Source organism: Leptidea sinapis, chromosome 4 (assembly GCF_905404315.1).
Source record: "Leptidea sinapis chromosome 4, ilLepSina1.1, whole genome shotgun sequence".
Lineage (NCBI taxonomy): Eukaryota > Metazoa > Arthropoda > Insecta > Lepidoptera > Pieridae > Leptidea > Leptidea sinapis.
Genome location: NC_066268.1, coordinates 8,255,668 through 8,399,846, shown reverse-complemented (window position 1 = coordinate 8,399,846; position 144,179 = coordinate 8,255,668). Strand labels below are relative to the sequence as shown.

The window sequence follows — 144,179 nt, the reverse complement described above, 5'->3', positions numbered from 1 at the left end:
GATTATATAAAATAAAGTTAATTAAATAGCCTTTATTATTTCTACTAACTTAACTTTTCTTATCAATAAAAGTTAAATTAAGTTAACTAGTAATTTGTCTCTTGTAACATACCACAGTATCTGAAGACGAATGTTTTTAACCAATGTGTGTTGCCAGTGATGACAAACGGAACACAGACGTCGCTAACTATGGGCCTTATGAGGAAGCTCACTGTTGCTCAGCGGGCAATGGAGAGGTTGGAGTTTTCCTGCGAGATCAAATCAGAAATGAGGAGATCCGTAGGAGAACCAAAGTCACCGACATAGCCCAAATGATTGCGAAACTGAAGTGGCAGTGGGCAGGGCACATAGCTCGGCGAACAGAGGGCCGTTGGGGCAGTAAGGTCCTCGAATGGCGACCACGTACCGGAAGGCGTAGTGTTGATAGGCCCCCCATAATATGGACCGACGATCTGGTCAAGATCGCCGGAGTAGGATGGATGAGGGCAGCGCAGGACAGATCGCCATGGCGATATTTGGGGGAGGCCTTTGTCCAGCAGTGGACGTCTTCCGACTGAAAAGATGAAAAGAATGATGATGATGGCAAAATCACTTTGACAGCCACCAGTCCTGTGGTAAATAGTACAGGTCAGTGCTTCGTCAGAGTTATCTTTCACGACGAATACAACCAGTGTAATGTGCTATAATGTTTTAATACGTTTTTCCTCCTTAACATAATGCAGTCAACACAGCCCAATAACGAAATTAAGGCAATAATATACATATTATATTGATTCTATTTGTTCGAACCCATCTCGTCCTATTCCATTCGCAATTATGCAACTTTGTAGGAATTCTTTTTACTAATATGCATGTACTATGTACCGATTACATCCGCGAATAAAGGAATCTTTAGCCGCGAATATAGGAATTGGGTCAAAAATTTTTATTCCGCGAATAGTGAAAACGCGAATGAAGGAAGCGCGAATCGAAACAAAATCGATTCACTTTAACATGTTTTTTATCAGTATTTGAATAGAAACAGAACTGAAGTATTAATTTTATGTAATTACAGGCATTGTCAATGTATGTCTTTTTTCAATCAACTTTATGAACCCGTTTATTTTACACAATTATATTAAATCCTCACGCACCACTACTAAGTCTGGCCATAAATACTGTTACAATTACAAATAAAACATTTGAATTTGGAATCAATCTTTTTTATATGATTGTTCATGGAGTTTTCTCATTTTGGCGCCAATACATTGTACAATATATTTCCATATTAAACTGTGATTGCATTACACAAAGTAGGTATGGAGCCAAATGCAATTTTAAAGGTGGACAAAGCAGTAAGGGAAAGAATTCGAAGAAATCCTGTCCGAAAGCAAAATATTTTATCTCTGGAGATGAAGATAGTACCTAGAACCATGTCACGTATTTTAAAAGATGACCTAGGACTTGCAGCCTATAGACGAACTGATCATTTCTTAACTGATAATTTATAAAAGAATAAGGTGCTAAAATGGAAACAACTACTGAAGCGGTACGTAAAAGAAGTTCACAGAAAAATTTTGCTTACGGATGAGATTTTTTTTACAACTGGGCAACATTTTAACAAACAAAATAACCCTATTTATGCTCAAAGCTCTAAGGAAGCTTCACAATTAGTCGACAGGGTGCAACGTGGGCACTATCTGACTTCAGGGATGTTTTGGTGTGGCATTAGCTATGAAGGAGTGACTGATTCATACTTTTGCGAAAAAGGCATCAAAACATCGGCATAAGACTTGCGTCGGCATTCTGACTCCTTCTCATGTGACTATTGACTTGAGACTATTGAGTTGAGTTGAGAGACTATCGAGTTGTTTTTCGAACCTCCTCATCGGCTGCTGAAGATAGCAAGCAAGAAAAATGTCGGTATCTGTGAGTGCCTTTGTGCCGCTTTGCGTCGAGACAGTTGGCCCGTGCAGCCCAGAGGCGCGGAGATAGTAATAGTACTATTAATTGACGTGTTTAATTCAATAAACCAATTCCGTATAGGTTGTGATAGTTTATACAATATGACATATTCGGCCCGGCCAAAAACAAAATTGGTATAAAGTTATAACTAAGCATAAACCAAGAATATGTAAAATGTTTACAAATAGACATTTTGCTTACGAATGGTTTGTTCGGACGTTTATTTGCAAGGAAGCTTAGGAAAACTTCAGAATTATCATTGTATTGACAGTGTTGTCAACGATAATGTAAACATTTTGCATTTTCTTTGTTTATCATCAGTTATAACTTTATACCAAGTTTATTTGTAAGGCCGATTAAATATTGTAATTGTTATAGTAATTAGAGTTAACAGTATGTTTCAAATATTATTTAAGGAGATATTGAAAGGAGAGTTTTAATGGTATTGATCGAAGCTAAAGTTTGAAAATTTTTTTATTTGTCACTTGTACAACATATCATTCAGAATCAGTTACAGGAACAATAGATTCACTTTCCTTTTCTCTCTTGCTGTGTATTTTTTTATCTTTTTTTATGACAATTAGAGACGAGACGAGCAAGATGTTCACCTGATTGTAATTGATACGCCCTGCCGTTAAAATGCAGTGCCCCTCAGCATTCTTGAAAAACCCAATAACTCTGAGCGGCACTACAATTGCACTCGTCACCTTGAGACATGCGATGTTAAGTCGCATTTGTCCAGTAATTTCACTATTTACGGCGCCCTTCAGACCGTAATACAATAATGTTTACACATGACTGCTTCACGGCAGAAATAGGCACCGTTTTGATACCCATAATCTAGCCGACATCCTTTGCAAAGGAGTCTCCGTTACAAATCTTTGTTTTATGGAATAGGAGGACAAACAAGCGTACGGTTCACCTGTTGTTAAGTGATCACCGCCGCCCAAAATCTCTTGCAACACCAGAGGAATCACAGGAGCGTTGCCGGCCTTTAAGGAAGGTGTACGCGCTTTTTTGAAGGTACCCATGTCGTATCGTCCCGGAAACACCGCACAAGGAAGCTCATTCCACAGCTTTGTAGGACGTGGACGAAAGCTCCTTGAAAACCGCACTGTGGAGAAACGCCACACATCCAGATGATGGGGATGATATCCTAACTTGTGGCGTGTTGTGCGAAGGTGGAAGGTGGAAAAATCTTATTGTCCTTTGTACGCTTAGTTCGTAATCGTTAGTATATTGTCAGTCTATGTCACCAACAATATACTAAGCCCTTTGCATGTCCTTCAGTTGAAAACATAAAAGAAAACCACCGAAACATTGACCTTATTATCTCGCCGGAACGTTTACGACTTCAAATCGAGCTCAACGCTAATACGCACTAAATCTCACATAAAATATAAACAATTATACAAGTGGATGCCGCTTTAGTAGTGAATTGATCCTAATTATGTCGAAATAGGCGTTAATAGGACACCTAATGGGCATTTTTATGACCCCCGACGTGCCGACAGAGAGCCTACCGTTGTTTTATATGACCCCTTTTTTGGTACTAAGTTTTTGAGTAAACAACTCGGATATTCGATTCGACAATTTGAGCGTTCGATATCTTTGTTTGTATTGAAATGCCACACACGTCAGTCAAATGTCAAATATACAATTTCACTTTTTTTTTAGTTCAACAGACAAAGGATATTCATTGGGAGCCCTATTTATTTATTTTAGATGTACTAACAATAAATCAACTTAACATTAACAATTGATTTGCACTTACATACTAATTCTAGGTTGGTTATTCTAATTAGGTACATTCAACATTTTAAATAAAAAAACATTAATTAACTTAATAACAAATCTTAATTCTAGAAACTATACAATGTAAATAATTATAATGTGATAAGTGTGAAATTAAAAAAAATAAAGTAAGAATTAATAAATGGTTAACAATCTTATACAAACTTTTATCTGCCGTGGTCGTTATTTTTTCTAAAACTTTATTTCTATATGACTTAAAAGTGTCGTGAAAAATGTCAGCGCATGACGCTGACATTTTTCACATCATTGAAATTTTAATAAAGGTGCCTTATTATTAAGATTTCTATTGTCATGATCGTTGATATCGGTGAATGTTGTAGATATTCTATTTAAGGACCGTATTGTTTCACATTCTTTCTAGAGTAATTAATTGAAAATATTTTATTAATCTATTTGGTACTAAGACTGCAAACTTATCAACTTTACCAGTGAGACGCTACTTTGCACCGGATGCCGGCTAGATTATGGGTACCACAACGGCGCCTTTTCTGTCGTGAAGCAGTAATGTGTAAACATTACTACGTTTCGGTCTGAAGGACGGCATAGATAGTGAAATTACTGGGAAAATGAGACTTAACTTAAGTCTCAAGGTGACGAGCGGAATCAGAATTTTTGGGTTTTTCAATAATCCTGAGCGACACTGTAATGGGCAGTATCGTGGGCGTATCAATTTCCATTAGCTGAACGTCCTGCTCGTCTCTTCCTTTATTTTCATAAAAAAAACTTATCAAGGACCGATAACAATATAATAATTTACACAGTCTGTTCCAATTTAATTAGCTTGGTATGTATGTCTGTTTGTATGTAACGGAATCTTTTAAACTGAATTAAACCATACAAAACCTCGAATTGGTGTCAATTTATATAAGCGATTTTTTAAGTACCGATACCTGGTAGTGTCTTTGTGCCAAAGACAATGGCGCGTGGTAATTTGTTAAATTTCGATTTCATCGTTGTAGGACGAAAAATAAATAATAGTTAGAACTTAGATTAGGGAATAGACTCTTCTGCGCTCCAGCTAGATATCGCAGGTGTAGTTGGAACGTGCGGCAACTAAACTACGCCCAAGTGGGCGGTCTCAAGCCAGTCTAGAACATCTTTTGTTTTACTTCCGTCCTGTCGTTCTAGGCACACTCGTTTTCATTTTTAATAATTTAATAATGAAATATATCGAGAAAGGGTTGGAGAATATAATGAAAAACAGTAAATGCATTAATAACTTAACTAACTGCTTCCGTTTTTTATTTTTATTTTCTATAAACTTACAGTGCAAGTTACAATTTTTCTAGAAAATTCAAGTGATCAGTCGCTCGTTACGTACCATTGTTGCGAACGAATCCCTGTTAATAATATTCAAATACAGCTCCAATTTTATTTAAAAGCGTAACGTCACAAACAGCAATGAAGTTGTAAATTAAAAACAAATTTAATTCCGAAAGTTCTACATCTGTTGTGTGATATTTAACACTTTAATATAATTGAAAAGATGTTTATGTAATTGGTGATTTATAAATGCAAGTGGTCGCTAAAACCATAATTCAATAAATTCGTGTCCAATGAATATCGAACATTGCATTTATATGATGAATATGGATGTTTGTTTGTGAGTCATGGATGTATTTATGTAAACTGTATATCGTATTAAATATATCGTTGTCTTGTACCCATAGTACAGGTTATGTCTAATTTGGAGCAAGATAATTTGTGTAAAAGTGTGTAATATTATTAGGTATTAGCTGTCCCAGCAAACGTTTTTTATCCATATAAATTATTTTTAGAGTTAAACCGTTTCTTGGACATTGCAACATTACTTTATTTTTCCAAAATAAAAGAGTTCTTGTAAAAGAAACGTAGCCTAAGTAAGATACTCCTTATAACATAAGCTACCTACCAATAAAAGTCCCGTCAAAATCGGTGCAGCCATTTCAGTGATTAGCCGGAACAAACAGACAGACAGACAGACAAAAATTGTAAAAATGTTATTTTGGTATATGTACCGTATATATATTCTTTTACATGTAGTAAATAACGGTTATTTCAATATTACAAACAGACACTCCAATTTTATTTATATGTATAGATGTATAGATTATAATTATTGCTGTGCTTTCATCAAAGAGTTTTTCACAGTTTAAAATTCTTCGGCACCATTCTATAGTCGTCGTTTATTTATTTATTTATTTATTATATACAGACACTATATCACATAATATTACATCATATTTGGTCCCTACACTAGGCGTAGCCTGTCCTGTAGGCAACCAATTTACATCATAAGGTTAACATTATGAACCGAAAGGTCAAAAAGTGCACTCTGTATATGTGTTGCTTGCTTGCGTTCTTCGATTTGCGATCTATATTGCTCGGTGACAATTCGGTTATATTATTATGCGGCGCAATAGACAAGTGTCATTATATTAACCTCTTGGATGACAATGCGTCTGTTGTCTATGGTATTTCCCTTTCTACAGGAAAACCGTCAGCGCTATAAATTTGCCATAAACAAAAAAAGGAAAGAAATAATTGCGGCGCATCCAGTACCTATGTAGTGTAATTTCATTGACTGAAATGTTTGTATTGCGAATATATTAGATATAAGTAATTTTCAAGTCTAAAAAATAGGTCCCGGATATGTAATTACCAACATATCATAATATAGTACTAAAACCAATGTAATGTATACAAATTGAATTTGTACTAAAATTTATGAACGATTCGGTACCCGAACCCGCGACTTCTCGAGTTCCGTCCGAGCACTCTTTCAACTGAGCTAACTCCAGAGGATGCTGGATATCAAATTATCTATCGTGGCCTGTGGAATCATGCTCCATGTCCAAAAAGGTGACGAAAAACCCTCCTTGTACGAATTTTGGGGAAATTTTTCAAATGCCATTCTTGCGTATAAATCCCAGGCGTGCTCAATCAGGATTGTGGAGGCCATTCTATAACTAAGATTTTTTTTATGAAAACAAGTGATGAGACGAGCAGGCTGTTCAGCTGATGGTAATTGATACGCCATGCCTGTTACAATGCAGTGCCGCTCAGAATTCTTGAAAAATCGAAAGATTCTGAGCGGCACTGCAAGATGTTTTGTCAGCGGAAACTTCTTCACCGAACCTGCAATGTGTGCTCGAGCAATGCTTAGGATGAAGGTAAAAATCCTCCGCCATTTGAATTTTGTGTAGATCAACCATAGGATACAGCAACGGTGTTTTTCGCCAGTCACGTTGCCCTATATCAGAACGAGGTCAGTTTTCCGCCATGATAGAGATGAACTTTCTCAGGAAAACACAGCCGTTCGTGACGTCCAGAAGCACGCCACACATACCTACACAAGAATAAGAAGAAGAGTAGGTACATACCTACTCTTCTTGTATCAGGGTGAAAATTAAACCTGGATTTATCCGGAAATAAGAAAGGAGTCCACCGATGTTCCAGCCATTGTAGTTGAATGCGTGCCCACAGTAACTGCCGAGCACGATTGCCACGCTGGAGAGCTATAGCCCTTAATGGCCTCACTTTTAGTAAAATACATTTACGTGTTGAAGACCTTGAATCGGCGCCCATGTATCGGGCTCGGATGTAACACCCTCGATTAAAAACCTTTCATAAGCCACTGGCTAATAATAATAGTAAGCTACTGAGCTTAGATAGCTTTTCGGCGAAAAGGGTGCGGCCAAAGCACCCAAAAAGACGGTTTATGGCCGCAGAGAGTCACCCGACGGGACTCAAATCACGGACCGGCTGTGTACTGGGCCCCACAGGCACTGACAGTCACCTGGTGTTGCTGTGGGTACTTTTTTGGCTCCCGTCTGGCAATAGTTATCCGATGCCCTGTGCCTGACCATAAATAGAAGAAGTAAGTCCCAGAACCAAACGGTGTCGTAAGAGGTGACTTAGAACATTTACCAGTGGGTGGCTTCTTTGCACAGGATGCCGGCCAGATTATGGGTACCACAGAGGCGCCGTTTTCTGCCGTGAAGCAGTAATGTGTAAGCAAAATTCAGTACAACATTACAACACTCGTTTGGATGATGTAATGGTTATTAGGTCATTGGGAGTTTTAATGTTGGCAATAAGGTAACTGTTTCAGAATCTTTATTAGAGGATTTAAAGCAAGGGTGTAGATAAAGAATTATACAAGAAAGTTTGTTACAGTTTCAGTACAGAAAGTGTTACCCCTCGTTTACACTAAGGTATTATACACGTATTTGACAAGTTTCATGCAAATTACAAATACAAGTTGTATGCAATGTTTTTAAAATAAAAAAAACATAAAACGTGTGGTAGACAATATTTGTATGAAACTTGTCTGATGAAATTGTTTGTCACCTATTAGTTGTCTACATGTATTCTCATGTTTTATACTTGTTGTAGACTTGTAGCTAAACTTGTTTAAGACATGTCAGTGCAGAAGTTAATGAATTTGACAACACAATTGATTACTGCTACAGACAATAGTGAAGGTACTGCGGAACTTTGCTTCATGAGTGCAGTATACTTGTACATCATACAGAATGAAAGAAATTCAAGAAAACCACGCAAGTACTGGTCGCGATCATTTTATGTATAGGCCTATCGTTCCTTATTGAATGATTTAAGAATAGAAGACAGAAGTGGATTCAGAAATTTTGTTAGAATGAGACCAGTAAATTTGGAGAATTTGCTTGAAAAAGTTGCACCATACTGTTCTTAGCAGAATCCACAGTATCGAGATGCCACCACTCCAGCAGAACAATTATTTTTTTATGGAAAAGGAGGACAAACGACACACGGGTCACCTGGTGATACGTGATCACCGCCGCACATATTCTCTTTCAATACCAGAGGAATCACAGGAGCGTTGCCGGCCTTGAAGGAAGGCGTACGCGCTTTTTTTTGTTTACTTGAGATTTCTAGCTAATGGTGACATATTATATTCTTCTTTTTATTTGCATCGGATATCATAGGTAAAATGTAGCTAATGCATTACTCATGCTTGCGAGACGATTATAAAAGTATCGAAAGAATTTCTTAATATAAGCTTGTCTTGGACCTCTCCATTTATCTTCTTCTTTTCCACTAAAAAAAAAAGCGGTCTGTCCGGTAAATGTTTAAAACTTTATCCACCAAGCATGGATAGAGTATAAAACTTGTTTATAATAAGTATTATACATAAACTTCAATAAAATGAACAATACTTGTTAAAACATGTATTTTTTATGTTGGTGTGAACGCTGTCCATGTATCAGACTGTATCAAACATGTCTCAGATGTATATGTGAACGCGAATGTGTTTTATACTTGTATTAAAACTTATTGACAACACAGTGTAAATGCAAGAATGTTTCAGACAATTGCAATACATGTTAAAAACAAATAGTTGTGCTTGACAAGTATTCTACAAATTTTGTATAAAATAAGTTTTTGACTTGTTTCTTGGTGTAAACAAGGGTTTAGACTTGATTGTTGTATATGACCATCCACTAAAGCGACCATTTTTTTTGCCAGATTGGGACATCTGCGAAATCAAATAATAAAAAAAAGATTTTAGTGTTTTACAATTTTTTTATTATTTAAGATAGAATAATGAAAATACTAAACACAAATTAGTTGAGTAGGCACGGCGCGGTAAGTCGTATTTTTGTATATGTCGGCTGAATAAATATGTTTCAAGATTTCGGGTTTTCTTCCCGTGCGACTCCGTCTTCCCGTGAATAGCGCCAGCGTCTGTTGTGTCGTTGTCTGTTTCCAAAAGCCTATGTCGGCCGCGCTGGGGACACCGGGACTGTCCCGCCGAAAGCGGGACGTATGGTCACGTTATCGGTATGTATGTAGTCCACTTATAATTAATAATAGATACAAAAAAACAATAATCCCCTTTTAGAATGCCTATGCCACATGAACCACTATTTTTCATTTTTACAACTCTTTTAAGTAGCCTAACATTAAGCATAATATGTATCTAGATAATATTTATATTCATTATTATTTTACACAAAGATTTATTAAAAAAAAATCATTAATGATCTAATAGACGGGAATGACCATATACTATCTACTGATCCCTACGCTCGTCCGTTGCAAATTGACATAAAAGATAATGTTCTTATATAACTTAAAATACGGTAGTAAACTATCTAAGATCAGCTTTCAAATGACTTCAACCGGCATTTACCTAAAATTTAAATCGACTCTTTCATACTTGTTCACAATATCCATTCTACATTGCTGTAATAGGTTTCGTTTACCTCGTGAGTGCGAGTGAGACACAGTGGGTGTGAGCGGGACGCGAGACCAGAAGCGCCGCTCACGTCAAAATACGTGCTTCATTCGTTTTATTGTCGACTAGTGACGGAACGAAAGTATCGATAAAGTGTTGAAGCATATTTAAAGAAGGCACTTTAAATTGCTTGCGTACTTTTTGAAATAAAAAGTTATTAAATTACTATATTTTTTTTAATATGTGGAGAAAACAGCTTTCAGGTTACAAGATGGTAGGTTATAAGCGTCAACCATTCTCTTTTGCAAAGCCAGAGAAATTATCAGAACCTTTTATATCCTTGACTAGGAAAATATTAGTAAATAATCTATTATAAACATTAAGGTTTATTTATGAAATCTATTATGATATATTATTGGTTTATGTTATATTATCATTAAGCATGAGAGATTGTGATATATTCTGAAAACATTATTAGGGAAACAGCTAACATATTTTTACAATATTACAAAATGACGTACATTTTTGTGTGCGTAAAAATATTTTAAAAACTATAAGCGGGTAAGTTGGGTGAGTATGGCGTTTAGGTGAAGAGTCTTGACTGCCTTTCTAGAACTAATAGGGAGGTGAAATTGAATTCTTTTTACACTTACGATGTTTGATTACATGTATAAAAAAACACAATATTTTTATTTAATTTTTGGAATTTAGTATTTTCTTAAAAATCATAAATATAATAACACATACATAGGAATTAAAGTATAATATATTATGAAACAACGTAGTTCAAGTATCTAGTGAAATAAAAAAATACCTGTCAAAAAACTAATCATGTTTTCAATATAGAATAATATGTTTAATATGTACCAAATAATTACTTTATGTATTAATAATATACGCTGTTTAAATCTATCAACCGAAGACGTTAAAGTGAAGATATAAAGTAAAACACATAATTTACTACATTCGGAGCAAGTTGTGATTAGTGAGTACATAATACATCTAGCATCAAATATATTACACATAATGAAGCCCTATAGATACTCAAAAGTTGCAGAAGAAGTATTTACTATGCATTTCATCGTCATATTTTATCGACTAGTTATCGTATCGTATCGATAGAACATTTCCCCACGCCCATCACTCACCGACGGCGCGGCACCATCAAAGGAGGCCACCTCTTTGATGTGGCCGCAGGCGCGCGACTCCAAACGCCATAAGCGACAAATCCATACGTCATCCTCCTGTCATTATAACGCCTCACAATCGGGCCGGGAATGTAGAATTACTTACGAGACAATATAAATTGACAAGGTGGGTTCATGGCGATTACTTGGTCAGGATTTGAGTGTTCTGACTTCTAACCGAGGCTTGGCACAAACCAGACATAATGTGAGGCCATTTTGTGAGATAATTACGTTATTATTAATGACATTCTCACGCGGTTATGATTTTATATATCATAGTTTTTAATTTTATATTTTATGAGACACTGAAAGACGCGCTCGAATTATTACTGGCGTGGAAGCGATTTATCCATAATGCAGTGGTATGATGTAAAATCCTCGTTTTTGGAATACAGACAAGTAACAGGTCATCTGATGGTAGGTTTTAAATCGTCACACATGATCTCATGCAGCACCAATGAAATCACATGAGCGTTGCATATAAAGAAGAAGTAGACGTTTTAATTTCATTCTCTAACAGAAGCTACCCTACCAGGCTCCTTTGCAGAGGAAGACGGCTAGATTATGGGTACCACAACGGCGCCTCTTTCTGCCGTGAAGCAGTAATGTGTAAACATTACTATGTTTGTCTGAAGGGCGCCGTAGCTAGTAAAATTATTGGGCAAATGAGACTAAACATATCTGTCTCAAGATGATGAGCGCAATTGTAGTGCCGCTCAGAATTTTTCAAGAATCCTGAGCGGCACTGTTTCTTAATGGGCAGGGCGTATCAATTACCATCAGCTGAACGTCCTGCTCGTCTCGTCACTTATTTTCATAAAAAAAAAATTTGAGCCCTTATTCATTTTAGCATAGCTTTTATTTTATCAGTCTAGCGTACTGGTTATTGTAAGTGATCATTAACGGCCGTTTTCAATAACCTATCTATCCTTAGTGTAACTTACTAGACGTAGACAAGTCTATCCTTTTACGCTTACTTACATTTCAATAACCTATTGACAGATAGCATTGGGCTGTAACTATATTGGACACAACTATGGATAGATAAGATCTTGTCATTAAACGGTGACAGCAATGTATCCGTAAGTTAAACTAAGGATAGATAGTTTATTTTAAACGGCCGTTAGCATAGTCTGTTGCAACACCATAGGTATTATAAGAGATTTGCCAGTCTTTAGGTGTGTACACGATTTTTTGTTTTTTTTTTTTTATGATTGCTTTATTTTAAAAGAATAATTTAATCTAATTTTAGAAGAATGTACTTTTTGCAGACAATAATTATCAGTATAATGTTATTATGTTTGCGTCTTGTGTTAAAGGTGTGAATGTCTCTGTAATGCGTCTGAGTAACTCCGTAATCCTGACGGTAATCCTAATCAAGTGTGTTGTCACTATTTTCATCACTATATATTATTATATAACAAAATCCTTCGACGCTGTCTGTTCGCAATAAATCGAAAAATGACCAATCACTCAATCTCACCAATGGATAGCGTAGTTCTCGAGGAAGGTTTTAGTATAAAATTTGTTATAGTTTTGTGTAAGATTAGTTTACATTAACGATTTTTGTGCGAGGTATTGGGTAAAAATAATCCGTCTGGGAGCTTTCAACGAAAACGCTATCCAAACCCTTTGAGATTATATAAAAAAATAATAGTTTAATAAAACTAAAAAACACGCTTTATATAACATTCAACTAAACAATAGAAAATAAATTTAAATTGAAAATAGTGTAAAAGAAAATATATTTCATTATAAAAAAGCGCGGGGTGTAGAAGAATTATTATTTTATTAATATCTTAAAAAGCACCCCACGCTTTTTTACAATAAAATATATATTTTTTAGACTATTTTCAATTAAAATTTATTAATTTTTAGTTGTATTTTATAGCAAGTGTGTTTTTTTTTACTATTATTTATTTTTCATTTTCTAGCGTAAGCGTATTACTAAAACTATTAAGTACTTGAACATCGATTCCTGCCTTATCGACTATAGATAAATATTATATAAATTGACAAAAATCTTAGTTTGCAAATTGTATAATGTAATAATCTTATCAAATTAGTGTATTGTCATCGGTCCTCGATAAATCTACAAAGTTGGAATGAAATGTGGCCGTTTAAAGTGGGTCAAAATCGCGTCTAAAGGAGTTAGATACAAACATACCAGTGAAGAATAAAATGATATATGGTGGAATTGTGTATCTTACATAGGTCTACAGAAAAGTCTGAGGTAGATATATGTCCCAAATGTCTACCTCTTAAGTATAACATACTATATCCATTTTACTACTTTAAAAAATTGACAGTTATACATCGGTAATGTAAAAGCTGTTTACACAAATACGATATTAATGCTCATAATTTTATTAGCACATATTATAAAATCATTCAGACATACAGTTTTTATTTATTTTTTACTCATTTACTTTGATTGCACATTCCCTATGGCTAAAGCCAACAACTTTAAACAACATTATTCTCGTATACTTTTATCATATTTTTTTTTCTATTGACAGAACAGCGTCTGTCGGGTCAGCTTGTAAAAAAAATATGATAGAGGTTTTCATTTGTGCGCGCATCATGGAAATACTATTGGAAAGGTTTCAATTAACACTTCTTAGTTTTATTCCTCAGACACTTGGCCCTTATCAAGAAAAAAAATGCGATTTCTTCATTTAATATAAGGTTAATAAAGTTTTAAGAAACATAGATTTTTTTATAAGTACTACGGTGCTAAGTCATGTGTGTAAGTAAGAGCAAGTCGCGGGAAACAGCTAGTACCTATATAAAAAAATGTATGACGTATTGAGAAGCCCACTTGAATACGAACTATTTTCAATTGTAACATAAATAAAATATCTGCATACTATATTTTCCTTATATTAAACAACCATCTATTAAACCCTAATGAGAATGTACCTTATTAAGCTACATAATATTTATATCTTTAGGCAGAACACGTCATCTACTCTTAATACTGATGACCTAATAATTTTGTGGCCCAGGGGCGTGCCAGGATTCAAATTGGACCACAGGTTTTTGTTCATTATAAAATTAATTATCAGCTGCGTGTCATTTACTTCAAAATACTGGAAACACTTGCCAGTAAGAATTGTAATACAGTCTTTAATAATAAAATTTTCTTTATTTGTGTATTAATCCTAGAAGTGAGGGTTATCACTTTAAAAATATAAATAATTGTTATAGTCTTTAAATCGTTGGTAATGAAGTATTACGCGGATCTTTTATGCTGTTGTGGTTTTTTCTGTTCCCAAAATGTAAGGCTGAGTTCTTTAGAGCGTACTTAGAGTTTGCTCAGACTTTACTTACGTAGAAACTTAGCTGAGTTCACTTTTACTTAAGTTTTGCATTTACTCAAGCTTGGTAGCAAATCAAAGATATATATGTTTGAACTTATTAAAACTTAGCTGAGTTCACTTTTATTTAACTTTTGCCTCAACTCAAGCTCAGTATAATAACAGGTGTCAAATGACTAAAAATAGGTGCCAAATCAAAGATTGTGAGTGTTTTGAAATTAATAATTATGAAGATCAAATCAAAACCAACGAAAAAAAAACGGGTAACACACCAATAAAGTCCAACACACAACTCACGAACTGACACATTTCTCCTTTTTTTGAAACATTTAAAAAAATTGAGGTAAAAAGTCTTCGAAACACAACAACAATATACGTTACATCTGAGCTACACAAAGCCTAACCTACGTAGAACTATCGTTTAGCGACAAGTCGAGCAGCTCTATAGGTACTAATATAGAGCTGCTCGAGTTGTCAGGTTGCCAAAGTTACCTACGTTAGCTTACCTTGCCCGGCTATCAATCATTCTAGCCACTAGATTATCATATAATTAAATAAATTTAACGGCTAACGTTACAAAGGCACTGCAACGTCGACCTTTATCAACTAGAAAAATCGGCTAATTCACACCTTTGAGAACTTTTGACGTACAAAGCGTTTGTTGCCGGTCGAATTAATCAAGCGATCCCTCGCGCCTAATTGTGGCGCGTTTTAAAATGTTTTCGGTGAACGACACAGTTTTGACACTGCTTTAAGATAAATGACTGCTAATTGCTCGGTCGGGCGAAGACGAGCATCTGTTCTGTGAACGTTCATAAATTCACCATAACTTTGTAATTATTACCGTGTCTAAATTAGTTAATATCCTTGCGTACTTATTTTAGGCACTATTTGTACTTAAATATAAAAATAATTGATTATTAGAAACATGCTAATGTTATAAACCCGAATGCAATTTATATTTTTCGAACTGATTTCTGATCTTAAGGTAACATACTTATAAACATTTTATATTAATAAAAATAACATTTAAATGAGAGATCTACTTACTATAATTATTTAACTCGAGAAAAATTTATACTTCAGACGTACTCATAAATTTTCTTTTGCCTGAGTTGGATTGCTTGACAACTCCGGTAAAAAAGTTCCGTCATACACTTTAACATTAGTCTAAGACCGAGATCTATAGATCGTACTAAGACTTTACTCAGACTTTGCTTACGTAAACTTTAGCTGAGTGTAAGGTTAGCATAATCATTTATTTTGTTTTTATACTCATTTGATAGCTGAAATTATGCTAAGCCAGGCGGGCTAAGACAGTTCAATGTAAAAGTAAAATTTGCGTTTTAACACACTCACCTAAATTTTACATAAGTAAATTCTGAGCAAAGTCTAAGTACGCTCTATAGATCTCAGCCTATGGGTTTTACATTTGTTTTACTTATGTTTAAAACAAGTAAACAATAAGGAGTAAAGATAATTTCTTAATTTAAGTTGCCAAATGTTCGCGTCCGATTAATTAAACATAAAAAGTTCCAGCTCCAAAACTAGATCAGTTCGATGACTATTTCATTTCAAAATTATTTCATTAATCGTCTCCAATTTAAAATTATCCCCACCGTCTGCACATATATGGCGTTCCTTCACAGTGAGGCTTTCAAGGAACTTTCTTCCACGTTCTACCAAGCTGTGGAATGAGCTTTCTTGTACGGTGTTTCCGGGACAAAACGACATGGTTACCTTCAAAAAATGCGCGTACACGTTTCTTAAAGGCTGGCAACGCTCCTGTGATCCCTCTGGTGTTGCAAGAGAATGTGGGCGGCGGTGATCACTTAACAGCATGTGACCCGTACGCTCGTTACTCCTCCATTTCCATAAAAAAAAGGTTCCTCGTGCGGTGTTACCAGGATGATTCGACATGGGTACTTACTGCAAAAATCGCGTACACCTTTCTATAAAGCCGCCAACGCTCCTGTAATTCCTCTGGTGTTGCAAAAACCTCTTCACACAAAGTGAGCCGTACGTTCCTTCTCCCCCTATTCCATAAGCTAAAAATAAAATAATAGTGTTCCTAAGAGTTCAAATTTCGTATGAATCCAGGTTTAGTTTTACCCTGATATCTTTGGTTAGGAGAGAAATAATTGAAAACATTATCCCCCTTATTCATAATAGTCTGCTAACTTAAAGCATTGCTAATTCTCACTCTGTCTTCTTCTATTGATCTAAGTCAGAATGAGAGGAAACACTCCTTAGCGGCTGTTTAAAGTTAGCGGGCCATTATGAATAAGGGCGTATAAGTTTGGCCAATTTTCACGACAAAGTTGAAAGCCAAAGCTTATTAGAGTGTAAATTAAAATGTGACTATATAGCCATAATAAAGTAACAAGATATAAAAAGTTGAACATTTTAATGAATTAGCTTCGTTCCTTTGTTTATTTAATATTAATATAATAAACTAGGTGTGGTGGACGATGTTTGGATGTTAGGAACGTCACGCCTTCCAAATGAACACTTAATTTAGTTATTGTATTCAGCAATTAATCATTTTACACTTTTAATTTCCATGCGAACAGAGTACTTAGCCGAAAGGAGCCGACAAATACATCAGGTTCAGAACATACCTTATAGTAAATACTATTTTCTTTGATTAACGCGAGTGTTAAACATTTAAATAAAACACTTTTTATAGGATTAAAATGCGCGTAATTGTGACTTTGTTTTTACCACCGTTTTACAGCCACCGCCTGCAACTTTATAAGGCGCAAATTCGGCCTCACATGGAATACTGTTCTCACCTCTGGGCGGGTGCTCCCCAGTACCAGCTTCTTCCATTTGACCGCATACAACGAAGAGCGGCTCGAATCATCGACGATCAAGTCATCTCCGATCGGCTTGATTCTCTAGCATTGCGTAGAGAAGTGGGGTCTCTCTGCATCTTCTACCGCATTTATCACGGGGAGTGCTCAGAGGAGCTGTTCGGGTTGATTCCAGCGGCCGAATTCCACCAACGGACATTACGTGCAAAGTACCATCCGCATCACGTAGACGTCTGGCATTCCACAACCGCGCGTTTTGTTCGAAATTTCTTGCCTCGCACAGCAACTTTGTGGAATCAACTACCGGCAGCGGTCTTCCCGACCAGATACGACTTAGGGACCTTCAAGAAAAAACCATACTCCCTTAAAGGCCGGCAACGCATTTCTTGACACACCTGTTGTTGCGGATGTCCACCTCTCCTCATCCCGTGAGCCTCTTGCCCGTTTGCCCTTGTCTCATATAAAAAAAAACATTATATTTTTGCGTAAAAGTTAGTTGAAAAATGAAAAGCCTTTTATTTAAGTTCTAATAGTAATACGTAGTTACGTTTCATGTTTTAGATTTTTTTTTCTATATTTCAAAAATTTTACGAGTTGTGGCGAACAAGATATGTATGTATGTATATCGGACAGCCTGGGACTAGATTGTGATTATTTTATAGCGATAGAAATGATTGTACATATTGTATATTTTTATTGAAAAGAGCGCAAAAAAAAGAATGCTGGGAGAGTTTCTTGCGCCGCTTCTTCTCACTCAGAGCGCCATTTGTTTCCGAAGCGGTAGTAGTATCTAGTAGTTATTAGAAATGACATCAAAAATAATTCTAAAGGAATAAATTTTGAGAAAATAAATGCCTTTTATGTAGTTTAAATTCCCTTTCAAAAATGAACTATTAAACTATTGAATAAAATCTTTTTAATGTGATCTTATGTGTTCTTGTTGGCATGTAATATGCAGGTTTATCGATATCTAGAGAGGTACCTATCGATCTATTTACATACGCTCGTCAATACCATCTCCGTTTTGTTAAGATCTCCGAAACATTATCAGACTTTTGGGTTAGAGATCGCTAAAAGCTAATACAAAAAAATCGTAACATTTTTATCAAATTCGCGATCGTGGGAAAGTCATTTGGAACGACCACTTTGTAATATCAAGACGTCTAATACGATGAGTCAGCATTCTTTCTATTAACTCAAGCCCAATGTTATAAGAACTTTCTCTCCTTTTATAATTCACATCGTTGGTAGGTCTTTGTGGGTTGGTCGAATTACACCTAATGAGTAGTTTTCTTGTCTGAGTGAACGTGTCATAGACAATTCGGTGTAATAGTACCGCCTCTTTAATTATTGAATTACGTTCACATTTCGTGCGACTTTTCTTAAAAATATGTTACTAGCTGACCCAGCAAACGTTGTATTGCCATATAAAGTAATTAAAAAAAATTTAGGGATGCAACCGATTCTAAGACCTACCAAATATATCGTACTATAATTAATGTATTTGATTGCCATCTTGCAACCCTATTGCGGATCTGTGGATGGAATAGAATATTATAAAAATCGCGATACAAAAATAGTTGTTGATCATAGAGGGTTGAAAATTTAAGGTAAAAAAATAAAATAAAAAAAAAGTCAAAAAAAAAATTAGAAATTTTTAGGAGGATGAAAAATAGATGTTGTCTATTTCTATTTCACCCTAGCCGATATGCACGTTAAGATTCACGAAAAATCGGTCGAGCCGTTTCGGAGGAGTTCATTTACGTACACCGTGACACGAGAATTTTATATAGATATAAGATTTTCTGACAATTGTTTACAATTAGAACTTCAAACGAATCGTAAATATCATCTTATAATGTAATTCATATTATATTTTATTAATTTTATATAAAAAATTAACTAAAGGGAAAATATTAAACACATAATAAATAAATTCACCAGTGGGAGGCTCCTTTGCACAGGATGCCGGCTATATTATGGGTAAAGTGGCACCTATTTCTGCCGTGAAACAGTAATGTGTAAATATTATTTATTGTGTTTCGGTGTGAAGGGCGCCGAAACTACATTAAAAAAAAAATATTGAGTAAAGTTGTAAGTATTGGGAACCCCCAAAATTTTTCTTTTCTATTTTTGTGAGAAAATCTTAAAATCGGTTCACAGAGCACATCTATTTACCAAGTTTCAACAGTATAGTTCTTATATTTTCAGAAAAAAGTGGCTGTGACATACGGACGGACAGACAGACATGACGAATCCATAAGGGTTCCGTTTTTTGCCATTTGGCTATGGAACCCTAAAAATGATCTTTTCTGGACGTCCGTGTGTATGTGTTTATGGGTAGGTGTATGTGGCAGGGAAATTGATCGAAAAAATGTTCGTATCGGAATATTTTTTTTATATCTAAACGCACTTTGGAATTTCTCAATTAATATGAGCGTTTAATTCATTGTCATTTAATTATTATTTATAAAATACTTGAATAGGACTGGACATCGATTACACTAATTAGTGAGGCATTAATTTTGGAATGGGTGGTAGTTTTTTGACTTTCAATAAGTGATTTCACATGCTATTTTGAATAAAAATATTTGAATTTGAATTTTTTTTTTAATAAAATATTGTTGACAAACTTCACAATAATACTGACACATATAATAATGATGGACTTTGCAATTTTAGATATGTTTTTGTTATGACACTGCACTTGTCACTTGGATCTCCTTAAGTCTTTTCAAATTTCAATTCAACATACCACCCACTTCGACGATAGCGACACCTTCTAAGGCCTTCAGGGAATACAAGATCTTTGGCATTATTATAATAACAGGTGTATCTACGTACATACTACTACGTACAAACATAAAAAAAAATACCGATGAATTAAGAACCTTCGCCTTTTTGGAAGTCGGTAAAAAAGGAGGAGGTTTGTTTTTTTTTGTTTGTACCTCAGAACTTTCGACTGGGTAAACCGATTATGATAATTCTTTTTTTATTTGAAAGCTGCTGTTTCCCGTGTGATCCTCATTGGAATTGGTTCAGATCTGACAATGGCATCCATGAGAAAACCATAAAAGTCTTAAATTTGCTATAAGTATGCGCGACAAATTTAAGAATAGCTCAATATCCCGCCAACCGATTTCGATGATTTGCTTTTTATTTGAAACTAGCTGACCCGGCAAACGTTGTTTTGCAATATAAAGTATAATTCACGCGATAGTTTTATGATGTACAGGCTATAATATTGCCTATATTATAGCCTGTACATCATTTTGTTCTATTGTCAATAGTTTTTGCAGCGCACGCAAAAATAGGTTTTCGATTTTACACCTTGTGTTACAAAATAGCAATTTTATTACGGATCCCTAATTTTGAAAAAAAAACATAGCCTATAGCCTTCCTCGATAAATGGACTACCCAACACTGAAAGAATCATTCAAATCGGACCAGTAGTACCAGAGATTAGCGCGTTCAAACAAACAAACAAGCAAACACTGCAGCTTTATAATATTAGTATAGATTAGTATAGATGATATACTTCAAAAGTAGTTTGGTGAGAGTTTGGTCAGGTTCTGATTTGGGATCCATGACAAAGTAACGGACTGAACTCTTGAATTCGTAGGAGCAGATTAACGATACTCGACCAAATCTTTCTTATGCTATCCGGATATTTGAGTCACCTACCGTAACGTCTTTATGGTCAAGTAATTGTCGTAGTCGAATATGATGATCAATGGAACTCCTTAACGACTTACAGTAAGGGTGCAATCTGTGGCAGAATTTCTAGCTGTCTGTAATCAAATTGCAATGCGCTTACGTCTACACATATTTAGACAAATTATTAGATAGTATACATCAAATTCACTTAAAATCAAAAAACTAAAATAAATTAACAAAACCACAACCGACTTCATAAACACTTTTCCAAAACAATAGATATAATATGCACAAAAAGTATAAAAAAATTGCTTGTTTTTATACAATCTCATTAATTAATTTAGTTACGATTATGGCCTTTTTTTGAGTCGGTGTCCTCTCGCCGCGGCTTCGCTCTTGAGCGGACCACACTCGGTTGGTAGGCTCAGTTGGAAGATCGCTCGCACGGAACGCGAGAAATCGCGGGTTCGAGTCCCGCATCGTTCATAAAATTTTGTTTTCACATTTTATTTGTGTAAATAATCCCAGAAGCGAGGGTTATCACTTTAATACATAACAAATTGTTTGAATATTAATTACAAATGAATCAATTAAGTAAAATAATGCAATCATTGTTTATTTTTTTTTTCATAATAAGTAACTCAATGGCGCACTTATCAGATAAATGGCAACTTAAGACATGATAACGTTAATTTTTAAATATTTTTAAATATAGCCGAAATAAGAACAATTCGCGACCTCTAGTAATATGTTATGGTCTATAATAGGCTTAGGCAGCTAACAATGCACAAAATATAAAAATCAAATTTGCGAATAAAAAATGAAATTGTAAAATATTATGAATAAATCAGTATTAATATGTGAAATAGTTCGAGGTATGTTTAAGTGGAGCTCGTCATCTGACGTGACGGTCTCTGATTTATAAACAATACGTCAATGACGTAAGCTTCTTTAGCGGCTCAGATTTATTGCTAGAGTTGCGCACACGCATGCTCACGTTGTGCCGATATCGATACTCTCATTTCAATTTAGTAGAAATTATAAATTTTTATTCTTAAATTAAACATGATTCAATTTTATACAATATTTTAAACTTTCATGTTTTGTAAGTACGAATAAATATATTTACTAATAGGATCTCATCCGTAATCTGAATCCATCACATATTATAATATATTATTTGCATATCTATATGGGTATACGCCTATCTTTCCCGAAATAATGGTAAAATGTGTAACTTCGACATTAATATGTCTATGTTTTCTGAAGTGATAACCCTCACTTTTGGGATTAATTACACAAAAAAAAAAATTGAAAATTTTCAAATGTTTTATTAGTTTATTAATTGGTTATTTAACCCATCTATTATGATGCACTCATGCAAAATGGCCTGCCCATTTCCACTCAAGTTTGAATGTATACACATGTTAAACATAAAATCACTGTCTTGCACAGGGTTAGTTAGGTTCTAGTTAATAGTTCTCAATGTTCCCCAGTGTAAGTCTTGCATCTTGTATGTAAAGATATGACTCTGTTATACGTTACACTCTTGCTTTGGCTATTTTAAATTATTTAATTATTAAATAAGGAACCAACGTTGCATACATACGACCTATTAAATACATTAATGAGAGAGTAAAGATAAAATAAAACTAGAATAAAAAAAAAACGAAATCATGCACTACAATATTGAAAAGCCAAAGAGGCGTTCGCTTAAAGATAATCGTTGAGAGATTTCCGTTTAAAAAATGAAAAGGATTGTTTGAAAATATCTTAGCCTGCTTTTTTAAATACGTTGTTGTATTGACTTTTCTTTTCACTGGGGCGGCCTTGCCAAGGTTACTCCTAGCCAATCGATGTATAAAAGTTTGCTTCTTTTTTATGTGACTTCTAGCATTATACCTAAATACTGCTAAACCTACTATATTCAACAAATCTGCTCTACCGATACCTCTATTTATAATTTTATGAAAAAAAATATCTATTAAATCTCTACGATTCGATAGTGAGAGAGATTTATATATTTATAGTTGATCGTAGTAGTTTTTTTCAGTCCATAATCTTTGTAGACCAATTTCCGCAAAAATTCTATTGCACTCTTTCTATGATGTCTTTATGAGATTGGTACTGAGGATTCCATGCAACAGAGGAATATTCAATTCTACTTCTACAACCTCTTTTCAGTAATGACATCGTAGAAATATTTACGCATAGATGCATGAGAATAAATAATTTTATTAAATACAATCTCATTAAAACTATCGATAAAGCAACGCACCACTAGCCGCCATTCTGAATCAACCCGTTCGACGTCTCACTACTCACTACGCGATTAACTCCATCTCCGTTGCACTCAGAGGTACAGTATCTCCGTCCTCTTCGCACATCAATAACATCTCCCTTTGCGGCGTGGCGCGGCGTTTTCTTTGATGTTGAGGCCCCGCCTACTTGAGCCAACGCCCCGTTCCTCTCTTTAATTCGTCACAAGTTAATGACAATGCTTTTAATTACAAAATGCAATTTTCTCTGTGACATAGTTTCAGCTTTCCAATTAGTATCTCGTTTATTACTCTGAGTTTGATTAATTTTGTCTGTGTATTTTAGCTTAATCTAAGTTATTTAATATAAATACTTACATATCTACTCAGATACTTACTATTATTATTATTATTAAGTACTATTTAATGTCTATCTACTACTACACATACCTACTTACCCAGGTGTCTTATTTGGAAAAAAATAAATCTTATGTACACCTAGGTATTACTTACTATTATTATGACGACCGATATAGCCTAGTGGTTAGTAACCCTGCCTACTGAGCTAGAGGTCCCGGGTTTGAATCCTGGTAGGTGCAATCATTTATATGATGAATATGAATGTTTGTTTCTGAGTCATGGATGTTTATATGTATTTATGTATGTTTAAGTAAGTATATTGTATAAAATATATCGTTGTCTTGTACCCATCTATACCTAGATTGGTGAAAGATAATTTGTGTAAGAGTGTGTCAATTTTATTATTATTTATAAGCCCGTTTGTCGGTCATAGGTAAATGGGTTATGGTTATGGTCTTTACCGCTGTACGAAAGAAACAAATTGATTCCGACAAAACAGCGCACCTACCATCCTTTACTAAAACGTCTTAAAATATATAAGAATTCTGTACGTTCCGAGTTTCGAATTTAGTTTGTGATTCTCTAATCGCTATCTCTCTCTCGTGAAAATTAAAATAAATCTCGATAAGCAGATTAAAATAAGTTAATATTTTAATAATAATTACAGCTAAATTATCACATTAGGTGAAAAGCAGCCTGAAAGTAACACTTATTTTATTTGTTATTGCAACTGTCGTTTCGAAGCCTTTGTAGGTTTCCCTTTTCAGTGGTAGGTACTGCGGTTAACAAGAGTCGAATACGTAAATTGTCAAAGTGTAGATATATATAACTTACTTTACTTACAAAGTATTCATTAAGGCTGTGTTGTACCAACTTATTTAAGCAATAAAAAACATGTTAAAGTACCGGCTAAGCAAAAAATTAGTTGCACCATTTGACAATTTTTAGATGACGTCATAACTTTAACTATTAACCATAACCGTCAAAATATCTTCCCCAGTTAAAGCTGTTGTTAATGTTAAATAGCGACCTGTCAAAAGTTTCAAATAAATATTCGATTGATATTTGAGTTATTAACTTTAACTATGCCAAAAAATACGATGGTGCAACACATTCCGCAGTCTACGTTACTGTTTACGTTAAATTTGACTTAAGCCTTAACTATAACAGTTAATATGATGCAACACAGCCTTAGCTTAACAACTATTTGCATGTCAGTTGGTGATTCCGTGTTTAAATACGAGTGTTCCGGAGAGCTACCAAAGTATTTCACCTGACTCCCCGCCATTATCTAAACGTGTAACATTCCTATAGGTAAGTACCTACAGGAATGTTACACGTTAAAATTCCTTTAAAATCTAAGAGTAAGTCTTAGATTTTAAAGAAATTTTCTGCCACGTACAACCAAAAATACTAACATGATTTAAAACAAATTGATGAGCTTACATTATGCATTGATGGTTCTGTTTTAAGATTTACATAATTAATTCGAAAATTACACAAATAAAACTGAATACAAAATTTTATGAACGATGCGGGACTCAAACCCGCGACCTCTAGCGTTACGTGCGAGCGCTCTTTACAACTGAGACAACCGTCCCTGTGACGTATCGTTTATAAATTCTTGTAGGCTTTGTTCAACTCTCAGATTGTGGGTTCATCTACAGGATCTACTTTACAGTTGATAACCTGCTCAACCCAAATATTCGCGTTTTAGGAAATTGACTTGAGACGTCGCTCTTGTAAATCTAAGCAATGTATTGTCTAATTAACCCCAGAAGTGAGGGCTATCACTCTAAAAACATAAGACATTGTTTTAATTCGGCTCTATTTAAAATATTATGCTTTGAATTCAACAACTTAGTTCCTATTTTAAGACATTTTCTCGCCCCAATCTATCGTAAATTAACTGACACTAAGGCTGAGATCATGTTTATTGTACAGCTGTCAAACGTGGACCTTTACAGAAAAAGTCAAGCAGATAATTGCAAGTAATCAAAGAGCAATGGAAAGAAGCTTATTATATTAAAATAAGGAAGATAGACAAAGTAGGAAGCGCCAGGATAAGACATAACCAAGATCACTCACACATGCACTGGCACTTAAATGGAAATAGGCTGGACATATTGCACGGTATACCGACAGGAGCTGGACTAGAGAAATTACACGTTGGAAGGGGCCAACATCAGGAAAACGAAATGTAGGAAGACCAATAAAACGGTGGGCTGATGATATAGCACAGTCAGCATGAAAATTGATGCAGAAAGCACTTGACAGAAAGTTGTGGATGAAGTTGGAGGAAACCTACCAATCTGGGATCCATATCTAAAAAAAGTAAATAACAAATGTACTAAAAACCTAGATTAAGCAAATAATAACAAAAAAACTAACAATATTTCAAATGGACCCTTTTTTAGAGATATGGAATTATTAAGGCTGAGATCTATAGAGCGTGCTTAAACTTTACTTACGAAAAACTTAGCTGAGTTATGAGTATAATAAAAAGTGAACTTGACTTCTGCATTGTACTGTCTTACCTTAAGCTCAGCTTAATTTCAACTGTCAATAACTATAAAAATTATTTATTTATCACACACATAGCAACTAGCAAACAACAAACAAATCAAACTAAAACTTATCATACAATCAAACATTACATTACAAATAATATATCACACCAGAAAATAGAAAAAACTTAAACATACTACTATTTACCATAACATACTACATATAATAATACCCTTGCGAGTTCACTCCACGTACACTCAAAAATGTCCCCTTTGTTGTGGAGTTCATTTATATGGCGAAGGGCTCTAGTTAAAGGCGACTTTGCCAACAAATTTATTCTCGCCATCGGAATTAGTAAAGTAGTGGCGGATTATGCTTATCTTATACTCAGCTAAGTTTTACATAAGTCTCAGCCTAAATGCATTTTCTATAGTTACACTTTAAGGATCCTGCAAAGCTAAAAAGCAATAAGGTATTTATGTTATGGGCCTTGTAGCCTGATTTAAATGGTGTATTATTATTTTTATAAAGCACCCGGATTCTCTCACTTAGCCAATTTAAATCAATCAAGACGAGAAATAATATGACCTAATTCCAATACAACCCGTGCGGTCCACGGAGACTATAAAACCTCTTTTGACATATCCATGGCAAAATCCTAACCGATACAGCCCTTTAAGTACGTTTAGGTGTTAAGAATAATATGAGTACACAATCTGAAATATACTTTATGGCTGAAAGTTAAAGTTTATTGTTGTTTGTGTGTGAAAGCTCGTTTATTAGAGTACAAAAGCGCCGCTCAACGGGTCGGCTCCTTTGAAGCGGTCGTCAGTAATTATGTAAGAACATTCGAGTCTGTATCGTATTCAAATGTTGAGGGGGAAGGATTTCTACTATTTAACATCAAAGTCAGGATTTAAAATTGCGTAACTGCTAATTTTCAGAACTAAAATTTACTTACGTTGCGTAGCCAAACGAATTTCGAAAAAAGAACTAATGTATTGTGTTGCATCAGCTGTCATAAATTGTTTCGAAGAGCTTTTTCAACATATTTCTGGTGAATCCCAGCAGAATCGCATCACACGTCACATCACTACTAATATTATAAAAGTACATTTTTGATTGTTTGTTACGTTTTCACACCCAAACCACTGAACCGATTTTCATGAAATTTAGTACAGATACACAAGAGCTTAGAAAATAATATTGGCTGCCTATTATCGCGTTTGGCTGGGTTGAAATAGGCGGTGGAACTTTGTATGTAAGTTCGTCATTATCGAAGATAACACCATGAAACTTTAAAATATGTTCTAGCGTTTTTAAAATTTAGACCTGTGTGGGGCGAATAAAGGGGATGAAAGTTCTATAGTTGGTAGCTTATAAAATGTATTAACCACAGCAGTTTGATGTGTATTAATTGCAAAATCAGTATATTAAAAAATAAAAAATTCTGTCCAAAGTAACTATTGGACGCGCACGAAGTCGCGGAAAAAAGCTAGTACTTAAATGAAATTGTCACTATATTGATATTTTTGAAGTTATGGGTACTTCTTTTGACGCGGAAAATTATTAGAGTGAATTTTTACGATGCGCGCACACCGACACACATTCGACAACAAAATTCGACACCCTGACGATAGTTGGTCAACTGGACTAATTGTATTAGACAAAATTATTTAAATTATGCGGTATAATTATATTTTCAGTTATTGCATTTAGTACCTTTTTCATTACAATATTGTTGAAGTTAGGCGCGTTATGAAAAAATGATAAGAGTGAAATTTTTTATTGCGCGCGCAACACGAAAGTAACAGGGTGAAGTTGGTTCCTAAAATTTTCTGACGCTTGCGTCACACGTAATTTTTTTTTGTTTCTTCGTCCGTTATTCTTTCTACAAACGTCAAATAGCACGAGGAATACGTACCCAAATTTTCAAAGGATTTTTGTCTTGTTACCGTTTTTGTTTTGGTGTACTAAAGAAGTACCTACCTACCTAGGTATAACTTCTGGCATGCGTACATATTAATACATATACACACTTTTTTTATGGAATAACATGGCAAAGAACATACATACGGATCGACTGTTGGTACGTACAAAAACGTAATAGTTTTAAGGCGACACTTAAGGCCGGTGACCTTGAGCGATATGAGTTCACGGCTCCTATGTAACAAAGCCAATATTTTCAAAATTCTTGCGTCGAAAATTTAACATTTTAACAGGCGCAAACAGTTTAATTGCTTACAATCCTCATTATTGATTACTAATCTTAATAAATGTACCAACACAAAAAAGTAAAAGCTATAAGAACTATTTTTATGAGGGCAGTATACTAAACAAATGCATGATGCTTGAAAAAACTTGTTTAACTGCAAACAAAACTGGTAATTCATAATAGCTCTGGAGTGTTAAGTTTAACTAACAGCAAGCATTAGCAACCTACAAGTAAGACTTAAGGGTATGTGTAACAGGATAAAGTAGTGTTTATAGCTCCAAATGCTATATTTTCACCACAGAACTTGTCTAAACACACCTTATTTGCGTGTTTTCTACTTACTCTTCGCCTAAGTGCTTATATCTGCACCCGTTACTTCGTCAGCATGGTCCTAAATCTATTTCTCGGCGTGTTAATAAAACATAAAACGTAACATGTCTTTTCTTGTCGGTTAATGTGACAATTTACACCATTGTTTTGTTTTTTGTTAATTGGCCTTGTTGTAGATTTGATTCCATAATGACCTGCGTGCGTGAGGCCGCAACTAGTGCCTCAATTAATGTCCAATGTGTTTCACTGTATATCGAAAATAGTTGTGAATTGCCAGGAATGTACGAATAGAGCTTAAAGTATGTCTACTAAAAATGAATTAGTTTTTTTACTTTAGTTGGTAGAACTTTAAAAGATATTTTTATGAATTCCGTAAGATGGACAATGTCTCAGGAGAGGACAAACAGACAAGAGGCTCACGTGATGGGGAGAGGTGAGGTAACCGCCCATGGACATCCGCAACAACAGGTGTCAAGAGATGCGTTGCCGACCTTGAAGATAGGAGTTTGTTCTAGTTTTGAAGGTCCCTATATCATATATTTACTATCTTTAGCAACACTATTTCAATAATTATTATTTTTAATAGAGCGCAAAAAGTGCTAAGATTTTTTTCGGTACGATAGATTCTGGTCATGAAAGAGAAGTAGGAATTTAAATGACACGAAAAACAATTACTTTAAAGAAATAAATTTTATTAATAAATTACTTTTTTAAACGAAGTGCAATGCAATTACATGCTCATCGTCTCAGAGCCTGTCCAGCAAAGAGAATTGTAAAGCTAATAAACGAGAATCCTATTATTAAAGGCTGTATTACACAGGGCGAGTTTGCAAGCCGCTAATTGGCGAATCCACTAGGTGCTAGTAGGCTCACCCTTGTAATGAACTAAATGTAGTTTTATTTTATTATATTATTACAGGGCCAATATTAGATAGGGTAATATTCATACGATTCCTCATCGTGATTCCCAGCGAATTATACAAAATACTTCAAAAACCCGGGAAAGTGTGAGTCGAAGCCGAAATGTCGTATCATCGTTCTTTATCTCATAGTCGCTAATAGCTGGCGTGAGATATTATTAGCTAGTGACTGACGTAAAATAAATGCATTCACAACATAATATTATGGTTTACTTCCAAGCTAGTTGGCAAGTGTAAAGTTTTGTGTCCCGGAGTCGCCCGTGTCAAAACTCGCAGCTTGTAAACTCGCTCCGTGTAATAGCGCCTTAACCACGGCTGCACACAACGTTTACCGGAAAGGAAAAACTAATAAAGCCGCCGGTATGCGGTGGTACGAATATACCTAAAGAAGAGCTCAAGTGGTTCTTCTGTTCTGAAAGTTAATATATCGTAGTTACAAAAAAACTAAAAACCAGCTTTTTATAGAAAACCGAACAAATAAATAGAAAAAAAAATTAAAATTAACATCAATTCCTGACAAACGATTTTGCAAATTGAAAAATGAAATAATTTTATCAAGGGTTATGTCATCGGTCCTCAATAAATCACGAAGTTTGAACGAAATCTGGCCGTTTAAAGTGATTGAGCCCAATTGAGTCGGTTACAAACAAACATACATACAGGTGAAGCTAACAAAAAGCGTGTAAAAATAGGTATAGACGGAGAGTCAGTGTTCATATTCTGTGTTGTCATTCCTATACATTATAACGCCGGCTCTCGGTCCAGTAAGCATGTGTGAAATGCGAATTTGCAAAATCGTTCGTGAGTGACTGACCTTAACTTCAACTGTCTCATAAACCGAAACAGTTACACGGCTGAAATGTTGACAGAGTGTGTATTAGTATTAGAATCTGGTAAAGTATTATGAGAACTTTTGTTTTTTTTTTTAATAAGTGACGAGACGAGCAAGACGGTCAGCTGATGGTAATTGATACGCCCTACCCATTACAATGCAGTGCCGCTTAGGATTCTTGAAGAACCCAAAAATTCTGAGCGGCACTACAACTGCGCTCGTCACCTTGTGACATAAGATGTTTAGTCTCATATGTAAGTTGTCCCAATAATTTCACTAGCTACGGCGCCCTTCAGACCGAAACACAGTAATGCTTTCACATTACTGCTTCATGGCAGAAATAGGCGCCGTTGTGGTACCCATAATCTAGCCGGCATCCTGTGCAAAGGAGCCTCCCACTGGTAAATTCCATTCCATTAGAGATTCCATTTAGAGAAAGTATTTTATTATTACATACAAAGTGTTCAAAGTTAAACGGTGGTACGGAGCAATTCGTGAGTAGGACTCACTCACAATTTGACCGGATTTTCAATTTATAAGTATTTTTTTTTTTATATTTTGCCGCTTGTTCACTTTGCCTATAAAAGGTATCATTTACGGTGTGAATGTTATTTTTAAAGCATACTACTTAATTGTATTTTTTGTTGGAGAAATGAGTTTGTTACATTTTCACGCCTCATCTTCTGACTGATATCATGAAATCATGTTCACACAAGGTCGATTGTCACTTGTGACTTGACAGGGGTTTTATATCTCGAAACTTGTAAGCGTTCCTAACGGAACCGGATAATGAAGGCACAGGCAAAATCACGGGCAGAATCTCGTAATAAATAAATATTAAACCTAGGTTTGTGTGTAGAAGTATCCAATCCAAGCCAATCATGTACAAGCGTAGAGAGATAATAGATCATTGTTTACGTTTTATTATGACTGGCCACCCAGTCTCTCATGCCGTCCTTGTCTCTCGCACGGTGGTCCTGCCCCCACGTAACGAGATGTGGCCCTTCACGATATTATTATACTTTTTACTCCGTTACTGATTACCACCGAGTTAATGTCGTCGATGTGACAGTATTAAAATTGCAATAATTCTTACCCATCGATAAATCGAGTGATCGATTCGATGATGTCGGCTAAACGTCGTGTTTTTTTAATTGGAAAGGCGTATAAAATTTTGTCAAGACATATTGTTACTGATTTTGTATTTTAAAATAAATCTTACATGGGTTTTTTTGGCATTACTGAGCACAATTATTTGTGCCTATACTTAAACATATATATTATTATCTTGTGGTTTGTTGAGATTTGAGACACATACCACATAGTGGAATGGACCAATAGGCAAAAGAGGAGTTGGATCAACCAAACGATTGACTGATGAGTGATGATATAATAGAGATTGCAGACTGGATGCATAAAAGCAAAAATATAACATTATGGAAGAAACCGGAGGAGGCCTTTACTCTCGAGATCTACAAACTCAAGAAAGTAGAAGCAATTCTCAATAAGACTAAACAATTATAATTGAGCCTAACTACAAATTTATTACATTAGTAATTATTAAATTCGAATTGTGTATGAAGGCTCTTGGAATAAATGACGCCTTATTATATTATTACTGGCTTTAACCCGCGACTTCGTTCCCGTGGAATAGTTACTTTGGGCAGCATTTTTTATTTTTTTAAATACTTACTTTTCGAATAACACACTGCTGCTTGTGGCCTTTCTCAAGTTGGTCAAAGGTACAAAAACAGACTACTGTTTTTGTACCAAATATAATCAAAATCGGATTCAAAGTTACGCGTGAAAGCGTGACCTTGCTTGGACTTCATATGAACTTTCTTCCCCCTTTTTCATCCCCACACAGGTCGAAATTTAAAAAACGCTGGAACAAATATTTATTTATTTCTCATCTAGTGCCTAAATAGGCACAGTTTAATGGTGCCATCTTTGATAATGACGAACTTCCATACAAACTTCCACACCCCATTTCAACCCCTCCAAACCTCTTATTAGCGGTAAAAGGTTTCTGTTCCGGTGTACTAAATTTCATCAAAATCGTTTCAGTGGTTTAGGCGTGAAAGCGTAACATTCACATTTATAATATTAAACGGATATGACACCTTCGTAATTATTTTATAAGGTCGGCTACACACATACGATTCTTTGACGACAAGCGAATTGTACAAAATAAATAAAAAAACCGAGCAAGTGTGAGTTCAACCCGAAAGGTATAGTCCGGTTAATTTAGACCAAAAAATGAGAGTGAAGTTACATAAAGTTAAAAGTTAAAATTAAAGTACCTCAGACAAAAATTGTAGATCATAAAATTATCTATAAAAAATGTATAAGTTATAAAAAACGCGCTAAGTACACTACCTCATAGGTGGCGTGGAAAAGTGTGCATATTATGACGATAACAACTTTTATAACTTTTTGAAACGTTATATCTCAGAAACGGTGGCCCGTAAGAAAAAAAGTATTGATACATTTTTTATAGATAATTTTATGATCTACAATTTTTGTCTGGGGTACTTTTATGATAAGACTTACCGTTTTGCTGAAAATCGCGAAAAACTCATTTTTTTGATCTTTGACCTTGAATAAAAAAAATCCATAAACGGGAATGATGGAGATCTTTTAAACATTGTTCTGAACAATTTCACTGATTTTCAGCTTGTAGGGACTTTATGTAACTTCGAATGTCTAAATTGACCGGACTAGTACCATTGTCCTCTTCTTATGAAGTGCATTTTCAGGTTATTTTTTCTTTAACTTAATGTTTTATATATTTTAAGCTTTAGGTGATTTTTAAAATAGGTAAGGTAGTTTATAAACATACCCTTAACATCTCTTTAATAAGGTGATAGTATGTAATATTAATATTGAATTTATATTCATATTCATATAAAATTAGAAGGCAGAATATTTATTTTAACACGCTTAAGTACCTACATAATATGTTTTTCCATTCAATTTTTGCAGGTAATGTTTGAGTATTTTTTTCTCGTAATATTTTATGTGATTCTTGGGCTATGTTAATAAATAGAAAAATTTATACTTAAGTACGTATAATATTATAATACCACGGACGAGTAAAAAAAGAAGGACTCCGTGTCACTTTACATAACAGTGAGGCACCAAAACAAGCCGCTAAACAAGCCGATTGGCCGCCATTATGAGAATTGCCATTGTCTGTGACAGATCAGTTTGCGTCGATAAAAAATATACCTACAGGGAGTTTTTTATACACCAAGAATTATCATTTTTTTAAGATAATTCTTTTATTTATTCTGTAACAGGGAACCTTGTTTTTCTTTGCAGCACTGCACACTAGTAAGTGCATTCAGCCATAAGAAATCTTAATAAATCTTTCATCATACATTGAACGCAACGATAGACAATTCAATTGACGTCGAACGTCATTACTTAAGCCATCTCCGTAATCGTGTGAACCGAGCTCACGCCGACATTAGACCAAATTATGATAAATATGACGAACAGTTCGAGATTCCGGGCTACGTCCATGCGAAATTGGCAAATGCTTGTGTGGTCTGACCTCTACAAATCGACTGTACAATAATGGTGGTAAAATTGTGTTCGCGCCTCGTTTGTCTGAATGATGATTGAATTCCTAGCTGCGACTTGAACTAGAACTTAGTTGAGCAATTGATACTAATTTTTTTAGAAGTATGAGGTGAATAAAATTGTAGGTTAGTAGCGCTTTGCTTTGTTTCCTTAATAAATAAATAAATAGTACAAGTACGGAAGTGTCACTCCATAAAATGAATTAAGGAAATAGGGACTCCTGTGGCCATAAAATAGGGTGTAATTCAAATCGCAAAGCGCTACTAACCTACAATTTTATTCACCTAGAAGCCTCTCTTTCTATCGCGTGACTCTTACCTCTTCTGCCGACATTAGGGTTGACTTCTTTAACTAAAACTGTACCTACCTAGTATCTAGGTCATATTACAAAAATAGCTCGGTATATTTTATAATATAAATAGGTATGTTATCGTAATATTAAATCAATATTCTTTAGTTGTCAAATCTACATTAGTCGTAGATAGTAATAGTAATAGTATATAGTATAGTATATGCGTTGGAACACCACAACATAGTAAAACTTACTTACTACTACTAGTTTATAGGAAATAAATAGGTAGCTACCATGAATGGTAATTTTATTATAATAATAATCACTTTAAAATAGATTGTTTCAGCGTCATAAGGACGCTTAAAAATTTTAAATTTGGATCGCAATGACGTTGAATATGCTTTGCTTTGTTCATGTTTCTCCATTTTTAAATATCGGTCAGATCGTTGAAGTAGGTGACAATAATGCTCGCGCGTGGGTCACTGCTCGCTCGTGAGTCCCTACTGGATAGCCTCTCTGTAGAGGCCGCCGCGCGTACTGACGATTTTGATACCTACACGGGGAGTGAGACATGCCTGGTAGGGGCGTTTATAGTCACTAAAGACACAATACAAGTAATAAAACACTAACGTAACCCAGCTGACTCCTTGAAATTTATACCTACGTCTGGACGGAGCGCTAGGGTTGGTACATACAAAAAGATTGACGACGTGGACGGCGCGTACGGCGTGCCACTCAATAGTTTTGTCTCCCCAAGATTGCGTAGCGGTCGTGTAAATCGTGTGTACGTGTGCGTGCGTCGATACGGGCGCTCTTGTTTGAAGTTGAAGTTCTGTTACTTTATTGTGCTAAAGATGTTCGTCAACATATTCGGCGCTGTCGTAAGTCCACTCAATGGAGGGATTCAGACAACCGGCACAAAATGAGATTTTTTGCTCCGTTTAATTTAGAATTTAAGCTTCCGTACCACCCTATTTTTTAATAAAAAATACCGGAAGAGTGGTTTAGAATTGCAAATATTAACAATAATATTAGTATTGCTGTCACCTCTGGTCTGGCGCACCCCAGTATCAGCTCGAACCATTTGAACACTTAATACGCAGAGCTCCTCGAATCGTCTAGGATCCAGACCTCTGTGAGTCTACCGCATCTATCACCGAGTATTCCGTTTAACTGTTTGACCTGAATTTGTGGCTTTCGTCCACGTACCAGCTGTGGAATGAGCTTACTTGTGCGGTGTTTCCGGGACGTTACGACAAGGGTACACCTTCCTTACAGGCCGGCAACGCTCCTGTGATTACTCTGGTGTTGCAAGAGAATGTGGGCGGCGGTGATTACTTAACATAAGATAACCCATACGCTCGATTGTCCTCTACTTTCATAATGAAAATGAGCAATTAAGATAAAAATAGAAACAATATTTTCCCAACTATAATACAATAGTTTAATAAATATAAAACTAGGCAGATAATATGTACCTATTTAATATTACTAAGGTATGCAATGAATCGTTACAAATACGCCGGCCCTTTCACGGGCGGGGCTTTTTACCGGAGATACCCACTATACGTAGACCTCCAACACTCTATGTGAGGTCTCGAACGTAATTTATTAAACAGGCCCCACACACTTTCGAAAACGTTTCACCACATGAATTATTACAGTTCTTAAATCCCTCTATAACGGTGCGAAATTCAACTAATTAAGACATTAAAATGTAGCGTACAACAGATATTAACAGTTTTAGAAGCCTTCCCTTATCGTAATAACATCTATTTGTACGTTTATTTAAGTTTTATTGCGTTTTCGTGATTTTGTATTTTTAGGCGATATTACGGTGGATGAATTGGTCATTATTTCAACACCAATGCTTCGGTGGGAACATTTAAATAGTAACACAAAACAAAATTGCTTTCGGGAATAATTAATTCTGACTTCATTACTTGGAAAATTTTCGTGTAGAATTCATTTGAAGCCGCCATTTTGTGTTACAACTAACAACGAATAAAGATACCACAGAATAAGAAAATATTAGATTTATAGACGTAGACTGCAAAATTTAAGTAAATATTATTAAATAAATAATGGTCATCCAATCACTGCAGCCCATATCTATGAAATGAATCAGATTTTAATGTGAAATATCACCTTAATACTTAGAATCTTAGAATTTCATTCGTTTTTAATGCATAGTAAGTTCGTAGATATGTGAAACCAAATTGCTTTGTTCTGATATATCTACAATCGAACGATATCTTTCGATGATTCTTAAACACGAAACATGTTTAAGAATAATTGTTAATTTAATTATATTTGAACTAGGGCAAAAACTATTCAGTTTTTGTAATTGAAAAATATTGTGAACAATCTGTACAGTAATAACATTTTAATTTGACATGAGTCGCTAATTGGTTTCAAAAGTTTAAAGAAAATTAGATTGGGATCCTAAGTTTGACAATACCGTCTCTTGTACGCGTTCCAAGAGTCGGTGGCAACGAATACAGACCAAAAATATTGATTCTTTTAAATGACATAATAGAAATGCAAATAACTGGTTGCAATGACAAAAGATATTTAAGAGGTTTGTGAGCTTTTAAGGCGGGAGGAAGTTTTTTTTTGAGACAGTTATTTAAATATCCTGTTGGAAACACAGCTGCAGAAATAAAAATTCATGTAGATAATAGATATTATATCGCAGATATATGAAGCCGTAGATAGGACTTCCTGATTGGTGATGATCCACTAATCGACAATTCATGCCAATAATGAGATATAGGTAAATAATTAGTAACAGGCAATACCTTCAAATAACACAAATCATTGATAACGTAGGTACATCCACGTACGAAATTATTAGACACTTTGTCTATAATTATCTTGTCTATGAAAATTGGCTGTATGGGCTTTTGACCCCTTTGCCTGTCCAGATGGACGAACAGAACCAAAAAAAAATGTCTATGAAAAAAACGTGGATAAAGGAATCATTAATTTAAGTTATAGAGCTATAATGTAGGTAGGTTTATCTACAGTTTTTTATAGAACATCTTAAACGTTTTCATTCTGCTTATGATTATATCTTCGTAATATTGTGTGGTTATAAAACATAGAGGTAAAATGCTATAAAAAGCTATATGGGTGTATACTAAAGTAGGTACCTACGATTTTCAGGCATGTTATACTTTGTGACAAAATTGGACTCAATATGAAAAGAAACGTACTTATCTGTGTGTATTCTATTCTATTCTCCCTACTGTGGCTTCTGTGGAAGACACGCCACAATTTAGCCAATGTCACGTTAAAGTAGACTACCAAGTTTTAGTATGTATATTTTCTAAATTTTAATAATGATCGGTGCTAAAATTAAGCAAAGTTTCATTTTCTTATAATACCTGAAACAAACATACATGCTAGGCCTATAACGGATTTTATTCTCAATCGGTCACTCTTGTCAGAGTGGTCGTGGCCGCTAAGATGGTGCAACATTAGTCGTCGTTGGTCTCCTTAGTTTTGGATCGCACTGCCTCCTGCACGATTCTCCTCACTTTTGGCGGTTTGCTAGCATTGTGGGAGCACTCGTCGTTGTCTGGGTCACTGGTTTGACCAGATCCGTCCATCGCGATAGCGTTTCTTTTATCTTCAGTTCTTTCAAAATGGAATTGTTGGTTCGGAAAGCCGTTCCAGGAATCTTCAGGAGTCGCCTCTAATACCGCGACCCAAAGACGTCAATTTTGCGGCGGACATGCAGTCTAGGACCACCAGGTTTCAGTCCCGTAGAGGAAGATTAGAAACTGAATTAAAAAATTAATGGTTTTGGTTGATCCTTCTGTCCTTTCGTCCATAAAGGAGATACACAGATTAAATAACTTAAATTATTAAATATAAGTACCTACTTAGAGATATTTACAACTTAATAATATTTGTTTTTATATAATTACACAAAATTATTTGTAACATATTTACACAAAAGAGTGAAAACTAGGTAGAGGAGACATTTAAAGGAAGTTGAAATTTGACCCTGTGTACCTGAGGTAATACAACTTGACTTACTCGTGATTCCTATCAAATTTAAAATTCATTTTCAAATTCATATATTAACATTAAAAATGGGATTTTGAATCAATTATTGAACGGCAAAATCTATAATTCAGACTCAGACTTGAGGCTTTTTTTATAAAAATACCTTACCTACAGTAAATTCAAATTCAAATATTTTTATTCAAAATAGGATGTGACACTAATTATTGAAAGTCAAAAAACTACCATTATATAATTCCAAAATGAATGCCTCAGACCTGAGAAGAATGAAACTCAGCGGGCCTTTTTTTTCATCGAATAAATATGTTTACAAAGTAATATTGTACAATTAAACTTATTATTTAATAGCCTGAGGGCGGTCACTCCATTCCCAATCTGTGGTATCATTAAGAAAGTCATTTATGTTATAGTAACCTTTACCAGACAAACGTTTTTTAACAATTCATTTGAATAACGTTATACTTTTGTTTTGAACATTTTCTGGGATCTTGTTGTAAAATCATATACATCGTCCCACAAAAGACTTACTAACTCGACTTAGCCGAGTAGTAGGCAACATAAGTTTATGTCTGTTCCTGGTGTTAACATTGTGGTAATCACAGTTTCTGGCAAATTCACTTATGTGCCTATGAACATGCATTACATTATCAAGAATATATTGAGAAGCAACAGTCAAGATGTTAATTTCTTTGAATTTTGCTCTCAATGATTCTTTAGGACCTAGGTAATAAATAGCGCGAATAGCCCTCTTCTGCAGCACAAATAGTAGCACAAACTTTACTTATTAAATAGCTTCAAGGCGTTCGCTATTTAACATTATCAGGAATATTATCATCATCATCAGCTGGAAGACGTCCAATGTTGGACAAAGGCCTCCCTCAAAGATTTCCACGGCGATCGGTTCTGGGCTGCCGAACAACAATAATCAGGAATATATTGAGAGATAAAACACATAATATGTTATTTTTTTAAATTTTCTCTAGAATACAGCACAAAGATGGTATATATATCGGCTGCATTGCCTATTATAATAAAATTAATGTCCACTTCTGGGATAAGTAACCTCGACAGATCATTCATCACCAATTGCGTTAAATTTTATAAAAAGCTTTCTGAAAACATAAAGATAATGTCCCTTAACAAATTGAGTCAATATCAAACGAAAACTTATAGAAAATACGTATTAAAAATAAATTTTGTCTATTACCTTTCCAATTTTTTAGTAAATAAAATAAATTTCGATACACTAATTCAAACAAATAACTTACCTTTAATTAGAAGTATAGGTACCTATTTAGTGAGTATTGCATAATATTATAATATTATATACGTTTCCTTCCCTAAAATCGGTCGAGGGTGGTGATGGTTAGTCATTGTCGTACACGGATGCTCTTAGTGGTGTCTAGATCATCTAGATCTATATATATATAAGAGATTTTTCACGTATATAGTCACTCATCACGATATCTCTGGAACCATAAGACGTAGAGATTTGAAATTTGGTAGAAATATTCCTTTCGCCGAGTAGAGATAAGCTAAGAACGGATTAAAGAAATTCCATTGGCACCAGTTTTTTTTATAACAGAACAACGTCTGTCGGGTCCGCTAGTCATTGATAACTGTTAGGGGACTCTTGCAACATCAGAGGAATCACAGGTGCGTTGCCGGCCTTTAAGGACGTTTACGCACCTTTTTTGAAGGTACCCATGTCGTATTGTCCCGGAAACACCAATAAAACGTTATTTAAAGTTATATAGGTATATTACCTAAATTTTTATAGTGTGTGGACAGATGCATCTACTGTAGTCAATAACTTTTGATTTTTGTTTGTTTTTAATAATTTACATTTTATTTTTAATTCATATAATTAAAAAAAATGTAAAATGATCAAGCTGTAGTAAGTGGTAAGGCGCCTATTTCTGCCGTGAAGCAGTAATGTGTAGGCATTACTGTGTTTCAGTCTGAAGGGCGCCGTAGAACTCTCGGGAAGCCCGAAGTTTCAAGCGAGATGCCTTAATGATACAAGATAGAAGGCCTTCGCACTAACTAAGCAAGGCATTATTTCGTTAGCTTTTAATTAGGCACCTACCCATACTTTTTCCTTGCAGATGTTATTTGATTAGTTCCATTTTACATTCAATTATCCAAATTTTGTAAACAATCTTAAAATTAACTCTTACTTCACTTGTTTGAAAACGATAACCCTCTCAAAGATAAAGAAGGGCCAGATTTTATTGAAAATTATTAAAAAAGGAGGGAAACTAATAAAGTGGGTAAATAAAAGACCAATTTTTTAAGAGCAAAGAGGTTATAGCAAAAGGAAGAGGGCTGTGAATAATTAAATTTTTTTTATGGAATAGGAGGACAAACGAGCCTACGGGTCACCTATTACTAAGTGATCAGTGCCGCCCACATTCTCTTGCAACACTAGAGGAATCACAGGACCGTTGCCAGCCTTTACACCTTGTACGCGCTTTTTTTGATGTTACCCAAGTCCTATCACCCCAGAAACACCGCACAAGGAAGCTCATTCCACAGCTTTGTAGTAAGGATACGTGGAAGAAAGTTCCTTAAAAACCGCACTATGGAGGACCGCCACTAAGGACACATCCAGATTGTGGGGATAATATCCTAATTTGTGGCGTGTCGTGTGAAGGTGGAATTCGGCAGCAGGAATCAGATGAAACAGCTCTTCGGAAGACTCCCCGTGATAAATGCGGTAGAAGACTCACAATGAAGCGACGTCTCTACGTAACACCAAGTGATCCAGCCATTCACAGAGCACTGGGTCCCCGACAATTCGCGGCGGCGGTCCTCCACAGTGCGGTTTTCAAGGAGCTTTCTTCCACGTGCTACAAAGCTGTGGAATGAGCTTCCTTGCGCGGTGTTTCCGGGACGATACGACATAGGTACCTTCAAAAAAAGCGCGTACACCTTCCTTAAAGGCCGGCAACGCTCTTGTGATTCTCTGGTGTTGCAAGCGAATGTGGGCGGCGGTGATCACTTAACACCAGGTGACCCGTACGCTCGTTTGTCCTCCTATTCCATAAAAAAGAAATGAACATTCAGAACCTTCCAAATAAAGTTATCAGAAATAAAACGTTAGCACTTGAGTCAACTCAGGGGTGCACGATCTGAGTAGTTGCAAAAAATGCCATCCTATCCACTCGACTTCAGTCCACTTAATGCCCAAAGAAAATAGACAATGACAGATTTAGAAATCTGGAGGCAATCAACAAAAGAGTGGAGGCCCCAAATTATTTTCTCAATAAAATGGACAATTTTTTTCTGTCGAGTTTTCCAGTCGCGTGATAGTTTATTTTAAACGTATAGTTTATTCTATCATACAACAAACAAATAGGAAACAATAATTATCTTAAATTAAATTTTATCGTTAATGAACGGAACCTTCTGGGCTTCTTTCGTCGAAACATCGTTGATGATTTCGCTGAAATCTCAAGTTGGACTAAACTGCACTCCATGAAGTAATCCCCATTTAAATCCGTTCATTAGTTTAGGAGTCCATCGCGGACAAACAATGTTGTTTGTGCAAAGTACTGTAGGCAAAGGCAAAACTCGAAATAAAAATATCAAAGGAAAAATTGTTAAGTAGTGTTTAGTTGTCTGAATTTTATTTTTTTCCAGTATCTATTGTGGCGGCCCCTCTCTTGTGGAGGCCCCGGGGCCGAAGCCCCGGTTGCAGGCCCCTAATCCGGCCCTGATAATAAAACACACTGAACATATTCAATGAAGTAGTATGATTAATACTACATCTCGAAAAGTACCTTTGCATTGATTTGACAGTTAGATGTTGCAGCATTTATTTCTCACAAGTAGGTACCTATGGTGAGAGAAGATATAGCTTTAAAATAAATTTCTTACGTGGTTGAGCGGGTAATAAAATTAATATACATTATGCATTTTTAAATGTAGGTACTTCGTTTGATTTTTTGACTATTAAAATATTCGGACGGAATATTACCATGACCAGCTACAATTCATAATATTTATACAAACTATGTTGAAGCGTTTGAAATATTGCTTCCAAAAACTCATTAAATAAGATAATTTTATGCCATATCGTACAGGAAATACAACTCAATGAAGTTAATTTTACAGTTTGATTGTACGTGGAAAAAGTTTTATATTATTTACCAAAGTTTTTACTTATCATAATTATTATGTTAGATAAAAAAAAAGAATTTAATAGGTACATTCCATACATTACTCCTTTACCTATTTGTTTAACCTTAAAATAAGGTCTTGACTGAAAAACTCACCCAGTCCAATCACTACAATGGCGATAAAATGTAATACAATTCAAATTCAATAAGTATAGGCAAACAGAAAAATGAAAATAAACTGAAAAAAAAAACTCATAAAAGCTTATAAGACTGAGTGCGCCATCTGTTACTATTCATACACACTATAAACAGAACCGTAAAGTATACTGACAACACAAAAATCTATGTATACTAGACTACTCAAATATTATAGGTCTATGCTCTACACGTGCTGTGCAGTTGTAAATTCTACATAGGTACCCCTAATCGTAGGTACAGACTATAGTCTTTTAAATATTATTATTCTTTGGTACAGGTTCTACCTGTACCGTAGTAGTTTTGTAATATATTGTGTACTGTGTAGTACCGACTACCGACTGGCGACTATATAGTATAGTTGTATTGTACTAGTACGCTGTACGTATGAACTAACTACTAAGAACTATGAGTACATCTGCGACTGTTTGACATTCGATGTCAGTTTATAACTTTAACCCTATAACAACAAAAAAATATAAAGTATAAACCCAAATAAAAATATTTTCATTTTGTGATGAGTGGATTGTGGATAAAATGTTGAACGTTATATTACCGGTTCTATATTTACTGAGGTAGAATGAACTCTCAACTAATAGAGAAGATAATTAAAACTTACAACGAAAAATGCCCTGAAATAGTCTTTACCAATCCACTGCTGGATTGTGAAGTTTCTAAAGCATTATCTAAAAGCTTCGTTAAAATAATAACCGCAAAACCTATCACAAATGTGAATAGTCATTTACGATTATCAGTTCTAGAAAATATTCGTAGAATATGTAAACTGGAACCGGAGGGCCACCTGAAAGTTGAAGAAAATGTAACTGAATTATTAATAGACTTCTATAACAAACAAATAGCAGATTCGCTGAAAGTTCCAGGAAAAGACAATGACAAACTACTTGATGCATTTTTGATAAGACATGTTGATTCTGATATTAAATCACATTTTCAACTTAATTTAGACCCAGAAGTTATTCAAGCTCTGAATAATTTAAATCAAAATGTGATAAATCTTTCTGAAAACTTAATTCACTTGAATGCTTTAGGTAGAAGAGGAATTAAAACTGTTACCAATATCAGATCTGGATCTAAAAATGAAAAAAATGATACAGCTATCAAGATTAAATGTGACATTGAACATATCTTGTTCAATGCTGCCGTAAAAGTGCTTGAAAATAAGGATATCAAAGTTTCAAATTTGTTAAATGAAAATATTATCTCTTTATTCAAACATTCGGCAGAGTCTTCAACTTGCTTCCAGATATGTTCAAATATTTTAAACATGATATTAATATCATCCAATTTTAATGGACAAATTCAAGATTTGATAACCGAGTTTGTTAGATATGTAAAGTTATATTGCAAAGAGTTTTCCTTATCTGCTTTATATAGAATAAACTTGCAACACATAGTTATTTTATTAGATGTTAATCTCCAAAATGTGCCTGAGAGTATTGGTCAAACCTTTCATAAGTCAGTAAGGTTATATTTAAATAAGCTTCAAATTGAATCTGAAATAGATTTAATTTTGTTACTTTCTCACTTTCCTCAATGGTTTGACATTTATTTCAGCTTAAGATGACACTGATAATATAGATTGTTTACATAAAATGTTTTTTTTTTTTAATTATTATTATAAACATAGAATACTTAGTGTAATAATTTCCTTCACATCAGTCTTTTAATTAGATGCATATGCATTTTAATGATACCCATATTGTATTGTTTTGGAATTACAGTGAAAGAAAATCTGCATGAAGAAATTTTCTTGAAAACTGCTAACACTACACATTCTGCTGAGAATGCCATTTGATTATGTGAAGTGTAATGCTATTGGTGGTAGGGATCAGATCAACAGCTCTTTCTAACACTCCCTATGATGAGTGCAGTAGAAGACAAGTACTCCTTTATCCACAACCAAGCCATGCAAAATACACTGCATCTCAGGCAATTTGACTTCAAAAATTACAATAATCATAACAAGAATTAGATTGTATAAAAATACGCAATTATTTTTATACTTTTTAGTGCATATTATATCTATTGTTTTGAAATAGTGTTTTTGAAGTCGGTTGTTTTTTTGTTATTTTTTTTTTATTTGTTGAATTTCACTAACTAATAATTTGTCTAAATATGTGTGGATAAACTAAATTTTTAAATGCAGCAATGAACGTAAGAACTTTGATATTTGATAACAGACAGTAAGAAATTCTGCCACACATCACACCCTTACTGTAAGTCGTTATGGAGGCCCATTGATCATCATATTCGACTACGACAATTACATGACGATAACTATGTTATGATAGATGACTTTAATATATGGATACCATAAAAAAGATTCGGCAGAGTATCGTTAATTTGCTACTAAAAATTTTAGTGTTCCGTTACTTTGTCATGGATTCCGTAATCAGAACCTAACCAAACTATCTTTGAAGTATATCCTTTCCCATAAAAAAATATTTTTCAAATTCAATTTCAAATATTTTTATTCAAAGTAGGATGTGACTTCACTTATTGAAAGTCAAAAAACTACCATCCATTCCAAAATGAATGCCTCAGACCTGAGAAGAATGGGCGCAACAAACTCAGTGGGGTTTTTTTTTCATCAAATAAATATGTTTACAAAGTAATATTGTACAATTAAACTTATTATTTAATAGCCTGATTATTATTTAATGGTCACTCCATTCCCAATCTGTGGTATCATTAAGAAAGTCATTTATGTTATAGTAACCTTGACCACACAAACGTTTTTTAACAATTCTTTTGAATAACGTTATACTTTTGTTTTGAACATTTTCTGGGATCTTGTTGTAAAAGCATATACATCGCCCCACAAAAGACTTACTAACTTGACTTAGCCGAGTAGTAGGCATCATAAGTTTATGTATGTTCCTGGTGTTAACATTATGGTTATGACAGTTTCTGGCAAATTCACTTATGTGCCTATGAACATACATTACATTATCAAGAATATATTGAGAAGCAACAGTCAAGATGTTAATTTCATTGAATTTTGCTCTCAATGATTATTCTCTCTTCTGTAGCACAAATATTGTATTAATATCGGCAGCGTTGCCCCATAGCAATATACCATAGGACATAATACTCTGGAAATAACTAAAGTATACTAGTCGCGCCGTATCTATGTCAGTTAATCGTCTAATCTTTTTAACCGCGTATGCTGCAGAACTAAGTCTGTTCGCCAATCCTTCAATATGGGGCCCCATTGTAATTTAGAATCTAGAGTTATGCCAAGAAATATAGCAGATTCCACCGGTTCTATCACCTCTCCGTTTAACAAAACATTTGCATTTACATTTTTGACATTTGGTACGTTAAATTTAATGTATTTAGTTTTCTTGCTATTTAACAATAGGTTTTTAGCGCTAAACCTGTACACGATGTCAGATAAAATATTGTTCACTTCGTCATACATAGCTTGGTTTCTTTTCACTTTGAAAATCAGTGAAGTGTCGTCCGCAAACAGTACTACCTTATGTTTTTTCTCTATAAGATTAGGAAGATCATTTATATAGATAAGGAAGAGGAACGGTCCAAGAATAGACCCTTGTGGTACCCCCCTACTGAGAAGAGTCCCAGGAGATCTCTTGCCATTCACGTCGACCCTCTGAATTCTATTGTTTAGATATGAAGTCAGAAGATCGAGCGCAGTTCCTTTTATGCCATAGTGGTATAGCTTCCTGACCAGCGTTGAATGTTGAACACAATCAAAAGCCTTAGATAAATCACAGAAGATGCCAAGTGCATTCTTGATTCCTCCCAGGCATCAAAAATATTCTTGATTAGCTCAACACCTGCATCCGTTGTTGAACGTCCCCTAGTAAAGCTAAATTGTTTCAAATGAAGTAACTTATCTAATATCATTAAACGAGCAATTCTTGTATATATATATGTATATAATCTGAATCTTGGAAACGGCTCCAACGATTTTCATAAAATTTAGTATAGAGGTAGTTTCGGGGGCGATAAATCGATCTAGCTAGGTTTCAATTTAAAAAAAATGTAGTTTTATCCGGCTTTTAATGAAAAACAGATACAATAACATTAGAATACAAAGGTAAAGGTCGTTACACTCTTGATAGAGCGGTCGTGGTCATCACGAAGTGAAAACTATATACAAGACTATAATAGCTCAGATGGGACTTTGGGTGATCCGAAATGCAGAAGACCCCGGTCCGAATCCAGGTGTTCTATTAGTTTTTTTTTTGTTCAAGTTTTGTACATCCTGAAAAATCCGAGCAAGGCTCAGTCGTCCGGATATTGACAGTTAAAGTAAGTAAGCATTTGGCTTAAAATTATTTTTTCAAAAATTTTACTAAGGGTCGGCAAAACCGACACAGGACGATAGTTATTCGGGTCAGAAAAGCAACCCGACTTAAATATTGGTGTAATTTTACTATATTTCAGAAGGTCAGGAAACACGCCACGACTAATACAATTATTAAAGACTATTGCAAGATATGGTGCTATGACATCAATTATTGAACTTATTATTTTAACAGAAATGCCCCATATATCAGCAGTTTTTTTCATATCGAGAGACTTAAAAGTTTTAATTATTTCTCCAGGGCTAACAAAACTAAAATTGAAAGTTTGTTGGCATTCTTTAACATTTTCCAGAAGAAGTGACTCAGCAACACTGGTGGAGGAGACAAAAGTGCTTGTGATAGAATATGGAATGTCAGAAAAAAAATTCTCAAAAGCAGAAGCAACTTCCTGCTGAGATTGAATTATAGTATTGTAAATATTGATAAATTGTATTCAATCTTTCACTCTTCCAGATTACCAGTTAATCACATTCCAAGTCATCTTTATTTTATTCGGTGCATTTTCAATTATCTGTCTGATATGCATAGACTTTGCAATAGTACAAACACTTTTAAATAATTTAGAGTATTTTTTAACATACTCGAGGAAAGATGCATCATGATTATATAATGATCTCTCACTATATAGTTCATACAGCCTTTGTCTGCTCCTATGAATGCCAGCTGTTGCCCAATCATTAAATGAGAAGAGACCACCTGATTTGACTGTCTTTGAAGTAAATATAGAAGTAAACTCTGTTTTAATTATTTTAAATAGCATATCATACATTTCATTAGGATTTATATTATATTTCAATAAATCCAAATTTGAGAGTTTAACTGACACATTACCCCTATATTTCTCCATTCGCCTATTATTCACAGGAACAAACGTAAACTTTTTAATTTTAGTACATTTATTGACCTCAATATTAAAAGAGGCTAACTGGCCAAAGTGATCTGAATTCAGTTTATTATTGCCTGAGAAATGGGTTTATAATTTGAGAATATGTCTGATCTTGTGCAGGTGAACAGGTATTCTGGAATGACCAAGACATAGGCGACATATTGTGGAGGTCTGCATATCTGTGGGAAAAAAACCATGGGCGCCTTGGTATATCTGGTTGGACTGAGGCATAGAATTTACCTTTAACCAATTTTGATTCATTCCAGTATGTATTCCAGGACTTGTCGAGATAAGTTTTAGAAAGTGCACTCAGATCTTAGGAACTATTTTTATAATGTTCATAAGAACCCATTTGTATAGCAGATCTAGCACAAGAGTCTGCTGTTGCATTGCCTGCAATGCCAGAATGACCTGGAATCCAGACAAGTGTTAAATTTATTCCATTTTGATGACAGGAAAATAGAGCCTCCCTAATCTGAAGAATAATTGTATGTCTTGACTTACTCCGGAATGGGTTTTCCTTGATGGATGATAAACAACTAAGGGAGCCAGTAAAAATAACAGTTTGATTCAGGTTATGGGAGCGGGTAAACAGGATTGCTTCTAATAAGGCAATGGCCTCTCCTGTAAACACCGAAGACTCATTCACTCAAGAAGGAGGACATTTGAATTGTAAAATGACTTTAAAGCTGGCGACCCAGCAGGCTGCGCCAACACAACTTTGCTGAGACATCTTTGAAGCATCAGTGTAGATAAGAAAGGGATTTGACCAATTCTGATGAACCAACCAAGATCAGTAGTTAACGACGGAAGGATTGAAAACCAGGGCTTTATATGATGTGGAGAATAGAGGACTCATCGATAAAGATAACAAGGGATGAGGGAGATTGGTAAACTTACGGAAACTATCCAATAGATAAGAAGAGGGATTTCGTGGGCTAAGGACTTGAGATAGCTGGTCCAATTTATAGGTAATCATCGAAATCGGTTAGCGCGATATTGAGTTATTCGTAAATTTATTAATTCGAAACTCGAAACAAGTAACACCAAACAACGAAAAATATACGCTCCAGTACATTAGCTAGTATATTATCACAGGTAGTATCTGTGGCTAGTATTAAAGTAACAACTAGTATTTTGTTACAAGTATTTTTACTGTTACTTTTGAGTCTCATATGTGATATATACGTATGACGGTGTTTTACGTATATATAATAACTTAATAATCATGTATGTAAGACTAATAATGTGTGGTACAGAAGGTTTTGTGCCCTACCCTCTGCAGTAGGATACCCTGAGTTGCAGAGGCTAGGTCCTTCCGTACATACATTATTATACGTAATTAGCATACTCCCTAAAAAGAGGTATTTGTGTATGTGTGTGTGTTTGTGTTTGTTTATTTTATCGTCGTATTTTAATACTACTAGGCAAGATTTTAAAAATTTTGTTAAAGTAGTATTGGACACTACGGTCTTCTTGGGTATCATGTTAGATAAAAAGCTTCAGTGGGGTCCAGATATTACCCATCTAGCAGATAGACTCAGCTCTGCGGCATATGTAGTTAGAAAGATTAGAGAGTACACGAATTTTGCGACCGCTAGATTAGTGTACTTTAGTTATTTTCACAGCATCATGACGTACGGTATATTACTATGGGGTCATGCTGCTGACATTGATATAGTGTTTGCACTGCAAAAGAGAGCTGTTCGTGCTATATATCAGCTTGGTTATAGACAGTCTCTCAAAGAAAATTTTAAGAAATAAATATTATGACTTATAAAAATTTGATATATGTTCACAAAAATCGTCACCTTTTTGCTCTTAATAGTGATTTTCATTATTATAACACTAGAAATAAGAGATTGCTTGTAACTAATTCTAGTAGGCTTCATAAGATACATAATAGCTTTAAGGGTAAATGTATACACTTATACAAAAAGTCCCAGTCACTGTTCAGGCATTATCTATAAATAAATTTAAATGTTTAATAAAAAAATGGCTCTGTCGTAAATCCTATTACTCCACTGCTGAATATCTAAATGATCGGACAGCCTGGGACTAGATAGTGATTATTTTATAGCGATATAAATGATTGTACAATATTGTATATTTTTATTGAAAAGAGCGCAAAAAAAAGAATGCTGGGAGAGTTTCTTGCGCCGGTTCTTCGCTCTCAGAGCGCCATTTGTTTCCGAAGCGGTAGTAGTATCTAGTAGTATAAGACATGACATCAAAAAGAATTCTAAAGGAATCAATTTTGAGAAAAAAATGCATTTTTATTGCATTTTGTCTAGTACGTCTCAAGTTCAATTCTACACCGTACCCATAGTTAAAAGAACACGGAAAATTAAAAATATAAATAGCGCGCGCCAACGGCAACTAACAAAAACGAATGACATGACAGTGACAACTCAAGACAATGTTTTTTTTTAGTGGTCACAGTTGCCGTACTACATACTCGATTTCAGTTAAGGACGAATTGAAATTACCTTTGTTTCATTCTTATATTGACAAATACAAAGGCTGTAAATTTTTAAATTCCTTCTGACTTATTCACTGTCTCAAGATGATTTGGAGAGACTTCTTTCATGTGTATTCAAACACAATGCAACCGCAAGACAAGTGCCAAGTAGAACTTCAAATTAGTGACAAAGCCAATTGCTTGCCATAAAATAAAATAACGAAAAAAAAGTAGACATAGTAAATATAACAACAGGACTTAATGCAGTATCGACTCTTTAGACGACATGGCTGATGGTCTAGAGTGCTAGACCGAATCGATACAGAGAATAGCAACTTCATATCATCAATGGCATGGATTTCTCACGGCATGGAATCGGTTATCAAGTCGTTTGTTGAATATATTATTGGAATGAAGTTCCTTACGGCAGGCTTGGAGGGGATAGGGATTTTGCTGCGCGACCGAACTGAAAAAAATGTGATAGTAAAACCGTAAGAAAAAATCCGTGGAAAAGTGCGTGGAATAAAACCGTTAAATGAGACGTGCGCAGGCACGACAGTCGCATACACAAGCGAGTAGTGTATAATACCTAATTGAGCACGATTTTTTTTGCAATTTGTGTCGATTCTACATTAGCCGAAGGAACTTCGTTCCTACCTGGTGTCCCACGACACTATAATATGTTGCTATGTTGTGAAAAAAAATGCAAAGAAAATGAATTTGTGTTTGCTGTTTGACTGTTTTTTATGGGAATATCTGAGAAGGATCCCTTTTATACATGAAAGACGTAGGTAGCCTTATTTATCTTTCCGAAGAGATTATCTCTATACACGATTAATTTCACGGCTTTTCGTTCTGGCCTTGTACATAATAGAAATGCGCATTGGCGTTTTTCATTTTTGGACTTTTATTAAATTATTTTGATTTGATTTGATTTGAAATTTATTGTCGGTCTGGTTCGGTATTGTATTAAATCAATAGTGATTAAAATAATATTCACGTCATTAAGTGAACAAACTTATCATGAAGATATTTTTAATGTGTCGTTATTTTGTTCGGTATCGATACATTTCCAGCATTACTTACCCAGCACTTTCAATGCAATATAGACATTTCACACTGACAAAAGCAATCAGATATTGTCTTCAGTAAAATCTATCTATTATTTGCCGGTATTGTGTGATATATACGATGAATATTGGCCTCGAGACCTACATCTCGTATCATTAAATAAATAAAAAAAAAATGTCAAATTTAAGCTGTCAAGTGTCAATGATTATTATTTACGCTCTCGCTCGGCTTGATGCGAAATATGAATAAGATTATGATGCCGATTGGCAACAGTTTGTTAAATATTTTGTGTTTATAGCATCTAAAATATGTATGTCATATTAATGATTAATTTATATAATATTAAAATGTGCAATTGTATTAAAATTTTATACAATTCTTCATAATTATATTTTGTTTTAGCCTTTGGATATAGCTGAAACATAGCGTTTGTTTACCTGTTTACGTATTTCATAAACAAAGTTATTTGTAAAGTATTAGAATCAGTAAACATATTCTTTCATTACAATGAGCAAGAGGCGACGAGCGTCTTCAGTAGCCAGTCGTGGAGCTGATGGTGATGAAAGTGATGATGTAGAACTTAGCAACCCAGGACCACCGCCTACACGGAAGAGAAAGAAGTTGGAGCCAGTAAGTTGTGGATTTGATGTTTAGTATACTTCATTAGCCCACAGGGGTGTTTATATTATTGTAGTTGTATGTGTAATAGAGGAAAGTAGCTTAAGGAGCAATGGATTGACTTTAGAAAAATTATTATTGTTTAATATTGAGCATTTTTTATTTGTTGTTGTGGGCAAATTGTAGATTTATTAAAGTTCCTACTTGGAGTGCACAGTATCAATTTAGTAGAACATTTTCTTTACTAGCATTGGTTCACACACAGGTAGCATGTGACCTTTCTAGGTATGTTACATTGCATCTATCAATAAATTCTTGATTGATCTTGTTTGTTCATGCAGCACAAACATCAAATCTATTAGAGGTGGGGTTAATCGTTAATATTGCTTAACATGTTACGCAAAAAACTCTAATTATTATAACACTGTTAAAAACCACAGTTCACAAGTAACTATACAACGTTATATTTTACTGCTTAGTTAAATTTGACCATTTGTTAATTTAACATTAGCACAACATTTTATTTATGTTAGCAGTTAGTTCCTATTAATTACAATATTAAACAATCTGCATTTTTTTTTGGTATTTATGAATCAGTTACTGGGTGTTAGACAGGTCACTAAACTAGGTACGACATGTTAAATTTAAATAGGTCACATCAATCAATGATTTTTCCTTCATACTTAGACAGGTTTAGGACTGATTGATTGAATGACAAACTCTTGCTGCACAAGTTGCAAACAGCACTTGTTCTCACTCCTCACAAAATAGTCCCATATAGCAGCAATATGTCATCATTCTGCCATAATAATAAATAAAAGTTTTTCTTACACTAAACCTAGACCTAAATATTATATTTACAGTTATTTTAATATTTTAAATTTTTGTACACTGAACACTTATAACTAATACTAATCAACTACTTAGGTATTAGAAAAAATAGATAATTAATTTAATAACCAAAATGTAACTAAAAACCAAAAATATTTCTGAAACAATAATGTTTGACACGGCACCGCTATACAAAATTATGACTAATTGAGTAACACTGAAGTTGAACGGAGAAAAAAACATTCGTTATAATTTCAAAATATTAATGTACCTATATGTTTTACCTAATTCATTGAAGACTTGGAAAATTAAATGTTAATTTATCATGCCAGTGAAAATGATAGCTGCTGCTTAAGTCATAAATAGCAAATTTGATAAATATTTCTCAGGTTTAATAACATAAATGCAAATTTTTCTCATTTAAATAAACATAGACTTTATGCTATTATAAATAAGGCAACAATTTGCATTGTATTTTTCTGTCGGGCACCTAGAGTCACTTATGAAAATTAGTTTATTTTGCAATAATAAGAGTTGTGATAATGGTAAATTTGTGTACTAAACTTTTTTAGATGGCGTTGAAACAGAGTCTACCCATCTATGTTCTATTTAAAATAAATTGTCTTAGATTATACGTCATCTAGTGTCACTTTCAGAAACTATTTCGTATTTTCATATCGAACACAGTGATTGAATCTATCGAGTATAATACAACACCATAACGGTTTTCAATAGATGGCGCTAATAACAGATCATTAATTAATAATTAGGTACCCGTGTCCTGACTTACAAAATTAACTATTAAGTTAAATATAGTCTTTTAGAGTATTTATTAATAACATTGTTAATGTAATTTTCTGGTTAACATTTAATATTAATTGTTATAACTTTTAGCACCCACCACTAAAATCTATGGTGCCAATAGAAATTGTCGACCAGTGCCGGACAAAACTTGTGTCTGCTATCAAGTCCTCTCTTAAGAAGTTATTAGCTCTACAAAGCACGGGTCCAGCCTGATGTGGGGTATTTCTGTCATCTAGGGTCTGGCACATATCAATATCAGCCGCTGCAACACAGAGCTCCTCAAATTGTTGGAGATCCAGTGCTCTCTGGATGGCTAAATCTTTTGGTGTTGTGTAGAGATGTCACATCATTGTATGTTTTCTACCACATTAATTCTATTCTATTCTTCCTAAGTGTGGCTTCTGTCGAAGACACACTACAGAATTGCCAGTATCATGTTAAAGTAGACTACCAAGCTTTGAGTATGTGTCTCCTGAGTTTAACGGTAATTATAGGTGTAAAGTTTACATAAAGTTTTATTTTCTTATAATATCTGAAACAAATAATATAGATGCTGTTAGACTATAATGGACATACACAGATAGAATTACTTAAATTATTAATTAATATAAGTACTCAATGATATTTACAACTTATTCTTATTTATTTTAATATATTTACACAAAATATTTACAAAAGGAGTGTAAACTAGGGAGATATTATAATCATTATCTAGTCCCAGGCTATCTTATCACTTAAATATTAGTTAAGTAGAAAAATTTACAGCACAGCCATTTATTAATTAAATATATATTTTTTTTATAGATATGTAACACCTGGATAGGTCTGGGACAGTGCATTTGTTGCCATTCAGCTGAAGTAACAATACCTTTGTCCAGTGTATAATGGTTTTTAAATTTTGTTGTATGTCTCCCTGTTGATGTATAGGGCTCCCAAAGAACTTGGTTTTATCCGTGAATAATGAAAATGGGAGACTTTCAGTCAGTTTAATATTACTTAAGTTTAGTTTTAAATTATCTCTCTGGGATTTCCTCCTGCGGCAAGCAGTTTAATAAATACAGTTGACATTTTTTCAAAGTTCTATCATCACAGTATTTATTAATTCTAAGTACTTACCTCAAACTTATCAGCGGACATCTACCGAGTATTGTGATTGTGCATACCTAATTGGAGATGGGTTATGTTCTTTATTGCAATCATTGTTAATGACTAATAAGTACCTATGTTTTAAGGTTGATAGCAATACTTTATATATCTTAAATAATTTTTTATAACTTTTTTATGAGAAATTAAAAAATATACATATATTTATAAGAATACCCTGGTTGATTTTGCAGATGTAGATCTTGAAAACTGTTATTAAAATTAGCAGGACTTGTAATATTTACGTAATATACATTTTTATGCTTAACTCAATTCCAGAGTGAAATATGCCAGCAGTTGTATGATACTATCCGTTCGTATAAGAAGGAAGATGGTACCCTGTTGTGTGACTCATTCATCAGAGCACCAAAGCGGAGACAGGAGCCTCAGTATTATGAGGTTGTCTCACAGCCTATTGATTTGTTAAGAGTAAGTAAGCTTCAGTTATTCCTTATTATTATTATTAGATAATTTATATGTCTAGATAGAGTGTCTTGCTACCAGACAGCCAATTAAGGCCAGGCTTATTACTTTAGTGTGTGTGACATGCTATGTCTTACACTCGCGATTTGTATGACACTTTCTGTTAGTGTGTGTGCATTAATCAAAATAGAAGTTAACAGTCAACTTCACAATTTTTTTGGTTTTTCCAGCTTACACAGTCAAAGCTATTGACACACGATGAGTGAGCCTCTTGCCCATTTGCCCCACAAATGCAGTGTAACAGTGTGTGTGTTACTCTAAGCTTAAAATTACTTCTCCCTGTCATGTTATTCTGTAGTGACAGAGGTAATCTAAAGGCAAAAGCTCAAATTGAAATAACTTTACTTGGAGAGTCCCATCAAACTCTGTTTTTACTGTTATATCGGTCCAAATCATGGTTGATCTGAGTCAGGTTTGCATGCCCTCAACCTTTCCCTGCACCATAAAGTGTTTGATGCACTTTGGATATTTGTTTTAGGTTCAACAAAAACTAAAAACGGACACTTATGAAGATATAGAAGAATTGTCTGCAGACATAGAACTATTGGTCAAGAATGCGAAGGCATTCTATAAGCCATCCTCCGAGGAGTATAAGGATGCAACCGAACTTTGGAAGTTGTATACTAGAACAAGACAGACACTTGAACAAGGTACTAAATTTTTTCTTTTGTTTTATGGAGCTTTGACTTTATCAGTTCAAAACTGTATTTTCATACTTTAAATCCTTGTATAAGCAAACACCTATATAAAAGATCGGCTAAGGTCCTGTAAATCCCCTGGTGTCGCAAGAGTGTGCATGTCGTTGAACACTTTGAGAAAGGTCACCCTAATTGTACACTCTATTGTCCTCTGCTATGAAAAAATCCAATGTTGTATATTTTTTAAATCTAGAATGTTCAAGCTATGTTATGGAACCGAAACTGCAATTTCACCACTGACTATAAATACAACTGGACAGGCTGTTGCATATGTTTGAGAGTAAATTTTTTGTGCCTATTTGAAGCGCCACTCGGACAATCTGTGCAATGTTACTTGGACGTGAAAATGGTGTCTTATCTAGACGAGTTACAGTGCTGAATCGCAATACTGGAAACTTTTTTTTTTTATGGAATAGCAGGACAAGCGAGCGTACGGGTCACCTGGTGTTAAGTGATCACCGCCGCCCACATTCTCTTGCAACACCAGAGGAATCACAAGAGCGTTGCCGGCCTTTAAGGAAGGTGTACGCGCTTTTTTTGAAGGTACCCATGTCGTATTGTCGCGGAAACACCGCACAAGGAAGCTCATTCCATAGCTTTGTAGTACGAGGGAGAAAGCTCCTTGAAATGATGAATAAAATAGACTGTATACCAAATTATCAACAAATAAATGCAATAAATTCCATTATTTATGTTCTTGTTATCTAAAGGAGAAGAAATGAAAACACCAAAGCTATGTCGCACTGGATCTTCTAGCAGACGTTCAGATGTAGCCGAGGATATGTCTGAGACATCGACAAACAATGAAGAGGACAATGTCTTTGAGGAGTTGTTTAACTCGGTGAGTTTAATATTCTTTTATAAGTTTAATATACCATCATATCATTATTCGATGTGATTGGTTAATTATGATGGCGTCATAGAAGCCGCGCCCATATAGGGTATATATGGGCGCGGAGGCGAAAATTGGTTTACGTCAGGACTTCATAGTAATAGTTTCTGTTGTCGGTCAAATTTATTATATTTATAGTATTTTACGTATATATGTTTACAACATTATTATATATTAAAAGGCATAAAAGGCATTTATTTTCTCAAAATTGATTCCTTTAGAATTCTTTTTGATGTCATTTCTTATACTACTACATACTACTACCGCTTCGGAAACAAATGGCGCTCTGAGAGAGAAGAAGCGGCGCAAGAAACTCTCCCAGCATTCTTTTTTTATGCGCTCTTTTCAATAAAAATATACAATATTGTACACTCGCTATAAAATAATCACAATCTAGTCCCAGGCTGTCCGAGCATTTAGATATTCAGCAGTGGAGTAATAGGATTTACGACAGAGCCATTTTTTTATAAAACATTTAAAATTTATTTATAGATAATGCCTGAACAGTGGCTGGGACTTTATCGTAGAAGTGTATACATTTACCCTTAAAGCTATTATGTATCTTATGAAGCCTACTAGAATTAGTTACAAGCAATCCCTTATTTCTAGTGTTATAATAATATTATATATATAATAATAGTTATAATATATTATATTAATGATGGCAGGCATGTATTTGTTTTAGTGTTTTTTTTTCTTTTTAAACTTTAGTGTTTACTGGCAATCCAACAGTTACCCACATAAAATTCTAATTTAAGTAGGTAATTAATATATTTCTAATTATAATTTAACTAAATATGCTGTGGCAAAAGAAAAGGCTGATGCTGTAAACCAGTACTGGCTGCAGTGATAGAGTTAGTCTAAGGCGCCAGATTTAAGTTCTGGTTCCCGAGAGGTTCCGTGGGTTCGAGCCCCACACCTAAACAAGGGTCTTTTTAAATCCATTATATTTTTATTTTGTAAATTCGTAAAACATAATACAATAAATAAATTTGTAATTGTTGTGTTTTTTTTTTTAATTTATTATGCTGATATTAATACGTTATCTTTTGAAATAAATAGTAATGTTTTATTTTAGGTAATGACCGCAAGTCTAGACAGTCGTCCATTATACAAGGACTTCCAATTTTTGCCGTCCAGGCGCCACTACCGGGAGTATTACAAAGTGATTGAGTCACCCATAGACCTCAAGACAATCGCTCAGAAGATACAAGCCAGCGAGTACGCCACCCTGAACGACTTGGAAAAGGATCTGCTGCAGATGGTCAGGAATGCTTGCCAGTTCAATGAGCCGGGCAGTCAGATATATAAAGATGCCAAGGCCTTGAAAAAGGTATTGTATTGAATCCTATATAGCTAATGCCCGCGACGTCGCGCAGACGCTATTAAAGAGCCAAAATATATATTATGCCTCCATCTTGCGTGACAATATGTTATATTATAAAATTTGAATTAAATCTATGAAGTAGTTCGACCACCGCCGGACCGAACTATAATATCGCGCACTCGGTCGGTCATCGTCGTAACTATTCAAAATATTTGACCCAATGATTATGCTTGCAGGGCAAAGTGTTTATTTTGATAAAAGAATCAATATTAAACTACCAAATGTGCATTAAAACAAATTATCAATTTTTATTGTATTTTATGGCTCACTATTTTGGCGATAATCGCGTACACATAAAAGATAGATATATATAAGATAAACTTTTCCAGTATACATTATATTATACGTGTAACTCTAACGGTTTTTTCATCGTACGCCAGAATAGCTCACAGATGGCAGATTTTTGTTTCTCCTACGCATGTCCTCATTTCTGATATAGATCTCTTGTTCGTTGTTATAGATAATCCAAGTACGTAAACAAGACATTGAACAGCATGGACGTAGTGGGCCTCCGAAGTCCTCAGAGCGGATCCGCAGCAAGCGGTGCACCAAAGTAGGACCCTTGCTGTCCAGCAGGACCCTGGCCATCATGGAGCCGCCGGGCTCTGACTCCGAGATGGACGTTAAGGTTAATATATATTGTATCTGTCTTGCGATCTGTTAGGATAGAATCTAGGGATTGGAAAATAAATTAAAAATAATAACATAAGTACATCTACTATCTAAGTGATTAGAAGTACCCACTTAAAGGGACCAACATATCTTATAATTTTTTTTGAATGATTATTTATTTATGAGCATCGCCAACACAATAATCACTAACTAATTACATTAAATATTATTCTAAATAAATCTAAGTGTTATTGCAATAACCACATGCTTGCATTATTAGCCATGTATTATGTCAATATTCTAGTTATTAATTATCTTGCTATTTTTACGACATCTACTTTTGTTTTCAAAGCAAAGTTATAAGTAAAAAAAAAACTACGTTTAAAAAACCGACTTCAAAAACTGAAAAGTATCAAATAGTTAAAAAAATTATTTAATACACCTCTTATGAAAACCTTTACCTTTAATATTAATAAAATACTGTTATCTGTATGTGCTACATATTGATAGGTTGTAAGTCAGTGCCAAGCCCTAAACAAAATAAAACTTAATATTATAAACAGCTTACTTACTGTAATTATTCAGGTTGTCGGGCCTCGCGTGATTGTCCGCTTGGGTTGTTTTGTTCTAGATGAAGCTATCCCGCTCAAAGTCACGCATGGCATGTGTATTTTATTACATTTGGCTTTGTATTATAGTCGAGTTAGCCTGTAAATGGGGTATACGATGTTAAATAATATAAGTAATTAATGTGTAAATATACCATAAGGTAATACATTGTATACAACGTGGGCTTCCTATTAAATAAATAAAAAAATATTAATATTAAAGGTAAAGGTTTGCATAAGAGGTGTATTAAATAAATTTTTTAACTATTTGATACTTTTCAGTTTTTGAAGTCGGTTTTTTAAACCTAGTTTTTTTTTACGTTTTAGTGTTAGTTAATAATAATATATAATCAACCTGAATGAAAACTCCAAAAAAAAAGCCATATACAAAAAACAAATATGTCATCCAGGTAGACGAAAATTTTCATATAAATGTTCATAAAATTAAAACTATTGAGCCAATCTATGTAAAACTTTTAAGGGACCAAATGGCATCTATTTCGCATAAACAAAAGTAAAAAACATAAGAATTACGTAAATCGGATCATAAATCTCAGAGTAATCGGTGTACATACATAAAAAAAAATACCGATCGAATTGATAACCTCCTCCTTTTTGAAGTCGGTTAAAAAGTAAAACAAACATTTATTAATATTTCAGCATTCCGAGGACAGCGAGAGTGACGAAGACAAAAGTGATAACATAGACTCGATGCAGTGGAAATTGTTGGAATCTGTGAAAAATCATCTTGGACCTAGCGGTATGTTTTTATTATTTTGTTTACAAGTGGCCCGTTGTAAAAACTTTCAGTGTCACTCTCGTAGTAGTAACACTCGTTGGGTTAAGGCGAAGGGTAAACAGAAAACACACAAACTAGGTGTTTTTAGACAAGTTTTGTGGTGAAAATATAGCATTTTCGGAGCTATGAACTCCACTCTATCCTGTTACACATACCCTTAAGTCTTACTTGTAGGTTGCTAATGCTTATTGTTGGTTAAAGTAAGCACTCCAGAGCTATTATGAATTACGAGTTTTCTTTGCAGTTAAACAAGTTTTTTCTCGGCATCATGCATTTGTTTAGTATACTACTATCATAAAAGTTGTTCTTATAGATTTTACTTTTTTATGTAGGTACATTTATTCAGATTAGTAATCAATAATGAGGATTGTAAGCAATTAAACTGTTTGCGCCTGTTAAAATGTTAAATTTTCGACGCAAGAATTTTGAAAATATTGGCTTTGTTTCATAGGAGCCGTGAACTCATATCGCTCAAGGTCTCGGGCATTTAGTGTCGCCTTAAAGGTGTAAGCTCTAGAAACGTTCTAATGCTGTGTTGTCTATTAGTTTTGGTGCAAATTTAATTGATATAATTATATAATATTGTAACAAGGAGTTCTTATCCGCATATAAGAACTCATTGTTCTATGGTTGGCCGTAAGGTAAAAGAATAATATTTTATTCTAATTTAAAATATTGACATTTAAAATAAAGACATACCAAGATTTACGTTCCACGCGTCACTCGAACGGTTGGCCCAGTTGGTAAGAGCGCTCGGATGAAACCCGAGAGGCGCAGGTTCTAATCTCGCATCGTTGATAAATTTTGGTTACTAATTTAATTTGTATATGCAACGTATTTTTTTTTTGTTATTTAGGAACACCAATGGCGCTGGCATTCTGGAAGCTTCCATCTCGCCGCGAGTATCCGGATTACTACAGGCAGATCAAGAACCCGGTCTCATTGAACCAGATTAAAAACAAGATACGTCGGGGGAGTTACGGCACGCTGTCGGAAGTCGCCGGTGACATGAACATTATGTTCGAGAATGCGAAACAATACAACTTGCCCACGTCGAGACTGTACAAATATGCAGTGAAGTTGCAACGGTACGCTGTTAATATAAAACCACTTTGATGTTATCATTTTATCGGTCGTGATTTATTTATTTAGGCAATCCAATCAGATTGCAATCATTTCTAACCTAGTCTTAATTTAATTATATATAAGTTTTTTTGCAATCCTACAGGGGATCGCACAGCTTGAATAATATTTTAAAAGTGCGCGGAGTATTTATCATACATAAATTACAAAGTTCCTAATTTTCTTAATTATTTTACTTAATTTATTAGAAAACTAGTAGTTGCCCGTTGCATTCGCAACTTTTATCTCAGTAAAATGAGAAAAATCATGAGAGTTGTCATGCGGAAATATACAGGCCAAGCCTGTCAGCCATTAAGTTGGCATAGCGACATCCTATTCTACAAGGACTCACGCCAAGAAAGAGAAGATCTATATCTAATTTGGCTATTTCATTATATGAGTGACACAGTCTCATAATTGCATTATAATACGAGGTATTATTCGAATTAGTGTCTAGAGTAAAGGGTTTTGATCTTCGGCCCATATCTCTAATTTATATGTATCTGAGATAGCAAAGTGATTGTTAAGAAGTTTCAATAGGGGCAGATGTGAAGCTCCTCACAATTTCTCCTGTCTCTCTCTGTTGGAGGATATTCGAGTGCACTCATGTACCGCCCACAGAAGATTTGATCTGATTGGTCCATCGCATAGGTGATCTTCTGCGCGGTCTAATGCCTTCTACTTTACTCTGGACGACAAGTCGTTCTATAGACTGGCTGCTTCGTCTCGGTGGCGATTCGGTGCTCCAATGGAGGCGAGTATGCGGGATTGCACTGTGGAGGAACAGTGCTGTTTAATTTTTAGTTTCTGGAGTATCGAAACGTTTTCGTTTCCAGAGTGTCTATTTTCTTCTTTTCAACCTATCTCAATGTCCATGTTTCAGCGGCATATAAAAATATGGGTAAAAATTGCGTTCACACAAGCCTGGTCTTTGTGACTTTTTTAATTTTTCTATTTCTCTCTACATTGTCCACTGCAATAGTGCAGTAATATTATAACATGTATTATTTAGATTTAAACAAAATATAAAGCCCATTTATTCATTAATCGGTATTCGAAGCTGTAGTACTTAATTATGTGCATAATTTTCTGAAAACGTATTGTCGCCAGTGGGAGGCTCCTTTGCACAGGATGCCGTCTGGTTTATGGGTACCACAACGATGCCTATTTCTACCGTGAAGCAGTAATGTGTACACATGACTATGTTTCGGTCGGAAGGGCGCCGTAGCTAGTGAAATTACTGGGTAAATCAGACTTAACATCTTGTGTTTCAAGGTGACGAGCGCAATTATAGTGCCACTTAGAATTTTTGGGTTTTTCAAGAATCCTGAGTGGCAGTGCATTGTAATGGGCAAGGCGTATCAATTTCCATCAGCTAAACGTCCTGCTCGTCACGTCCCTTATTTTCATAAAACAAAATTCTAATATTTCCGCAAAAAAAAAAAATATCGGGACTAAGAATGTGGGATGAATTGTCATGTAATCGGGTATGTTAAAAAATCGAATGTATTATTTCACTTTTATTTAATTCATGCTTAATAAAAATAATTTTATATTATTTCATTGTCACAAGCATTTAATCTAGGACGGGCCTGTATTGTAAATGCTAGTTACATCCAAAGACATTCGTAGTCTATTCCAATTCATTATATAAAACATTAAATAACAAATAAAGCCATTTATTTTCTCAAAATTGATATTTTTAGAATTCTTTTTGATGTAATTTTTAACACTTTATATGTATATTAAACAATATACCTATTTGTATATCAAATGCTGTATATAGTAAAAGCTCTTTATTCGCGGGGTATATGTTCCGTAAATATGCCGCGAATACAGAAACCGTGAATACGGAATAGTAATTTATATGGGATTATAGGGGATACGTTACTAGGTGACAAAATAAAAAACTAACATAATATAAAAAACGATTTAATTGAAGCTTTTGACCATTTATTAATTATTATCTTCAGGCTTAGGCAACGGTTTAAAGAATTTTGTAATTTTTTCTTGCTTGACAGTTTTTAAAAGGTCCTTAAGTTCAAACTGATATTCAGCAGTGGTATTAGCAATTTGCCTCTTTAAAATAAGACTTCGTTCCATAGACGGATCAATTTTCATAAAGAAATCACAAAGCTCATTTGCCATTTTTAAGGCTTCACTAAGATTTTTTTCTTCACTTTCACTTAGATTTAAGAATTAAATGTCACATTTCCGGTTTTTGAAGCGTCTTCTTCAATGGGCTGTGAATTTAACGTTGCCTCCAAGTCGATTTCAGTCAAATCTTCATCTTGCATTTCAAACAACTCTTGAATGTCACTTGATTCTATCCGTTCGTACCCATCTCGTCCTATTCCATTCGCAATTTCGGCTATGTTGGAATTCTTTTTATAGAAGAGATTTCTTAAAGAAATCTTTAGCCGCGAATATAGGACTTGGGTCACGATTTTTTAATCCGCGATATTATGATAATGAATAATGAAAATGCGAATGAAGGAAGCGCGAATAAGGAGCTTTTACTGTATTAATAACATTTTACGGACTGAGAACCTCCGACGGTTCGATAGATACCACCCGATGATTGCTGATATCATTGCCATCCTGTAAAACCGCGCTGCGTTTGTGTGAGACACATTGACTTTAATTGGCGCCATTTAGAAGGCTCACAGTTTTACGTGGGTCCAATTGATGGTGTAAAATTAGAACGATTGACGACTTCTTTCAATCAGGCTTGCGTATAGTAGTTCGCGATTGGGAGCTTGTTGGCAGTTCCTTTATGAACTAGGTCGGTCTTCTAGTTTGTTAGTTTCTTTCCAGAATCCGATACTGGGGCCCTATTACCAAAATCGAAATACGAAATTTCGGTTAACGGATCGTACATTTTCCTATTACGAAAGTGTTTCGGATCCGAAGATCGATACGAAGTGCGTGATTAGACATTTTGTCTTTCGTTTACCTTATTCCCAAATTCACTTGACATTTTCTTTTACGTTGTTTGACATCATTATGATCGTATCTAAAACTTCCGCACTATTCGGATCCTAAGTACTTTGGTAATAAGATTTAATTCGATGTTCGGACCGAAACTTCGTTTTTCGATTTTGGTAATAGACCTTCTTAACGTTTGCCAGATCCTGCGAACTGCAAGAACGTACCCAGATGCGAACTAAAACTATCATAGTTAGTGAACATAAATGGATATCTATTGACAACTATGCGCAGAATATTTTGTACATCGAGCCTGCGCAGGATGATATTAAACAATTTAATAATTTAGTTTGCGATGTATATAATAGTATTGGAATTCGAAAAAGGAATAATATGTAGCATCCGTAGGATTGTTAATGAACTAAAGAATTAAGGAGCGAAGTATCCGAGAGCAAGTCCGCGTAGTTCGACTGTGGGAGCGCTCTTTCGAACTAGTTAGCTTGTGAACTACACAAGAATACATTCAATGGGGGGATTCTACTTCAACTCTGCGGCGACGCCGTGATATTTGGGGCGCACCGTATATTAAAGAAACTTGACACTTGGCTAACAATATAACATTTGGCTTTCAGATATGTTACAAGTTATAACATTAGTTAGTAATTCTATTATTATAATTAAATTATATCTTTATACGAAGGATATCGTGGCGGTTTACAGAGGTATTCAATAACCTATCGATCCTTACTTTAACTTACTAGAGGTAAGAAAAATCTACTTTTACGCTTACATTTCAATAACCTAAAGCATTGGACTATAACTATAATGGACATAACTATGGATAGATAAGATCTTGTCATTAAACGGTGACAGCGATGTCTCCGTAATTAGAGATACGTTATTGAAATCGGCCGTTAATTGCAGATTAATGCAACAACGGGTTCAAGAATTATTGGACATAGTGCAAAGTTCATCCAGCGATGATGAGAGTCTATCATCAGTGAAGAATCAGTCGCAGATCGCCACGCCCAGACCCAGAGGTAACATCTGACATTCTCCTAAATAAGGACCAATATTCAAACCATGCCAGATTAGTTTTACTATAAATAAACCACATCAGTCAACACACCACAACAATGCAGTGCTCACAAAAAAAATTTCAATACAGTTCTTGTATACTTTCATAGGGTTTTTTATGCTTAAAAGGAGGATAAGCGAGCATACGGGTCACCTAATGTTAAATGATCACCGCCGCCCACATTCTCTTACAACACCAGAGGAATCAATGGAGTCTTGCCGGCCGGAAGGTGTACGTGCTTTTTTTTGAAGGTGCCCATGTATCGTCGCGGAAACACAGCATAAGAGAGCTCATTCCACAGCTTTATAGTACGTGGAAGAAAGCTCCTTGAAAACCGCACTGTGGAAGAATAATAATAGGCAGGGAAAATTAAATCTTTTGTGACTTTCTTTTACAAGCTCGATCATTCAGTTTACTTTTAAAACTATAAGTTAATTTAAAAAGTTTTGTAGGCAGGAGTTTTCATATTATTAATAAAATCGGATAGATTTTATACGAGGATAAATAAATGAGTTCGTGCATTTTAGCTATTGCATTCTCAAATTTTTTTTAATTGTTGTCTATCTATTATATTTCATTTATTTATTTTCACATCAACACTGACAAAAATCGATAGGCTGTATACGCGTACAATCCCTTTGCCTAGTTTATAATAATAATAATTTATTTCTCTTAAAAACGTAGGTTTACAGCAGCTAGTGGCCAGAGTCACCTTTTAGGCAAATAATGCCTTCACCAGCTGGTTTCTCCGTCTCTGATGTCACCATCGGATACAACATAAAAAAAATCATTCCAGGTCGTCCCCGAGTCAACCCACTACCCAACACATCTTCACCGTCCCCACTCATACTGAAGCCAAACACGCCGCTGAAGAAGAAGCTGCACTACATATCCAAGCAACTGATGGAGTTCACGTGTTCTGATGGAAGACAGCCCATGTTACTCTTCATGGAGAAGCCAAGCAAGAAGTTGTACCCCGAGTACTACAATGTCATAGACAAGCCCATTGATATGTTGATGATTGAGGCTAACATTAAGGTACTTAATTGTGATCATTGTTTAGTATTCAGCTTTAAAGCAGGCTAAATTCTTAACCCAAAATCAAATATGAATTAAACCACCAATTAAACATATAAATACCACTGGACAGGCTGTTCCATATGTTTGACAGCAAAATTTTATGTGCCTATTTGAAGCGCCACTCGCGAGCGTCCAGAGAACTAATTTTGACGTATAATACAAATGGCTGCGAAGGAACGCACAATACTTTGAAGCATATTTACATTTTGAATTAATTTTGTTCGTTTTCCGTGTTATGAAACATCAAGAATCAACGTAATAAAGTACACAATTTTTTTTGTAAATAGTTTCCCAGCATGTATCGATGTTTGCTGAGATTGTCATCACTAGTTTTAGTACCACAGACTCTCGCTACATGGCCAACAGCGCCAAATGGCCAAAATCAAACAGGCACAAAAGCACTTTGACAGCCGCCAGTCCAGTGGTATATAAAAGCAGAGGTCAGTGCTGAGCACAAATTCTAAAAATACATTAAAGCATCTTTGCCAAAGATGACTTATACTTTCTTTAGGTATCTCAGTTCTCTCCCCATTTCAAAGCACCTTTACAAACTGATGTAACTTCATGACTTTTACCAAGTGTAATATGTTATGTTATTGTCACTCCCTATGGTAAATAATAAATATATATTTCTATTTCTACACTTTTGATTTTTCAAACACCCCACACAATGGTAAAAGTCTTATGGGGGATTTAGCATCATTATAGCTTTATTTTATATAAGCCTTTGCATATGGATGCTGTACTTTTAGCGGCATACGTGGGGAGAGTGCAGTGACTTGTTTACATCAATATAATTAACGATAAAGGGGCAAATTAATTCTTTTTTTTTATGGAATAGGAGGACAAACGAGCGTACGGGTCACCTGGTGTTAAGTGATCACCGTCGCCCACATTCTCTTGCAACACCAGAGGAATCACAAGAGCGTTGCTGGCCTTTCACCATTCGGTTCTTTAGTCGTGTCACAGTTTTTAAGTGATTCAGATTATTATTTGATTTCACGAGTAGTGACGTAGCGAATGACTGACGACAGCAATAAAGATGGGAAACAGCCAAATGATTGCCCACTTTCATACCTTTTACGTGACGCGACCGCCATCTTCGATGAAAAGTACAAATGCCAAATTGTTAACCTATCCTCTTCACTTGCTTGTTTACTAATATGAGCTATGAGTTCATAATTTTTTGAATATATTTTTGAAGTTATTACTTCTTTTGGTGCGTTAAGGAAAAAAATTCAGAGTGAATTTTTACGATGCGCACGCACGCCGTCACATCACCATAATTAAATAAATTTGAAATGAAAGAAATAATTTCTCTCTTATTGTATAAAAATAATTTAATGGTATTTTATTATACGTTATTTAATTAAATTATGTAGTATAATAATATTTTCATTGGTTGTATTTAATAGTCTTTATGAAAATTTTGTTTTTTCTCATCACGTAAAATAGCACTAGGAATAAAAAAAAATAAAGAAGAATAACTTCTTGCTTGCGTACATAAGTTCGCACACACTTTTTATATTATATCACCCATAGTATTGTGCTATCATTTTGACACTTATAGCGGCTTATGTGCTTTTTTTTTCTATTTTTTATAGAACGACCGTTACGCGAGCATAGAAGAGATGGTGGCAGACTTTCGCCTGATGTTCTCAAACTGCCGGCAATTCAACGAGGAGGGCTCCATGATATACGAAGACGCGACTCTTCTAGAACGAGTGCTCAATGAGAAACTGAAGGAGTTGAACGTCAGCTATGACAAGAGGCCTGCGCTGAAGACATTTAAACCGGCGAAGTCTAGGCAGATGTCACCCTTTGAGCAGAAGCTGAGGACTTTGTACGACGCTATCAGAGACTATAGGGACCCTAAAGGTTTGTAGCTAACGGAAAATGATATTATGCAGAGTAGAGCTACAATAGCGACATTTAAATGAACACACGGGTAAAGCTACTTACCATAAAATCATAAAAAAATAAATGGATGTCCGGGTGAGGAAAGATATACAGGGATGGAGGGAACTGACCAGGTAAATGCTGGTACTCCTCTTCATCCCCCGGGGGAAACAATTTACTTTTATATAAATCCTTTCTTCTTCGTTTAATGGTTAGGTCACTTAGTCTCTGATGAGGTTAGTTTTTTTTTACCAGTGGGAGGCTCCGTTGCACAGGATGCCGGCTAGATTATGGGTACCACAACGGCACCTATTTCTGCCGTGAAGCAGTAATGTGTAAGCATTACTGTGTTTCGGTCTGAAGGGCGCCGTAGCTAGTGAAATTACTGGGCAAATGAGACTTAACATCTGACGAGGTGACGAGCGCAGTTGTAGTGCCGCTCAGAATTTTTGGGATTTTTCAAGAATCCTGAGCGGCACTACATTGTAATGGGCAGGGCGTATCAATTGCCATCAGCTGAACGTACTGCTCGTCTTGTCCCTTATTTTCATTAAAAAAAAAGTTAGGTGGCGCGTCCGCCATTAAATTATTTGAAAACGCGGGTTGCGGAGCGCTGCGCGCTTGCGCGTGAGCACGTGATCCACGGACGAGAGAGTGGCGTGAGGTAGGGGTAGAGAGAACGGAGTGAGGAAGCGGGGAATGGAAACGAAAATAAAACCCATAATTCACCCAAATAAACCAATTTTCCGTAACATCATTTAGGAACATCCGTGTATTAATCCTAGAAGTGAGGGTTATCATTTTAAAAACATAACAAATTGTGTACAATTAATTAATTAATGTTAATTTACAGCTAATCGGCAACTCGCGCTAATATTCATGAAGTTGCCAAGCAAAACGGAGTACCCCGATTACTACGAGCTTATCAAGAACCCTATAGACATGGAGCGGATCGCACACAAGCTGAAGAACTCTGTGTACACGTCCGTCAACGAACTCGCTTCCGACTTCATCCTGATGTTCGACAACGCGTGCAAGTACAACGAGCCTGACTCACAGATATACAAGGACGCACTGATCTTGCAACGCGTGTGTCTGCAGACCAAGCAGCTTTTACGGTAAATATCATATTTTTTTATGAAATAATAGTACTGTAGCGCGTAAGTCCTCCCTCACACGCTTGATCGTTGCGTAATCGAACAATCTAATACTAATTATTATAAGCGTCATTGTGAATCTAATTGTTTATTTCACGTCAATGATCTGTCATGTACAATTTGTTTAAGCAATAGATTATTAACATTCAACAAATTAATTACTTTAACAGCGCATTTATTTTTTTATAATTTTTATTGCGTCATTTTATTTAAGCAAAACTGAAGTATCATCGTAGCGCAAAAACAATAATAAGTACAAAAAATATGAGATAGGTCAATAGTTATAAAACATAAAATACGGACCAAGTATGGGACCCTGTAGCACACAAGTTATTTTAACTACGTAACTCGCAGATAGTTTTTACAAAAGTGAACTCTTTGTATCTCTTAACATCAATTCTAATGTAAGAAATAATCATAATTTATAAAAAAGCCCCAGATTCTATAATGATGCAATTTTCATGATATGTTTCGTGGTGTACACAATTAAATGCCATACACAAATCGTAAAAGAACCTAAGACATCTAGAGATCTCCAACATCGTTGTCTTGCGTTAAGTACTCAATATCCGCTAACAATATGGCATGGGTGGCATTTCTCCAATCGTGCTTAGAAGTGTGCCCCTGAGTTGATGCCGGTGCTAACGCGTTTATTCCGGCACTCTTATTCTAAAGGCGTAGTCCCTGACTCATGGAAGTCAGCCCTTGTCCATCCGATCCAAAAAAAAGGAGACAGTTCGGATCCGGCAAACTACAGGCCTATTGCTATTACCTCCCTGCTCTCCAAAATCATGGAGAGCATAATTAGCCGTCAGCTCTTAGTATATCTAGAGGGTCACCAGTTGATCAACGATCGACAATACGGGTTTCGCCATGGTCGGTCGGCAGGTGATCTTCTGGTATACCTAACACATAGATGGGCAGCGGCTATTGAAAGCAAGGGGGAAGGCCTGCGAGTTAGCCTGGATATAGCGAAGGCCTTTGATCGTGTATGGCACAAGGCGCTCCTCTCCAAACTTCCATCATTTGGGCTTCCCGAGGGCTTGTGCAAGTGGACCTCCAGCTTCCTCACTGGGCGCAGCATACAGGTCGTTGTCGACGGATATTGCTCGAACCCGAAGCCCGTGAATGCTGGAGTGCCCCAAGGCTGTGTGCTGTCTCCCACGCTGTTTCTTTTGCATATCAATGATATGTTGGACACCTCCAACATTCATTGCTATGCAGACGACAGCACTGGTGACGCCGAATACACTGGCCATGCAGGTCTCTCTCGGGAAATCGTCGACCACTGCCGGGAGAAACTTGTGTCTTCTATCGAGTCCTCTCTTGAGAAGGTCGCGGAATGGGGAAAATTGAACCTTGTCCAATTTAACCTCAAGTTTGCGCGTTTACCACAAAAAAACCCCATTTGTCGTATCACCGCTCTTCGACAACACTTCCCTCAAAGCCTCGCCTAGTATCGGAATACTGGGTCTCGAAATCTCGAGCGATTGCCAATTTCGTGGTCATCTGGAAGGCAATGCCAAATTGGCTTCAAAGAAACTGGGCGTCATTAATAGAGCACGGCAATACTTCAAGCCGGCCCACATTCTAGCGCTCTACAAAGCGCAGGTCCGGCCACACATGGAGTATTGCTGTCATCTCTGGTCTGGCGCACTCCAGTATCAGCTCGATCCATTTGACCGCGTGCAACGCAGAGCAGCTCGAATTGTCGGGGACACAGTGCTCTGTGAACGGCTGGATCACTTGGCGTTGCGTAGAGACGTCGCTTCATTGTGTGTCTTCTACCGCATTTATCACGGGGAGTGTTCCGAAGAGCTGTTTAACCTGATTCCTGCCGCCGAATTCTACCTTCGGACGACACGCCACAAGTTAGGATATCATCCTCACTATCTGGATGTGTGGCGGTCCTCTACAGTGCGGTTTTCAAGGGGCTTTCTTCCACGTACTACAAAGCTGTGGAATGAGCTTCCTTGTGCAGTGTTTCCGGGACGATACGACCTTCAAAAAAAGCGCGTACACCTTCCTTAAAGGCCGGCAACGCTCCTGTGATATTCCTCTGGTGTTGCAAGATTGTGGGCGGCGGTGATCACTTAACAACAGGTGACCTGTACGGTCGTTTGTCCTCCTATTCCATAAAAAAAAAAAAACTTTCTATGTCAACTTTAAAAGGCACAAGAGAAACATGGCGTATTTACCAGTGGTAGGCTCCGGATGCCGGCTAGATTATGGGTACCACAATGGCGGCTATCTCTGCCGTGAAGCAGTAATGTGTAAGCATAACTGTGGTACGGTCTGAAGGGCGCCGTAGCTAGTGAAATTACTGGGCAAATGAGACTTAACATCTTATGTCTCAAGGTGACCAGCGCAGCTGTAGTGCCTCTCAGAATTTTTTGGTTAGTCAATAATGCATTGTAATGGGCAAGGCGTATCAATTACCATGAGCGAACGTCCTGCTCGTCTCGTCCCTTATTTTCAAAAAAATTCAAAAGTTCATATAATACCTTACATTGTAGTGAAGACGACGATGCTGTACCAGACGTCCCGGCCGCTGTACAGGAACTGTTGCTGAACCTGTTTACTACCGTGTACAACCACCAGGATGAAGAGGGCAGGTAAATAAAGAAGCACTTTCTTATTATTGGAAGATCAGGATGTTCACTTGATAACAACTGTAGTCCTGCCTCCTAAAAACCAAAATTCTGAGACATTTTGTCACAAACAACTTGAAGCATCTAAACATTATCAAGCTCAAGTCCGATATTGTATGAAGTACTATATCATTAGAATGTATGTCTCACTTCTGGGATTAATTATACGTATTAAATATGTTACAATAATTTATTAACGATGCGAGACTCGCAACCGCAAACTCTTGGGTTTCGTCCGAGCGCTCTTACCAACTGAGCCAACCGTTCCTGTGTTCATAGATCGTAAATTGTGGTATATCTTGTTCATAATTAATCCCAGAAGCGAGGGATATCATTTCAAAAATAACAAATTCTATAGATTTGATAGAGTGACATCTCTATTAAATTTCCTAATATAAAATGATTGGGGTTAAGCAGGTTATCAACTGTATAGTAGATCCTGTAGATGGAACCACAATTGTAGTTGAACAACTCATACCAAGATTTACGAACCATGCGTCACTCGAATGGTTCACTCAGTGGGTAAGAGTGCACGGATGGAATCCGAGAGGTAGCGAATCCCACATCGTAAATAAATTTTGTTTACAAATTTACTATGAATAATTAATGTAGAATAGCTTAAAATACTTAAATTTCAAATACTTACAAGTACAGTGCTCCCAAATTAATAATGCGCATACAGATCTTCGCTAATGGGCGTATTCCCGGAAACACCCGAATCATTCAATCGTAAGAGCCCTAAACAATGCACTTGCATTTTGCACCTTGTGCGAAAGTAATAGGAGTCAAATCATGTGTTCACAATACGGAAACAAATCGGGCCGTCGGCTGTGGTAGCCGGTCAGTCAGTCGTCTTTAAGTATTGGTGCCGAATGCACGTGTTCAGTCTATGTGGAATTATATAGGGCTCCTATTACACCCCCCTCTTGTTATTATTATTGTAATATAATTCTACTAAATTATGCAAAAGTAATGCATTTTACCACTCTATATAGATATCGTCTCCCGACGGTCGGGAAATACGACCGTTGCCGAAAAGTGGCGAAGATCTGTATGCGCATTATTAATTTGGGAGCACTGTACCGCTTTACACGAGTCAAAAAAGTAAATGTAAGTGAATACGTAAAAACTAGAGTTTTTTATTATCTACAGTAGATGCATCAATCCACACACACCGTAAATAAATAAGGTAAAGCGTGAGCATTTTATGAAAACATGAATATCTTTACACAGGTGCTACTCAGACAGTATGGCGGAGCTTCCCGAACACGACGAACCGGCCAACGGAGAGAAGGTGCGCGCAATATCATTGGACCTCGTCAAGAGACGACTCGACAAAGGCCTGTACAAGCGGCTCGATCATTTCCAGCAGGACATGTTCGCTGTTTTTGAGAGGTTTGCGTCTCGTCTCTTTAATTTTGTTTCATTATTTTTTAAACTCTATCGGCCTTACAAATAAACTTGGTATAAAGTAATACCTGAGAATATATCAAAAATATGCAAATTTTTGACTATATCGCTGACAACAAAATCAATATAATTTATTTATTTATTTATTCAAGGTCCACCAACACAGAATATATATGTCAATTCATAAGATTGGAACATATAGTTCAAAAATCGTATTCCTGCAGGTGAATACACCATAATCATAATAATAATTCTGAAGTTTTCCGAATGTCAGGCAGCCTTGCAAATAAACGCGGGAAACGTTATACGTCCGAATAAGCTAATCAAATAATTAAAATGTCTATTAGTAAATATTATTTAAAATCAACAAATAAATATTATTAACCGGCTTCAAAAGTGGAGGAGGTTCTCAATTCGTCGGTATGTTTTTTTTATGTTTGTTACCTTTAAACTTTCGACTGGGTGAACCGATTTAGATAATTCTTTTTTTTATTTGAAAGCTGGTGCTTCCCGTGTGGTCCCATTGTAATTTAGTCCAGGTCTGACAATGGCATCCATGAGAAAACCATAAAAGTCTTAAATTTGCTATAAATATCATGTGGACGACAAATTTACGAATAACTCAATATCGCGCTAACCGATTTCGATGATTCTTTTTTTATTGTAAAGGATATACTTCAAAGGTAGTTTAGTTAGAGTTTGGTTGGGTTCTGATTACGGAATCCATGACAAAGTAACGGAACTCTTCAATTCTTAGGAGCAAATTAACGATACGCGGCCGAATTTTTTTTATGCTATTAGGATATTTAAATCACCTACCGTAACGTCGTTATGGTCAACTAATTGTCGTAATCGAATATGATGATCAATGGAACTCTTTAACGATTAATAGTAAGGGTGCGATCTGTGGCAGAATTTCTATCTGTAATGACATAACTGAATGCACTAAAAAGTATAAAAACAATTGCGCGCTTTTATGCATTGTAATTAATTAATCTAATTCCAGTTACGATTATTGTAATTTTTGGAGTGGGTGTTAGCCAAGATAAGTTTGTAACTATATACCTAATTATAGGTGAGATGTGCTTGAGTCGTGAGGAGGCTAGAGGCGAGAGTGGGTGGCAGCGGAAGGACACCGATTATATATGCCATAGCCCTCTCCATTGTCGTCTGAGTGACCATCAGCTTTCTCATCACGCCCATAGTTAGGGACCACGTTTGCCTACATTTCTGTTATAGTCATTTAATTTCAGTAATAATATGTAATAGTGGGATACGTATTACTAGATTAAATCCATGGTAACATTATTCACAGAGCACGCCGTCTGTCGCGCACAGACAGCCAGATATTCGAAGACGCGGTGGAGCTTCAGGCGTACTACATCGAGCAGCGCGACCTCCTGTGTCGGAACACCCTCATATCGCCCGCGCTCAACTTCACCAAGGACACCATGACCACGTCAGTCGAGCTCATCAAGCAGTGCAAGCTGCTGCAGGAGAACGATGAAGAAGATGAGACCAGGTTAGAGTAATAAACATTTTGCCCCGATTTCATCGTGGATCTTAGTAATTAGCTAATATTAAACTCGGATCACACCCTTTGAACAAATTTAAGGCTGAGATCAATAGAGCGTACTGAGACTTTTTTTTTATGATAATAAGGGACGAGACGAGCAGGACGTTCAGCTGTTGGTAATTGATACGCCATGCCCATTACAATGCAGTGCCGCTCAGGATTCTCAAAAAACCCAAAAATTCTGAGCGGCACTACAATTGCGCTCGTCACCTTGAGACATAAGATGTTAAGTCTTATTTGCCCAGTAATTTCACTAGATACGGCGCACTTCAGACCGCAACACAGTAATGCTTACACATTACTGCTTCACGGCAGAAATAGGCGCCGTTGTGGTACCCATAATCTAGCCGGCTTCCTGTGCAAAGGAGCCTCCCAGACTTATTTTCGTAAAAATTAGATGAGTGTGATAAAACGCGAACTTGACTTGCTTACTTACTTACTTACTTACACTCAAGCTAAAGTCTTTTATTTGCATTTTTCCCGATACAAACTGTGTAGCCAAATAGCCTAGTGTTTACTAAGCTAGAGGTCCCGGGTTCGTATCCCGGTAGGTGCAAACAATTATATGATGTATATGGATGTTTGTTCCGAGTCATGGATGTTTATATGTGTTATTTATTTTTAAGTAAATAAGATTGGGACAATATAACATGTGTAAAAGTGGGTAAATATAAAAAATATATACAGATAGATAACATAATATTTTAGATCAAGCACAGACGAATCTCTGCCAACGGGCGCGCCCCCTCAGACGCAGTACGGGAAGGGAGACTTCGTGTACATCCAAGGAGAGAGGGGGGCGAAAGAACCCAATATTGTTCAGATGGAGAGGCTGTTCACAAACGCAGACAACGTGCCAATGATGTATGCCAACGTTTACTACAGGTAATATATGAATTCAAATTCAAATATTTTTATTCAAAATAGGATGTGACATCAATTATTGAAAGTCAAAAAACTACCACCCATTCCAAAATGAATGCCTCAACAAACTCAGCGGGCTTTTTTTTCATCAAAAAATATGTTTTCAAAGTAACATTATACAATTAAACTTATTATTTAATAGCCTGAGGGCTGTCGCTCCATCCCAATCTGTGGTATCATTAAGAAAGTCATTTATGTTATAGTAACATTTACCACACAAACGTTTTTTAACAATTCTTTTGAATAACGTAATACTTTTGTTTTGAACATTTTCTGGGATCCTGTTGTAAAAGCATATACATCGCCCCACAAAAGACTTGATAACTCGACTTAGCCGAGTAGTTGGCGTTATAAGCTTATGTCTGTTCATGGTGTTAACATTATGGTTATGACAGTTTCTGGCAAATTCACTTATGTGCCTATGAACATACATTGCACTAACAAGAATATATTGTGAAGCAACAGTCAAGATGTTAATTTCTTTGAATTTTGCTCTTAATGATTCCTCAGGGCCTAGGTTATAAATAGCGCGAATAGCCCTCTTCTGCAACACAAATATTGTATTAATATCGGCAGCGCTGCCCGTATGAGTAATTGTACTATTAATGTTTGTTTTTATACTTATTATATTTTAAAAAACCATAAATGCCACTTTTTTATTGATTTTTTAACACAGTCATAGAACTGTCAATTAAGAATGTCAAAAGTCCTGAGCGACACAGCATTGTAGTGGGGAGATTAAGAGAGACCTTAAAAAGAGGTGGTGATATTTTTTAGAAGGAATTCTGAATATTTATAAGGGAAGACTGTAAATCGTAGTGTTTGTAAGAACACAAGATGGACCGACGATCTGGTCAAAATGGCCGGAATACGTTGGATGACGGATTATTGATTAATTATTATATTTCGACAATGATGTCAAGATAAGCTTCATATAAAATTGCAATTGTAAATTATATTTGGCATTTTTATAGTCTCGATATATTTTTTTTACCTCTCATTTAATCTCTACTTCGAATCGAGCAAGACGTTCATCTGTTAGTAACAATATTTCCTACTCATTACTACGGAATGTCACTCAGGATATTTGGAACCCCAAAATTTTGAGTGGCTCCTCGATTACGCACGGCTCCTAACAATATGGTTTTATAAATATTAAATTCATTAAATACTTTATTGTAATTAATTCAACTTTTACTGCCGTGAAGCAGTAATGTGTAAGCATTATTGTGTTTCGGTCTGAAGCGCGCAGGAGCTAGTGAAATTACTGGGCAAATGAGACTTAACATCTTATGTCTCAAGATGACGAGCGCAATTGTAGTGCCGCTCAGAATTTTTGGGTTTTTCAAGAATCCTGAGCAGCACTGCATTGTAATGGGCAGGGTGTATCAATTACCATCAGCTAACCATCCTGCTCGTCTCGTCCCTTATTGTCATAAAAAAAACCTGTTTTGTTTGTGTTCCCTTAGTATTTTCCACTAAAAATATCTTACTGCTTCTAAATTTTAGGCCACACGAGACGTTCCACGTGCGCACGCGCAAGTTTCTTCAACAGGAAGTGTTCAAGACCGAGATACACCGGAGCATTCCGCTCGAGCACGTGGTGGGGCGGTGCTACGTGATGAACGTCAAGGAATACTTTAAGTTCAGGCCTGAAGGTAGCTACTTATAGGGCTTGATAGAGGGTCAGGTTTTGTGGACCGGTTTGAATTTTTTTTTCGAACCAAAAAGGGTTGTTCGAATTGGTGCCATTTTATAAATCAGATCTGATGATCTCTTTGACATTATCAGGTACCCATATTTGTATATAAAAAGTATCTTGTGCGGAATTAAAAAGTATTATATTATAGTGTTAGTTAAAATGTATACGTCTAGGTCAGATATTATCAAACTTATTTCTTTTACCGCCCCCATTGAAAATCAATTATTTTTCAGCGCTCCCAAAGTACTCCTTGTTTAATACACTAATACAGGGCAGAAATATAGACTAATTAGAGCGTCTGTGCACTCATACGTTTAAAATTCATATCCGTGATTCTTCAAAGAGGCCGTCATACAAAAACGTACATTCACAAACACCCTTATTCGAAACATAAATATTATAAAGTATCTAAATGACATTACAAATCAACCATTGCTCCCCTAAATGTAGATACATAACAACCTGCCCTCAGAAATAAGAAATTCGAAAACATTGACATCTTTAAAAGCGAGCCTCCAAAGGCATATACTCAATAATTATGAAACGTTCAATAACATAAGTGGGTTGTTTTATGTCTTATCTATTTGCCTAACACTGTATTGCATTCTGTACCTACCAAAATCATTGTTTGTAAGTACCTACTTTAATCGTTAAAATGTTAATTTCTCATGTAAGTGACAATAGGTCTTAATGAGAATAAAGTTATTTAAACCTAAACCACGCCAATGCTCCCCATTTTTTTCTGGGCCCTTTAACGCCCGCCTCTAGGTCTCTAACGCCCACAACGGGGCGTTATCGCCCACTTTGAGAAAGACTGGTCTAGATAGAGCCTCTTGCTGCTAGACAAATGAAGAAAGTAGGACAGGTTTATCACTTGTGCACGACTTACACTCGCCATTTGTGTAACTTTGTGTTAGTGTGCGCACATTGCTCTAAATTAAGGTTAACTTTCAACCTCAATTTTTTCAACGTTTTCAAGACGCTGTCACAGTGCATCAAGACGTATAAAGATCTAAGTATAATATAATATAAATGCATTGTATATCTATATATATAAAAATGAATTGCTGTTCGCTAGTCTCGCTAAAACTCGAGAACGGCTGGACCGATTTGGCTAATTTTGGTCTTGAATTATTTGTGGAAGTCCAGGGAAGGTTTAAAAGGTGAATAAATTGGAAAATGCTGCTAAATTAAATAAATACAACAATTTTGTTTTTCCTTTGATGTGTCCATACATCATTTCTATGAGAGAATTTATTGACGCACGGTTTGACAGTTCTGCTGTGAAACAATTTCATTGCGACAGCAGGGTGCATATTTTACGAAGTAATTTTTGATGTTATAATATATTATTGACAAATTCATGTAAAAACATTATTTTATTTATTATATACAGAACAACGTCTGTCGGGTCAACTAGTATACTATAAATATGTATTTAGGTTACCCGGATAAGGACGTGTTTGTGTGCGAAAGTCGATACAACTCGCGTCACCGCTGGTTCAAGAAGATCAAAGTATGGGAGGGCGCTGAGAAGGAAGCCACACTCGTACCCAGATCGGTAAGACAATTGGACCAAAATGAACTTAACAAAAAAGTATGTGTGACAAGGTGTAAATAGAACAAAAATCCTTGAAGAAAAACTTCCTTGTACTAGTTTACGTTTGTAGAAAAAACACAACAATACAGCTAATATTACTATCCCGAATAATTTAGTTAAGTAATGACAAATTAAATATCATTTATTATTTTATACAATTAGATAGATTTATTTTTATATTTTAAAACTTGTATATAAATTGAAATTTATTTTATTTTCGTCCATTGGTTGTGGTTCAGTAGACATATGACATTACAAGAGGCTTGGTAGCTGAAGTATGATACAAATGGTCTAGTTTGACCGGCTTGACAGCTTGACTTGACATGTCTCAAGGCGACGAGCGCACTTGTAGTGCCGCTCAGAATTTTTGTGTTTTTCAATAATCTTGAGCGGCACTGGATTGCAATGGGCAGGGCGTATCAGTTACCATCAGCTGAACGTACTGCGTCTCGTCCGTTATTTTCATTAAAAAAAATATTGTGGGGGAAGGGTAAGGATGTTTAAAATTATTCATTAATTATTGTAGGTCCCGCTGGAACCGAGTCGAACAGTGTCTGTGTTCCGGGAGCGCGTGGAGAAACACAAGGACGAGCTCGCTGAACTAGAGATACTGGAGAACGTTCAGGAGAAAGAGAGACCCGTGAGTTTTATCTCCTTTTTAAGCCATCTCACTAAGTAAGTGTTTAAGTACAGGTCATCATTAGCTGGAAGACGTCCACTGCTAGACAAAGGCTTCCCCCAAAGTGTGCCCCCCCGTGTTCCGGCGATCTTGATCGGTCCATCTTGTGGGGGGCCTATCAACACTGCGTCGTTGTTAGCACACAACACATTTTTAGCAACCCTAGGGGCCCTGTCGCTTATGTGGCTGCTACCGTGGCCTCTACGAGCGGGGCCGCCGTTGTTTGAAGCAAAACTCTGCCTACGCATCTATTAGGCAGAGTTTTCGTTTAGTTGTTTTTTGACAGTGCTTGGAATACAACGCCACTCAATGACAAAGTGTCGTATTCCAGGTGCCCCTTTAAATTAACAAAATTATGTAAATAATAATAAATTAGATTTACAGCTAAAAACTTAGCACAATATAGACCAATACTCGGTGTAAAGGTGGCTCGCTCTGTGTTACAACTCAAGCGTCAAACAACTGTCAACTATATATAGACTGTCAAAATAATTAGAGGTTCTCGCGGTATGTCTAAACTCTTTCTGGTTGATTCATGGAATGTTTTATGGCAAACCACAAAATAAAGGTAAATTCTATGGTTCTATCCAACCGTTAATCCCCTCTAAACCCTGGTTCTTTCCTAAAAAAAAACAAAATAAACTGTTCACTTCTGTCATCATACGACTTAGCTTGGGATTTGTCTGTTCCCCAGTATTTTTGGCCAAGATACGGGGAAGGGACCATTCTATATGTGAATGTGGCCTTGAGGAAGGTACTCTTGAACATATTTTTTTCTATTGCCCCAAATTGTCAATTCCTTTATATGACCTTCTACCGAAGCATATCCCTCGCCACATCAATATTCCTTTTCTTCTTACTTAATGCCATTCACCTTTCATAAAGATTATTTATAAATGTATTTCACGCAATAATATTAAATTGTAATTTCAATCCTCAATACTTTCTACGCTTCTATTAGGCACATATTCCCACTTAAATTCACACATTTCTCCCTTAAATTTAGATTAGATACCAACAAGGTAGTTAATATTATGGGTTTATTACTAACCGTACTAACTCTTGTTGCCTATTCTTCAGTTAACAAAAGAAAACCACAGCTATATCAACCGATCATTTCCTTTTAATCAGTTCTTTATGTACTTCAATCAGCTAAATAAAAATAAAAAATGTCTCCACCTTGACGTTGGCTGAATCGTCGACATTCAGTCGACGGAGCCATTTAATAAAAAAAAAGAGCCACTATAATAACTTTAATAAAAATAACTCACAAACAAAGGTTGTTTTTTTACAGGATGTGGTGATGTACAATCCTCTGGGTACCGACGATGAGAACACTTACTACGAGCAATACAACACGGTGTGCTCGGGTGTGGTGAAGACAGGCGACTACGTGTACGTGGTGACAGACGGAGGCAAGCAGCTCATCGCTCAGGTCGACACCATCTGGGAGACGGGCGAGTGAGTGTGTTTCTTACATTATAAAACTAGTAAATAAAACTAACCTTAATTTCCTTCCACCTTTGAATAAAATCCTTTTCTTTCACAAAATTTATTAAAGTTATACTTCTTTAGGCGCGTTATGAAAAAATATAAGAGTGAAATTTTAAGATGCGCGCGCATCACTGTAACAAAAAAGTATCAGGGTGAAGTTGGTTCCATAAATTTTCTGACGTTTGCGTCTTTTTTTTTTTGGCTTCTTAGTCAATTATTAGGACAGGCAAAGGGTTCAAGCCCATACAGGCCTTTTCATTATTTAATAATTGATTGTCAAGGCCATCTTTGCAAGATTTTTACGTAATTATTCTCTCTAAAAACGTAGAATAGCACGCATATATCATTTTAATGATTTTTGCTTCGTTAGGCCAATGAAGAATAACTTCTTGCGTGGATACATAAGTACACACACACTTTTATTTAATTAGGTGTTGGTTGCGCCGAGGTTTTTATGTGGACTGTATTTATAAAAGGGGTACTCGGATGTACGGGACAGAAAGCATAATAATAAAGGAAAACGCCGGTACTCACCTCTTATCCAAGATCCTGGTTCTTCTATATTCGCCTGAGTGTGCTGGCAAACCCCATGATATATTCGCGGGACGATTAACGACGAAATCACTACGATCTCACGGCGGTAAATCAACAAGAATACGAGGATTCCTGGATTTATGATTGAAATGCTCAACGTTCGCGTGAGGTTACTTGACAATATGTTTTTACGCCATGCGACCATAGATGTCGCGGCTCGCGGCTTATTCTTATGTTGCTAGGATAAAGGTGTTAGGGGTTAGAGAAAACGTTGTGTATTATTTGGACAAATGGCGCTGGGTTATCTAGGAAATCCATATTTATCCAAATGTTGAGAGTTTTATTGAGTATAAATTCTATGAGTCAAGTCACCAGACACAGTCTCGTGCCAGAATTTGGCTAGTCAACATCTCCTGAGGATGCCACGTGTAGAGGCGAAACACGTGTCTATTTAATTATCATTTACACTCAATAAAACTCAACATTTGGATCGTCCGCTGATAGGAAACATAAAAAAACTGTTTAGTTAAATAATTTATTTTCTTTCGTTTCAGCAACAAATGCTACTTCCGTGGGCCATTCCTCATATTTCCGTCTGAAGTTGCGAATGTAATTAATAAGGTAAGAATAAAACTGACTCCTAATTTAAATTAAAATTCTAACTGCTCTTAAAAGTCCATTCCAGATGAGCGGCTCAAAGCAGTTATATTCATTCGAAATATATTCCTTAGACCTGAGAAGAACGGGCGCAAGATAGAGGGCTACATGTTTGAATTTCGTTAATTTTTTTTTTGATTAAATATCCTGAGGGCTTTCGCTCCATGGAAAAGGTGTGGTATCAATTATTCCTTATTACCTTAAGAACATATGGCCTTTTAAATAATTCATTGAATTCTGTAACACATTAGTTTTCTGCAAATTCTGGAATGGAGGTAAGAAAATTTGTGAGGGTAGTTTATAATATTTAACATTCCGGACGATATTGACTGTTGTCGTATATATTTTCAGCCATTCTACAAACAGGAGGTGTTATTGACCACTATGCACGACACGAGCCCACTCGTGGGCATCGTGGGCAAATGTAGCGTGCTTGACTACGATGACTATCTCAAGTGTGAGTTTTAAATTATTTTTTCACTTTTTATAAGAACAATAGTAATTTCGAATATTTTCTTTGCTATAAGGCTCAGCAAGGCAAGCCCTATTTTTTATATATAAACATTTGTGTGCGTGACAAGCTACGTTTTACAGTCGCCATACGTATGTCAATTTTTTGCATGTGTGCGTGCATCGCTGAAAATAGAGGTTAACTGTTCGCTGCTATTTTCGTCGACGGGTGCACAGCTGTCACATTCAATCTAGACGTATAAACTATCTAAGTTTAAAAAAAATGAGGACCTACGGGGAGAGCGCTAAGAATGACGTCACAGTAATTTAGCTCTAGTCTCTAAGAGATTCTTATTCGTCTTGAATTAACTCAGTGAATAATCGATTTTACTTTTGCCTAGATGTTGAATCATATCTTACAGGACTAATTTTTTGATCTGCTGAAGTTTCATATTCGTTAAATTTAAAAAAAATCCAGTGAGTGCGTCTGGTGAGATTTAATACGAACAAATTTTTCATAAGAAAACACGTAAATAAAAACCTAAAAAAATATATTCTATACAAATTGAATTTGTAATCAAAATTCATGAACGATGCGGGACTCGAACCTGCGACCTTTCGGGTTCCGTCCGAGCGCTCTTACCAACTGGGCCAACCGTTCGAGTGACGCATGGATCGTAAATCTTGGTATGTTTTATTCAACTCTCAGGTTGTAGCTCCATCTACAGGATACAAATAATTGCATATTAAGAAATTGACTTGAGATGTCGCTAATCTTTCATTTTCAATTTCTTTGTAAAATTATTAGTCATTACTTTCCCCTCTGTTCAGGTCGCCCGACGGAAATAGCTGAGAACGACGTGTTCGTATGTGAATCACTCTACGACGAGTCCAACCGCATCGCCAGGAAACTCAAGACGGGCTTGAGGAAGTTCGAGCACACCAAAGATGTCACTGTTGATGAGGTATGTATTTATTTGTTATAAGTTTTTTTACTGTTGTGCAGTTAATGTAATATTTTACATTAAAAAAAAAGTGTGTGTGTACTTATGTATGCACGCAAGAAGTTATACTTCTTTGGCCTAACGAAGCAAAATTCTTGCAGAGATTGCTTTGACAAACAATTATTAAACAATGAATACGGCTGTATGGTCTTGAACCCCTTGTCTGTCCTAATAATAGACGAACAAACCAAAAAAAAAAAAATAACGAATGACGCAAACATCAGAAAATTTTAGGAACCAACTTCACCCTGTTACTTTTGTGTTACAGTGATGCGCGCGCATCCAAAAATTTCACTCTCCGCATATTTTCATAACGCGCCTAAAGAAGTATAACTTCAGAAAATGAATTGTACTTATGTATTTATCTAACGAACATTTTGTAACGATGTCTAGATTTAAGGCTATATTTAATGCTCAACTAACCGTTAGCGCGTACTATACGCGATGACCAGGTTTTGTTTAATGCTCAGCTGACAGCAAACTTGATTGCGCGTGTACAGTTGCGAAGAAAAATGAATTCACTTTTAACCTGTTTAATATTTGCGCACTACTTACGAAAACAATTACGAAATAAAAAACTACGTCAAATTGGAGGAGAAATTGATACAATAACGTTTAAAAATAATATTTTACGTTTGAGTATGTTTGTTGCATCATTTTACATATTATTTTGTAAATGAAATGAATTGTAAAACGATGAGAATGTAAATCTTGATTTAAAAGAGTGGCAATAAGTTTCTTGCTACCTCTTCTCATTAGCTCAACCCTTTACGAAGTAGCGGTAGATTCAAGAAGAAAAAATTTTTTTTTTGACATTCATAAGTGTCTTTTCCGTGGCCGACATGAGTAAAGTAATTTTTATTTGATTTCAATAACTCTATTCGAAATTTCCAGAACATGAATTTTGCTTTACGATTTTTGATGACGATATTAAACACGCGCGGACGGTCGGTCGCTCGGTCACCGTCGCACTGAACGCACAATTTATCGCCATAGCCCGATAGCGGACCGACGATTCTCATCAGCGCGATGGTATTAGGTATAGGCGCGTAGTACTTCATCAGTGCTGGATTGAACGTTTTCATATGATTTCATAGTTATGTATATAGCTACACTCGACCGACGTCAACAGTGATTGTCGATCGAGCACTAAATGCAGCCTTAATAATATAATGTATTGAAAATATATATTTTGTTTTTATAATTCCAGATCTACTACTTCCCCAAACAGCTGGGTCCGCCCGCCCTCGCCACGGCGCAAGAAGTGCAGACCACGACTAGCGCCTTCACACACAAGACCTTCAACCCTACCATCAACTCCGACTCTATGGTGAGTCATAAACGGATCCTATTTTTCTCACCGTCACACGACACGCCACAAATTAGGATATCATTACCACCATCTGGATGTGTGGTGTTCCTTCACATTGCGGTTTTCAAGGAACTTTCTTCCAATTAAAACAAAGGCGTTTCCGGGACGATACGACATGGTTACCTTCAAAAAAGGCGTACACCTTTCTTAAAGAACGGCAACCAGGATGTTGACTGGGCACTGTCGCCTAAATAAGCATCTCAGTGTGGTCGAAATAAAAAGTGGAAGATCTTGCAGATTTTGCCTTGAGGCCGATGAAACGCCTCTACATCTCATCTGCAATTGCGGCCCACTAATGCATAAGCGTAACACCTTCCTTGGCGACTATACCCTACTCCCAGATGCTGTTTGTAATACTCGCGTCAAGAAGATACTGCGGTTCGAAAATGCAGCAGAGCTTGTCGACGAGCTATAAGTATGAGTGGCGAACACAATAGTTCAATTCTGGACGCGGTGTTACGAGGACTCAATCAGCCATATAGCCACCCTCTGCTAATAATAATAATAAAGGCCAACAAAGCTCCGGTGATTCGTCTGGTGTTGCAATAGAATGTGGGCGGCTGTGATCACTTAACATCAGTCAGGTCAACACATACTAACAAAGAAACATTCCATTATGAGTTGTAAATGTATTTGATTATGAGTTGTATATGTATGAGTTGTAAAAGAATTGTTAAAAAACGTTTGTGTGGTAAAGGTAACCTTTACATATGTATGTATAACATAAATGACTTTCTTAATGATATCACAGATTGGGAATGGAGCGACCGCCCTCAGGCTATTAAATAAAAAGTTTAATTGTACAATGTTACTTTGTTAATATTACTTTAATTGTAAAACATATTTTTGATGAAAAAAAAAGCCCGCTGAGTTTGTTGCGCCCATTCTTCTCAGGCCTGAGGCATTCATTTTGGAATGGGTGGTAGTTTTTTGACTTTCAATAAGTGATTTCACATCCTATTTTGAATAAAAATATTTGAATTTGAATTTCACAGGACGTAAAGCCGCAGTTTACGAATCTGATAAATACGACGATCGGCAACCAAGACGTTGAAATGTTATTGGAGAACTCGTTGGATGACTCATCGCTCGCTTCGCCTGCGACGCCGCTTTCCACTGGTATATTGACGCCATTTCATCCAAAATATTATAACGCAAGCTTTATTTATACACAAATAAAATTTGAAAAACAAAATGTTATGAACGATGCGGAACTCGAACCCACGACCTCCGGCGTTCCGTGCCGGTGCTCTAACCAACTGAGCCAACCGTTCGAGTAACGTATCGTTGTAAAATCTTGTTTGCTTTGTTCAACTCTCAGGTTGTTACAGGTTGTCTGAGGGTTATCACTTGAAAAACACAACATATTGTTTAGATTTACAAGAGCGACATCTCAATTCAGTCAATTTCCTAATATGCAAATATTGGGGTTGAGCAGTTTTTTTTTATGGAATAGGAGGACAAACGAGCGTACGGGTCACCTGTTGGTAAGTGATCACCGCCGCACACAATCTCTTGCAACACCAGAGGAATCACAGGAGCGTTGCCGGCCTTTAAGGATGGTGTACGCGCTTTTTTTGAAGCTCATTCCACAGCTTTGTAGTACGTGGAAGAAAGCTCCTTGAAAACCGCACTGTGGAGGACCGCCACACATCCAGATGGTGAGGATGATATCCTAACTTGTGGCGTGTCGTGCGAAGGTGGAATTCGGCGGCAGGAATCAGGTTAAACAGCTCTTCGGAACACTCCCCGTGATAAATGCGGTAGAAGACACACAATGAAGCGACGTCTCTACGCAACGCCAAGTGATCCAGCCGTTCACAGAGCACTGGATCCCCGACAATTCGAGCTGCTCTGCGTTGCACGCGGTCAAATGGATCGAGCTGATACTGGGGTGCGCCAGACCATAGATGACAGCAATACTCCATGTGTGGCTGGACCTGCGCTTTGTAGAGCGCTAGTATGTGGGCCGGCTTGAAGTATTGCCGTGCTCTATTAATGACGCCCAGTTTTGTTGTGCTTATTACTTAGCAAGTAATTTTGTGAGTCTAGACATTAATTGGCACCCCATGAAAGAGAGTCCACTGGCCTTGTTCGAGGTAGTGACTGAATAGCAGAACCATTCGAACTATAATAACCCTGTTTCAAACAGATAAGCAACGTCTAATGTGACAAATGGTTGACCATATCTGAACCCTCCAGGTAATATGTGATAATGGGAGAATTACTTTCGTTTCTTCTCTCTCAGAGTGCCATTTCTGGCAGTGTTTGAACTGACAACAAAAACAATTCTAAAGGCATCTATTTTGAGAAAATTAATGCCTTTTTAATTATATTTTTATTTTCATAGATTGACTGTGTTCTCTTTTGCAGATAATTATATTTAATATCGGCGGGAGTGAACACCTACTTTTTAAAATAATCTTCTAATTTTTTACTATGCTAAAAATAGAGTTTTAAATGATGTTTTACATGTTAAAAAGATTATTCGCCAAGTTTGTTAAATATTTGTCAATATCATCAGGTGGTAACAGCAACCCTTACAACCCCTCGTTAGTACAAACCAGCAACCAGGAGAAGGTCACCAACCAGACTTCCACCCCGGCCAGCGGGAAGAAGAAGAAGGAACAAAAACAGAAGATTGTCACTGGTTACATTCTGTACTCGAGCGAGGTTCGGAAACCTATCGTCGCCAATAACCCCGAATGCACTTTTGGTGAGTTCATTTTGTGATGATTTCATTTATAGACCAGTGCCGAAGCCTTTGAAAATGATAAAAAGTGAAACAAAATAATAGTAGGATAGGATATAATATATATAAATAGGATAGGATAGGTGTGTAGAAAAAAAATTGTTTTTGAAAAAGATAAATAAAAAACCAAAAACTTGGTTTTTTGAATTTTTCAGCTAAATTTTTTGTTATATTCTCGTCCTTTACCAATGGGTTTTGTGATATTAAGTTAAAATAAGGCCAAAAAATAAATATTTTAAATCAAATAAATTACAGTGTATTTGGGACATAATAAGGTAGGTTTTCACAAAATTTCGTAGAAAAAAATTTTTTATTTGAAAAAGATAAATAAAAAACCAAAAACTTGGTTTTTTGAATTTTTCAGCTAAATTTTGAGGTTATGTGAAAAAAGTTTTATTACAAAAGTTGTAGAACTCTTTATTATCTACAACTTTGCCAATTAACTTTTTGCCATAGGACTTGTAGTTTTGCCGGAAATCGAGATAAACCGTTTTTTACCCTAAAACACCCCCCCTTTTCCACTTCCCGACCTCAGATCGCTCGTAATTTATTTTTTCCTTAATTTTTGTTATATTCTCGTCCTTTACCAATGGGTTTCATCCTGCTGTAATTTTTTTTGGTTTCAAAAATTATCGACCCTGGTCTATTATGCGGTTACCAGATTCCTTATTGTCCTAGCTTTTAGTTACTTTTAGTGATGGTAAAAAACGTTATTTAACTAACACCGTAACTGTCGTTCCAGTTCTATAAAAGTCATCGTGACTTTGCCACTTTGGTTCCAATCTCTTCTAAAAGTAACTCTACGGATCTATATCCGTAGAGTTACTTTTACGTTACCGAGTATTACCGGTTTTAATAGCTAACGATAATACGGTAATTAATTAAAAATAAACTATTTTCACTTATCTACAATATTTACACTAAATATTATAAGCAAAAGTCGTACTTTTATAAATTAAATATAAAAATAGATATGTATGTTGGCGCAGGTGAGATTTCCCGAATCGTGGGTAATGAGTGGAGATCGTTGCCCGCCGCCACCAAGCAGTGCTGGGAGGAGAGAGCTGCGCGCTGCAACGAGGAGACGGCTGCCAGGCTCGCGGAGGAGATGAAGGAGATAGCGCAGCACGTGAGACTCTACGTTTATTTATGGAAGAGGAGCACAAACGAGCGTACGGGTCACCTGATTTAAGTGATCACCGCCGTCCGCCTTCTCATGCAACACCAGAAGAAACACAGGAGCGTTGCCGGCCCTTTAGAAAAGGGTGCGCGCTTTCTTTTGAAGGTACCCTTTTAAGGAATTTTATTCCACAGCTTTGTAGTACGTGGAAGAAATTGAAACCGCACTGTGAACAACCGCCACACATCCAGATGGTGGGGATGATATCCTAATTAATGGCGTGTCGTGCGAAGGATGCAATATGCAATTTTCAAAATCGTCGAGCTCGTCTCTAAGTTGAGATTCTTGGATATAATTGAGTGTCTGTTTATTGGACAGACCCCGATGGAGATGACGTTTGAGTGCGCGTGGGACACTTGCGACTATCAGTTCGAGGAGGTCAGCGACTGTATGGAGCACTGTATCGGCGACGGGGGCAACAGTAAGTACCAACTCATTATCAAATTTTTATACAAATATTGTTATTTAAGACATTAACGTACAATAACTAACAAGACTTACAATAACTCTGCCTTTGCGACTATTAGGCAGAATTTTATACAATAGACCGAACCAAGGTTTAAATTCATGAATAATTCCTTTCCATGAATAAATGTTGCGACTATTAGGCAAAACCTGCAAGTGTGCGTGTGGTTTCGCACCAGAATAATACCACTCCATCTCCTCCCGTGGGTGTCTAAGAGGTGACTAAGATATAAAAAGAACGGAGGAAGTACAGCAGCATCCTTCCGAATGAGAGCACCATCATCATCATATTATGGGTCCCAAAGCACCCTTCCGAATGAGAGCACCATCATCATCATATTATGGGTCCCAAAGCACCCTTCCGAATGAGAGCACCATCATCATCATATTATGGGTCCCAAAGCACCCTTCCGAATGAGAGCACCATCATCATCATATTATGGGTCCCAAAGCACCCTTCCGAATGAGAGCACCATCATCATCATATTATGGGTCCCAAAGCACCATTCCGAATGAGAGCACCATCATCATCATATTATGGGTCCCAAAGCACCCTTCCGAATGAGAGCACCATCATCATCATATTATGGGTCCCAAAGCACCCTTCCGAATGAGAGCACCATCATCATCATATTATGGGTCCCAAAGCACCCTTCCGAATGAGAGCACCATCATCATCATATTATGGGTCCCAAAGCACCCTTCCGAATGAGAGCACCATCATCATCATATTATGGGTCCCAAAGCACCCTTCCGAATGAGAGCACCATCATCATCATATTATGGGTCCCAAAGCACCATTCCGAATGAGAGCACCATCATCATCATATTATGGGTCCCAAAGCACCATTCCGAATGAGAGCACCATCATCATCATATTATGGGTCCCAAAGCACCCTTCCGTATGAGAGCACCATCATCATCATATTATGGGTCCCAAAGCACCATTCCGAATGAGAGCACCATCATCATCATATTATGGGTCCCAAAGCACCATTCCGTATGAGAGCACCATCATCATCATATTATGGGTCCCAGAGCATCGAAAACCCGCCTGCCAAACGTGGCGATTAAGGCTAAAACCCCCCCTTTCGTCGTGTAGGTCTTTGTCCAGCAGTGGACGTCTTCCGGCTGATATGATGATGATGCAAATGATGAAACAAGTCGGGTTGTTCGGATTGATTCCAGCGGCCGAATTCCACCACCGCCGATTACGTCAAGATGAAAAATACCACCCGCATCATGTCTGGCATTTCCACAACCGCGCGTTTTGCAACAAATTTTTAGCCTCGCACACTTTGTGGAATCAATTACCGGCAAACAGCATTTCTCGAACCGATACGACTTAGACACTCAAGAAAAGAGGATACTCCCACCTCAAAGGCCGGCAACGCATCTCTTGACCCCTGGTGTAACGGATATCCATAGGCGGATGCCTCACCACTCCCCATACCGTGAGCTTCCTGCCCGTTTACCCCCTCTTATATAAAAAAAAAACAACACTTGCCCCACAATAAAATGTTAGTCTTCAAGGGTTGGCCATTTAAACGCTCATAATAAAATTGAAATATCTTTATTTTACATTTGCCACTAATAATTACAATTTGGGCAGCGTTACCCCTTAGAATTCAAAATAAGTAATGGCACTGCTGTAGTGCCAACTTACACGAATCAAGCTAACTAAAGATCTAAATATTCTATGCTATTATAGTTATTTCTAATCATAGTGATAATTATATTAAATACTAGCTGACCCGACAGACGTTGTTTTCTGTATTGAATTTGCCAATAATATTTCATAAGATCAAGAATTATTTCGTTAAAAAATACTCCCTGTTGTTAACTATAATGAAATTGTTTCACAGCAGAACTGTCAAACCGTGCGTCAATAAATTCTCACACAGAAAATATGTCCATACAAAACAAATATTGGAAATAAAAACGATTATGGGTCCCAAATCAAAATAAAAACTATCCTATCTCTCAAGTTGGACTAAACTGCACTCCATGAAGTAATCCCCATTTAAATCCGTTCATTAGTTTAGGAGTCCATCGCGGACAAACAACGTATCACGTAATTTATATATATTAAGATTAACAGTAGTTAAATAAATATAATTATTAATTGGGATATCTTATGGCGGTTCATGACGTTGGTAGCGCTTGTTAACACATCAAGCTAACAGTAATTAATATGATTATTTTTTTTATGCTGCCAGTGATAGGAACGTTCATTGAGAGTAAGAAGAGTAAGTTGGAACGTGAGTATAATATTCTTATACAATCTAATTCTAGTTACGATTATTGTTATTTTTAATACGTTATACACTATAATATAATACGTTTGATCACATTTAAATAATTGAGAATACCAGAAAGGTCAATGAGTGCACTGTGAGTGTGTGTGTGTGTGTGTGTGTGTGTGAGAGAGAGAGAGAACAGAGAGAGTAATATATCTGTTTAATCGTGGTATAACAATATACTCCGCCTGGTATTCTTTTCCGTGACAGCTGGGTCACGTGATTGGCCTAAGAATACGTCATCAGTTGCGATGACTGTTCTCAAACTATTTTCGAGTTACGCTATATACAGTGCCGGATTATCCACGTAGCGAGAGTAGTAATTGCTACGGGCCCCGCATATTTAAACCCACTCATCTCTGTCTGAGCGTATTTTTTTCGAGTGAAACTTATTAAAATGTGGTAAGTAAAGTGAATTTACTTGAGGTCACAAAAACGTGAACCGTTACAAGTTTTCTTACTAAGGCACTCCACGTCAGACACACGGTAACTGAATATTTCAAGGGCTCTTTGAAATTCAATTAAATTTATTTATTGTGTCTAATACAGTACACATCTATAGGGTTTAAATTTATAGTAGTGTCTTCGATTCAGCTAATTAAAATTAGTATGCAATAACTTTACTTAAAATTAAAAAGCCTTTAACAATAATATTTTTTTATCAATTAACTTATTATCATTTAAAAATGGAGTCTAGGAGATCTTTTGAAATAATTTGCTTCGGGTCCCGCTCTCAATTCGCCTGAGACTAATTGTTTGAGTGAAACTTGTTATGATGTAGATATTGAATTACATGTCACAAAAACGTAAAACGATACAATTCTTCCTAAGACAATCCACGTCAGTCACTCGGTAACTAGACCAGTGCTGAAGCCTATGAAAATGATAAAAAGTGAAAAAAAAAATAGTACGATGAAACTTATTGTTCCAGGAAGAGAATATAACAAATATTTTTGCTGCTACGAAATAACAGGTATGAATTCTCTATGAAATGCCTTTTGATGGGCATAAATTTTCCGAACACTTACAATCGTAATTTATATTTTTTTACACCATCGGAAAGTAAGGATTTCAACGAATAGAAAGCACACAAACTTTTTGAAAAAAGCTGATATTTTGACGTGTGGATTTTCGATTGAAAATAAGGGTTCTTTTTCGATATTTAAGTCAAAATAAGGTGAAAAAATTAACATTTCAATCCAAATAAATAACAGTGTATTTGAGACATAAAAATGTAACTTTTTACAATGTTTCGTGAAAACACTTTCTTTTTTGTAAAAGATAAAAATAAAAAACGTGGTTTTTGAATTTATCAAATAAACTTTGAGGTTATGTGAAAAAAAAGTTGTATATCTTTTTATTACCTACATCTTTACCATTTAACTTTTCATAGAGGACTTGAAGTTTTGCAGGAAATCGAGATAAACGGTTTTTTACCCTAAAACACCTCCCATTTCCCGACCTCAGGTCGCCCGTAATTTATTTTTCCTTTCATTTTTGTTATATTCTCGTCCTTTTCCAATGGGTTTCATCCTACGATTATTTTTTTGGTTTCAAAAATTATCGACCCTGGTCTAAACCAACTATTTCCAATATTGGAAATAGAGAGCTCTTTGAAATAATTTGCTACGGGCCCCGCGCTTGCTAAATCCGGCACTGGCTATATATAATAATAATAATAATAATTCTTTATTTGCATAATGTGTGTATAAAAGTTAACAAATAAATCCTATACGAACCTAGACTTGCTATGTGATGTGAGCGACACGATGAAATGGCGAGCTGTCAGTATGACACTTAAGCAACTGCGTCATGTCATTTTACTATGGAAACCGATTACGCCAAACTCACACATTTGTCTATTAAATATGTAATACACACACTTAATTCCGGCTTTATGATAATATAATAATAATATAATAGGCCTTAATTCACAATCACGAAAAGACATAACTACAAATTTATTTGCATTAATTTCAAACTTAATATTAGGTCCTTACATATGAAATTGGCGTTTTGTATGGGAGGAACAAAAAGTCGAATATTTTTAAAAATAATATATTTAATTAATCAAAGTATGAACCATTGTTTTTTATGCGCTTTTGCCATCTCATAGGTTGATGATCTCATTGATCCCTTTACTAAAAAAACCAGTCAGAATCAATAAAATCTGTGAAGGCAATTTGGACTGCCATGGGGCAGTCCAAATCATGGGGCAGAGTTAAATTTTTTCCCTTGCAAGAAGTTGTTCAAATTTCGAAAAATTGGTAATCTGTTGGAGCAAGGTCCGGGGAGTACGGAGGATGTCTTAGACATTCCAAATTGAAGCTCTTCTAATTTGGTAACCATCTGTTGTGCAGTGTGTGGTCTAGCGTTGTCGTGAAGTAGCAGTGGCGTGGAGCGATTGACCAGCCTAGGTTGTTTAGCCGCTAGCTTTTCCATCATGGTTTGCAATTGCTGACAATAGACATCAGCCGTAATAGTCTGGCCAGATTTGAGAAAACTGCAATGAACAATACCGGCACTAGTCCACCAAACGCTTACAAGTAACTTTTTTGGGGTTAATTTTCGCTTGGGGCAGGATTTGGCTGGCTGGCCAGGATCCAACCATTGCGCTGAGCGCTTCCGATTATCGTAAAGAATCCATTTTTCATCACAGGTAATTCGGTTAAAATACCTTCATTATTGTGCCGGTTCAGTAATGTAACGCAGCAGTCGACGCGCGTTTGCCGGTTTGCTTCAGTCAATTCGTGAGGTACCCACCTTTCAAGCTTTTTAATCTTCCCAATTTGCTTCAAGTGAATTAAAACAGTTTTATCACTAACACCGCAGCCTGCAGCTAACTCGGACGTGGTTTGCGATGGATCCGCTTCCACAATAGCCTTCAATACTTCATTATCAACTTGGGTCTCAGGCCGTCCACGGGGCTTGTTCTGCAGGTCGAAATTTCCAGAACGAAAACGTTGGAACCAAAAACGAACTGTGTTTTCTTTTGCAACATGACCGCCATACACATCATTCACCCTTCGAGTCGTTTCCGCAGCACTAGTGCCACGGCGGAACTCGTACTCGTAAATAATGCGATACTTTAAGTTTTCCATTTTGTAAAATGAGTGACGCAAACAGAAAAAAACAAAAGAAAAAACAAATGAATGACGGTCATCGAAGCACAAATACATGAGTAAATAGCTGTACAAATTTGAATTTGGAATTCCTTACCAAAGAGGAGAACATCGTGATTAAATTGGCCAGTACGAAATACGCCAATTTCATATGTAAGGACCTAATACAATTACGTTAATATCATATTCTTAAAGTGGATATGACAACCTCAGAACTTTTTCTTAAATTGCAAAAAATAACATATAAAAACTTGAAGTAATAGGAACTCTGTAACCATAGATTTGACTACGGCCTTACGAATAAACTTGGTATAAAGTTATACCTAAGCATAAACAAAGAATATGCAAAATGTGTACAATATCGTTGACAACACTGTCAATACAATGATAATTCTGAAGTTTTCCGAATGACAAGCTGCCTTGCAAATAAACGCGGGAGACGTTATACGTCCGAATTAACCAATCGTAAGCAAAATGACTATTTGTAAACATTTTACATTTTCATGGTTTATGATTAGTTATAACTTTGTCAATTTTATTTGTAAGGCCGCTAGTGTTGTATGAATATGAATTAAGATATCGGTAAGTTACTGAAAACTAGAAATGAACTAATCAGGGTTGATAAAGTTTATTACCGATAAAGTACGTTATAAGCTAAAATAATAATAGGCCGATATTTTTTCTTTGGTATTGTTTTATTTAAAAGTATGGACAATATTTAGCTCAATTCAAATAAAATCAAGACAACGTACACGAATACTCTTGGAAAGTTTCACTATCAATATTATATTTACCTGGGAAGCAATACACGCATAAAACATAGTTTTTTTTTTCTATTTTTTACAATTCCATGATGTATTTCTTCTACTCTCTCTTATCGGTGGAACCTCAATATATGCCAAATATTAAAATTTTAATAAAGAAATTGTTTGGCCATTATTTTTAAATTAACGCTTGTTTAGTTTAACTGGAATCTTACACATATACTATTATGGTTAATTTTTAATTGTATATTTCGCACATCACATAAAAAATATTAATTGTATTTAAATCGGAAAATTATGCAACCGATCATAGGAAATCCCTTCGTTGGACATATTTTTATTGCGGCTATGATTTCTACAGTCCAAAATGGCACAATGAGGCATATTTGTATTTTTTTTTAAAGATAATTATGCTTCACTTGACATCAAATGACTGGTCTCACTTGAGCCTCGAGTAGGTACATTTGTACACAATAGTGGCAACAGGGTAACTTGCCACTTCCACTAGATTTTTTGTTCCATGGTGTAACCTAATAAGGGGTATTAAAACACGAATCTGGGTGATAATAGTATCACATGAGTGTTTTAATACTTACTTATCAACAGTTGCATACAAGACTTTATCTACACCCATAATATGAATCCTCTAAAAGAGTCTGAAACAGCTTACTGCTAACATTAAAACGGCCAGCCTAAGTAGTAACCTATTTATCATGTATTACTGATTATATATAAATAAACTAAGTATTAATGATTTATTTTAGTAGCAATTTATATTTTGTGTAGTGCAATTATTAAAATTCACTTGAATATTATGTTCTTTAATGTTGGAAGGTCCCGAGCCCGATGTACTCGGTGGAATATTTATATTTACCACTTCGACCCGTTGTAAATGTTCTTTACAGGATTTAAAATATCTGGCGGTGTGCTGTTTAAACTTGAATCGCTCATGTTTTGTAAACAAAACAATAAAAATATCGAAAAAAATGGCGGGGATTCCAATAACCTACTTTTTTTCTATGGCGCGCGACGTTCTTTTTTTGAAATTTATACAGAAACCACGCATCGAGCAATAAGAATGTTGCTGTCTGATGAAACTCTTTGTGCATGAAGGGATCGAAAAAAACCAAAGGAGTGTTTTAATGAAATTCAATACAGTACATCCAAACGGATGTTGTAATGGTTATTAGGGGTATGTTCCGATATGCACTGCGAGCACTGCACAGTGCTATCACTGTAGAAAAATTCGTTCCATTATGGACTGGCAGTATACTGCCGCAGTACCTTAGGGAAATATATGAAGTCATAAATCGCCGCCATATTCTACTGTGAGTACTGGTAGTTAGGGTAAGGTACCGCTTTTGAGTTAAGGTACTCGCAGTACTTTGATCACGTGATCAGTGAAAACCACTCGAGTGCCTAACGTTTTATAAACAATACCTACAACTTAATCCCTATAATTTTTAATTTGACAGTACTCCAACAACAGTTTTTTAATGAACTTATAAAACTTTAATACACTCATTAGAATGCTGCGTCAAAAAATGCGGCTTGTTGATTGCGTTCCGTTTAAAATAGTAACCAGTATAACTGGCTATAAAGGAACGGCTTCACAGTATACTAAATTGATGTCACACGTGCATATCGGAACATACCCAAGGACATTGGTTGTTCTAATGTTGGCAATAAGCGAACTGTTTCAGAATCTTTAATAGAGGATTTAAAGCATGGGTGTAGTTAAAATATATTATATCGTGACGTAGTCTTAGGCCGTCGTGGGAAGAGAATACCAGACGAAGTATATCACGAGTGACGTGAGTGAGATGACGTAACTAACAATATCTGTGTGCACATGCGCCACGTCAGCGGGCCACGTGCAGCAACACTACCGCGGCAGCGGCGCCGGCGAGTACCCGTGCCTGTGGCGCAGCTGCGCGCGAGTGCGCAAGGGCCAGGCGCCCTTCCCCAACCTGCCGCGCCTGCTGCGCCACGTGCGCGACCTGCATGTCAACAAGCACAACGGACGACTCGTCGCGGTGCACGAGCGCTCCCGGTGACTCTCATACTAATCTATTTGTTACTCCTAAGACTGATGTTTTTATTTATGGAATAGGAGGACAAACGAGCGTACGGGTCACCTGGTGTTAAGTGATCACCGCCGCCCACAATCTCTTGCAACACCAGAGGAATCACAAGAGCGTTGCTGGCCTTTAAGGAAGGTGTACGTGCTTTTATTGAAGGTACCCATGTCGTAACGTCCCGGAAACACCGCACAAGGAAGCTCATTCCACAGCTTTGTAGTGCGTGGAAGAAAGCTCCTTGGAAACCGCACTGTGGAGGACCGCCACACATCCAGATGGTGGGAATGATATCCTAATTTGTGGCGTGTCATGCGAAGGTGGAATTCGGCGGCAGGAATCAGGTTGAACAGATCTTCGGAACACACCCCGTGACAAATCCAGCCGTTCACAGAGCACTGGGTCCCCGACAATTCAAACTGCTCTGTGTTGCACGCAGTCAAATGGATCGAGCTGATACTGGGGTGCGCCAGACCATAGATGACAGCAATACTCCATGTGTGGCTGGACCTGCGCTTTGTAGAGCGCTAGAATATGGGCCGGCTTGAAGTTTTGCCGTGCTCTATTGATGACGCCGAGCTTCTTCGAAGCCAATTTGGCTTTGTCCTCCACATGGCAACGGAATTGGCAATCGCTCGAGATTTCGAGACCCAGTATTCCGATACTAGGCGAGGCTTTAAGGGAAGTGTGGTCGAAGAGCGGTGATACGACAAATGGGGTTTTTTTTGTGGTAAACGCGCAAACTTGAGTCTTCTGGGGGTTAAATTGGACAAGGTTCAATTTACCCCATTCCGCGACCTTCTCAAGAGAGGACTCGATAGAAGACACAAGTTTCTCCCGGCACTGGTCGACGTTTTCCCGGGAGAGACCTGCATGGCCCGTGTATACGGCATCACCAGTGATATGTTGGACACCTCCAACATACATTGCTATGCAGAAGAAACAGCGTGGGAGATAGCACACAGCCTTGGGGCACTCCAGCGTTCACGGGCTTGGGATTCGAGCAAAAACCGTCGACAACGACTTGTATGCTGCGCCCAGTGAGGAAGCTGGAGGTCCACTTGCATAAGCTCTCGGGAAGCCCAAATGATGGAAGTTTTGAGAGGAGCGCCTTGTGCCATACACGATCAAAGGCCTTCGCTATATCCAGGCTAACTGCCAGGCCTTCCCCCTTGCTTTCAATAGCCGCCGCCCATTTATGTGTTAGGTATACCAGAAGATCGCCAGTCGACCGACCATGGCGAAAGCCGTATTGTCGGTCGTTGATCAACTGGTGACCCTCTAGGTATACCAGAAGTTGGTGGCTAATTATGCTCTCCATGATTTTGGAGAGCAGGGAGGTTATAGCAATAGGCCTGTAGTTTGCCGGATCCGAACTGTCTCCTTTTTTTTTCATCACAAGGGCTGACTTCCATCAGTCAGGGACTACGCCTTTGGAATAAGAGTGCCGGAATAAACGCGTTAGCACCGGCGTCAACTCAGGGGCACACGTTCTAAGCACGATTGGAGAAATGCCATCCGGCCCGCTCGACTTCCTGACGTCCAACGAAAACAGAGCTCAGACAGAAAACTGTTAAGTTTTCTGTCTGAACTGTACTTCAGGCATAGAGCTCTGACACCGCGGGATGGTCGGCGGTGTTTTTCCGTTGTCGTCAAGAGTCTAGGACAAGAGATCGAGAAGAGTCGAGCACAGGAGATCGGCTTTCTCTTTTGCCGTATGGGCCAGGGTGTCATTCCTCATGTGCAACGGCGGCATGGACGGCTGGTTGAAGTTACCGAGAGCAGCTTTCGACAACGACCAGAACTTGCGTGTTCCGGTTGGGTAACTGGAAAGCTGCTCGCCGATTTTGACGACGTGCTTTGACTTCGCACGGGCGATTTGCCGCTTAAAAAATCCGGAGGCACGGTTATATTTCCTCTTAAGAACTTTACAGTTCGGATCCTTTGTGCCCAGCGCCGCAACCCAAGTTCGATACGCCTGTTTTTTGCAGTCAGATTCTGCTTTAACTAACGCATCGAACCAGGGCTGTGATCTGCCACCGATCCGTACTACAGAGCTCAGTATAAAAATATCCATGCCCTGCAGTATCACATCGGCTACTGCAACGGCGCAGGCACTAGGATCATCCGAAGGGAAACAAACCGTGCCCCAAGGGTGCAAAAAAGGAACGCAACCTATCCCAATCTGCTGACTTGTAGTGCCAAACGCGGCGGGTCGCTGGTGGTCTGCGACGTTGGCGTCGGATGGGCACTACACTCCTGACCAGGCACTGGTCGGACGTTCCGAGAGGGGCGTCGACAAAGAACTGGTAACCACCGGTATGTCTAGTCAGCAGAAGATCTAATAAGGACGGCATGTGGCTATCCACATCCGGGAGCCGCGTTGGCGATTCAACCAATTGGGACAGACCATACGCCAATGCGAAATTATGCACAGATCGCCCTGCGTAGTCTGTGGTACGTGATACAAGCCATTCGGCTTGTGCCCGTTGAAATCACCCAAGACTACGATTTCTGCGGAGGGGAATGGCCTCCGGTCCTCGACACTAACCTATGCGAAACATAGCGGCACCAGGCCGCTACTTCACGCGGTTTTCTGTACGAGTGTGGTAAGTAACCCGGACGAGTCTGGCCCGATTGTCTGACGTCAAAAGACGGTAGCGTGACTCTCCCACTTTCAATAAGCCCGTAGTCGCCTCTTACGACACCCTAGGGCCTGGTACTACCCTATTCTTTTTACGCCCCGGGGAAGCACAGGGAAAATCTGGTCAAGATCGCCAGAATACCGTGAATGATGGCAGCGCAGGACCGATCATCATGGAAATCTGGGGGAGGCTTTTGTCCAGCAGTGGATGTATTTGTATAGCTTCGTTGTGTTATGGGATTGCGATTATCGTAAACTACTTATCTACTAGAGCTAGAGCCCGTGGACGGTGGAACCCAGACCTGTGTATTTTATAAAAGCTGAAAGTTTGTCAGCGCATGCTCCCAACACAGGTAAGAACGATGGACCATTATGGAGTTTGGGTTACAGTGGCTTTGGCAGGTAAACGGTACTAAAGGTGTGTAAAATACATCAAAGACTAAAGTGCTATTTTTCGGTATTGCCTTCTGAATATTATTAAAAATCACGTTATTCATTGCCAGACACTTCGCGCCCTGCGTAGGGCACCCACTTGGATTCACGGACACTCTGACAGATCGGACACACATCCCGGATGCTAGCGGAAAACTGATACCATACTGTATATGCTAGTTCCATACTGTATAATCTACATATTATGATACAACAATTATATTAAATTTACTTTATAGTCTGTATATATTCGTAATATTTTATTTTTTAATTAATAATGTATATTAACATGCGCAGTAGAAATAACAACTGCGCAGTGACTTAACTCGCACTCACCCATATGCATACGGCCTCGCGCTCTTCAACAGCTACCCTACATAATTGTCTGGCAAGGGGTTGGAACTAACAAAAGTGTAAGTGTAAAAAATTTAACACACCTTTAGTACCGTTTACCGTGACCTGCCACACTGCAAGCGAAACTCCATAATGGACCATCGTTTTTACCTGTGTTGGGAGCATGCGCTGACAAAACTTTCAGCTTTTATAAAATGACGTAGTTCTGGGGTCCACGGGCTCTTAGACCATGTCATTATTCGCCGCAAAATTCCTTCATTTTCGTCATGCCTTACCAACGGATCAACCTATGCTCCTCTCTATAGGTCAGTTGCTGTTAACTCTTTTTTATATAAATACATTTTTTATTTAATCACACTATTCTTAAAAACTTATTGAAAATTGTTTTCCGCATTTAAGTTTTGTAGGTATGTTGTGCGGAAATACTAATCATGCCAAATTTGAGATATGTTTAGACTTTAGTAACTACTACATATCGTGTTTTAAACATGACTTGATCGAAAAACGAAAACAAATGAATTTAATAATGTAACACTTTTTTTTATTATAGAAACTTTGTGCCGAGCTCTAAGAAAGCGACGAAGATCATTACGACCACAGGGCTAAGGACGGGCGTCTTGTCGCCTGGAGGTAAATATTATTTATTCTCATATAACTCATTAAAAATGTTCGATTTCACTTCTACAGCCACACATTGGTCATAATATATCCCTGTTCGACCCTCGGGAGTAAAAATAATAGGAACTTTCTTCGATGCACGCCTACCCTGTTCTTCCCCGGGGCATAAAAAGAATGGTGAAGTCTCAAGGGTGTCGTAAGAGGCGACTTAACGCATTTATCAGTGGAAGGCTCCTTTGCACAGGATGCCGGCTAGATTATGGGTACCACAACGGAGCCTTTTTCTACCGTGAAGCAGTAATGTGTAAGCATTAATGTGATTCGGTCTGAAGGGCGCGATAGCTAATAAAATTATTGGGCAAATGAGATTTAACATCTTTGTCTCAAGGTGACGAGCGCAATTGTAGTGCCGCTCAGATTTTTTGGGTTTTTCGAGAATTCTAAGCGGCACTGCATTGTAATGGGCAGGGCGTATCAATTACCACGTGATATCATATCCTACTTTGAATAAAAATATTTGAGTTTGAATATACCTTGGCAAGCCCTACAGTGGAACCCTTAAGGAAATAACGCGGCCGTAAAAGCAAACCTGGTGGCGGTCTATTATTGACGAGGCGAAAGACATCGGAAAGTCAAGAACAGTATTGTAAATGACCTTTGGTACATAAGAAACGACGACCTTCATCGTGACGTTAAGGTGGATTTAGTCGTAAAAAATTTATAAAAATATTAGCTAAGACTTCACCATCCAGCAAGAAGACTGAAAAGAACTAAGCTTTTTGAGTTATTGTAGTAAAAAACTATTGTTATAAAGTGTGAGACTAACATGTACTAAGTGTTAAGAATACAAGAAAATAGTGTCTTCCCCTTATAGGGGACAGTAAGAATAGTGCTAATGAACATTTTCGTAGTTTTACTCTACTTAGTAAATTAAGTTAAAATAAAATTTCTTAGAAGCCTACAGCTAGATTGTAATTCAAATAATATTTTTTTTTTATCAGAAAAGATAAAAATCGTAGAGGCAGAAATAATGTCCAAGTACTTTAACTATTTTTTTTTATGAAAATAAGGGACGAGACGAGCAGCACGTTCAGCTGATGGTAATCGAAGCGCCCTGTCCATTATTACAACGCAGTGCCGCTCAGGATTCTTGAAAAACCCCAAAAATTCTGAGCGGCACTACAATTGCGCTCGTCACCTTGACACATAAGATGTTAAGTCTCATTTGTCCAGTAATTTCACTAGCTACGGCACCCTTTTAACCGAAACGCAGTAATGCTTACACATTACTGCTTCACGGCAGAAATAGGCGCCGTCGAGGTACCCATAATCTAGCCGGTATCCTGTTCATCGGAGCCTCCCAATGGTAAAACTGTAACGTGAACCCGTGTATGTCGCAGCTGGCATGTCTCCCATGGCTCGTAGTACTCCATCTCCGAGCACCGGCGACTCTGTGGGTGCAGGCGTGGTGGCATCAGGCCGACCCGCCCTCGAGCCGCTGTTCGTGTCGGCGCCGCCGCGGGCACAACGAGTCACACACTCCGAGGCCTACATCCGGTGACTATTATAATAGAATAGAAACACTTTATTAACAATTGAACACACACCTTCAATTTACAGGATAAATCTTAAAATAATAAATTAAATTAAACGTAACAAAAATTATTAAAATATAAACAAAAAATTAAATGAACTGTGCGGCGCGTGACTCCCTGCTAAAATGAGCTGACTCAGTATATTGTTGGTCAGTGCAGAAGACACCAACACAACACTGGTTTTCAGCTCGTCAGCTCTCGTGACATTTGGAGTAAACAGCTGTTGTAGTCATCCCATTGTAATTATTTATTTTTTTCTAGTTATATATGCAACTGTATATTATTAGTTATTAATGCAACTGTTGTGTAATAAGGGGTATTAAATGACGAATGTGGGTGATAATAGTATCACATGTGTTTTAATACCTAATTATCAACAGTTGCATACAAGACTTTATCTACACCCAGAACATGAGTCCTCTATAAAAGATTCTGAAACAGTTAGCTTAGTGCTAACATTTAAACAGCCAGTCCTAGTAGTAACCTAATATCATCCATTACTGATTATATACAAATAAACTAAATATCTATTAGTGCAGTGTCAGAACTTGAATCGCTCATTTTTTGCTAACAAACAATAAAAATATCAAAGAAAAATGGCGGGGATTCGAATAACCTACTTTATTTTTACGGCACGCGACGTTCGAACGAAGAATGTGGCTGTCTGTTATAACTCTGCGCATGAAGGGATCGAAAAAAGCAATGGATGTTGTTATAAAATTCAGCACAACATTACATCATCCAAGGGATGATGTAATGGTTATTTGGACATTAGGTGTTTTAATGTTGGCAATAAGCTAACTGTTTCAGAATCTTTAAGAGAGGATTTAAAGTATGGGTGTATAGATAAAATAATTGATGCACTTTCACACAAATTATCAAATTAAGCGTGTGTTTATTTTTCTGTCCACACTAAGGAAATATAACTTTTGTATTTCAGCGTATGTAACTTTGTTCTCCTCGATTAAGTAATTCTTCCGTCTTTAAATCAATTATCTAACAAGTGTGTCTACCAACAGATACATTGAAGGACTCCACTCAGAACAGAAGTACATAACGCCGTGGGAGAAATCTCTCACTCCGCTCTCGAACAATCCGGACCCGGCTCACTACAACGTCCAGAAGCTCCCGGCACACTGGATCACGGAAGATGCCATCAGCGGGTATATCGCGCAAGACAAGACAATCCCAGATACGGAGGCGCAGAAGTTAGATCAGAATACGAAAATATTGAAAGGTCTCTGCTCTCTGAGGGACTTTATGATGAAGGATGCCTTCTCTATTTACAAGGCTTATTCATAAGTGTCAAGTTTGATATTATAATCAAAATAATAAATATATGCCCTTTTTAATCATACTTGTTTTATTTGGCCGAGAAACTTTCTCATGACATATTATAATATATTATAATATAGTACATATTATCTACATTGTATTGACGAGGCGAGGATGATTTTAAACTAAATTTGTTTTTTTTATATATCTCTTACATAAGAGGGGGCAAACAGGCAGGTGGTTCACGTGATGGGGAGTAATGAGGCAACTGCCCATGGACATCCGTTGCCGGTTTTTCGAGAGTTGGTAGTTGCGAATATGCTCTAATCTTAAAGCAGCCTGAGTCATATCTTGTCGTTTCTGGAAGACTGCAGTCGGTAATTTATTCCAGAAAATGGCTGTATGGGGCAAGAAATTTCTCGCGCGGTTGTAGAATGCCAGACGTCACCATTATGCGAGTGGAATTTCGCATTATACCATAATGGTGGAATTCAACTGATGGTATCAACCGTAGGTAATACTCTCATATAACTAGGTACCAACCTTAGATAATTTATACGTCTAGAAGTGACATACAAATCGCGAGTGTAAAACGGCTTGTCACTAACACAAATATAATATTCCTGGGCTGTTTTTATCGGTTTGTCTAATGGCAAAAGACTATCGAGATTCTAGACGTATAAATTCTAATGTATCAACCCTAAAAACTCCTCTGTGCACTCCCCGTGATGCGATAGAAGATACAGAGAGAATAAACTTCTCTACGCAATGGCAAAGAATCAAGCCGATCGTCGATAAGATTTAGCTAGGAATCAAAAAAAGACAAGTACAGCATATCACAAATTAATATATAAGTATTATAAATATGAAAATACATATTGTATGGCATAACATAGTGTAGGCGAATTATGTCTTAAAATTAAGCATTTTCTACTTCTTCCTTCATAAGTCTCACTAGTTCGTTGAATTTCTTTCCCTCAAATATCAATACCTGAAAAATAAAAGAAAATTATTAAATCAATCGATTTAATATTACTTATTTAATAAATATCTTTCTTAATGAGCACACACACTAACTCAAAGTGACAAACAAATCGCGAGTGTAAAACGTAGCTTGTCACGCACACTAAACTAATAAACCTGGCTTGTTTACATCAGTTGTCTAGCAGCAAGAGACTTTATCTAAACGTTAAATCCATAATATGTTATGTTTTTAAAGAATATGAGAATAATTACTAAGCAATTTCGTTTGTTAAGCATAAGAATACTTGATACTTTTGGTAACTGTCCCTTGTAGGAGATGTTTAGCGCCTCAAAAGATCGCAAAGTATTCAAGACATAACATTTTTTTTATGATAGTAAGGGGCGATACGAGCAGCACGTTCAGCTGATGGTGATTGATACGCCCTGCCCATTACAATGCAGTGCCACTCAGGATTCTTGGAAAACCCAAAAATTGGGCTGTACTACAACTGCGCTCGTCACCATGAGACATAAGATGTTAAGTCTCATTTGCCCAGTAATTTAACTAGCTACGATGCCCTTCAGACCGAAACACTTGAAATAGGTGCTGTTGTGGTACCCATAATCTAACCGGCATCCTTTGCAAAGGTGCCTCCCACTGGTAAATAAAATAACTTCCCCTAAAAAAGTATTTTTCTTTGTAATTCTGTTAGGAGACTTCAATTATCTTCAGCAGATTTTTGCAGATATCGCGCGAATTTAATGCAGTAAAAAGTGGGAGTTTCTCCCCACGCCTCGCGTCGCGCGCCTGCAGTCTAGTGTTGTGCCATAGACGTCGTTTATCGTGTTATCGCGTTAATACTAAAGCGATCCCATGTCATTATTTTTATTTGAATAACGACTGATCCGAGTCCATCAGATTCAGTTCCAAAAAGAACGTATTAGTTTTAAACATGTGTGTTGAAGAAAAAAGGCAGAACAAATATTTGAGATTTAATGATTAGGTTGAAAATGGCAAACTTCGAAGCATTCTTCAGTGGGAGGCTCCTTTGCACAGGATGCCGGCTAGATTATGGAGACCACAACGGCGCCTATTTCTGCCGTGAAGCAGTAATGTGTTAGCATTACTGTGTTTCGGTCTGAAGGGCGCCGTAGCTAGTGAAATTACTGGGCAAATGAGATCTAACATCTTGTCTCAAGGTGACGAGAGCAGTTGTAATGCCGCTCAGAATTTTTGGGGTTTTTCAAGAATCCTGAGCGGCACTGCATTGTAATGGGCAGGGCGTATCCATTACCATCAGCTGTACGTCCTGCTTGTCTCGTCCCTTATTTTAATAAAGAAAAATTATCGACACACTCATGATTATAGTCAACAATTATAATAAGGACACAGAACTTTCGCATTCCTTAACTCTGCCTTCAACTCGCTCATAATAAGTACATATCATAAAGAAACAACATACTTTACGATAAGGTGTCATCGCTCCACCCTCAAAGTCCCACTGAGAGAGTTCCGCTTGTTCCTTTACATCTACATCGAAACTGGCAATAGCTTCTTTAACGAGTGGCTTCTCCTCTTGGTTAGCAAATAAAACATCTGAATCATCATCTGTAATCATAAAACAATCACTTTCAAATTGCACAAATTAATCTTTCAACATTCAATGTTCTCACCAGAAGATAATGCTCACATAATAGGGAATTTCAGACTTATATATTATGTTACAGAACTGAATTGCGTAACATAACATATTGGTACGGAACTTCGGGAATTCCATACCAATATTGAATCAGTTCTCTACCTTTTTTTTCCCAGCTGCAAATTGGTACCTAACTATTAAACACTAAAAACTATCTGAGTACTATCTAATCACAAAGGCTATCCAGTTTTTTATGCTATAGTAGTTTTTCAAAAACAAAATGTTGCCTGCAACTGTGGCGATATATAGGTATTTATATAAACATAGGCCTAAAATTACACTTATAGACATCAAAGTTTACATTGTACTAATTACCATTTACTTTAAAAGCTTGGGCTTCACAGAAAGAAGTGGCAAGAAATCACATGTCACTCTTTTAAAACACTATTAATGTTATATGTATAAATACAATCTATACTAAGTGATATAACAACAAAAGAAGAGCACATAATTTATGGAGGAATCTATAAGTTACTAATCAAAAGTCTAAAAAAATACATTTTACAAACATAAATTACATACCACTAGATTTGTAAACTTTACAGATCCACACGAGATATTGGAATGTGTACTGCATATTTTTCTTATTAGCTTTATCTAACTCCGACTGCAGTGAGGAGAACAATGGCACACTAATAGCAGCCGGAATGTTGAGAATTCTGTAACAAATTACACATATTGTTAATTTAGTTGTATAATTTTTGTTTTCTTATATCTCACCACAAGTGGCGTGTATCTTTTCTTACCTAATTCATACTCTGGTGGTTAAGAATAATTAATTAATAAATTAACATTTACATAAATAATTTAGTCAAAACAATGTCAAACATTCCAGAATTACACGAGTGACTGTTTTATAAGCCGGGCATCCTCTGCACTTAGGGCTGTCGTTACTCTGATTGTGAAAAGTGTCATGATAGTATGGGACCATTATGTTAGTGATGTCTTAGTTACCTCAGGGCTACATACACTTCTACAATCACAAATCAAAAGTGCTATTTGTAAGCTGACCACAGATTGCTGACACCACACATACATTCATTTGACAAGTTACTGTTGCTGTTCCAATGTTCCTATACACATTAATTAAGGAGATTAGACAAAGATTTTTGAAGTGATAACATTTTATAAATAAATAAACGCCGAAAAACCATGACTCATATCAATTTTTTTTTATGGTATATGAGGACAAACGAGTGTACGGGTCACCTGGTGTTAATTGATCACCACCACCCACAATCTCTTGCAACACCAGAGGAATCACAGGAGCGTTGCCGGGAGAAGCTTGTGTCTTCTATCGAGTCCTCTCTTGAGAAGGTCGCGGAATGGGGTAAATTGAACCTTGTCCAATTTAACCCCCAGAAGACTCAAGTTTGCGCGTTTACCACTAAAAATTTGTCGCATCACCGCTCTTCGACAACACTTTCCTAAAAGCCTCGCCTAGTATCGGAATACTGGGTCTCGAAATCTCGAGCGATTGCCAATTCCGTGGCCATCTGGAAGGCAAAGCCATATTGGCTTCAAAGAAACTGGGCGTCATTAATAGAGCACGGCAATACTTCAAGCCGGCCCACATTCTAGCGCTGTACAAAGCGCAGGTCCAGCCACACATGGAGTATTGCTGTCATCTCTGGTCTGGCGCACCCCAGTATCAGCTTGATCCATTTGACCACGTGCAACGTAGAGCAGCGCGAATTGTTGGGGACCCAGTACTCTGTGAACGACTGGATCACTTGGCGTTGCGTAGAGACGTCGCTTCATTGTGTGTCTTCTACCGCATTTATCACGGGGAGTGTTCCGAAGAGCTGTTTTACCTAATTCCTGCCGCCGAATTCCACCTTCGCACGACACGCCACAAGTTAGGATATCATCCTCACCATCTGGATGTGTGGCGGTCCTCCACAGTGCGGTTTACAAGGAGCTTTCTTCCACGTACTACAAAGCTGTGGAATGAACTTCCTTGTGCGGTGTTTCCGGGACTATACGACATGGGTACCTTCAAAAAAAGCGCGTACACCTTCCTTAAAGGCCGGCAACGCTCCTGTGATTCCTCTGGTGTTGCAAGAGATTGTGGGCGGCGGTGATCACTTAACAACAGGTGACCCGTACGCTCTTTTGTCCTCCTATTCCATAAAAAAAAACTTTAAGGAAGGAGTACGCGCTTTTTTCGAAGGTACCCATGTCGTATCATCCCGGAAACACCGCACGAGGAAGCTCATTCCACAGCTTTGTAGTACGTGGAAGCAAGCTCCTTGAAAACCGCACTGTAGAGGACCGCCACACATCCAGATGGTGGGGATGATATCCTAACATGTGGCGTGTCGTGCGAAGGTGGAATTCGGCGGCAGGAATCAGGTTAAACAGCTCTTTGGAACGTGATTTTATTACCTTTCATTAATTACAAGTCCTACATGGTTTGATTCGTCTGCTAATATTTTATTCACTAATGCTTTGGTTTTGTCATCCGCATTTTCATCGGCCAGTGTGGTTAGCAATGTTCTGATTTGTTTAACACAATGTTCATCCTGAAAAATAAAAGAATATGTCTATCATTTCTCACCCAATATTGGTTCAGACAGTTTGAGAATTTTTTGCTTGTAAATATAGTATTTATTTTTAGCTGCATAAAGTGTCGGAAAGGACCTTTTAGTTAGACCTCTGAAAAATAATTATCATCACCACTGTGGACAAACAAACAAACAAAGCATGGATTTAGAAAACATGGTAAGCGCAAACTGACACAGAGGTAGATATCCTTACTATAACCTCTCAGTGAATAATATGATGGTTGAAGAAGTAGAGTAATTATTCATACAATAACCATGCTTTAATCTTTGTAAATAATATACAGATAGTATAACAGACAGAATTTTACATTTTACATATTATATTTTAATTGAAATGATTTGTAAATCAATGTAAATGTAAATCTTGATATAAAACAGTGGCAATGAGTTTCTTGCTACTTCTCCTCATTAGCTCAAACCTTTACGAAGTAGATTCAATAAGAAAAAAAAATTTTTTTTTGACATTCAAAAGTGTCATTTCCGTGACCTACATGAATAAACTGATTTTGATTTGATTACTTTAGATATGTCAATGTAATGAATGGTTTATTAACTTACTTTTCTCTTGGTGACATTAATGACAGTTGTAACACCGAACACACCGTCACCAACATCATCATCGTCATCCTCATCCATTATGTCATCTAAGCATTGCTTCACAACACTACCCACATAGTTTTGTGCTAAAAACATTGAAGCATCATCATTGATACTTTAATTTGAAGACTCTTACAGTGCATGTAAAGGGAAAGCTAAATATATTTAATAATTATATATGAAAGAGAGTCCAACCTACATTAATGCCCCTGAGATGACTGCGGTTAGCAATCTCTCGAGATTTTGACTCCCAGTGTTCTCAAATCAAATCAAAATATTTTATTGCAAGTCACATTTTACAGTAGGATGGTTGGTACATTAATGGGTAGATGATATGTGACGCCCTGCAAGGGCACAGCAACGTTATACATAAAATAAATAAGTCTTATACATTCCTATACTATATTGTAACTAATTCTCACACTTAGTGTAATTAAAAAATTCGGGTAAATCGTAGAAGCTTTTTGAAACTAAAAAAAATTTAAGATGTCTTTTAAATAGAGAAGGCTTCTCTTTATTTTTAATTTTGTTTGGGATGTGATTATAAATTTTTATTACCATGTGGTGAGGGCTCGATGACACTAATGATATACTTGTTTGGGAAATTTTTAATTTGTTTAAATTTCTATTATTTCGCTTGTTATTTGGTAGTGTTGAGTATAAGTCCGAATGTTATTTAACAAATTTACATGCTTCTAGGATGTGAATTGAAGTAAGAGTTAAAATTTTGTGTTTAATAAAATATGGTCTACATGAATCCATCTGCTGGATATTTTCAAAAATTCTGATACATTTTTTCTGTTGAATAAATATATCTTCTGGATACTAAGAGAGGCTTAAAGGGGAGTGTCATCCCATTTCTCACTTTCTCTTTTGCACATTTTTTTTTTTTATATGAGAGGGGGCAAACGGGCAAGAGGCTCACGGGATAGGGAGAGGTGAGGCAATCGCCCATGGACATCCGCAACAACAGGTGTGACAAGAAATGCGTTGCCGGCCTTTAAGGTCGGCACGCAATATGCTTTTTTTCTTGAAGGTCCCTAAGTAGTATCTGTTCGGGAACCGCTGCCGGTAGTCGTCCACAAAGTGGCTGTGCGAGGCAAGAAATTTCGGAAAAAACGCGCGGTTGTGGAATGCCAGACGTCTACGTGATGCGGATGGTACTTTGCACGTAATGTCCGATGGTGGAATCAACCCGAACAGCTCCTCTGAGCACTCCCCGTGATAAATGCGGTAGAAGATGCAGAGAGAACCCACATCTCTACGCAATGCTAGAGAATCAAGCCGATCGGAGATGACTTGTTCGTCGATGATTCGAGCCGCTCTTCGTTGTATGCGGTCAAATGGAAGAAGCTGGTACTGGGGAGCACCCGCCCAGAGGTCAGAACAGTACTCCATGTGAGGCCGAATTTGCGCCTTATAAAGTTGCAGGCGGTGGCTTTTAGTGAAGTACTGTCTCGCTTTACTGAGTACACCAAGCTTTTTAGAGGCCAGTTTGGCCTTCTCTTCCAAGTGACCACGGAACTGAACGTCGCTCGATATATCGACGCCAAGTATGCCAATACAGGCTGCGGCAGTTAGAACACCTTTAGTACACCTTTCTTAGGGATCGGGTGCACTAAAGCCGCCTTCCATAATTTCGGGACTACGCCTGATGAGTAGGAGAGCCGGAAAAGACGGGTAAGGACCGGCGCCAGTTCCGGAGCACATGTCCGCAGCACTATCGGGGGAATGCCATCGGGCCCGCTCGATTTGTGAATGTCCAAGGTGAGAAGCGCCTTAAGCACGGCACCATGCCGGATTTTTACCTCCGGCATATAAGAATCGCACCGCGGAATATGCGGTGGTGGTGCGACCTTGCGACCTTGGTCATCCAGAGTCGAGTTGGACGCGAAGAGGGAGCCCAGGAGATCAGCTTTCTCTTTCGCGTCATGGGCCAGCGAGTCATCATCCCTGTGCAGTGGCGGAATGGCTGGCTGGCAGAAGTTTCCTTGGACAGCCTTGGCGAGCGACCAGAACGCACAAGTTCCCGAGGGAAGGCGTGCAAGTCTCTCGCCAATTCTGCCAATGTGCTTCGACTTCCCGTCAGCAATAACTCTTTTGAAGGACCTGGAGGCATGATTGAAGTGTTTTTTAAGTTCGCTGGAATTCGCATCCTTAGATACCACCGCATTGACCCAAGCCTGATAGCACTACTGCTTTCGGCGAGAGGCCATCTTGCAGGAGCGGTCAAACCATGGTTGGGACCTGCCACCGATAGGCACAGAGGAGGATGGAATGAAGAGTTCCATACCTTGCAGTACCACATCAGCAACAGCGTCAGCAGCGGCATCTGGATCTCCCAGCGAAAAACAGATCTGCCTCCACGGGTAGGATGCAAAAAAGCACCGCATCTCGTCCCACTCTGCTGACCTATAGTGCCACACACGGCGACAGCCTAATTTTGCACATTACCAAGGAGTCATAAATTGGAGCTTACAAAGCTCCATAAGAATAAGAAGAGAGTTACATGGTATGTTCTCTGATTTATGTGAGAGTTTGGTTTATGTACTTCCTGATATGGTGGAGCTGGCGCAGAAGTAGATTTATCTAGGTAAAGTGATGCACACCACCAGATATGAAACTTTTAGCACTTACAAACATGACCATTCCATCAAACATTAGTGATGGTCACAATAATTTGTATCTTTTGAACTACAGGTTAAATTAGGAAGAGTCTGGCCCATTTGTGAGTTGTTTGACATCATAAGATGGCAGTGTGACTCTCCCACTTCTAAAAAGCCCTAAGTCGCCTCTCACACCCTGGGTCCTGGGACTCCCCTATTCTTGTTACGTCCCGGGGAAATACAGGGCATTACTGTTTTTTTTTTCAACAAAACGAACATTATTTTTAGTACACAAATAATGTAAGTGATATTACTTTAATTAAAGATCTGATCTTTACCAACACTAGTATAGTAAAATGTTAATAGTTAGTCATAAATAGTTCCCAGTGTTTCTGGGACGATATGACATGGGTACCTTCAAAAAAAGTGTGTGCACCTTCCTTAAAGGCCGGGAACGCTCCTGTAATTCCTCTGGTGTTGCAAGAGATTGTGAGCGGCCATGATCACTTAACACCAGGTACACTCATTTGTCCTCCTATTCCATAAAAAAAAGTAATAGACTACTGTTACTTTTTACTAGATGGTATTAATAATTTGTATCTTTTGAACTATAGGTTAAATTGCTATGAAATATTGTACTTAAGCATGTGGCAGAATTGTAACACCAGCTAATATGGTAACACTGATAAATACTGATTAAGTTGCAGGTAACAGCTAGTATTAAATAAACTAATTAATTGTTAATCTATCAGCTATTAAACAATAAGTAAGTAAGGAATATGTAAGTGAAAATTGTTTTTGTATCTGTTGTAAACAGCATTGTGTGCCAGTAATAAATGATTCAACTGACAGTATCTGTTAGCTATACTGTGAACTATTGTTAGTAAACATTTTATATAAATAATAATATGTATAATCCTTTCAGTACTTTTGTTAGTATTAATCAAAATCAGACTTAAATATATCATTTTATTGTATCTACTTTTGAATAAAGACTAATAATACTTACAAATTATAATTTGTGCTAATGCACCTAATTCCACATTGGATTTTAAAAACAGCTGCCTTAATAACTGTTTAATGCCATGAAAATCACAATCCTCGGGGTTACGGCCTTCAAAATCTGCTTGTAATTCCTTAAAAAGCAATACATTTGATATATAGATATAATAATAAATAATTAGGTATAATATAACAGTTTTGTTTGCATTTTGCAATAAATTTGCATTTAAAATAGTGATAATATACAAAAGTTACGTTGCATTACATATTCTTTGGTAGCACCCACTATATATTTTTATCAATTTATATACATAGGCATGTTGCAGAGATACAAATCAATAGACCATAAAAATGTATCAGTAAAACACTATTTTTAATCTAGAACTAATCATGACAATATATATATTCAGTACACGATGAAGACAACAAGAACAAGATTTTATTCTACATGTGACTCGTTAGGTTATGTTATGTTATATACCTTATCGCCAATGTAGTTTCCATCAGAGTCCACATCAGAATCTTTATCACTACCTGTTTCTTGTTCTTCTTCACTTTCACTGTCGTTTACTATCTCCTTGTTTCTTTTATTAGACATGTTAATTATTTTACTATACACTCCACGCTGCGCAAGCCGCAAAATAAAAACAAACAAATGTGATCTGAATTATGAATTGACACTTGTCCTGTGTCAAGGTCACATGTTGTCAGTTGTCACTAATTTTTTTCTCTAGTTACAGTGCGACAAGCTAAGGTGACAAGGATCTTTTGGCACGAGGCCAAATTAGGAAATAAAGCCGCCATCTTGTGAAGTGTCAATATTTTTTGACAGTAGTTTTTGTATTCCAGAGTTTCAGGTAAGTTTCGTCATGAGTTCGTCGTGTTGGCTTTGGTTGACACACGTGTGGTGAAAACACCACACGTGTGTTATGGAGTGTTTATTTTGTTGAAAAGTTGTTGTTGAAAGGTTTTTGTGTTTTACCTATTGTTTGTTGGTGGTGGTGGTGTTATTTAGTTTTGAGAATGGAGGTGGAGCCCCCCCCCCCCCGGGTCCCCCCAGACCCTGATGGGTCAAGAACTGCGTCTCGATAGGCGGCCCTCTCGGAAGCAGCATGTGGAATCCGATGAGCCTACAGAAAGCGAAAAAAATCAGGGTTAAATCCCCCCCAAGCGTCCGTACAAACCATTCTATAATATGTGAATGTGGCCTTGAGGAAGGTACTCTTGAACATATTTTTTTCTATTGCCCTAAATTGTCAATTCCTTTATATGACCTTCTACCGAAGGATATCCCTCGCCCCATCAACATCCCTTTTCTTCTTACTTTATGCCCTTCCCCATTCATAAAGATTCTTTACAAATTTATCTCCCGCAATAATATTAAATTGTAATTTCTATCCTCCATACTTTCTACGCTTCTATTAGACACATATTCCCACTTACATTCACACATTTCTCCCTTAAACTTAGATTAGATACTAACAAGGTAGTTAATATTGTTGTGTTATGGGTGTTTATTACTAACCGTACTAACTCTTGTTGCCTATTCTTCAGTTCACAAAAAAACCACAGCTATATCAACCGATCATTTCCTTTTAAATCAGCTCTTTATATACTTCAATCAGCTAAATTAAAATAAAAAATCTCTCCACCTTGACGTTGGGCAGTTATAAAAAAAAAACTTGACTGTTTTTTTAGGATGGGCCCTGTCCGAGGTATCCCTCGATTACTATTGATTGGCTGTGACGAGGTTTTGAAAGCCCACTGCCTAGGGCATTATTGAAGGTATTGTGGAGTGGGCGCCGACTCAATCGGTAGTTTTGACTTTTATAGGCCCGATAGTTCCCTCAATAATTTTTTATTTCCAAAAATACAGTTTGAATGCTTAGTCAAGCATATATTCTACTATTTTGTTGTTTGACTGTTAGTCAAAACTTCAGTACCCGATAACATTATTATATATAATATAATATGTATTATATATTATCGAATACAACTCTTTAGTCGTCTAAAGTCCCCTAAACTTAGAGAAGTCTTTCTCCAATCAATTTAAAATAAGGATGCCACTTCTTCCTTACCATTCGCTTGCAGTAGTTTCCTTTTACGCTATTATTTATATGTTATTCTAATTTATTAGCTATGCACCAAAAGTTTTAATAACATGAATGGGCTAGCTAAAATCAGAAGTTTATCATATTTTTATCTACAACTAAAATATTTATACTATTCTTTTATTAAATTTTCTTATTTAATGATTATACGTGTTAATCAATAATGTAAAATACGACCACGACGTTTTAATTATCTGAAACAGACAAATGAAATGTTAATTATCTAATATATTATACTGTAATGATTCAATTCAAATTAATAATGATAATTATTATTAAATACTGAACTCGCTTACCGTAGAGTAGCTCTCCAATGAAATTATTGAAAAACCATAAGTTGTGAGATGAACTTCTTTTTGTGCCCTACAATATAAACATCGATTTTTATGTTTGATTTCGATATACAGTGCGACATGGATCTTTTGGTACATGGCCATATTCGCAACTAACACCGCCATATGAGAAATATGTATGTTTTTGAGTCGTTTTTGAGTTGTAGGTAGGTAAGTGTTGTCATACATAGAAATACTATTTGGACCTAGAATGATATTAATATTAAATTGCTATTTATGACTCCTTGTTTCTGTTCACCCCATTCTCATTCTTCATTCATCAATCATCAATCTCTTCATTCATCTTGATTTGTTCTGTGAAATTAACACAAAACTTACTTGCTTATACAACGTTAATATTTACCCTATAAGTAAGAAGATTTTATTAGCTGGCAGCCCTGAAACTGCACTAACGCCCACCTGTTAATGTCATTCGACTGCCAAAAGATCCTTGTCGCACTAGGTATATGACCCTAGTGTTGACTTTATCTAGCCCTTAAAATAGTTTGTTGTTACAGGACCTTGAAAATTGGTCTTGTTATAAGATGTAATGTAATTAAAAAAAAAGGGATCAATCCAAAAATATAAGAGGCCTCTATTCTATGTAAAATACAGAAATGATTGGACATACTTCCATGACGACACATTCTGTAGTATTTTGCGTGATTGCCTCTCAAAAAATAGTAAAAATAAATATTTTTAGTTTTAGATTTATTTTAATTGAGTTTTAAAGCGCGAAAGGTATTTTTTTTTTCTTCAAAATGTAACGGTTCAAGTTAAGTAAAAAAGAATCCCTTGTTTTGCGCTTATTTTTCTCTGGATTAAGGCGATGCTTTTCGTATTGAATGGTAGATTTTAAATTGCAAGAAGTGGTTGCAAAATCCAATTATCTATACAAATGTGAGAGTTTGAGTAGGTCGTTAATAGTAACTAACATGTGTTTAAAGAAACAAACTCACCTGTTCAGCATAATAAGTATTGCACTTCTTATTTTATTGGAACTATTAAACCACCCACATTCATAAAGAGCATCTGCGACATCTTTACTCTAGAAAGAGAATAATACAACTTATGTACTCTTTCTCGAAAAGGTGCAAAAAGCTTTTCTTAGGTACCTTTACAAACGTACGCATGGATACTACCCCTATATGTATCCCACAAAATTTCTTCTGGGTACATTAGGCTACAACTCCCTCGAGGTTAGGCGACAACGACAGCAGCTCACAGTTATGTGCAGAGTTCTCAGAGGTGATATAGATGCGCCGAGTTTGCATGTTGAGCTATGTGGAATCTTTGTACCGGACAATTACTGTTCGAGGCGCAAGCATAGATTGTTCTCAAGTCCGACACATCGTACTGTGGCTCGCACCAACTCACCTATACCGAGGTCTCTCTCTGCTCTCAACGCTCTTCTCGAAGCCAACCCTGCTTGTGATTTATTTGCGGATGGATGGCAGACGATTTTAACGGAGTGCTTGCGTTTTTGTGAGAGGAATGGATGAACGGTATTTGAATGTTAATTAATTGTTAGTTATTTACAGTAAACTTTGTATTTATTAACTATTATTTGTGTAATATGTCTAGTTTGTAATTAATTCTTACTTTAATATTGTAATTGGCTTACGCCGTTTTATTAAAGTATAAATAAATAAATTATTACGAAAGGCCAAAGTTTCAGTATATTAATTCTGTTTCAAACTAACCCTCATTATCTATGTACCAAACAGTTGGTTTCACAAACACCTAATTATTTTAACGAATAGTAATAAGTAACACTGTTTGTATGATTGTTTGTTATCCTACTGGCCTAATCTTAGTTATATTGCACTTTATATGCTAGAATTATAGAATATTCATAAATAAAAGAAAATGAAAGGTGAATTACGTACAGAATCTAGTAGTTGCTGTCCGTACCAACACAGGATCCACACTTGGGATATCGCAGAAGTGAGGAAGAATTTGTAAATTAACTCATTCCATTTCTCTACAAACTTAAAAATATATTCATTAGTGTTAATTTAATGATTCAATAAGAGTTATCGCTGGTAAAAAGTCTTGAGCGTTGAGCAAAATTACTGCCCCTGGTCTACAGACACATGAGTGGATATCAAGTTTATGTTTTTACTGGCGTTAACATTAATGATTATAAGAGTTTCTTGCAATTGCATTTTTTCAAGAAATGTTCAGATTTTTACAATATTGTTCTTGTTTGTTATGTGTTTTGATTTGAGCCGTATTACTGATGCTACAAATTAAAGCGATGTGTGCTTACCACAAGACAAAAATTAATTTACAGATCTCCCTTAGCCGAATCGAGCCAAATTTACTAGAACGATCATTACAATATTATAGTCTTATTCAATACCACAAATTAAGTGCTCACTCTGCATACTTTCACCAATGATATTATAGTATTAAAAGAGGTAGATATGTCACTAGCGCGCCGAAAATCAATCACCTAAATTGAGTCAATTGGTTCCTTTGGTCGTAGTCGCTCTCTCTATACGAAAACGGTACACACGCGTTTGTTGTTGACAGAAATGCTTAAAATGTGATATAGGTACAACATTAAAATGCCGTCTTGTGTTATGGGAAGATGTACTACTTACGAAAGTAAAAAAAAATCATAGAATTACATACCACAGTAAAGAAATCATGAATTATAATATTTTATTTGATTTCATTATTTATCTGACAAAATAAATATGTCGCCATGACAACGCCGATCGCCGCCAAGACTTTTTGGGAGCCTTAGAACCTTTCGGTTTTGTTTTGGTGTCTGTATGTTTTTTATTATTTTATGTATAAATAATTGATATCATCAATGTGGCTATATATTATAATAAATATTAAATATTTTTTTTATAAAAACAATGACACATTATCTACCTAAGTTCAATGCAGTTTTACTATTTTATAGCTTTTACTACATGAAATCATTAATGAATCGTAATTTAGGCATAAATCACAGTGTTCGGTAAAAAATCATATCTGATGAATTAAATGTATTTTTTCTATACAAATGCGAAGCAATTAGCAAATTGAAGTTATCTCTTTTTTGCTTGCGATAACTGCATTTACTTTCCTTCTTTGACGTGTAATAGTAATGTAGTGTGCTATTGCAATGTTAAATTATTCATGTGTGCGTTGGTGTATCATTTTAAAACACCGAATGTTGTCTACGTGACCTATCTATACTTTTAAATATCGTTGACTTTCACTTCAATAAAATAGTAACAGGTAAGCGTAACTTACAACACAGCAAAATCCACAGAAACAAATTATAATAGAGCTGTTGACAAAATTGAATAGCAACGCGAATGTGTACATATTTTCAACGTCCGTCGATAAGCTGTAAACAAATATATAATTACAAAAATGTGTTTAAAAAAATACTTTTCAATACCTGTTTAAGGCCTAAATTTTAAAAGGAGTTCCAATACGTAATCTGGTTACGGATAATAATAGTGTTTTTAGTTGCGTCACTTTTTGGCACATTTAAATGTGTGACAAAATACAATCTGTGATATAATAAGTTTTGCTCCTATTAATGCCAATGCTAATCAAAAAAATTTTACTATAAACCCGGCCACCCCACACTGGGTGCCTTAATGAGTCAAGAGCTTGTCACGAACATATATTCAAACTAGTAGTCTCAATAACTTTTACTCCAATACAAGATAAAAGGGCTAGCAAGTGCGTAAAAACGTTAATCTAAATTCTAAAAAAATATTTAAGAGCAGATTAAATAAATAAAATAAGTCAAAATCTAGTTTTTTTAAGTTTTGGTAGAATACAGTACAAGTATCCCGATATACCTTCTCACTACTCAGAAAGTTTTGTGAAAAAAGGTTTTGTTGGCCAGAGGAACTGGTTAGTTGTAATTGTTTAAAAATATGTGATTATATACAAGTAAAAATACCATCGTTCGAATTTCAAATATCCCCCCACAAAATTTTTGATACAGTTTAAATTGAATTATCGTGTCTCATTGAAAATTGGATCTGCGTCGAGAACATTTTAAAGCGATGATTTCAAATGTGACCATTCTAAAGCAACCACCTACCGTGGCATAACGCATGCACGGTCGTCTACCATTGGGGGATGAAGACAGAAATGTCGCCCTTCGACGGTTCTGAGGAAAATGCGCTAGCAGTGCAAAATTTAATTCAAAAAATCAAACGAATTACATACTAATAAATAAACGCATATCTTGCAGATTGGATCGGGAAGTGTTGACATGACTCTACACGAGCACCTTCACGAGAGAAGGATAGTTTCTTTGCTTACATATTCTTTGCCAAAGCTCAAAAGCTGGCCAATGTGGAATAGTGCCGTGGCATTATCAATAAATTTGACATTATGAAAGAAGAATCCTGTTTCAAAACGAACCAACGCCTACCAAAGTGAAGGGTGAGAAAACAATTTCGTAAACTTAGTTTGTAAGTTGTTGATAACGTGAAACGTACTTAGTTTAATAAGAAATATCCAGACGACCGAGCCTTGCTCGGATTTTTAAGAATGTACAAAACTTGAACAAAAAGAAAAACTAATAGGACATCTGGATTCGAACCGGGGTCTTCTGCTTTCCGGATCACCCAATGTCCCATCTGAGCTATAATAGTCTTGTATATAGTGGCGAAATTTACCTTTGTATTCTAATGTTATTGTAGCTGTTTCTCATTCAAACATGGATAAAACCATTTTTTTTTAAATTGAAACCTAGCTAGATCGATTTATCACCCCCGAAATCCCCTGCATACTTAATTTTATCGTTGGAGCCGTTTCCGAGATTCAGATTATATTTATATATATATACAAGAATTGCTCGTTTAAAGATATAAGATAAATATACCTATAGTAATAAGATTTTTCATGACTCCATTATTATTTCTAGTGAACCGTGGACATCACATGGGTTGGTTGCACAAATACCTAATCATTTTAACGAATAGTAATAAGTAACACTATTTGTATGATTGTTTGTTATACTAAATAAAATATTTAAAATTACCGGATCAGATCCAAATGTCGTTGAACCATGTCCTTTATTTCATTCATAAGTAGTTGTTCATGTTGTTTATTTGTTCTTATGTCTACTTCAATTTTCGTTGTTTTGATATATTTCGCTGTGTTGAGAATTTAATTGAAATTAATATGATCTTTACAATTGATAAACACTTTAAAAACATGAATGTGAAAACGAATAAAATCTAAATTGTATTTCAAGTTGTGTGGACAATCCTGATAATTTATTTAATATAATAATGATGGACTTCCACGCGTTTCTATCGAACCTGGCTACCATTTTGACAGTTTCGATGGAATATTACGATAATATAAACGATACGATCATATAAACAAACAGATTTGTCCGCAAAATTTGTCTTGACATTCTAAGATGCTGTGCTCCAAATAAATAAAATAATAAATTACACTTACCTAAAGGATAATCCGATATTAGTTGGCCATCCACAGGCACAAATATCATACTTCTAATTTTAAGGGCTAACAATTTAAATTGTGCTGTTATGTTACTAACGAAGAGGAAAAACAATAAGTCTGCAGATAACATCAAAAGAACTATTGTATAACCTAAAATATAAAACTAATTAAGTATGTAATACGTACGGTCAAGACAAGAAGGGTTACGTTTCAGTGACTGGATATAATATAACACATTATTAATATAGTCTATAAGTGTGTTTGTGTGGCCGCCATTTTGAATTTCGCCAGTTTGGTTTTTTCTTATCATCTGTTGTTTTAATGAAACTCTATACACTATCTGTCAAAATTTTGGCTGTGTAGATATTGTTATGAGATACAGCCCACTAAATGAGAGTCAGATTGACGGACAGGGAAGTCTAAGAAATAGAGTTCCCGTTGGATACGTAACTCTTATAGAGATGTAGAAATCAAATCTTTATCTAAAGACTTGTCCCTACCAGATCCCGATTTAAAGAACAACTGACAACCAAAGTCATCTTAAGGTCCTTCCTCCTCTTTCACTCAGCTCTAGTCTTTTGGTCGTTAGCGTTCTTTTGCCGTCATTCGTTATATATCAGCTGCGATTACACCGATGACACTTCAAACTTAATTTAATAAAACTACGTTTTACTTAAACTAGTTGAAATGTATGTATTGATCTCGGAAAGGCAAATCAATTTCGCCGATACATTTAAAGCGCGTTTACGAAAACTGAGTTCACAATGATGTTATGTCAATAGAATGTATCAAATAGCTATCCAAACTGTCATCCATAAGTATGAAGAAAAACAAAAATCTTATTTTCTACGTTTCTGTTTCGTTAACGAATGTTACAGCTTTAGAATGCGATCATAAGATATGATTTATGTCCAAAATTAGGCGGTCACCATTTAAGCTATAACTGTGTTTAGTCTGTGTTGGTGAAATGAGAATTGAATCGGTAAACTCGGTTTCAGGCGATAAATTAATTCAAAATGTTCTCATCGCGTTTTAAAGTTCATTTGATGGTGAAATCAACCCAAAGTTCAGTATTCTAATCGCATCTAACAATCTACATCAGTGGTGAAATCCGCCCTCCTAAAATTCTTCATTTGTACTTGTTTTGCTAATCTTACGCAATGTGAGTCCTCAGCACGGGAGAAACGAGCACAGTTCTTGACAGTGGTCACGGCTCGTGGCATGAGCAAGGCGGCACGCCTTTGGCTTATTACGAAAAAAATTATATAAAATAATTCACTAACCGTTTTGATAAAATCCACGAATAAAATTTTAAAATACTAAAAAACTATCGAATATAATAAGTTTTGTATGATAGCTAACACAGTTTTAAGATAATATAAATAATTCAAATAAAAAAGCCTATTTTTCAAAAAAGAAATCTGTCGAATTTTTTTTTCGTAATTAAATTAAAGTAAGTAAATTTTCGAAACTGCAATAATTTAGTTAAAGAAATGAAGGTAAACATGTCAAAAAACTGGAACCGTAGTATTTGTATAAGTATTTTAAGTAGATTTTCAAAAATGTTACTTTTTAATATGACAGCAATTATAGCCGAGCTAAATTTCAGTGGAAGAGAAAATATAGTACACTATACACCTTAGACCTCAGTGTACACACTAACTTAAACTAAGCGGAACTCATTATCAACTACTATCTACATCCTACTATCCTTTACTACATCCATTAATAAGTTAAAATCTAGCAAATTAAAAATCTTACATTGAACTGTTTGCACCGTAAGTATTGATTCATATATTATTGGCTGATATGGATCAAAAGGTGTCCAGTAGAAAAACGAGAATATCAAAGGAACATCGTGTCCCAAGGAACGCTTTATTAAATTGATATACGGTGGAGACACAAAGAAAAATATCAGGCAGATATTGCACCAGAAGTAACCTGCAAAAAGTAAAAAAAAAAATGATTACTTCATTCACAGATGTCCAGAGTGTCTTTAATTAATATTCTTAATTTCCAAATTTAAAAATATGTAAAACGAAAGCCAATCTAACAAGTGTGTCATTAGTGTCATCGAGCCCTCACCACATGGCAATAAAAATTTATAATTACATCCCAAACCCCCTATTTAAAAGACATGTTAAAAATTTCTTAGTTTCTAAATGCTTCTACGATTTACCTGAATTTAAGTTATAATATGGTCTGTATTTTTAATATCATAAGAATGTATAAGACTTATTTATTTTACGTATAACATTGCTGTGCCTTTGCAGGGCGTCACATATTGTCTACCCATTAATATACCTAGCACCCTATTGTAAAATGTGACATGCAATAAAATATTTTGATTTGATTTGATCTATCAAGTATTTAGTATTACTAACCTTTAACTACGAAATTTGTTTGCTTGATCATTTTATTTAGCACTTCATGCGCCTCTTGACTGACCTCACCTTCAGGCCACATACTTCTCAGCTCAGTCACAAGATTCTCAAATATTTCTCGTCGCAGTTTTATTTTGTATGACTTAGCTAAAGCTTAAATTTAAACCAGCGCTATTACTATGAATTATATTAAAGTTATTCGCGTTTGTAAAATAACACTGAATCCTTATGTGCATGTTATTATATATACACCTACATTTAGGATCCAGTTTTAAGTGGAATCAACTACCGGCAGCGGTCTTCCCGAACAGATACGACTTAGGGACCTTCAAGAAAAAAGCATACTCCCACCTTAAAGGCCGGCAACGCATTTCTTGACACACCTGTTGTTGCGGATGTCCATGGGCGGTTGCCTCGTCTCTCCCCATCCCGTGAGCCTCTTGCCCGTTTGCTCCCTCTCATATAAAAAAAAAAGTACACACTGATCATAAATGGAGCTTCTAACAGAGTCACTGTGCGTGAAATTAGAAAGGGAATTAAAATTATGTGTACTAGGATATTAATTCGTTTTGAAGGTAACTTGTAAAAATTGAATATTTATATATAATAGCAATATACTCGTTGTACGGAAAGACCTATACCTAACCCTATACGCTAACCCCCAAAGAAGAAGAGAACCTTTTGGTGGCAGAAAGGAAATAATGCTCAAGATTCTATTCACCTCAAAGTAAAGCCCGTAGCTGGGCGACCAGAAATAAAAACTGGGAAGCTGATCGCTGATTTATTTATCATCATGCATGAAGCCAAAGTCCAGAGACTGTTGGTTGAACCACCTGAGCAGAATAGAAAGGGTCGTTTAATATAGAATCCGATTGACCGCCAACTTATAGGCTAGCCTAAATACTGCTTAAAAGACGCCGTGGAATCGAATTTGCACAAACTGCGAGTTGTCGATTGGCAAGAAACAGTAAAAGATGTAGAGGCCGATGGCATTCTCGTGCTTTAAACGCAGACCAACAGTAAGTAAATAAAACCTTACAGGGGATTTTATAAGACACTGAGATCACAGACGAATAAAAGAAGAAGGACTCTGCGCCATGATATTAAGAACTGAAGCAACATTACGCTAGTGTGTGTGAAGTTACGGGAGATACCAGATAACAAAAATTCTTTCCTGTTATTAGTCATAGTATTATATAGCCACGTTACTTGTAACTCCGATTTTTTAATATCTGATAGTCAGATTGTTTTCTTAAATAAAAATAAATATCGTCATGTTATGAGTAAATAAATAAATTACATAAACAGTTATAACAGTTATAAAACATCCTGAAAGTAAGGATTGCGGGTTTGATTCCTGTGCCCGTGTCTTGCTTGCATACTTTTATGTCCGTGACAAAATATGCGGTCTGCCATCTGTTAGTAATTTTTTGTCTTCTAAGACGCCACCTCTCTCCACAACGCCAAGTAATGGACATTTTCACAGAGTACTGGATCCCCGACAATTCGAGCAGCTCTGTTCAAGGATATATTAAACAATACTCGTTATCTGGCCGGAACCGCACCTTATAAAGCACACAAATATGGGCCGGTTTGAAGTAGTGTTCCATACTACTTTAAAAAAATGTTGGTAAAGACTAAAATAAATTACTGGGCAAATGAGACTTGACATCTTATGTCTCAAGGTGACAAGCGCAGTTGTAGTGCCGCTCCGAACTTTTGGGTATTTCAAAAATCCTGAGCGGCACTGCATTTTAATGGGCAGGGCGTATCAATTACCATCAGCTGAACGTCCTGCTCGTCTCGACCCTTATTTTCATAAAAAAATGAATTATCTACTTAGAAGACCATTACAATATGGATTACCCAATTCTTCGGGTAATGTCCCTGTTTATTTTCCGGTCACACTGGATGTTACTATCACGCGTTGTGGAGGTTTTGTGTTCCAAACATTGTATTATGAAAATAACAAAAAAGTGTGATTACTACTATTCTATCTGTGAAATGTAATTCCTTGACACTTTTTATGTTCCATAGTATTGTTTTTACACGTTTTCACAACGCGCGACGGCATTTTTAAAATATTTTATTGAGACGCAAACCGATCTGTCACAGACGATGACAAACATTTTAATGGTTGCCTATCGGCTTGTATTAGTGTAAGGGTGTGCGTGGCGCTATGTATTTACACGTAAATCGGCTTGTTTTGGTGCTACACTGTTATGTACATAATGGGATTGAACTTTGTGTTGTTGCCAAAATTTCTAAAACTGCAATTATTTTAATATTTATGTACCAAATTTCATCTTCTAAAAATAAATTAATTAATGGAACCTTTAATAAAACAAAAAATATTTAACAATAGTAGTTACTTAATGGGTCACCAGGGAGATTCTGAAAATCAGCGCTGTGTTGGTATTATACCAACGTAGCATGACGCTGAGTCAGCTCCTTTTAATAACAATAACTGCTACACAGTACTTTTAAATTAAGACAATCCCTATAATGTTATACATAATACTTGTTTTTTTTGTCATTTGAATTATTTTTATGTTATTAGTTCTTAATTTTTTTTTACCTCTGTAAGTTCTTTTTTACTTTTATTATTCTGTGTGATTTGTGTTTGTTATTAATAAAGTTTTCATTCATTCATTCATTCATGGAAGGTGACACGGAATCCTTATTTTTTTACTCGTTCGTGAGATCTCTCATGATTCTCCTAATTCGGACGTTAATCTGTAACATCCGAATTAGGAGAACCTGTAGTCCTAAGATACAGGCTCTAATCTCTCGCAATTACTTGTGTATTTCTTTATACATTCATAGTATAGTTGCATTATAATGAACCTTTATGTTATTGTATCGAGAGGATGAAGACTTATTATTAAAAAAGTAAAATAATTTTATAACGATCTTGTTAAATACGAAAACAAAACAAAACATCTAAAGAGTCAATTCTTCTTATAAAATCTCAACTCTTATACCCGAATTGGCGATATTTTTTGTGACTTTAAATCTCATACGTATTAATCATTATTAGAATCTTGATCCTTACCCACAATCACAAATCCAACGCAAGGCGTCATTAAGAACAAGTCTTGAAACGCGCCAGTTTTAAAAGTTTCCACCATGTTGATTGCCTCAAGAGTAATGCCGCATGTACAACCAAAGAAGTTCATCCAATAGTAGGTAGTCCAAATGTTTCTAGAATTAAATAAATAAATATGCCACTGGCGGTACTTTCAATATAGGCAAATTAAAGACACGAAGCGACTCGATGTCTTTTAAAAATTAAAACTATGTAGTTGACATCACGGAATAGCGATTTATATCGCAAAGGTAGGTGCAGTCACAATATGGTAAATATAGGATACGCAATTTTTATAAAGTTTTTACGTGGGTCATTCTGAGTTTCTAAACTGGCCATGTGTATAATTCTTGAAAAAAAAACAATTAGGGTATTTGAAAATTAAACACTCTGAGAGTAGGTTGCATTTTAGTGTATGTAACTGTAATTATTTTTTATATTGCATAAGTATAATTATTTTTTGTAAAAAATTTGCTTTATATAACTCGTCAGGAAATGGTTTTGACTATGCACTATTTTGGCAATTTCTTTTGATAGCAGCATTAAGTTGAACAATAATGATCACAATAGGCATGCATGGAGATATATTATAAATTAAACTTAATAAAAATATATATTATAAATTATATCGGGGTATATCATATTATATTTAACCTCAGGTCGTTTTGTATAGTGTTTGCATTTGTTGTCCTAAAAAAGAAACTTACCAATTTATTTCGGGTGATAGAAAAGTTTAACTAATAAATTCCATCGCGGCAAGGCACCACGATACTATCGATACTACGATATATCTCGGTAGAAATGTTTAAATAACACTTTTTTTTTAACAAAATATAATTTTCATGAGTACAGAATTTTGCTTCATTATCACCATCATCATCAACCGGAAGACGTCCACTGCCCACGACGACCGGTCCTGCGATACCCTCGTCCAACGTATTCCAGCGATCTTGACCAAACCAAACTAAATTTGCTTAATAATAATAAATTATGTACTTTCACAGCTATCGCTAACCAACAATAACGAAAAAATACATACTTAAAGAATAGTTTTCGAAACTAAAAATCCATGCCGAGATTTCACTCTGTATCGTGTAACGGTGCTAAATCTGACGCTCTCGTGTAATGCTAAAATCTGACGCTTAGATAGAATAGAGTGGCCGCGCGGCCAGTGGCACGAACCTCCGTATTTAAGGTTTCCGTCAATAATCGTATAAATACATAAAGAAGATGGTAACCTGATGTATTTGTTATCACTACACATAAGTCGTACTCCACCCATTATAAATGCGTACTTTGGCAACTTGTAAAGTCCATTGTACGAGTTCACATCATAAGAGTATACCTGGAAAATAAGAGGAGGAATATATTTCAAAAGATTGGTATTATAACTATAATAATTACACAATTTTTTTGTTACACAAAACATTAAATACAATCTTCATTATCTATTCGTATCAATGTGCTAGGATGTGCGTAAATCACCATGAGTTCCTATCGCACTTATACTACCCCGCGATGAAGAAGCGCGTACGTTTTTCTCCAGGGAATTTATTATAGAAACGGATACATTGATCCCTAAATGATTTATTTATTTTGCTTGCTACTCAGTCACGCAAAAACCGACAAAATCAAAATAATGATTTGACTCACATTGTAGGATTATGGGTTCCTAATTTTTGTCTTGGTAAATAACATGGCCATATATAGATCACGGATTGGATGTCCCAATTCATAAAAAAACGATTTAGGGAATTTGCAAGTCTTAAAGATAGATAACTGGAATAATGGAATGACACCAGAACTATTAAAACTATTTCTGCTAATTGGATCCACCAGAGCTATTAAAAACACTATTTCTAAGTGGATCGGATGCAGGATGCGGTGAAAATATGATCCAAGGAAACCTCACGAAACTTGGGAAGAAAACATTTAGGTGAAGGTCGATATGGAATAGAATCGTTAAAGAGGACGAGAAACACAACGGACTGTAGCACCTATGAAATTTAGTAGGTAGGCTAGTAGTTCGTAGCTTGGCTTAACGAGTATTCATTTTAAAATGTGGATTCTACACATTGTCGCGGACAAAACCTAAGATGATATATTTAATAACAATTTCACTTGCCAAATTTTCTTCGACTCTTACATCAGACTTCTTCTGTACTTTCATTTTGTAAGACGGTTAATTCATGTTCTGGAATAGTTTTGTTCTTTATATATATATATATACCTTTTGCACAACAGTTTTTACAATATCATGTTATTAAAGTCTTAATAAAAGGGTTAAAGTTTTTATCGGTTGATGTGTTATTACTTTAATTGTTATTCAATACGTTGATAATATGTTAGGTGTAGAAGTGTTAAAACACGTAAATATTTAATTTTTTTCTGATTGTTCAGAAAACAAGTTGGTCAATGTGAGAATATTATTATATAATAATTATTGTACGAATTCTCAGGATTGTGAATATTTGAAACGCAGATCTTACTCATCTGTAAATATTTTTTTTAATGCAGAGAAGTATATAGATTCAGAGATATTTATTTTACCCGTAGAACACAAAGTGCCAGTTGGGTATATTAATAACAAATAAAAATCAAAACTTTTTTCTAATGAGTTTACCTATTGTTTATGGCAAAACTTAATGTCTACTGGGAAAATAACTGCAAAGAAAAACCCAGCACATTTTACACGCTAGAATAACTAATAAATAGTAGTTAAAATAAACTAAAAAACGCGCATTGTATAGAAAACCGAACTAAAAAAAAGAACATTTATTTTGAAATTAAAAACTAACATCAATTCCTGCCTTATCGACCATCGATGAAAATTATATAAATCAAATAAATCTTGTTTAGCAAAAATGGAATAATTTTAACATTTTAATGTATTGTCATCGGTCCTCGATAAATCTACGAAGTTTGAACGAAATTTGGCCGTTTAAAGTGGGTTTTTAATTTATAAAAGTTCATAATGGTATTTAGTAGCCTTTGATATTATATTATTAGTAGCTATATATAATTTTTGTTTTATGGTGAACTTAAGCTTGTTCAAAGGGAGTTCTTGAATAGCTTCTGGTATCGTGTTGTAAAAGCGTACACCGGGTACGGCCTACAAACGGGTCAGTAAATTTACATAGCCTGGTGACAGGCGGCGCCACTTTATTTTTGTTTCTTCTATTCAAGTTATGCAAATCAGATTTTTTTTGGAGTTTATTGAAGTTTACTCCTTAAGAATCGATTTTCATATAAGGCGCCCGGTATGAGAAAAATATTGACAGTAAAATCTACTCATCAGATCGGATAGTAACGTTTTACTCATTTAAATAAAAACAGACTTTGTCTGCTTACAAATAAGGCAACAATTAGCATTGTATTTTTCTGAAGGCCACCTAGCGTTAATTTTGAGACGTGGAATGTAGAATTGTAACATAATTATATAATAATAATAATAAGTGTATGTTTTTTAATAATTTTTATGTAACTGTAAAGGAAATTATGTAAGTAATTGAAAACATAAAGTAGTTGCCAGCTCTCAGAACAGCAACGTTAGGGTTGCCAGGTGGAAATAGTCCTCTGCTTTTTTAAATTTTAATACAAAATTGAAATTTTCTATTTAGGTACTATTTATGATAAACCATAGTTGCCAGTTAAAAAATGGACGCAAGCAGAGGTTCCCATGATTTCAATAAACGATTCTCATTCCAGGTAAGTGTGAGCGCAGAAGGTCCATTTGTTATGTGATTGGACATCGCTGCTGTCATCTCTGGTCTGGCGCACCCCCGTATCAGCTCGAACCATTTCACCGCGTAGAATGCAGAACTGCTCGAATTGTCGGGCACCCAGTGCTCTGTTAACAGCCGGATCAGCTGGTGTTGCGTAGAGATGTTGCTTCATTGAAAGAAAGAAAGACAATTATTTTATTTGAGCAAACAGTTAAGAATTACTCAAATGATAAAATAAAATTAACAAAAATATATATAAAATAAAACAAAACTAAATCTAAAATAAAAGAAACAATGATTGTTGTATGTGATCAAATATAGGTCTCCCACTCAGCATCGTGCTGCAGCAAGCTACAGCGCTGGTTTTCAGTGAGAGCGTAACTTGGGTGTCATCACGAATACAGCATGCCCAAATTATCAATTAATTACTAACTAATTAAAATGAAAATATAAGAAAAAAATAAAATACAATAAACGAAATAAAAATAAAAATTAAAGAGAAAAAAAAAATAGTAAAACAATAGCGCAAAACACAACCGCTGGCTGTAGGTAGCAAGGACGTACGATCTAAGTGCTGGAATGATTTATTTAAATTTTTTGTGTAGTTAAAAGATAAGTTTTTAATTTACTTTAGAATTATGTTTTCCTTGAATTTAGTGATCATACTGGTGCTGGGAAGTCAATCCAGCACTTAGTTACGGCAAATTTAAAACCTTCCTTAAATGCGACTGTTCTATGTCTCGGCGTAGCCAATAAAGTCAGGCAAAAGTCTCGCTTAATGCTGACCTATCAGTCCACTACATAAGTTTCTTTCGTAAGTATTTTAGGATACCGTTCTTAATTAGCCCATTAATTCCCAAGGGTAAAAATAAAAGTATATTTCATTTTATTGTTTATAACGTTTATAAATACAATCCAAAAAGAGAAAATTAAAGTAAAAAAAATATTTATAAATTAGTTTAAATTCCGCAAAATGTTGCGTCGAAGCAAAGTTGGGATTACTGAACTTCAATGATTGTGCAAGCAAGTGTAACAACGCTAGATTATTAGCGTGACTGAAATATTTTAAAACACTCAGCATGAAGATGTACTTGACATTTTTTACACAAATAAATTGTTGTTCTTCTGCACTGTCGACATCTTCTTCGACGTTTACTTTCGTGCGCTTCAATGACATAGCCAGTATTGTCGAAGGGAACATTGAAGGGTAACGCGTTTTTTGATGGTCTTCCTAGATTTGTATTTGAATTACCCAAAAAATGCGAATTATCTACAAGTTGGGCTTCTTCGGTTTTCATCAAACTTGCAGCAACATATGACTTGAATTCCAATAGACTCAAAGATCGCTCATTCGACAAATTGTAAATTTTCCACGAGTTCACAATAGCACTGTTATTCAAATTGATAAACAGTGGCAACCACCACTTTGTCCCTCTTACTCGAATCCTATAATGGGTTATACCCTTATCATGGAGATCTACGGCTCCCATATTTTATTATAATCTGCAATAACCTGGGGCTGTGACACATTCACCGTCTTTTTCGTTTTTCCTATCCTAACGTTTTGCCGTAACTAATGATTAAATGTTGCGTTGTTAGTAGCAATGAGACACATTCACGACAGAATTTATCATTCCATGGAACTTCATGCTTTTGGTGAAAGCTATAAAAGGCATAAAAGGCACTAATTTTCTCAAAATTGATTCCTAATGGAATTCTTATGAATTCTTTTTGATGTCATTTCTAATAACTACTAGATACTACTACCGCTTCGGAAACAAATGGCGCTCTGAGAGAGAAGAAGCGGCGCAAGAAACTCTCCCAGCATTCTTTTTTTGAGCTCTTTTCAATAAAAATATACAATAATGTACAGTCATTTCTATCGCTATAAAATAATCACAATCTAGTCCCAGGCTGTCCGATCATTTAGATATTCAACAGTGGAGTAATAGGATTTACGACAGAGCCATTTTTTTATAAAACATTTAAATTTATTTATAGATAACGCCTGAACAGTGGCTGGGACTTTATTATAGAATACTAGTATATATATAATATAGCTTTAAGGGTAAATGTACTTATAGAATACATTTACCCTTAAAGCTATTATGTATCTTATGAAGGTTGGGCTACTAAGTCATGATGTAATTTAAAGAGTGTCAGTGGGGCTGCCATTTTTTGTCAAGCTATTATGTATCTTATGAAGCCTACTAGAATTAGTTACAAGCAATCCCTTATTTCTAGTGTTATAATAATGAAAATCACTATTAAGAGCAAAAAGGTGACAATTTTTGTGAACGTAGGTATATTAAATTTTCATAAATGTACTGACAATGAACAGTCATAATATTTATTTCTTTAAATTTTTCTTTGAGAGACTGTCTATAACCAAGCTGATATATAGCACGAACAGCTCTCTTTTGCAGAGGAAACACTATATCAATGTCAGCAGCATGACCCCATAGTAAAATACCGTACGTCATGATGCTGTAAAAATAACTGAAGTACACTAATCTAGCGGTCGCAACATTCGTGTACTCTCTTATCTTTCTAACTGCATATGCCGCAGAGCGTAGTCTATCTGCTAGATGGGCAATATGTGGACCCCACTGAAGCTTTTTATCTAACGTGGTACCCAAGAAGACCGTAGTGTCCACAAGTTCCAATCTCTGGTCATTTATAAGTACGTTGGTTTGTACCTCCGCTGTGTTTGGTGTAATGAACCGTAAACACGTTTTTTTACTGTTTAAGTGCAGATTATTCGTCTCAAACCAACGCACTATCTTTGAGAGTGCATTGTTTACCTCGTCATCAATATCTGCATGTCGCTTCACTTTTAAAATAAGTGAAGTATCATCAGCAAACAATACAATCTCATGGCTATCATCTACCACAAACGGTAGATCGTTAATATATATAAGAAACAAGAAAGGACCGAAAATAGAACCCTGTGGAACACCTTTTCCTACAGGTTTACCCGAAGACCGTTTGCCATTTACGTCGACTATCTGAACTCTTTCGCTTAAATATTATTTTAACAGATTTAGGGCTCTATTTTTGACTACATAATTATTTAGTTTTAAGAATAAAGTTTCATGGTGGACGGAGTCAAATGCTTTGGATAAATCACAAAAAATGCCCAATGCATCCCACAGGATGCAAAGTCACAGACTCTTCCCAGGCGTCAAAGATGTACTCAATGAGTCTAGTACGTATAACGTAGTAACTAGTATACTTACAGGCTTTTCTTTGATGAACATCTTGCAACCAAGAAGTCCAATGTACGGTACCATTTCTTCGTCAATTGATAAGTTGTGTGAAAATATTACAAACTGCATATTTTTTTGGTTTATCACATTGAAAATAGGACACAATCTAGCGAATTTATCATTTGATGATTTTGATTGGTTAGCATTAAAACTTATATAAATATTTTTCTGTATAGTCGAATTTGTTACGACTCATAAAATTTCTTACAATTGATACGTTGTTGTCCTCTTCTTTTTACCAGTATAATTTCGCGCCATGCAATGAGTCATATCCAGCCAGTAATAATATACCACACAAATCTTTAGAGTTCTGCTACCGTAAGAGTAAACAGATAATCGTTCTGGCCGCGAGCATATTTAATTGAAAAACCTACAATCTGTTCACAAACTCCATCACAAAAAATAGGGATAATAGATGCATCAGGTAATGTAGATGTTGTTATAGACTTATTGATTATATAGTAGACTAGCGGCCCGCTCCGGCTTGCCACGGGTATAAAATATATAGCCTATGTCATTCACTGAAAAAATGATTAAAATCCATCCAGTAGTTTTGATTTTTTCATTACTGCCCGTGGCCCGCACGCGTTAATTTTAGAGTAAAACAATTCTTCTTTCCCTAGACCATGAAGATTCCCTGCTATCTTTGGAATATCTCAATTCATACACCACATTTTTACTTTTTACATTTTTACATATTTTTTATACTATGTCACTATAGGGAGAAACGCGGCGCGTTATTTATAGGCACGCTCCCGCCGACCCGGCCGGCCGGAACCGCCGCAAACGCTACGTCCCACAATTTTTAAATCTGTAATATCTTCGATAATATTCATTTAAATCATATGCTGTGAAGGGCCATATAGATCTATATTAAATCAACAATGTATTGAAGGTATTTAATTAGATAAGGAATATTGCTGTATTTGTTAGAATCGCTTCGAAAATTAGCCATTATTTGTCGTAAAAAGTAAATGACAAAACAATGTTATTGTGGGATATACCATAAGAGATAGACATATACAATACCGGAGTTTTCTGTAAACCTTTTCAATGTGTACAATACTTAGTACTTTATTTTGATAAATCTCGTAGGGTTCAGCCTGCGTTTGCAATGTAAGTGGAAAAAATGTGATTATTTACGACATCACATTAGAAAACTCAAAAATAACAGTATTTCTCCACTATTTAATGGATGTTATTATACATATAAACCTTCCTCTTCAATCACTATCTATTAAAAATAAAAGATAAGATAAAGATTTAAGCATACATAGGGATATAGGGACAGAGAAAGCGATTTTGTTTTATACTATGTAGTGATTATGTAGTAGAGAAGTGATAATATGCAAAGTTTGAGGCAATGTCAGAAACAGCACCTGAAGAGATATTTTATTCACACCTTGAGCAAGATTCAAATTCTGAATAATCTTGGCAACTATGATTTCATCAACTGGCTGCAGCACAAACTGTGAAATTCCATGCCGCTGATACTCAAAGTAATATCCGATAGTGATACTATCATAGGATAGCGCCTGGTATAGCAAGAAAATGTTTAATTATTATATTGTGATCATTTAACATAGCTGGGAGTCCTTAAGATTTTTTCTTGTCTTTTATGAGAGATGATTTCTTTACATTTCGCCTTAATGGAGAATTAATAAAAATGATGCTATGAAAAGCTTTCTTTTCCGATTCCAAAGCGTGTGTGACTAAAGCTTTCATATGACCGTTCATGTCTTTCATTTCTAAGTTTTATCATAAGTTTAATATCATCATCATAGCTCCAGTCCTAGCCTACTTAATAAAGTTCCCATCAAATTTAAAAAAGTCAATAGTAACACCTTTATTCAAAGCAGGGGACAAAAGGACGTTAACAACTATCGACCATTTTAGCGTGTTTTTCGCTAACAAAAGAAATATCGGTATATATACATGGACAAAAAATTCCTGCAACGTCGGTATTTTTTGATATGAGCAAAGCTTTTGACAATGTTTGTCATGAAAAGCTATTAGATAAATGCGCTCAATATGGTATTCGAGGTCTAGCAAATGACTGGCTTAAAAGTTATCTTTCAAACCGCACTCAATATGTTGAAATTGCTAACTTAAATAATAAACTAGAAGTTATACTTTATCGATTGGAACTTAGACTTAAAACGAAAGGTAACAAAACAAGGAAGTATACTGGGTCCACTTCTATTCATAATTTACATAAACGACATACATAGCATTACTACTTATAACTGTACACTTTTTGCTGATGACCTCTCTATTGTCATTAAATGTAACAATTAATTTACATATGATATAGAAATTAATAAAACAACAAAGGCCACAATTGAATGGCTTACTGAAAATAACCTGACTGTAAATATAAAAAAAAACGTAAGTATATGCAGTATTATAATAAGAACGGGAAAGGAAAAGATATTAATGTTAATTATCATACTGAGAATATTAAAGTAGCACAACTTGTCAATTTTCTCACATGTTGACAAAATTAGCAAAAAATTAACCAAAATGTATTTGTCCTCAGACGCGCATCAAAAACAAGCGCATTAATTCTTTTCTTTAAGCTGTTGAGCCGTTCGTTCGATGCGGACAGCATACTACGCAAGTCAGAAATTTCTTGACGAAACTCTTTAAATTCCTCTCTAACTTGGCGTAGTTTGCCGTGTCATCACTCATTGAGACTGTGAATCTCTGGGCGCATGGAGATCAAACGATCGGCACATTTGGTAGCAACATTTTCCGTAGTAATGGTTTTGCCTAAGGAAACTGAAGGATTAGTTTCAGTGCCATTCACAGGACTTGCCGTACTGTCCGTTTTTGGAAGTTTACATTTACACTCTGGGCATATCGAACCTGAAGGAGTTTATTTATTTTCGTGAATTGCAACGCATGCCTTATGATAAATCGCTGAACATGCACATAGGGCGGCACCTAGCGGTGACAGGTATTTCCCACACCCGCGACACTTCGCCATATTGAACCATCGTATTGATTATCGTGACGCAGTCCGTGCAAACGCCGCCAGGTGGCTTCTTAATAATAATTATTTATTAGGTTTATTTGGTTCCGCTTGTCCACTTTTAGGGACATAACGAATTATCACGATTGGACAAATATCAAAATATTTGCAGATTTGTATAATCTTGTCTGTATTTATACACTATACATTTTCAATGTACAATTATTTCAAGGCCTAACTAACATAAGAACTTAAGATTTCAAAATAAAAGAAATTACTTACTTACACACTTCAAAATTCGTCCAAACTGTCAAAATTCTGCAAACAAGTGGCGAGAGATGGCGGTAGTACTATAGACTTTTAATAGCTTTTATTGACCATATGCGATAACACGCGGTGTTTCCTACGTAAAATGTAATTTAATAGGATAGTTCTAAAAATACATTATGTCCTGAACTGTGCACGCTAGGTCTGAAAGGGAAAACTTGCATTAAAATCCATCAAGCTAAGTTATTTCGTGGAACAGTTTTTTTTAAGTAATACTTTCAGTTTAACAACTACAACTATTGAGTGCGAGGTTGCCAAACCAACCTGCCAGATATGCATTATGCACAGATAAGTCATCTCATCTACTATCTAGTAATTAGTAAATAAATATAGTGGTGAAGGGATTGTGAAACGCAATCTGTTTATGTCGGAACTTTTATGAAGCAATTAATTTATCTTGCCTATAACAATCTGCTACTTTACTTGTACATTGTGAGACAGCCCCTAAGTTTAGGGGGAAGTCACAACTAGCTAGTAGATTCTTCAACGCATTACGGATCAATCAGTCGCTCAGACATAGTGTTCAATCTTGCTGGACGAGGTTGATTGCCAAAGACTCAAATTTATAGTAGACAAGACATGATGAACGGAATCAGATTCAGCGAACAAAAATTCACTATGTCTCTAATTTCTCTATATCGGAATAGTCCACTTGTATGGAACCCCAAGTCATTATATTACACTAACAAAAAGGCAAGAAATGAAGCTATAAATGACATATTGAATGAGTTAAAGAATTCTTATAATGTTGATTTCGATGAAGTCAAATTTAAAAAGAAAATAACAAATATTCATGCATCCTATTTCAGGACGTACAAAAGAATTCAACAAGCAGCAAAGCTATCGGGTGACTTAAATAATAATGATGAGCCCACTTTATGGTATTATAATGAACTTAGTTTTATAACGGATCATGAGAATGTCAAGACACAGGATGCCAAAACAGATTTTGACTTTCCAGAGGTTTGTAACGATAAATAAGACATATTCCTGTGTATTTTAAAAAGTTGACTCAAAGAGGTGCAGCTTTATGTGAATATACTTAATTAATAGGATAAGACATCTAATGGGTTTTTCAAATATTTTATGGTCAGCCCTAAAAACAATAGGAGCATCAGGCTTGTAGCTGTACCTACAACCAATAATATCAATTAATACAAATGTCTAATATCTAACTTGTAACGTAAAACTTAGCATTATAGATCGTAGAAATATTAATCGTGCATAATAACTGTAATAAGTGTATGCCGAAAGATTCGTTCTGAAAAGAACATTTTATTTTATATAACGTAATATTAGGTCTGATAAGAACCATTTCATAATGCTGTACATCAACTCATGGAATCATACAGATCACCAGTAATAATCTAATCAATGTACGAACATCGTCACGTTCTCTCGACGATCGCAGATATACTCGTGATCAGTCATATGCTTCGCGTTACACAGCCACACAGCAAGGCCGAGCGTACTCGACTGACGCGTCGGGGGTCGATCACTATTCATGCAATTTTAATCAATGAGCGACAGAGTAGGTGCTAAATGCTCATTGACATCGTATGATCGAGGTTCGACGCGAGCTTACACAAGCCCGCGCTCGCTGGCCGGCTTACTGCGATAGCATTAGTTTTAGAGCGAGATAGAACTCATAATATTACTCTCAATTCTTATTGAATGAAACGTTTTACTATTGGTCAAAATGTAAGCTTTAGTATTGATGTGTATTTTCTAAACTTGTAAATATTTTTTAAGTAACAATTGTAATTGGTTAACTAGTTTTAAGGATTGTGTATATATATCATGTAACTGAAATAAATCATTCATCTTCCACATATTCCTCACAGTCAAGCAGTTGTTTTATTTAATCTCCAAACACACAGTCTCTAGGCTCATTTGTTTTGTTTAATAAAACATAAAATATTGACTCACATAAATTATTATCTTGCCCCAAACTATGCATAGCCTATGCTATGGATATGGATCGATGCAAGCCAACTATATATTTAATATGAGATACTTACTTAAACATATATATATATATATATACATGACTCGGAAACAACATCCATATTCATCATATAAATATTTGCACCTACCTGATTTGAAACCTGGGACCTCTAGCCAGGTTTGTATATATATATATATATATATATATATATATATATATATATATACATGACTCGGAAACAAATATCCATATTCATCATATAAATAATGGGTCGTCAAATGGCTTGATGTTATATTAAAACATCCAATTAATTTTAAACTTAAATATGAGAATGTAAAATTTTATAATTTAACAGCTGGCTTCACATCCATGTTTCTTCTGGTGTGTAAGAGAGTGTGTGTGTTGATGATTAACTGATAACTTACATGATGGATAAGTGTCCTGATATTTGTTTCCAGTGAACTCCTAATGAACAGATTTTAATGGATATAACATCATGGAGTCCAACTTGAGAGATAGGATAGTTGTTATTTCGATTTGGGACCCCATAATTATTTTTAATTCAAATATTTCTTGTGTATTTACATATTTTCTACAATTTTTCTATTTTTTACAATTTGATTAGAACAACAGGGAGCATATTATGTTACAATATAATTCTTGATGTTATGAAATATTATTGACAAATGCATAAAAAAACAGTATTTTATTTATAATGTACAGAACAATGTCTATTGCAGCTAGTTATGTATAAATTTGTTCATTCTATGAATGGTGAATAGACAAGCATAATATATAATAATTTTATAATATTGACACACTTTTTACACAAATTATCTTGTCCCAAGTTAAGCATATATAGCCTGTGTTATGGGTTACAAGACAATGATATATTTAATACAATATACTTACTTAAACATACATAAATGCATTTAAACATCCATGACTCTGAAACAAACATCCATATTCATCATATAAATGCTTGCACCTACCGGGATTCGAACCCGGGACCTCTAGCTTAGTAGGTAGGATCACTAACCACTCGGCTATACAGGTCGTCATATATATTACTAATTATTTTTGATCACATTTTTTTTTTCTTCTTTTGGCAATAGCGTTTACTTTTTGCCAATAACGTAAATTAAAAGATTGGGAAACTAAGTTAAAAAAGGATACGGAACACGGGAAAGGATCAGATAAGTAGAAAGAGGATTGAAACGGATATTAAAAATTTCATAAATATACATATATACTTGCTACTTACACAACATTACAAATATTTAAACTTTAATATGATTCTGAAGAATGAAAGATGACAATATTTTATAAAATTTACATGGATACATAATTAGACAGGATATACAGGAAGAAAAAGGAACATTAAGAGATATTAGATCATTCAGGAATGAGGAGCGGTCGTATAGAGAACATGAAAAGAAAATGTGATCTAGATCACATTTATCGGATTCACATTCACACATGTCAGTAGATACAATGCCTAATCTATTAAGATGAACAGGAGTGCAAACATGACCCAAACGCATTCTTATGATAGAAGAACATACTAACTTATTGCATTTGGCACGGAAAAACCATGGTTTAAATGAAATAAGTGGCTGAAGGTTAAAATATTTCCTGCCTTTTGATTGACCAGTTTCAGTCCAAAGCCTATTCCAACAATCCTGAAGGTGAACTATAGGAAGAGCACCTAGATCCTGGCAAAAAACTTTATAAGGGAAAATGTCGCCATCGACCACGGCTTCATTAGCTAGTTGGTCTGCTTTTATATTACCAGGAATGTCGCTATGGCTGGGCATCCATACAAACAACACAGAAAGACCAAAGTGATTGCATTTATTTAATAGATTTCTTAATTCTATGACAACAGAAGAAATGTTTTTTGATTTAAATGGGAACCTATTGAGAGACTGTAAGGCACTTTTTGAATCAGAGAAAATTATTGTTTTTGGAAGTTTAAATAGAATAATATATTCAATAGCCTTAAAAATACCATAACATTCCCCAGTAAACACCGATGTTTCCGGGGGTAGTTTAATTTTCTGTGATATTTTAAATTGAGCGAGATAGACACCTACACCAACGGGATCCGAGGAGGAATGTTTAGACGCGTCTGTGTAAATATGATGGTAATCAACCCAAACAGTATTTTTAAGAAGATTAAACGAAAAATTTGTACTAATATCGTGCTTATTTAAATCTGAGTTAAAATTAATTTCTGGAAGCAACATTAATGCTTCAAAGCTAGTACTGAAAAGAGGATAATTAATGGATCGATGAATAGGAGCTTTTATGTTGATAAATTTCTTAAAACTATTGATTAGACAAGGTGGTTTTTTATTTGACCAATATGCAGATGAATCTATATAATGAGAAAGTTTCTGAAGTTTGTTATAAAGAGAGTGGTTAAGAAACTGAAAAGATCGGAATATAAATTTGTCTGCTAAATATTGACGACGTAGATGTAGTGGAGGATCACCACATTCTACTTGAAGAGCATTGATAGGACTTGACCGCATAGCACCAGAAATTACTCGTAAAGCTTTGGACTGTATGAGATCTAGTTTTTTAAATGCCTTAACACTACCAGGCTCCAGCAAGAATGTACCATAATCTAATATACTTCTTATAAGAGCATTATATAACAATTTCATGCAAAAAGGGTGCGCACCCCACCAAACACCTGACAGACATCTTAAAATATTAAGAGTACGCTCACATTTAGCATTTAGGTAATCACAATGTGGGATACCAGTTAGTTTCGAATCTAAGACAATTCCCAAAAACTTAACATTATCTTTAACTGGAATCTGATAACCCTCATAAAATATAGAAATAGGAGGAGGAGTTCTTGATCTCGTGAATAGAACTATTGTACTTTTTTCAGGTGATAGATCAAGGCCATTTAAGTCCAACCAAGTTTTTAAATTTATCAGCGGTTGTGTTATAGAAGAACTAGCTTTTTCAATAGAAATATCACGACAGTAAATTAATAGATCATCAGCATACTGAAGAACATTTACACAATTAAGTGATGATTTTAAATCGTATGTATAAATATTATACAATATTGGGCTAAGTACTGATCCCTGGGGGAGGCCCTTTGAAACAAGTCGAGTAATTGACTTCCTGTCATCTAGTTTCAGGATTATGTATCTTTCGGAAAGCATGTTTATGATAAAATTTGTTAATAGCAGAGGTATATTAAGTTGTAAAAGCTTACTCTTTAAAATACTTATTACGATATTATCATAGGCACAATTTATATCTAAGAACGCAGCTATTACTGATTTATTATTAGAAAATGATAATTGAATATCAGAAATGAACATACTTAAGCTATCAATAGTACTTTTCCCACGTCTGAAACCGAATTGGGATTCACATAATAGACCGTTATGCTCAACAAACCATTCTAAACGATTTTTTATAAGATGTTCTGTAATTTTCATCAAAACAGAAGAAAGTGCGAAGAATGGTCTGAAGAACACCTATTAGGTTTCAGTACGGGAATTATTTCTTGACGTTTCCACGTGGAGGGGATGTTACCAGATGTCACTATGGAATTTATAAGAGATAAATAATAAAATAAAGCATCATCATCTAAATGAGAGATCCAGTCCAGGAGCAGAATCCTTAACATGAGACAATACACCTTTTAGTTCAGTGAGAGAAAATATACTGTTTAAACCAAAACAGTTATCATTATTTATATTTATTACAGGGTAACCAATTATTAAGTCTTCAGGAACGAAAGGTGGAGCCAATTTATCTAAAAAGCTATTAACTAAATGAAAAGGGATTGATTTTGGAGATGAATCTTTGTATGCAGATCTAAACCTTCTTATATTTTGCCATACAAGAGATGGTTTGACATCAGGTGATATTGAATAGCAGAAATTTTTCCAGCCATCAAATTTCTTTTTCTTTAGAAATTTTGAAGTTTCTGACATACTCTTTGTAAGAATTTCAAAATTC

General features: G+C 36.0%; 3 protein-coding genes across 6 annotated transcripts; 1 reads left to right on the top strand and 2 right to left on the bottom strand.

The window, feature by feature from the left end:
* Window positions 1–51,584: 51,584 nt before the first annotated feature.
* Window positions 51,585–105,225, top strand: LOC126979684 (protein polybromo-1). 4 transcript variants are annotated; one of them, XM_050829124.1, is made up of 34 exons: window positions 51,585–51,684; window positions 51,777–52,004; window positions 55,050–55,199; window positions 55,732–55,903; window positions 56,662–56,792; window positions 57,922–58,176; window positions 58,691–58,858; window positions 60,111–60,210; window positions 61,106–61,337; window positions 65,224–65,339; window positions 66,174–66,415; window positions 68,062–68,335; window positions 69,210–69,474; window positions 72,030–72,128; window positions 73,398–73,559; window positions 74,890–75,096; window positions 75,859–76,035; window positions 77,584–77,732; window positions 79,219–79,337; window positions 79,903–80,016; window positions 81,350–81,516; window positions 82,638–82,704; window positions 83,092–83,197; window positions 84,022–84,155; window positions 85,405–85,524; window positions 86,562–86,685; window positions 88,091–88,282; window positions 89,308–89,447; window positions 89,817–89,919; window positions 92,183–92,224; window positions 98,016–98,202; window positions 102,208–102,287; window positions 103,676–103,832; window positions 104,890–105,225. In XM_050829124.1, the coding sequence occupies exons 2-34, from the start codon at window positions 51,882–51,884 to the stop codon at window positions 105,170–105,172; spliced, it is 5,157 nt and encodes a 1,718-aa protein (XP_050685081.1). In that variant the 5' UTR covers window positions 51,585–51,684; window positions 51,777–51,881; the 3' UTR covers window positions 105,173–105,225. The 4 variants fall into 4 exon arrangements, with proteins under 4 accessions (XP_050685081.1, XP_050685083.1, XP_050685082.1 ...); XM_050829126.1 differs by lacking the exon at window positions 92,183–92,224; XM_050829125.1 differs by lacking the exon at window positions 92,183–92,224 and having other exon boundaries at window positions 89,817–89,920; window positions 98,005–98,202.
* Window positions 105,226–105,974: 749 nt separating this feature from the next.
* On the bottom strand, window positions 105,975–115,246 carry LOC126979799 (protein BCCIP homolog). Its single transcript, XM_050829341.1, has 7 exons — window positions 115,062–115,246; window positions 114,588–114,714; window positions 110,934–111,058; window positions 110,197–110,333; window positions 108,331–108,467; window positions 107,572–107,717; window positions 105,975–106,136 (listed from the first exon to the last, which is right to left on the bottom strand). The coding sequence occupies exons 1-7, from the start codon at window positions 115,176–115,178 to the stop codon at window positions 106,065–106,067; spliced, it is 861 nt and encodes a 286-aa protein (XP_050685298.1). The 5' UTR covers window positions 115,179–115,246; the 3' UTR covers window positions 105,975–106,064.
* Window positions 115,247–118,933: 3,687 nt separating this feature from the next.
* Window positions 118,934–127,983, bottom strand: LOC126979826 (uncharacterized). Its single transcript, XM_050829387.1, has 6 exons — window positions 127,908–127,983; window positions 124,853–125,005; window positions 124,230–124,409; window positions 122,466–122,618; window positions 122,038–122,152; window positions 118,934–119,014 (listed from the first exon to the last, which is right to left on the bottom strand). Exons 1-6 carry the CDS (start codon window positions 127,981–127,983, stop codon window positions 119,008–119,010), a joined length of 684 nt encoding a protein of 227 aa, XP_050685344.1. The 3' UTR covers window positions 118,934–119,007.
* Between the last annotated feature and the right edge of the window lie 16,196 nt (window positions 127,984–144,179).

What these genes read in the sequence shown, in the direction of transcription:
- LOC126979684 (XM_050829124.1), top strand. Translation starts at nt 51,882, where the DNA reads ATGAGCAAGAGGCGACGAGCGTCTTCAGTAGCCAGTCGTGGAGCTGAT. An exon ending in ATGCCAAGGCCTTGAAAAAG is followed by an intron (nt 58,177 to 58,690) that starts GTATTGTATTGA and finishes TCGTTGTTATAG; the next exon opens with ATAATCCAAGTACGTAAACA. An exon ending in TAACCCCGAATGCACTTTTG is followed by an intron (nt 88,283 to 89,307) that starts GTGAGTTCATTT and finishes ATGTTGGCGCAG; the next exon opens with GTGAGATTTCCCGAATCGTG.
- LOC126979799 (XM_050829341.1), bottom strand. Translation starts at nt 115,178, where the DNA reads ATGTCTAATAAAAGAAACAAGGAGATAGTAAACGACAGTGAAAGTGAA. An exon ending in TTAATGTCACCAAGAGAAAA is followed by an intron (nt 110,334 to 110,933) that starts GTAAGTTAATAA and finishes TTTATTTTTCAG; the next exon opens with GATGAACATTGTGTTAAACA. An exon ending in CGATGACACCTTATCGTAAA is followed by an intron (nt 106,137 to 107,571) that starts GTATGTTGTTTC and finishes TTTATTTTTCAG; the next exon opens with GTATTGATATTTGAGGGAAA.
- LOC126979826 (XM_050829387.1), bottom strand. Translation starts at nt 127,983, where the DNA reads ATGGTGGAAACTTTTAAAACTGGCGCGTTTCAAGACTTGTTCTTAATG. An exon ending in TACGGTGCAAACAGTTCAAT is followed by an intron (nt 122,619 to 124,229) that starts GTAAGATTTTTA and finishes TTTATATTTTAG; the next exon opens with GTTATACAATAGTTCTTTTG. An exon ending in AATATCGGATTATCCTTTAG is followed by an intron (nt 122,153 to 122,465) that starts GTAAGTGTAATT and finishes TTCTCAACACAG; the next exon opens with CGAAATATATCAAAACAACG.